Source organism: Leuciscus leuciscus (assembly GCF_965113295.1).
Source record: "Leuciscus leuciscus genome assembly, chromosome: 1".
NCBI classification, from domain to species: Eukaryota; Metazoa; Chordata; class Actinopteri; order Cypriniformes; family Leuciscidae; genus Leuciscus; species Leuciscus leuciscus.
The window spans coordinates 31,648,358-31,792,536 of NC_138725.1; the positions used below are offsets into that span (position 1 = coordinate 31,648,358).

General features: G+C 41.4%; 3 protein-coding genes, 1 long non-coding RNA gene and 1 pseudogene across 7 annotated transcripts; 4 read left to right on the forward strand and 1 right to left on the reverse strand.

Annotated features, from left to right (window-relative positions):
* Positions 1-25,033: 25,033 nt before the first annotated feature.
* On the forward strand, positions 25,034-35,995 carry LOC309477248 (interferon-induced very large GTPase 1-like). 2 transcript variants are annotated; one of them, XM_082140435.1, is made up of 6 exons: positions 25,094-25,136; positions 25,598-25,720; positions 25,942-26,044; positions 26,169-26,798; positions 27,272-27,336; positions 30,280-35,995. In XM_082140435.1, the coding sequence occupies exons 3-6, from the start codon at positions 25,996-25,998 to the stop codon at positions 35,047-35,049; spliced, it is 5,514 nt and encodes a 1,837-aa protein (XP_081996561.1). In that variant the 5' UTR covers positions 25,094-25,136; positions 25,598-25,720; positions 25,942-25,995; the 3' UTR covers positions 35,050-35,995. The 2 variants fall into 2 exon arrangements, with proteins under 2 accessions (XP_081996560.1, XP_081996561.1); XM_082140434.1 differs by lacking the exon at positions 25,598-25,720 and having other exon boundaries at positions 25,034-25,136.
* A 16,875-nt stretch (positions 35,996-52,870) lies between these two features.
* LOC309477239 (interferon-induced very large GTPase 1-like) lies at positions 52,871-72,303 on the forward strand. Its single transcript, XM_082140424.1, is given in 8 exon segments — positions 52,871-52,894; positions 56,343-56,504; positions 57,152-57,208; positions 57,312-57,344; positions 57,494-58,108; positions 60,326-60,402; positions 66,282-66,368; positions 66,370-72,303. Coding segments are annotated over 7 exon segments (5,619 nt in total). The 5' UTR covers positions 52,871-52,894; positions 56,343-56,461; the 3' UTR covers positions 71,077-72,303.
* Positions 72,304-75,956: 3,653 nt separating this feature from the next.
* On the forward strand, positions 75,957-84,102 carry LOC309495368 (interferon-induced very large GTPase 1-like; annotated as a pseudogene). Its single transcript has 2 exons — positions 75,957-75,995; positions 79,386-84,102. The product of its transcript is annotated as an interferon-induced very large GTPase 1-like (transcript).
* A 28,483-nt stretch (positions 84,103-112,585) lies between these two features.
* LOC309478246 lies at positions 112,586-115,687 on the reverse strand. Its single transcript, XR_014198902.1, has 2 exons — positions 115,606-115,687; positions 112,586-112,677 (listed from the first exon to the last, which is right to left on the reverse strand). It is a non-coding gene; the product is annotated as an uncharacterized lncRNA (long non-coding RNA).
* Positions 115,598-128,663, forward strand: LOC309477198 (interferon-induced very large GTPase 1-like). 2 transcript variants are annotated; one of them, XM_082140365.1, is made up of 8 exons: positions 115,598-115,704; positions 116,729-116,794; positions 116,878-116,910; positions 120,173-120,214; positions 120,297-120,872; positions 121,139-121,732; positions 121,867-121,934; positions 123,016-128,663. In XM_082140365.1, exons 1-8 carry the CDS (start codon positions 115,683-115,685, stop codon positions 127,693-127,695), a joined length of 6,081 nt encoding a protein of 2,026 aa, XP_081996491.1. In that variant the 5' UTR covers positions 115,598-115,682; the 3' UTR covers positions 127,696-128,663. The 2 variants fall into 2 exon arrangements, with proteins under 2 accessions (XP_081996491.1, XP_081996492.1); XM_082140366.1 differs by lacking the exons at positions 116,729-116,794; positions 116,878-116,910 and having other exon boundaries at positions 115,617-115,704.
* Positions 128,664-144,179: the final 15,516 nt, after the last annotated feature.

Here is a 144,179-nt window from a genome sequence, read left to right on the forward strand (position 1 = left end):
ACTTAAAAAAAAAGCACATATGGTAAGTTGAGCTAATTTAAATTCCTTTTTTTATTTTTTTATTAGTGAGCGCTAGATTTTGGTACCGTCTTCCAGTGTTAGGACAGACCAGGTTTGATGTCATTACAATGCTCTGTGGCTGAATGAATGTAATAACACAATCAGAGTTTTCCTGTGTTGTGATTTTCTACGGCCGATACGCAAGTGATATTGCAAGCGAGATGCCGAAGCAAATCGTATGATGTTTATCTCATGTTCCACACTTTAAAAGCTGTAAATATCAGAGGTGGAGGTCTTGAGTTAGCCTACGTGACTGCACGCAAATTTAAAGATTTCTAATAAATGAAGAAAATTACTTTACTTTGACTTGAGAACGAATAGGCTACTCTAAATTAAATCAGTGTCGTACCGCATGACTCGATAGTGACTTGTAAAGAATTGTAATTAAACTTATCAAAATCAATAAAAAATGATTGCGACATTAGCTAATATACAGACTGCAAGCCACGGAACCAGCGGCGCCGGCGAACACAAAACAATACAGGAATAGAGGAGAAACCACAACAGGTGACTTTAATGTCCTCATGGATGAAAAGAACGAAAGGAGATGTTGGAGTTGGTGGATTCAGTAAATTAGCTCAGGTCAGGATAATCATATTTTCTGTGTACACCTGTTGATGTTAGCCTTACGTTGACTGAGCTAACGTTAACATACACTGCTGCTTGGTAACTTCAGACTGTTAGCTAAATATTTAATGTAGAACATTCTGTGTAGCCTCCTGAAGAAAAACATTTTGTAGGCCTTCCATGAAAACTAGTCCACTTAAAACCGCAGCATTTTCTGTCAGCAATGTATGACAAGTAGTGTGTAACAGTCATGTTCTTTTAGTTTTGTTCTCATGGACTTTTAGTTTGTATTCTTTAGTTCCCGTTTACCCATGTCTGAGTTTCCCGCCATCATCAGTTATCATGGACACCCATCTCACCAGCTGTCATTCATCTTGTTCATTAGCTCTGTGAATTTAGTTCCTCATTGTTCTCTGTTTGCTAAGTTTGGTTATGTATGTGTTCTGCTATTAAAGCCTGTTTATTCTTATTTCGTCTTCATCGTGTTCCTGTTGAAGCCACCCTGAGCCATAGTGCTGTCAACATTGATTAATTGAGTGATGATTGACCATTATTGAAGACACGTGATGTTAACAAGCAGAATCACCAAAGGAGAAAAGCACAATTTTAAGTGTATAATTTAGGGTGACCCCGTGGCCTCCGCTAGCCTCCTCTCAGCCAGTTATGGCTCATGTGTAGCCCTTGTCTTTAATCCAGATCAAGGCCACTCCAGGAAAGTCATTATTTGCGGCATGAGGACCGAGGGAAAATGGGCTTTGTGGACCGGAGCTGGGCCAGAAAAACATTGATATGTGATATGTGGGAAGGTGTGATGAAGTTATGAAACTCCCGTGAGGTTTTGTGAACAGAGTTTGCTTCTGATACAGTAAATATTCTCACTGTACCATACGACTGAATCTATACTGTAGTTGATCTTTACAGATGAAGGGTGAGTTACAGTAATGTCTCTACCATGGTAATCTGTTTACAGTATCACATGGCATACATACTGTAATGTAAAATGCTGTATTTGATGCCATCGGTCTGCCTTCGACTGATGCATCTCTGATCAATCTGATGTTATACAGTCATTTACTGTTTACTCTGTCCTGGTATATGTTCACAAATCACATTTCTCTCTCTCTCTCTCTCTCTCTCTCTCTCTCTCTCTCTCTCTCTCTCTCTCTCTCTCTCTCTCTCTCTCTCTCTCTCTCTCTCTCTCTCAAACATGCTGAAATGTTTGAAAAAAGTGCACTTTTGTTTTCTCTGACAAATAATCAGTAGCTACAATAGCTGGGTTTCCATCCAAACGTAAAGCGAAGGCGTTACATGCAAATGTATAGTAGAGCCGTAAAGCTGTAGGATTTTTCTGTGAGAAAGCACTAACCACGCCCCCTTAGTCGTCGTTGGTGTTGCGCAGGGCTTGGCCAGGGGCCTGTACCATGAAGGTAGCTGAACAAACTCGGGGTTACAGGATTGGTTTTGAGTCGACAAAACCAAACCGATGCAATCAGGCTTTATTGGTACCATGATGCAGCTCATCAACTTTCTCTGTCAACTCAGGCTTTGATCCTTAAGCTATGATTACTCCACGCGCGCGTGCACATAAAAGAGTGACGTCGACAATGAACAACCAATCGCGTTCGATATGGATAGAGCGAGAGCTATATATTTTTCCGCGCAGGAGCAAGAGATTATTCTTCAGAAATATGAAGAATATAGAAGTGTTTTTCAAGCACGCAGTAACACTGTATCTGCTGCCAAAGCAAGAGAAGACTGTTGGAGAAAGATTGCTGATTGTTAATATGTAAGTTAAACAAATACGTTCTATATTTATGTCAAATTATGTATGTATGTGTAGCCTATATGTGTAATATAGCCTATAGCCTATTTTTATAATATATAAAAAATTATACATGCAATTTTTTTATATATTATAAAAATAGGCTATATTACACATAGGCTACACATACATATATACATAATTTTACATAAATATAGAATGTATTTGAACTACTAAGAAAGCTAGGGAATCCTATCATAACATTAACAGAATAATAATAAAGATTTAAAATAATTCTTAACATGTATTATATTGTATAGTACATTTGTGCAATTTGCTTTGTGAAAAAAAAAGACAAAAAAAAGTGTTCATGTGATGTCACCCTATCAATATATCTTACCGGCAATTTTATAAAAAGCCCTCTTTTATGGACATGGTCGATAAATGTCCGGGAACGCTATTAATGAAACTATTCATGTACTCCTGCAGAGCGAGGACCACCTTACGAATGGTTCGACAAACCGTGTTTTCCCCTAGCTTCTGTGCGTCACCCACTGTGCAAGTAGGCTATGTACCAATTGCAACAAAAAAAACGCAACGCAATACCATTTGCGGTACAGTAAGTGCATGAATTCGACGTGTTAAATTCTTTATGTGCGGCTCAAGAAGTTCGCAAAGATAAGACATTCCTTCCGTGGAAAATCTGTATCTTTCATACAAGTAACTATCAGGAAAGGCAAGGGGATTTTGTCTGGCTAAAAACTCTTTCTCTACAAAGTGCTCGTCAAACAATTTGCGCTGAGATGTCACAGGATTTGGAAGAAAAGGTTAAGTCATTGTAACAGACACTGGGAATAAGTTACGTCACCTATATGTTTCTTTGCTCTCAGCTGATTGGTCAAACTTCAGTCTGAGATCTTGAATCCAGAACATAACCTGCCCCGGAGCAGGTTAGCCGTGCAGCGTAAGATACCATGGCAACGAACACCGATTCAAGCCGAGCTACTTTCATAGTACCTAAAACCCAGGGTTGGCGGAAACTAAACTAAACCCCTATGAGCATTGAGAATAGCTGGATGGCTGAAACGTCTGCTCTTGCTCTATTAAAATAATTGATTCTTTTTGTTAAAGACTTTGTCTAGTTTTTCAGAGTGCAAACCGTCTACAGTCTCTTCTACATCTTATTGGTTTTTACGCACCTGGACTTACAACTAGCTTTCATCTGAGCGCAACAATATTTCCTTGTCTTCTGGGAAACTAAACTGAAACATAGCTGGGTAGCCACCTAAACCGGCTTCATGGTATAGGCCCCAGGTGTGGACATGCAAAATCGGCAGCTGAGTTGCAAATCAGGCCGGCTGGTCTGTAGTCCAACAATGTATATGTTTTTCTCAGTGTGTAGATGATTATGGGTGAGTTTTCGTTTATATTTTGCCTTTGTTATTGGTATTGTTTTTCTGAGTGTCGAGATTTGCACGTGGGGTGAGCACATTTTTAAAATGCGTCACAAAGTGAAACAAACCGTCGTCATAGACTTTTACAAGATATTATATTCACATCTTATTTACAGATCACCCGGTTTGTTCAATATTGTTTGAATATGTTGAATTTTATGACATTGTATGTTTGCTGTTGTAATATTGAGCATACGCAACGATCGTGCAATCTGTGTGTCATTGTTTACGTTATTATTTTATTAATATAATAAAATAATAACGTATTAATATACGTTATTATTTTATAATATAATCAGCAAGCAGTTAACCCATGTATATTAATTTATATATTACTTAACTGAATCTTTGCATCCTTTACTTATAACTGTTTTCTTTGTGTTTATTCTGTTTATTATAGACCACACATACATTGTGAATCAACGTATACAAATTCCCTTTAAATAAATAAGTTGAACTGGATTTAAATAAATAAGTTGAACTGGATTCCCTCTAGTGTTTCTCTTACCGGAAACACACACACCATCCTCTTGACTGCATTAATCCTGAACCCCTGAGCGTCCCATGCGCTCATATACAAACGACTCGTAATGGCGGTTCAGAGACGATTCTTTCTTTTGGCAGACAATAACTTTATTTATTGCGCACTTTCGAATTTAAAAATTTGCAGAAAGGTTACATTCACAAACAGCAATATTACACTGCGTGAAAGGGAATATTCGAAAAACCATAATTGGGGAACTCTTTAACTCGCAGAAGTCAAAAACCATGTCAAGCAATCGTGAAAACTTTTTTGCAAATTAAGGGATTTTATCAGAGATTAGACTCTAAATGAGTTTAGTGATTCAGGTCAAATTATGATTATGTCAAAACATAACCAACACCACCTGATCAACTTTTCTCCTGCTGCTACTACTTAGTCGACAGACGCTTTTAGGAGCACAAGAGATCTATTCAGGTGTAATTGTAGGCCTACATTAAAGTACTGTATATACTACTTAAAATATTGTAGTTTCCAATGTTTTCGGATAATATTTGTTTATTCCTGATGATTGCATGTTAGACTCTGATTAGGTTGAGCTGTTACAATTTAAAGAGAATACTAACAAACGTGTGTGATATATTCAGCCGTCAAGAAAATTTCACTTCAACCAGGTAATTAAGGTTGGCAACCATGGCCATCATCACACTACTCATTGTTAGCATGATATACATTTACACCATCAAAATTAATGATCACTTAAATAAGAGGAATTTAAACAATATGAAAATCACAATCTTGGCCTGCTGTCAGATGACACAGACCTCAAAGGGCATTTCATTACACATGTCACACAAAGAATGTTCTTGTTGCCATTTTTTTTTACATTGATAATTGTATTTAGTTATTTCATTTAATTAATACTATCTTCTAACATTTAAAATTGTAAATATATTTTAACAATCATCAACCGTTTCAATTGTGACTTATACACCAACCAGTTAAATGAATGTAATTGAAAATATGAATTCAAATAAATTTACATTCTTTATTGTCACTAAAGCATATACACAAGTAAAGTCTTGGATGCAATTATGTTGTGACAGGAAAGACCAGAATCCACAAAACATTAACTGCATACTATACATGTAATGCACAGTATTCTCATCATATACATTACTATACTAAATGCACAATTACAAATACAGAATACATATTAAAAATTCATATACATTTTAAATGTTGCAATTATTCTTTGAACAGTTCCTGTTGCAGTACAAATAACAAAGCAGTGACTGGACACAAGCAGTACAAGGATAGTCCACCCAAAACATGAGCATTCTCTCATCATTTACTCTCCTTCATGCCATCCCAGATGTATATGACTTTCTTCTTCACATAAACATAGACAAAGATTTTTAAGGAAATAATCCATCTTTGTGAGTCCATATAATACAAGTGGATTGTAACCCATGTACGTAAGACAGTCGGAAGTGATTTTTAATAGTTAAAACAGTCATATTATTAGTATTTTTCTTATCTAGCCTATTGTTTGACTTCAGAAGGCATTGATTCATCCACTGAGGTCGCACTGATTACTGTCTACTGACTACTGATTAACTCACTGTGTGTGGTTTTTAAAGCGTCTTTAGGACTCACAGAGATGGATTACTTTCCTTACAATCTTAATTTGTGTTTATCTGTAGAAAGAAAGTAAAATGCATCTGGGACAGCACGAGGGTGAGTAAAATAAGTGAGAATTTTATTTTTGGGTTCATATGCTGTTGGTATGCTAATCCAAGATCAGCATAGACTAATAAGATTAAAGTGCAACCTCTTGTGTATTTATGAACTGTGTTTGTTTTAATCTAGAGGAATCTAGAGGAAATTAAAATATTTGCTAGTTTATATTAAAATAAAATAAATCCGGTGTCTGAAGATCAAGATCCCAGTCATTCAAAGGTGATGTGTCTGAACAAAGTAAGATTATTGTCTGACAGGGACAGTGGATCTCTGGTACCATCACTCCATCTTGTGTCAGCACATAGACTGTAAAAATATGGACAAAGCGTCTGTGACGTCACCCATAGACTTTCTCAAGAACGGTTTTGAAGCCGTTTATGGGGGGTATGGACGGCGCCATCTTGGGAAATCCTAACCCCGCCCACCTTCTGGCCAATCCATATATGGGTAAAGGACGCAGCGCGCGTCACTCAGCTCGCTCTGCTACTCCGGTTATCTCTGTGTATATTTTAGGCAACGAAATATGTTATAAAACACCATACTAACTCTTTTCGTTTTCATTTAAAGAAATCTTAAACATTATAGCCACACAAATGTGGTTCAGGGACCGCGTATTGATTATATTCACTGCATATAACGTTTGCCTATTTATAACAAAACAAAATATAAAACACAAACCTGCCTCTTTTCGTTTTAAATATAATATAAAAACATTAAACATTTTAATATGGTCCAGGCAATATGTGCATTTGTACTAAACAACAGATTTTGCAGTAAACAACATTACAGATAATCTTCGTTGTATTAAAATTTAAAATGACAAAACGTACTCGGTTACTAACGTAACCTCGGTTCTCTCTACGCTAGGGGAAAACCTCTTTTCCTCGAGATATTGAAGCCAAAAATTATCCTTAATTTTGCAATAATGTAAAACGCATTGCAGCAGCATGCAGACATGGGCGAGACAGCTCGCGCGCCCATTGGCTGCTCTGCGGCAACTGCACCAGCCTATCGATAGAGGCTCCTCATGACGTCAGAACCAATGAGGGCGCTTCGCGCCCATTACGTCATGTCCCGCCGAAATCGGGTGGGGCCAGGGCTATAAATACGGCCCAGAGAGGCTGGTTTGGTCAGTTTTTTCATCGCTGAAGCGAATCAGAACATGACGCATGCACGGCAAGATACTCGTTCCCTCTTCTAGAGAGAACCGAGGTTACGTTAGTAACCGAGTACGTTCTCTTACGAGAGGTCTCTCGTACTTGCGTAAGATATCTTACGCTAGGGGAACACAATGTAAAACGCCGTGCGTGCTTGAGACATAACACTAAAGTCCCAAGGGCAGGTGCCCGGGGCTCATACAGTGCCTAATCACAAGGGACTCACAGAGAATCCGGGAAGAGGGGCTAGAATAGCATCATTCCTGTAATATTGAGCTCTGATACGAGCATGTTATATCAAGTGTTCCACACAGCCAGGGCGAACTCAGCCTGGACTGGTAAATATGGGGGACTTACGTACTGCCCACAGAAGTATATAGGCGATCAGTGATCGACGCTCTAGCAGTTTCAGCATCCCAAGCCGATAGCATCGGGCGGGCAATACTGAAAAATCAAACCGAGAGCAACCTAGCTTGCAAAGCGGGAACCTCGAGGTTATAAAACCTTATAAATGTAGACGGGGAGGCCCAGCCTGCCGCCATACAGATATCTTGCAAGGCAATCCCACTGGACCAAGCCCACGACGAGGCCATGTCTCTTGTGGAGTGCGCTTTGACACCTATCGGGCATTGCAGGCCCCTGGATGTGTAAGCTAGCGCTATAGCATCAACTATCCATCTGGATAGATTCTGTTTTGACGCAGCTAGTCCCTTAGAACGTCCGCTGAACAAAACAAAGAGCTGCTCTGTCTGTCTGAAAACAGATGAGCGGGACACATAGGCCCTTAACGCCCTGACCGGGCAAAGGAAGCCTGCGTCCCCTTCCTCTTCAGATACCGGCAGGGCCGACAGGGAGATCACCTGTGCCCTAAACGGTGTATTGAGGGATTTAGGAACATATCCGTGCTTTGGTTTGAGTATGACCCTCGAGTCGTTAGGCCCAAACTCCATACACGTCGCGCTCACTGAGAGCGCTTGCAAATCTCCTATGCGCTTCACTGAAGCGAGAGCCAGAAGAAACACTGTTTTGAAAGACAAGAGTTTCAGGTCTATTGACTGTATTGGCTCGAATGGGGCACCTTTCATGGCTTGCAGAACCGTGGAAAGGTCCCAAACGGGAACTGAGGGGGGTCTGGGAGGGTTCAGCCTCTTAGCTCCCCTAAGGAAGCGAATGACCAGATCGTTCCTTCCTAATGACTGGCCGAGCGGTGGTTCAGTGAACGCTGCTATGGCCGCCACATAAACTTTGTGCGTGGATGGGGTTCTGCCCTTATCCAGAAGCTCTTGTAAAAAGGAGAGAACCTCCGTCACCCCACAGCGTGAGGACGGAGTACCACTCGCTGTACACCAGCTAGTGAACACAGACCATTTTGAGGAATAGAGCCGCCTCGTAGATGGAGCTCTAGCCTGAGTGATCGTGTTTAACACTCCCGCTGGGAGGTTAACGGGTACCCGTTGATGGTTCACACATGTAGGGACCAACGCTCCGGGCAAGGGTGCCAGATCGAGCCGTTTGCCTGCGAGAGGAGATCCCTCCTCACCGGTATCGGCCACGGGGCGGTACTCGTCAGCTGCATCAGGACTGGAAACCAGACTTGGTTTGTCCAAAATGGGGCGACGAGTAGCACTGGGCATCCGCTCTCCCTGATTCGCTCTAACACCTGGGGTAGAAGCGTGACAGGGGGAAACGCATAGAGCGGGCAGCGGGGCTAGACGTGAGCCAGCGCGTCCCTGCTCTTGGAGAAAAATTGCTGACAATGAGCGTTCTCTTGAGACGCAAATAGGTCTATTTCCGCTCTGCCAAATGTCCTCCATAGCAGTTCGACTGTCTGTGGGTGTAAAGACCATTCTCCTGCCGGAAGATTGCTTCTGGACAGTCTGTCCGGTCCCACATTCAGACGGCCAGGCATATGCGCTGCCCTGAGCGAGCGCAGATTGTGCTGAGCCCAGACCAGGAGGCGTTCCGTCTGCCTGTGAAGGATTCTGGATCTGATACCTCCTTGGTGATTTATATAAGCCACCACTGACATGTTGTCCGAACGGACCAAGACATGGTGTCTTTTTATCTGGGGACAAAAGCGCCTCAGCGCGTTGTCGACTGCCATCATTTCCAGGCAGTTTATGTGCAGAAGCTTCTCCCGTTCCGACCACTGGCCGAATAACGGTCTGCCCTCGAGCAGCGCTCCCCATCCCGAGGTTGAGGCGTCCGTAGACACCACCTTCACACTCGAGGAAGTTCCCAGGCTTACACCTGACCGGTACCAGTCGGTCACTGTCCAAGGTTTCAGAGCTGTGACGCATTTCTGATCGACCTTGAGGCGCGCGAGACCGGAGGTCCAAGCTCTGCGCGGCGCGCGCGCTTTCAGCCAGTACTGAAGCGGGCGCATGCAAAGCAGACCCAGCTGAAGCACTGAGGATGCTGAAGCCATGAGACCCAGCATCCTTTGAAATTTTTTGAGCGGGACCAAAGCGTCGTGACGAAAAATCTCTGTCATGCGCTGAATGCTTAGTCTGCGCTGCGGCGACAGCTGTGCTGTCATAGACAGCGAGTCCAGATCTGTGCCCAGAAAAGATATTTTCTGACTGGGAGACAGCGAACTCTTCGCCCAATTGACTGTGAGACCTAAATTCTCGAGGTGATCGAGTAATATGGTCCTGTGTTCTATGAGCTCCGACTGTGATCGAGCTAGAACCAGCCAATCGTCCAAATAATTCAGCACTCGTATGCCTCGGAGCCTGAGGGGTGCGAGCGCTGCATCCATGCACATCGTGAATGCGCGAGGTGCCAGGGAAAGGCCAAATGGCAGGACTGTGTACTGATATGCCTGGCCCTCGAAGGCGAATCTCAAAAATCGCCTGTGACATGACGCTATTTGTATTTGAAAATAGGCGTCTTTCAGATCTATCGACATGAACCAGTCCCCTTGGCAAATTTGCGAGAGGATTTTCTTGGTCGTGAGCATTCTGAACCGTCGTTTCAGAAGTGCTTTGTTTAGTCGTCTTAGATCTAGAATGGGTCTGAGACCCCCGTCTTTCTTGGGTACCAGAAAATATCTGCTGTACATGCCCCCTTCGCTCTGAGCTTGTGATAAGGGTTCTATAGCCCCTTTGCTCAGTAACTTCGCTATTTCGGCTCGAAGTAGGTGTGCTACTTCCTTTTTCACCGTAGTTTCGATTCGCGCCGCTTTGCGTTGCGGGCGTCGACCAAACTGTAGCGAATAGCCTCTTTCTATAATGCTCAGCACCCACTTCGATACCCCGGGGAGCTCTGCCCACGCTTTCGCGTGAGTGGCTAGGGGTAGAATGATATCTGGGCTCTGATCGCGGCCAAGTGGCGAGCGGAGAGCAACAGTGTGCTGTAACATGAGCGCCGCGTTTGCAGCGTGCGAGACTGGGGGCGCGCTGATCACAGCTGGCAGCCTGCCCGCGCTCAGTTATCCTGCAGCTGTGTGCTGAGAGAGAGCGAGCGTGGTGAGCCCCGTGGGGTTTAATATGTCTGTGAGCGAATGCGGGCACGGGACAACGGGCCCATGCATAACGCTGAGAACACCGTCTGTTTGTGCAGACTGTATGTGCGTTGGTTTCGTTTTTACAGAAACCGTGAGACATATAGCGTGTAGTGTTTGCGGGCACTGGGACGTGGGCACAATCACTACATTTGGTGCACAACCGACATAAGTCGATTTAATTTGTGCGGGCCGTGTGTGGCGGGCCGTGTCTGTGTGTAGGAATGGGCACTGGGCAGTGGGCATTTTTACTACACTCAAAACACCATCGGCCGTGGCCGGAATACCAGAAAATACACTATTTTTGGGATATATCTGGGTCGCCGTAAAAACGGCGTTTGTGTGCAGGCAAGCGGGCTGTACTGCCGACTTGTTTGCTGCTGAATACGCTGGAACAGTCGCAATTACTGGAACTGAACGAGCAAAAATCTTTGGTGGAAGTCCGGCCGCAGCGGGACTTGAACACCGTCGCTTCCGTAAACTGGCTAGGAAGACTTAGAGGCCTCTGGCTTTAACTCAATCTTCGGCCGTGGCCCACGCGGCGGGGGGCGGCGGCCGGCGGAGCGAGAGCGCGGTCTCTGATCCCTGGTCTGTCGGCGCTGTGGGGCGGCGGCAGCTGAGGGTTGCGGCTGGGAGCTGCGAGCAGACGGCTGTTTAGAGCGACCTGCTGCGGAGCTCGAGCGCTTGGGCAGGAAATGTTTCATGGCCTGCGATGTCTTCTGAACCTCGGCGAATCCGTCTGCGAAATCCTTGACAGAAGATCCGAAGAGGCCAGCGGGGGAGACGGGGGCGTCGAGAAACGCGGAGCGCTCCGAGTCCGGCATCTCCGAGAGCGTTAGCCATAAGTGTCTCTTAGCCACGGTGAGAGAAGCCATGTTCCGCCCCATGGCCTGCGCGGCGGATTTAGTGGCGCGAAGGGCGAGATCCGTCGTGCTCCTCAAATCCGTTAAATTCACAGCTTCCGGTCCTTCCTCGTCCATTTTGCGGAGAAGGTTGGCCTGGAAGATCTGGAGTATGGCCATTGAATGAAGCGCCGAGACAGCCTGCCCGGCGGCGGTATAAGCGCGACCGTGCAGAGCTGAGGTAGTGCGGCAGGCTTTTGATGGCAGCGCCGTCTTAGCACGCCGTCCAGCAGAGGGCGGGCAAAGATGGGCGGCTACCGCTTCCTCGACGGGAGGAAGAGAGTGGTATCCTTTGTCCTTAGCACCGTCGACTACGGAGAATGCTGCGGACACGGGAGCACGCACTCTGGCTGAAAAGGGAGCGCTCCAAGACTTAGCTACCTCTTCGTGAAGCTCAGGAAGGAAAGGGGCTGGTCTTGAAGGCTGTGAAGCGCGGTCCCTTTGAAGAAAACAGCCGTCCAGGCGGTTGAGTGCAGGCTGCTGGGGCGTCGACCACTCAAGGCCGAGGCTCTCGACGGCCTGCTCGAGCAGACGCATAAGCTCCGCCTCGATGCTGGCTCTTTTCCCCGAGGGGCGGTGAGAAGGTGGTGCGAGGTCCGCGGAGCTCGACCAGTCCTCACTGCCCGATAGGAGAGAGCAACTGTCGTCCTCCAATCGTACAGCTTCTTTATAGTCCTCAATGGCGGAAGCGGCGGCGCACCGGCGAGCTTTCGCGGGATGGAGGAGGTTCAGGGACCCGCTGAGCGCGGCGCTTTTTACGGCGCGGCAGCTCAGCGGGTGAAGGCGCGGGCGCAGCTTCGCGGAAAAATGCCCGGCGAGTCCGCAGAGTCACCATAGACATAGATTCGCAATGAGGGCAGGCGCCCTCAGCGAGCGCGATAGCTGCGTGATCCTCATCCAGGCAGGAAACACAGATGACATGGTGGTCCCCGTCGCTGAGTGGAGCTCGGCATGAGCCGCAGGATGAACGAGGCATCTTGAAAAAGACGCTCGTGCTCTTTTAGAGGAGATAAGTGTGAGTGTCACAGCGGCGAACACACACACAGCAATAAAAGGATATATGTACGCCGGAAAGCGTCAGCAGGAACGGCGACTGAAGGCGGCGAGTTGTCGACCGGCAGCTTCAGATGCAGACTAATCCCGCTGGGTGCTTGCAATCAGACGGCGCGGCTTCCTCTCAGGATCCAGCGATGCGTGAGCCCGCTGAAGAGATGAAAAACTGACCAAACCAGCCTCTCTGGGCCGTATTTATAGCCCTGGCCCCACCCGATTTCGGCGGGACATGACGTAATGGTTCTGACGTCATGAGGAGCCTCTATCGATAGGCTGGTGCAGTTGCCGCAGAGCAGCCAATGGGCGCGCGAGCTGTCTCGCCCATGTCTGCATGCTGCTGCAATGCGTTTTACATTATTGCAAAATTAAGGATAATTTTTGGCTTCAATATCTCGAGGAAAAGAGGTTTTCCCCTAGCGTAAGATATCTTACGCAAGTACGAGAGACCTCTCGTAAGAGAACTCAACCCAGTCTCTTTTTGTTCAATTTCAGTTTTATCATTAGCCATTATAAAAGTATAAGTAAAAGGTATAAGAAGCTATACAAATAAAGCAAACAATTCAGTCAAACATCAGCGCTCTAGTCTAACCATACAACGGTAAAGTTAAATACTTATAAAGTTATGAAACTTCCCCTCAGCCAAAACGATTGGCCAGGGAACAAATTATAGATCTACGAGACCAAAAATCGCCCGTTAGATATACACAAGACGAATTATATCTCATATTTAACCACTACAGAGTCCGCGGCAGGCGTCTGAAGGACTAGCCGAGGGAAGGCTGTTCCAGGCGGGGTACATGAGCGCAGAGCGCCCGGTCATCGCTGGATCTCACAACTGGATAAAATTTTCATAAATCTTTAAATAAACCACAGATTTGAGCTTTAAACAACTACATTCTCGCCTAAAAATATATCTTAAAACTACATTTCATGAGACAGAAACAGTAGTATTATATTTCAACTGTGTAAAAAATGGCGCTTCTTATGTTGTCATTCTCCTTGGCGCAGCCTATGCTCGTTATCAGCTGTCAATCAAGCTGTCAATCAAAGTTAACCACGCCCTTATTTGTCATACATTTTATATCTAAATACGATCTAAACTAATGAGTTAGAAAAAAATTCACAGCCCTCATGGTTGTCAGGCACTCGGAACCTATCGAAAAATACAATAAAAGTCCATGGGACCAACCTGTAAAAACATGAATTTATGCTGTGAAATCGGACATTTTAACATGGGGGTCTATGGACATTTGCTCCCTTTTGGGACCTTCCCCTAGCGGATTTTCGATGTATTGCAGTTTTTCGCACTTCCGGGTAGGCTTCATTTTTCAGATTAGAATGTTGCCGCTTGTGTCAGCATGGGAGAAGCCCATAGAGAATCATAAAGTAGCTCCTGCTCCTAGCTCATGGACAGCTCCTACTCACGCTCTCCGTCTCTGCAAGATTCAAAAGGGAATGATTCAGATTCCGCTTGGCACAGCTACTAGAAGACTTACAACTGTCAGACGGGTTGCTCACGTCACATCTACGTCGTCAAGCTCAGTTTGAGTCTGCGCAGTTTGCTCAGCCATCAGGAAATGAGTGCTTCTAATTTGCTTCAATTGAAAACTCAGGGAGCGTAAACGAAAACTTCAGAAGCGTAAATGAAACCTCTGGAAGCACATTTGTCAGTTCAGATAAGCAATTGAAATATGAGAAATAGTTAGCAAAACATGCAGTGTATTAAAAACGAAGTTGAAAAAAATTTTCCTGCGATTTTTTTTATTATAATTTTTTTTTTTTTTCTGTTTCAAAGATATTTTATTCAGTTTCAATTTATATTTTCATTAGTTTCTTGAAAAGTTACGTTCATTATTATTGGCACAAGAATAATTCCATAGACATTTAGGGATGTCATTGTATGTGTGCAAATGTACCACATATTGCCAAAACATATTGATCGCCCCCTGGTGGCTGGATGCAGTATAGGTCATAAACCCTGCCATCTGTGCTAAAACTAAACTACACTTCAAATAATTTCTTTCCAAAGATGGTGTGATAGGAATATTTTATGTAATGGGTATTTTCAACATTACATGCCATCCCAGATGTATATGACTTTCTTCTTCACATAAACATAGACAAAGATTTTTAAGGAAATAATCCATCTCTGTGAGTCCATATAATACAAGTGGATTGTAACCCATGTACGTAAGACAGTCGGAAGTGATTTTTAATAGTTAAAACAGTCATATTATTAGTATTTTTCTTATCTAGCCTATTGTTTGACTTCAGAAGGCATTGATTCATCCACTGAGGTCGCACTGATTACTGTCTACTGACTACTGATTAACTCACTGTGTGTGGTTTTTAAAGCATCTTTAGGACTCACAGAGATGGATTACTTTCCTTACAATCTTAATTTGTGTTTATCTGTAGAAAGAAAGTAAAATGCATCTGGGACAGCACGAGGGTGAGTAAAATAAGTGAGAATTTTATTTTTGGGTTCATATGCTGTTGGTATGCTAATCCAAGATCAGCATAGACTAATAAGATTAAAGTGCAACCTCTTGTGTATTTATGAACTGTGTTTGTTTTAATCTAGAGGAATCTAGAGGAAATTAAAATATTTGCTAGTTTATATTAAAATAAAATAAATCCGGTGTCTGAAGATCAAGATCCCAGTCATTCAAAGGTGATGTGTCTGAACAAAGTAAGATTATTGTCTGACAGGGACAGTGGATCTCTGGTACCATCACTCCATCTTGTGTCAGCACATAGACTGTAAAAATATGGACAAAGCGTCTGTGACGTCACCCATAGACTTTCTCAAGAACGGTTTTGAAGCCGTTTATGGGGGGTATGGACGGCGCCATCTTGGGAAATCCTAACCCCGCCCACCTTCTGGCCAATCCATATATGGGTAAAGGACGCAGCGCGCGTCACTCAGCTCGCTCTGCTACTCCGGTTATCTCTGTGTATATTTTAGGCAACGAAATATGTTATAAAACACCATACTAACTCTTTTCGTTTTCATTTAAAGAAATCTTAAACATTATAGCCACACAAATGTGGTTCAGGGACCGCGTATTGATTATATTCACTGCATATAACGTTTGCCTATTTATAACAAAACAAAATATAAAACACAAACCTGCCTCTTTTCGTTTTAAATATAATATAAAAACATTAAACATTTTAATATGGTCCAGGCAATATGTGCATTTGTACTAAACAACAGATTTTGCAGTAAACAACATTACAGATAATCTTCGTTGTATTAAAATTTAAAATGACAAAACGTACTCGGTTACTAACGTAACCTCGGTTCTCTCTACGCTAGGGGAAAACCTCTTTTCCTCGAGATATTGAAGCCAAAAATTATCCTTAATTTTGCAATAATGTAAAACGCATTGCAGCAGCATGCAGACATGGGCGAGACAGCTCGCGCGCCCATTGGCTGCTCTGCGGCAACTGCACCAGCCTATCGATAGAGGCTCCTCATGACGTCAGAACCAATGAGGGCGCTTCGCGCCCATTACGTCATGTCCCGCCGAAATCGGGTGGGGCCAGGGCTATAAATACGGCCCAGAGAGGCTGGTTTGGTCAGTTTTTTCATCGCTGAAGCGAATCAGAACATGACGCATGCACGGCAAGATACTCGTTCCCTCTTCTAGAGAGAACCGAGGTTACGTTAGTAACCGAGTACGTTCTCTTACGAGAGGTCTCTCGTACTTGCGTAAGATATCTTACGCTAGGGGAACACAATGTAAAACGCCGTGCGTGCTTGAGACATAACACTAAAGTCCCAAGGGCAGGTGCCCGGGGCTCATACAGTGCCTAATCACAAGGGACTCACAGAGAATCCGGGAAGAGGGGCTAGAATAGCATCATTCCTGTAATATTGAGCTCTGATACGAGCATGTTATATCAAGTGTTCCACACAGCCAGGGCGAACTCAGCCTGGACTGGTAAATATGGGGGACTTACGTACTGCCCACAGAAGTATATAGGCGATCAGTGATCGACGCTCTAGCAGTTTCAGCATCCCAAGCCGATAGCATCGGGCGGGCAATACTGAAAAATCAAACCGAGAGCAACCTAGCTTGCAAAGCGGGAACCTCGAGGTTATAAAACCTTATAAATGTAGACGGGGAGGCCCAGCCTGCCGCCATACAGATATCTTGCAAGGCAATCCCACTGGACCAAGCCCACGACGAGGCCATGTCTCTTGTGGAGTGCGCTTTGACACCTATCGGGCATTGCAGGCCCCTGGATGTGTAAGCTAGCGCTATAGCATCAACTATCCATCTGGATAGATTCTGTTTTGACGCAGCTAGTCCCTTAGAACGTCCGCTGAACAAAACAAAGAGCTGCTCTGTCTGTCTGAAAACAGATGAGCGGGACACATAGGCCCTTAACGCCCTGACCGGGCAAAGGAAGCCTGCGTCCCCTTCCTCTTCAGATACCGGCAGGGCCGACAGGGAGATCACCTGTGCCCTAAACGGTGTATTGAGGGATTTAGGAACATATCCGTGCTTTGGTTTGAGTATGACCCTCGAGTCGTTAGGCCCAAACTCCATACACGTCGCGCTCACTGAGAGCGCTTGCAAATCTCCTATGCGCTTCACTGAAGCGAGAGCCAGAAGAAACACTGTTTTGAAAGACAAGAGTTTCAGGTCTATTGACTGTATTGGCTCGAATGGGGCACCTTTCATGGCTTGCAGAACCGTGGAAAGGTCCCAAACGGGAACTGAGGGGGGTCTGGGAGGGTTCAGCCTCTTAGCTCCCCTAAGGAAGCGAATGACCAGATCGTTCCTTCCTAATGACTGGCCGAGCGGTGGTTCAGTGAACGCTGCTATGGCCGCCACATAAACTTTGTGCGTGGATGGGGTTCTGCCCTTATCCAGAAGCTCTTGTAAAAAGGAGAGAACCTCCGTCACCCCACAGCGTGAGGGCGGAGTACCACTCGCTGTACACCAGCTAGTGAACACAGACCATTTTGAGGAATAGAGCCGCCTCGTAGATGGAGCTCTAGCCTGAGTGATCGTGTTTAACACTCCCGCTGGGAGGTTAACGGGTACCCGTTGATGGTTCACACATGTAGGGACCAACGCTCCGGGCAAGGGTGCCAGATCGAGCCGTTTGCCTGCGAGAGGAGATCCCTCCTCACCGGTATCGGCCACGGGGCGGTACTCGTCAGCTGCATCAGGACTGGAAACCAGACTTGGTTTGTCCAAAATGGGGCGACGAGTAGCACTGGGCATCCGCTCTCCCTGATTCGCTCTAACACCTGGGGTAGAAGCGTGACAGGGGGAAACGCATAGAGCGGGCAGCGGGGCTAGACGTGAGCCAGCGCGTCCCTGCTCTTGGAGAAAAATTCCTGACAATGAGCGTTCTCTTGAGACGCAAATAGGTCTATTTCCGCTCTGCCAAATGTCCTCCATAGCAGTTCGACTGTCTGTGGGTGTAAAGACCATTCTCCTGCCGGAAGATTGCTTCTGGACAGTCTGTCCGGTCCCACATTCAGACGGCCAGGCATATGCGCTGCCCTGAGCGAGCGCAGATTGTGCTGAGCCCAGACCAGGAGGCGTTCCGTCTGCCTGTGAAGGATTCTGGATCTGATACCTCCTTGGTGATTTATATAAGCCACCACTGACATGTTGTCCGAACGGACCAAGACATGGTGTCTTTTTATCTGGGGACAAAAGCGCCTCAGCGCGTTGTCGACTGCCATCATTTCCAGGCAGTTTATGTGCAGAAGCTTCTCCCGTTCCGACCACTGGCCGAATAACGGTCTGCCCTCGAGCAGCGCTCCCCATCCCGAGGTTGAGGCGTCCGTAGACACCACCTTCACACTCGAGGAAGTTCCCAGGCTTACACCTGACCGGTACCAGTCGGTCACTGTCCAAGGTTTCAGAGCTGTGACGCATTTCTGATCGACCTTGAGGCGCGCGAGACCGGAGGTCCAAGCTCTGCGCGGCGCGCGCGCTTTCAGCCAGTACTGAAGCGGGCGCATGCAAAGCAGACCCAGCTGAAGCACTGAGGATGCTGAAGCCATGAGACCCAGCATCCTTTGAAATTTTTTGAGCGGGACCAAAGCGTCGTGACGAAAAATCTCTGTCATGCGCTGAATGCTTAGTCTGCGCTGCGGCGACAGCTGTGCTGTCATAGACAGCGAGTCCAGATCTGTGCCCAGAAAAGATATTTTCTGACTGGGAGACAGCGAACTCTTCGCCCAATTGACTGTGAGACCTAAATTCTCGAGGTGATCGAGTAATATGGTCCTGTGTTCTATGAGCTCCGACTGTGATCGAGCTAGAACCAGCCAATCGTCCAAATAATTCAGCACTCGTATGCCTCGGAGCCTGAGGGGTGCGAGCGCTGCATCCATGCACATCGTGAATGCGCGAGGTGCCAGGGAAAGGCCAAATGGCAGGACTGTGTACTGATATGCCTGGCCCTCGAAGGCGAATCTCAAAAATCGCCTGTGACATGACGCTATTTGTATTTGAAAATAGGCGTCTTTCAGATCTATCGACATGAACCAGTCCCCTTGGCAAATTTGCGAGAGGATTTTCTTGGTCGTGAGCATTCTGAACCGTCGTTTCAGAAGTGCTTTGTTTAGTCGTCTTAGATCTAGAATGGGTCTGAGACCCCCGTCTTTCTTGGGTACCAGAAAATATCTGCTGTACATGCCCCCTTCGCTCTGAGCTTGTGATAAGGGTTCTATAGCCCCTTTGCTCAGTAACTTCGCTATTTCGGCTCGAAGTAGGTGTGCTACTTCCTTTTTCACCGTAGTTTCGATTCGCGCCGCTTTGCGTTGCGGGCGTCGACCAAACTGTAGCGAATAGCCTCTTTCTATAATGCTCAGCACCCACTTCGATACCCCGGGGAGCTCTGCCCACGCTTTCGCGTGAGTGGCTAGGGGTAGAATGATATCTGGGCTCTGATCGCGGCCAAGTGGCGAGCGGAGAGCAACAGTGTGCTGTAACATGAGCGCCGCGTTTGCAGCGTGCGAGACTGGGGGCGCGCTGATCACAGCTGGCAGCCTGCCCGCGCTCAGTTATCCTGCAGCTGTGTGCTGAGAGAGAGCGAGCGTGGTGAGCCCCGTGGGGTTTAATATGTCTGTGAGCGAATGCGGGCACGGGACAACGGGCCCATGCATAACGCTGAGAACACCGTCTGTTTGTGCAGACTGTATGTGCGTTGGTTTCGTTTTTACAGAAACCGTGAGACATATAGCGTGTAGTGTTTGCGGGCACTGGGACGTGGGCACAATCACTACATTTGGTGCACAACCGACATAAGTCGATTTAATTTGTGCGGGCCGTGTGTGGCGGGCCGTGTCTGTGTGTAGGAATGGGCACTGGGCAGTGGGCATTTTTACTACACTCAAAACACCATCGGCCGTGGCCGGAATACCAGAAAATACACTATTTTTGGGATATATCTGGGTCGCCGTAAAAACGGCGTTTGTGTGCAGGCAAGCGGGCTGTACTGCCGACTTGTTTGCTGCTGAATACGCTGGAACAGTCGCAATTACTGGAACTGAACGAGCAAAAATCTTTGGTGGAAGTCCGGCCGCAGCGGGACTTGAACACCGTCGCTTCCGTAAACTGGCTAGGAAGACTTAGAGGCCTCTGGCTTTAACTCAATCTTCGGCCGTGGCCCACGCGGCGGGGGGCGGCGGCCGGCGGAGCGAGAGCGCGGTCTCTGATCCCTGGTCTGTCGGCGCTGTGGGGCGGCGGCAGCTGAGGGTTGCGGCTGGGAGCTGCGAGCAGACGGCTGTTTAGAGCGACCTGCTGCGGAGCTCGAGCGCTTGGGCAGGAAATGTTTCATGGCCTGCGATGTCTTCTGAACCTCGGCGAATCCGTCTGCGAAATCCTTGACAGAAGATCCGAAGAGGCCAGCGGGGGAGACGGGGGCGTCGAGAAACGCGGAGCGCTCCGAGTCCGGCATCTCCGAGAGCGTTAGCCATAAGTGTCTCTTAGCCACGGTGAGAGAAGCCATGTTCCGCCCCATGGCCTGCGCGGCGGATTTAGTGGCGCGAAGGGCGAGATCCGTCGTGCTCCTCAAATCCGTTAAATTCACAGCTTCCGGTCCTTCCTCGTCCATTTTGCGGAGAAGGTTGGCCTGGAAGATCTGGAGTATGGCCATTGAATGAAGCGCCGAGACAGCCTGCCCGGCGGCGGTATAAGCGCGACCGTGCAGAGCTGAGGTAGTGCGGCAGGCTTTTGATGGCAGCGCCGTCTTAGCACGCCGTCCAGCAGAGGGCGGGCAAAGATGGGCGGCTACCGCTTCCTCGACGGGAGGAAGAGAGTGGTATCCTTTGTCCTTAGCACCGTCGACTACGGAGAATGCTGCGGACACGGGAGCACGCACTCTGGCTGAAAAGGGAGCGCTCCAAGACTTAGCTACCTCTTCGTGAAGCTCAGGAAGGAAAGGGGCTGGTCTTGAAGGCTGTGAAGCGCGGTCCCTTTGAAGAAAACAGCCGTCCAGGCGGTTGAGTGCAGGCTGCTGGGGCGTCGACCACTCAAGGCCGAGGCTCTCGACGGCCTGCTCGAGCAGACGCATAAGCTCCGCCTCGATGCTGGCTCTTTTCCCCGAGGGGCGGTGAGAAGGTGGTGCGAGGTCCGCGGAGCTCGACCAGTCCTCACTGCCCGATAGGAGAGAGCAACTGTCGTCCTCCAATCGTACAGCTTCTTTATAGTCCTCAATGGCGGAAGCGGCGGCGCACCGGCGAGCTTTCGCGGGATGGAGGAGGTTCAGGGACCCGCTGAGCGCGGCGCTTTTTACGGCGCGGCAGCTCAGCGGGTGAAGGCGCGGGCGCAGCTTCGCGGAAAAATGCCCGGCGAGTCCGCAGAGTCACCATAGACATAGATTCGCAATGAGGGCAGGCGCCCTCAGCGAGCGCGATAGCTGCGTGATCCTCATCCAGGCAGGAAACACAGATGACATGGTGGTCCCCGTCGCTGAGTGGAGCTCGGCATGAGCCGCAGGATGAACGAGGCATCTTGAAAAAGACGCTCGTGCTCTTTTAGAGGAGATAAGTGTGAGTGTCACAGCGGCGAACACACACACAGCAATAAAAGGATATATGTACGCCGGAAAGCGTCAGCAGGAACGGCGACTGAAGGCGGCGAGTTGTCGACCGGCAGCTTCAGATGCAGACTAATCCCGCTGGGTGCTTGCAATCAGACGGCGCGGCTTCCTCTCAGGATCCAGCGATGCGTGAGCCCGCTGAAGAGATGAAAAACTGACCAAACCAGCCTCTCTGGGCCGTATTTATAGCCCTGGCCCCACCCGATTTCGGCGGGACATGACGTAATGGTTCTGACGTCATGAGGAGCCTCTATCGATAGGCTGGTGCAGTTGCCGCAGAGCAGCCAATGGGCGCGCGAGCTGTCTCGCCCATGTCTGCATGCTGCTGCAATGCGTTTTACATTATTGCAAAATTAAGGATAATTTTTGGCTTCAATATCTCGAGGAAAAGAGGTTTTCCCCTAGCGTAAGATATCTTACGCAAGTACGAGAGACCTCTCGTAAGAGAACTCAACCCAGTCTCTTTTTGTTCAATTTCAGTTTTATCATTAGCCATTATAAAAGTATAAGTAAAAGGTATAAGAAGCTATACAAATAAAGCAAACAATTCAGTCAAACATCAGCGCTCTAGTCTAACCATACAACGGTAAAGTTAAATACTTATAAAGTTATGAAACTTCCCCTCAGCCAAAACGATTGGCCAGGGAACAAATTATAGATCTACGAGACCAAAAATCGCCCATTAGATATACACAAGACGAATTATATCTCATATTTAACCACTACAGAGTCCGCGGCAGGCGTCTGAAGGACTAGCCGAGGGAAGGCTGTTCCAGGCGGGGTACATGAGCGCAGAGCGCCCGGTCATCGCTGGATCTCACAACTGGATAAAATTTTCATAAATCTTTAAATAAACCACAGATTTGAGCTTTAAACAACTACATTCTCGCCTAAAAATATATCTTAAAACTACATTTCATGAGACAGAAACAGTAGTATTATATTTCAACTGTGTAAAAAAATGGCGCTTCTTATGTTGTCATTCTCCTTGGCGCAGCCTATGCTCGTTATCAGCTGTCAATCAAGCTGTCAATCAAAGTTAACCACGCCCTTATTTGTCATACATTTTATATCTAAATACGATCTAAACTAATGAGTTAGAAAAAAATTCACAGCCCTCATGGTTGTCAGGCACTCGGAACCTATCGAAAAATACAATAAAAGTCCATGGGACCAACCTGTAAAAACATGAATTTATGCTGTGAAATCGGACATTTTAACATGGGGGTCTATGGACATTTGCTCCCTTTTGGGACCTTCCCCTAGCGGATTTTCGATGTATTGCAGTTTTTCGCACTTCCGGGTAGGCTTCATTTTTCAGATTAGAATGTTGCCGCTTGTGTCAGCATGGGAGAAGCCCATAGAGAATCATAAAGTAGCTCCTGCTCCTAGCTCATGGACAGCTCCTACTCACGCTCTCCGTCTCTGCAAGATTCAAAAGGGAATGATTCAGATTCCGCTTGGCACAGCTACTAGAAGACTTACAACTGTCAGACGGGTTGCTCACGTCACATCTACGTCGTCAAGCTCAGTTTGAGTCTGCGCAGTTTGCTCAGCCATCAGGAAATGAGTGCTTCTAATTTGCTTCAATTGAAAACTCAGGGAGCGTAAACGAAAACTTCAGAAGCGTAAATGAAACCTCTGGAAGCACATTTGTCAGTTCAGATAAGCAATTGAAATATGAGAAATAGTTAGCAAAACATGCAGTGTATTAAAAACGAAGTTGAAAAAAATTTTCCTGCGATTTTTTTTATTATTTTTTTTTTTTTTTTTCTGTTTCAAAGATATTTTATTCAGTTTCAATTTATATTTTCATTAGTTTCTTGAAAAGTTACGTTCATTATTATTGGCACAAGAATAATTCCATAGACATTTAGGGATGTCATTGTATGTGTGCAAATGTACCACATATTGCCAAAACATATTGATCGCCCCCTGGTGGCTGGATGCAGTATAGGTCATAAACCCTGCCATCTGTGCTAAAACTAAACTACACTTCAAATAATTTCTTTCCAAAGATGGTGTGATAGGAATATTTTATGTAATGGGTATTTTCAACATTAAATGTGCAGAGAAACGCAGACTAAGGATGCTCAGGTCAAAGGCCATATATACTTAACCAAAAAGTGCTTAACACAGTAGAACTAACAGTCATATGACTAGCTCAGATCATTACAAACCAATCAGCAGCACAAATCACAGTGAAGAAGACTTGAGTGACATTGAGTTTTACTCGACTGTATGATATAAATGTACATGTATCTTTCTATTCAGGAGACTCACTTGGTTGTTGTGGCCAGTGATCTCCCGGCCGTGAATAAAACTTCATTTCTACAAAGAGCAACTTGGGAGTCGTGTCAGGTATTTGCTGCACAGCTGAGAAACAGATTCTACGCTCAAAAGAAAACAAAAGAATATCTATGTGTGATTGAAGTAGAAGTACTAAAGATTCTACGCTCAAAAGACCACCGCAGAGACAGGGATAGTGTTGGAAGACTAATAGAGCCGCCCTCGGGGTGAGGCTGTAATACTCTGAGTTAGTAATGATCCTGTGTCGGACCAGCGTACTCCTGAGAAGGACGGTGAGAGTGTATAGATGCTAAAGGCCTGTGTGCTCATGTGTGATTGAGGTAGTGATAGTAGCTTCTTGACGGGACGCCGTCACCTTACTTCAGGGAAGTATTGTCTTGCATTGTAAGTATTCAGGGATTTACCTCAAGATACTGTAGTTATTATTTTTAACAACTGCAAGTTGTTTAAATTGTCCGTAGTGAAGAAGTCAGATTAAGTAGGTTGTATTCGTATTAAGAATTTCCACGACAATGGTTTCTTTCATTTTTGGTAGCTCATATGATGCTGATGTGTGTTCAAGTGTATGCATTTCTAATAAGTTTGGATTTTGTTAGATATTTGATGCTATAAAAAATGAAGTGTTATGTCCAGGTTTTTTTTTTCCAAACATTATTGGAATTGTTGCATGGTAACAATAACAAACCTATCTTGAGAAGAAAATATGTGTGCTTTGTGTGTCTCTAAAGAGAATAAGAGAATAAACACTTGATGCCATTTAGCTTTTGGAAAAATCTGTACTGTGAAGGAATGATCTTTAAACATTTTGAAAAGTAAAACTGTTATAATTTTAGTCATTTTATGTAATTTTAGTCATTTAATTTAATAAATATCATAAAGGGTCTGTATATAAAAGAATTTTAGCATAACGGAACACTTTTTGTTTTACTTTCTGTTATGTCATGTGACTTCAAGGAATTGGTTACTTGTGTCTATATAAAGGTCTGCAGAGAACTTTCACTTCCTTTCTGGAAATCAAAGAGGAGGACAGACACACACAGGGAGACATCAACACTCAGGTTTGACTTAAAATGCTTAATTTGATAGATTTTTCACAATAAACCACTTTTTAAATAATTTATAATGAAGATTGCCAAAGCCGGCTGATAAAACGAATCATTGTCCTGTCATAGACTACTTTGTACATTGGCGTGACACAGATTTTCTGCAACTAAATGTAAAAACAGGGCATGCTCATTGATTTTTGTTTTGCAAAATTTCATGTTGATAAAAGCCTTATGATACTCTGACAAATTCTACACTGAGTGTGTATTAATGTTTTCTGTAACATACTGTTAGTGGCAAGGTGAAAAATGCTCTTTTTAAAATTATTATGGTCAGTAAGATTTTAGTTATCCAGCCAAGTAATCTTACTGACCTTAATAATAACCATGTGATACGGAAATCTAACTCCATCTTATCAGTTAGTGCCCACCACCATCTCTACTCTGAGCTCAAGATTTGTTGGTGTGTGTTTTAGATTCCCTGCTGCAAAGAGTAATACTGTAGATACAGATATTCATTCCCACTACAATTTCCATTGTGCAGATGGCCTCTGTGCGTAAGATGCTATGCAATTTAATGTTAATACCGCCTATCAAGGGTGAGCTACATTAATACTTACACTTTCTTTTCTATTCTATATCTTTTTTTTATTTTTTATTATTATACTGCGTTGGACTAAACTGGGAATGATCACAGCACTTGCATATTGTTGTCCTATTGTTAGTTTAATTGCGTCTATTGCTCTCCTCATTTGTAAGTTGCTTTGGATAAAAATGTCTGTAAATGTAAATTATTAATGAGTGAATGTTGACATTATAGGATATTGAACAATCAGCAGAAGTGAAGACAACCAAACCTGCTGACCATGCAGAAATGATCAAGGCACCCGAGCCATTTGACTCATCGCACAGTGACATCATGGGTAGGAACAACACAATATTCACTGCATCCAAGCATTAACCAAAAAAGAATCAATAATGATCGGATAAGTACTGATATTCTGATGAATTTGAGATAATTTTTTTTTTTTTGTGTGATTATTCTAGATCACGTGTTTCCCAATGTGACGGCTGTGTTATTTGGAAATTCTTCATCAGTCCAGTTTGGACATGAAAACATTCTTCTTGGAGAAAAACAGACTAATGTGGAAAATACAGAAATGTCCAGAATTGTTCCTTTACAGAGGAAGATATCAGAACGCCACGTCTCTGTGATCAACATGACCGGTTTACATGAGGCTGAACTTTACCTGGACTGTGTGGATCATCTCATTGATCAACTAGTGAATGAAAATGAAATCCATGCCTTCGTCTTTGTTGTGCGACTGGGCCAGTTAACCAATGATGATCAGATGGGTCTTGAATGGCTTCAGAAAGTGTTTGGTGACAAAGTTCTTCAGTTTGTGATGATTCTCTTCACCTACGAGAGAGAAGAAGAGTGTGACACCATAAAAGATGATCTGAAGAAAAACCCTGTTCTGGAGCAACTGCTGGAGAAATGTGGAGGAAGATTTCACTCCTGCAACAAGATGATGAACAACCAAACAGAGATGAGAGAACTGATGAACAAGATTGAACGTCTGTATAATGAGAATAAACAGCAGTGTTACACAGGAGAGATAAACAATTCAGCATTAAGACAGATTGAAGAGCTGAAAAAGAGCGAATGTGAAAGTGGTGAGATTCTTCGTTGATATTCCCCATGTTTAGTCCAGACTGTGAACTAGCATTCTGATTTTAACTGATTTTAACTAAACGTCATATAGACATTTGTGGATAGAGACAGCTCATGATATATCAGTAAGAAATGGTAATTGTTTGGAAAAAAAGGTGCTCCATCAACCAAGGAGTGTCATTTTGAAAATGTCATATTAAAAAAGTAAAAGTAATTTAAATTTATTTCAGTTGTTTTATTACAACTTATTGAAGCAGTAGTTACAAATACAGATAGTATAGTGAACAGAGTCAAAATAAATTCCAACCACCTTATATCACATCTATGGTATGATCTTATATAAATCTATGGTATACCCAGTTAAGTGGAATTAGGCGTCTAACCGGATCTAATGAAAGTATGACAGGAAAACTGCTATAATATAGAACAAAATCTAAAACATTCATGTAATTTCTATTTATTTTTATTTCATAAGATAAACCTTCAATCAATAAAGAAACAAAGGAGCACACCACAACAGAGGCAAGAGACCCACACAAGGTAAGAGCTGGTTTACAGTATGTGCACATTTATTAGCTGACTTGTATTTGCTGCTTGATACTTACATCCTCCAATTCAAACTTCAGTTGTTTTAATGATAAAACAAGGCTGTCCCCGACTAAAGATGTTCCTAGTCAACTGTTAGCAGTTCATTTAAGCTATTAGTCGATTGGAAATACTAAACCATAATAAAATATAAATTAGGCCCTCCAACGAGCACATAAAGCGACCTGCAGCGACACCAGCAAATATTGCATTAACTTTTATGAGATCAGAATGTAAAATAAATAACCTATAATATTAATAACCTTACATACATACACACACACACACACACATACACACGCACACATACATGCATACATACACACACACACACACACACACACATATATATATATATATATACACAGATGGTACTCAATCAGAATGCGTTTCGGGAAATGCATTTCTGCTCATAGATTTATACATGTAATGGACTGGACGTATCACATCTCGTTTTCGCGAGTAGCAGACAACTGTGCCATGTGGAGATTACCAAAATAAAAAATACTATCCATAAGATTTTTAAAAATCACATTCACATAACCAAATGTAGTACTCAAAAGCCAATGTAAGCATTTGCTGTTTAGAACAAATTCAAACAGAACAGTAGCCTAAGTGTCAAAATTGTGTTTACTTTTTCATGGACTGTGCTTTATAATGCAGTAGATACTAATACCCCATATTTCAAAAAAACTATTCATAATATTTATTACGTTATTTTCTCCTTGTAATGAAATAAAACTATAGAAATGTGAATTATATGAAAACTGTAAATAATTTTAATGGTTAAAAAAAATTCAAAAAATGCAACGGAAAAGACATGTTAATTGGTTAAAAGTATGTACCCTTACTATACACAGTGAAAAAGTTGAATAGCTCTCAAGGGATATTTCGTGTAATTTTACAGTAAAATACTGTTAAATGAAAGGATTTTGGAAGTACACTGTAAAAAAAAGAAACATACCGTTGCATTTTCCGTACCTTACAGTAAAAAATATGGTAGCAATTTTTGTTTTACGGCATTGAATTTAAATTTACGTTAAAAAAACTGGTAGCTGGTTTCAAGCGCTTTACCGTAAAAAATACAGTAGTAATATTTTAGGTTTTACGGCACTGAGCTAAAGTTTACAGTAAAAAACTGGCAGCTGTGGTTGCCAGTAATATACCGTAAAAGATACGGTGGTAATATTTTAGGTTTTATGGCATGGAACTTCAATTTATGGTTACACTCACGGTATCCTGAGACCCCGGCCTAGATATGTGCCCAAGGTTCCTACCTCTCCCTTGAAACAGGACCAGGTGGTGAGCCTGCAAGCGCTGCCCTGAAGGAGGCAGACCCAGCCCTGGTTTTTCTCTGTCCCTTCCGCTCCTTGCAGTTATAACTGGACAGAATGCAAAGCCTCAGGACCTCAGACCAGCTCTTGTCTGTTACGGAGACCAGCAGAAGGGAAGGCTGTTTCCAAGTTGAGGTTGGCCCACTGGATAAGGGGTTTCCATCATCTTGGTGTTTATTTACAAGGTGCACCATGCCCCCTGGGTGGTGAGCCCCTGCAAACAGAAAGTGTAGCTCCTTCCTGGGCGTTGACACAGGGTGCCTCGCTGACAGATGTTTTTAGAGCTGCGGGCTAGGCGACACCAACACATAAGCTAGAAAAATAGCATATGTGTCGAGCCTGTGCTTCCCGTGGACTCCCTTTACATGAAGCCAGTTTCACTGTAAGCCTGGTTCGAAGTGTCAGCTTGCTGCGCCATTCCCCTCCAATGGACTGGATACGTGCGCCATTTTTGCTCCAGTAAAGTTCCTCTTTAGCCGAACCCTGTTGAGTTCCTCCACACCCTTCGGCAACGGACGTGGCGGAGCGTCCGATGCCAGGCCTAACATTCGTATGCACTTGTGGAACCTGTGCTAGGCTGGGTCCATATGTTGTGATCCCTATGGCGATCCCATATGTGTATTCTTCCACGGTACGGCTCCCTGCGGCGAGCCTGTGTCTTCCCTTGGCAGAGCCTGCTCTGCCGTCACTGACCGGTTGCGTCTTCCCCCTGTTATCGGCTGGAGCCACCTCAGTGACAATTCATATGTTGTACTGCCCGGTAAATCGCCCAGTCCATATGTGTTATTCCCCACATGTTACCTCCCTACCGACAGGATGTGGCTTCCGCAGCGCATTCCTTCCAATGAAAGGATAAAACTTTCTCAGTGGTCTTGTGGAACAGCATTGACTTCTCTGGCCTAAGCCCTGTCCTATCTCCACCTCAATAATGCAGGGAGTTCAGGAGGCTTTTGTCTAGGCACTGGAAGGTGGCAGCACTAGTGGCATTTTAATAGGGATCCCAATCAGTCGACTACGTTGAACGTGAGCGACTGAAAGGGAATGTCTCGGTTACGTATGTAACCCTCGTTCACTGAAGGAGGGAACGGAGACGTAGTCCCGTCACCGCTATTGCTGGACCACCACTCCGCTCAGCTCCACAGCGAAAAAGAAAAACGTGCATCCACTTCCGTATTTATACGCTGCGGGGCGGTGCGTGTGATGCAATTCACGCACGCCAATGTCGACTACATCTCCGTTCCCTCCGAGGGTTACATAACTAACCGAGACGTTCCTCAACATATAGAGCCTTTGGAAAGTCTAAAACAATCTATATTATATTTTTATATGTGACTGTTTTTTTCTTCTTTTTTTTAAGAAATGTTTAGTAGTGGAAAAACAACAACCATGCAACCTAACAATCTCAAAATTTGCTACAAATCAATCCTGCATGAAAAGTTTGTTGAGTGTTCACAATATGAATTAACCATTACACTTGTTCTAATTAAGGAATAATAATAATAAAAGTAACAAAATTTATAAAGAAATAAAAATAACAAAGTAACAACAGTATTTTCTTTCACAGGGAACTACAGAAGAGCTTAGAAAACACAGAGAGAAACCAGATCAACCAGAAAAAGAAATGCTTGACAGACTGAATATTAAAGGCAGGAATGATCATAAACTGAGAGCTGCAGACGTTCTTCAGTTAACTGAATATTCATTACAGTCCCATGAATATTGTGCTGAAGAGGAGCTGATTCAGACTTTTATACAAAAACTACTGATGATGGACTACAGAGCGAGATATATTCATGTTAATAAGGCCAATGAATGGGATCAAATACAACAAAGAGATAATGACTCGGCTAAATATGAGTTTGACATTTTCGAAGAAATGTTTTTGTCTAATGAAGGATCAAATCATTCTGAGCGAATTCACCCGATGGATGTTCAGATGGCTGCGTTTCATTGTGCTGATGGTTTCCTGAAGCAGCTGATGGTCACTAAACTGTCCCAGTGTCAGTATGCTCTGCCTCTGCTTGTTCCTGATCCATTCACAAAACAGATTGAGTTTCCTCTCTGGACATTCAGACAAATCAACAAGAGCTGGAAGATGAAAAACACCAACAATGAGATCATCAGTCAAACCTATCCAATCTACAAGGCACAAACTCCAATGGTGTCTTTCTTCAGGTTTGGCTCTGTGTCTTCATCCAAGTCTCATCTGATGAACAGTCTGATCAATGAGAAACACAACACGTTCTTGCACAGGAACTGCCCAGGCAGCAGCAGAACCAGAGTCCTGATGGATGGAGTGGTGGAGATCGCCTGGTTCTGCCCCTCTGGGAAAAACACAGATAAATTCACTGACTGTGTTGCGTTCTGTAATCTGCACGGTGATGCAGGAGAACATGAGAAACAGCTGCAGATCCTCACTGAAATGGCCTCAGTCAATGTTGTTCTTCTACCACAACTTCAGAGGAATGACACAAGCTTAATAAAAGTTCAAAAACTCTACAAGGACTCAAAGCCACTTATTTGTCTTTTTACTGAGGATGTTTCAACTCTCATTGAGACACGGAAAGGAAAATACAAGATTGGTCTGAAAGACAGAAATCAATCGGATGTATCTGAAGAACTCAGAAGAGCTATACATATTTGTCTCTCATCTTCAGAATCATCTTCTACTTTCAGACTTGAAGATTTGTCCAAACACTTAGACATCAGAGTAGATGAGGAAGATGATGAAGACTGCAGGAGAGGAAAAGAAGCAGCACATCAGATGATGAGTTTACTGGAGAAGAAAGATCTGACAGAAATCAAAGACTCATTTCTGCCTCATCAGGGAAAACTGTGGCATGAGTGGAGTCAGAAGAACAAAGAACTTCATCGACCTAAAGCAGATGAGATTGAAAAGGAAATAAGTAAAAAACAGACAGAAATGAAGCAAATTCGCCAACAACAGCATAAGTATGACATCAGCAAGTTTATGAAGTATTTTATTGAAGAAATGAACTCAGATGCTGCAAATAAGAACATGTTTTTTCTCAAATGGCTCAGAATCCTCCTTGAGGAATATACATCAGCTGACCTTTCTAATCTGCATCACAGATATGATGAAACATGGTCAAAAGTCTTAAAACTGAAAGAGAACAATGATAATTCTGAACAACTTAAAGATGAACAAACTGAACTTGAGAGAATATCTGAGGAACTTCAAGCAGCAACATTTGGTTTGGAGCACATCATGAGGGAGATTGGTCAGATCTATGAATCCTGTTCATCCGAGGAGAAGAACAAGAAAGATATGCAGTTTGACTTCTCTTCTCTCCCGAGTCTTGCGGCAGAGATGATGATCTCTGGATTTCCACTGGAGCTGATGGATGGAGATGCTGCTCATGTTCCTGTGATCTGGATCTCTGCTGTTCTAGATAAACTCCTCCAGAAACTGGGAGACCAGAGAGTCTTTGTGCTTTCTGTTTTAGGGATTCAGAGCTCTGGGAAATCCACCATGCTGAATGCCATGTTTGGACTCCAGTTTGCCGTCAGTGCTGGCAGGTGCACCAGAGGAGCTTTCATGCAGCTGGTCAAAGTCTCAGACGAGATGAAAACACAGATGAACTTTGACTATATTCTGGTTGTTGATACTGAGGGTCTTCGTGCCTTAGAACTTGCTGGACGATCAATACAGCATCATGACAATGAATTGGCGACATTTGTTGTTGGTCTTGGAAATCTGACCTTGATCAACATCTTTGGAGAAAACCCATCTGAGATGCAGGACATTCTTCAGATTGTTGTTCAGGCCTTCCTGAGGATGAAGAAGGTCAGACTGAATCCCAGCTGTATGTTTGTGCATCAGAACGTTTCAGACGTGACAGCTGGAGAGAAAAACATGGAGGGAAGGAGACGACTACAGGAGAAACTGGATGAGATGGCAAAACTTGCTGCAGAAGAGGAAGTCTGTGATGCAGAAAGTTTCAGTGATGTCATTGAATTTGATATACGGAATGATGTGAAGTATTTTGCTCAGCTCTGGGAGGGCAGCCCACCGATGGTGCCACCAAACCCAAACTACTGTGAGAATATTCAAGAACTAAAAAAGTCTATCCTTTCTCATGCTTCAAGATCAGATGGAATGGTGCTGAAAGACTTCAAAAATCGTATTCAAGATCTCTGGGAAGCTTTGCTGAATGAACGTTTTGTCTTCAGCTTTAGAAATTCTCTGGAAATTTCAGCCTACAGGAAATTGGAGATAAAATACAGCAAGTGGTCCTGGAGTCTTCGTAGTGCCATGATGGAAACTGAGAACAAACTACAAAACAAAATAGAAAATGAAGCAATTAATGAGATTGAGGTAACTTATCTTCAAAGAGAACTAAATGAGACAAGTGAAGAGGTGAAAAAATCAATGTCAGAATTCTTTGAGAAAGACACAGATGCTAATATACTCATTCAGTGGAAAACATCATTTGAAGTCAAAATCAAAGATATCGAGGAAAACATTGTGAGAGAAACAAAGAGAAAATTAAATGATATACTCCAGCAGCGAGACCTGAAGAAAAAGATTGATGATAATAGGACACATCATGAAAACACTCTCTTTGAGAAGAGCAAGGAACTTGCCTTAAAACTCAAAGACAAAGCAAATGATGAAGAAACACTGAAGACAGAATTTAATTTGTTTTGGAAACAGTGTGTAAAGAAGATCATCACAGACACTCCTCTAATAAGAGACATTGACATACTCGCAGATGTGAGAGAGATCCTCAGTGACGTCTATGAAAGTGCTCCAGTAGACCACAGAAAAGAGGGAAGCGAATACAACAATATTTTTACTGTATCAAGTTATTCTGAATATGTTATTTTCAAAAGGTCCACAAAAGGTGGGATTAAAGGGGCTGTGAAGGGTGCTTGCAGAACAGTTATAGAAACATTAGGATTTTCTCAAACTCTGTCTCCAGCTGATAAAGTCCAGATAAGGTCATTAGTCTCCGATGTTGCTCTGCAGACAGACACAAAGATTCAGTCATTTAACATTTCAAAGATGGGATACAACATCAGCTGCATTCAACAGCTCATAGATTACATCAAAGCAAGAGTAATTGAACATCAGGAAGGACCAGTAAAATATGTGTTCAAGAATGAATTCTTCATGGATTTGGTTTTTTCCATCTGTAACAGAGCAAACAAATTGATAACTGACCAACACAAAATGTTCAGGGAAGCCAATGATCCTGAAATGTATGTTGAGAATAAGAGAGAAGAGTACTATAGTATTTTCCAGAAATACTGTCATGGAGCAACATCAGCTGCTATTTTTGGAGAGATCATCTGTCAGAAACTTAAAGAGCCCATTGAGCAGAGTGTCTACAAGAAGACTGCCAGAGATCTAGCAGGTGAAATGAAAACAAACTGTGAATCACTAAATGGAAACCGATCAAATCTAGAGAAACACATTCTGAAGACACTGGCAGAGAAAGAGGATTTTGACAAATACATGGATTACATTAAAAATCCCAGAGATCATTTCAAGAGTTTCATCAGAGATGAAGTCAGTCAGTACATATGTGATAAGTTTAGTGTCAGTGTTTTACCCAAGATGAAGGAGAACATTGAACTCCTTCAGCAGAAGATCATAAAAGCAGCACATGAATCTACTGAACATGTTCAAGTGAACAGTGGAGATGTTGGTTTGTGGTTGAAGAGTTTCACACGGGAGCTCTCAGATGTGCTGATCTTTTCTGAAAAAGACCTCAGTGGAGTTAAACATGATAATGTTGATGATTTCAAACTCCTAGAAGATGTGATAAGAAAAGAACTTACTGCTATAATGTCTGCTATCAACAGTAACTTCAGCAAAAAGACATTTCCAGTAAAGCTGGACTATAAGTTCAGGCCAGATGAGCTTCTGATTGATCACTTCTGTCAGTGCTGTTGGGTTCAGTGTCCGTTCTGTAAAGCCATCTGCACCAACACCATAGAAAACCATGATGGAGATCACAGTGTTTCATTTCATCGTGTTACTGGTATAAAAGGGTTTGCGTACAGGAATACAACAAACTTGTCTGTTAGCATCTGCACATCAGCAGTAGCAAGCAATCGATCTTTTTATCCCAGTTCATCACATGATAAAGTCCTCTGGAGAGAATACAGAAGAGCAGGAGAAGTTTATGCTAACTGGAGCATCACCCCTGATCTCTCTGAGCTGCCCTACTGGAAGTGGTTTGTGTGCAGATTCCAGAAAGATCTGGAAACGCACTACAATAAAACATTTGAGGAGAGTGGTGAGATCCCAGATGAATGGAGAAAATACTCAAAACATGAAGCTTTGGAAAGTTTGGATAAATAAATTTAATTGAACAAAATTCAACAAGTTTATTTGATTCACAGGACATAATATGAAATGACTTTCTGTTCCTCACATCAGTGACTCTGAAATCGCCAAATCATCAGTTCACAATATACATCAAAGAGAAGAGTTTAAGCATGTAAAATGATTTATTTCAGTAAAAGTAGAAGTGGCACAACTTTAACCACTCACAAGGTGCATGGAAATAAACAATCCAGCAGCACTTGCAGAGAGAACTTTTAATCATATGCCAAAAAGTATAAGCATTTCGGCTTGAGAGCCTTCCTCAAGTGTTCTGTTTAAAAAGCTTGTATGTGTAACAGTAGCAATTAACTTTTGACCACATGATCCCGATCATCTTCTGCTCAGAGATGCTGCTCCGCTTCATTTCCTCCTTGTGACTGGAGATAATCTCAGTAAAAGAAACTCCCAGAGCCATCTGCTCCTGCAGCTCTTTCTGAAGCTCCTTGCGAGCTCCTATCGACTGCCGGTAACGGGAAAAATCAGAGAGCTCCTTCAGCCCAGCGTCAGAGAAGTACTTGGAGAAATACTCATAGCTGCGCTTGTTCACCAAATTATTATTATTTTTTTTTTTTTTTACTTTTAACTTTACTTTAAAACAATAGAAGGTGAAACAGATTACCTAATTTTTGAGAAAACGATAAAAGTTCTGCAATCAAGCATGATGACTTTTAAATTATATTTTGAGTGTATGTTGCAAACTGAGTGTTTAGTAGAGTGTTTGGTATTCATTTTATTGGCATCTCTCATTCTGACAATACATATTTTAAAGTGCCCCATTATGCTTTTTCATGTAGTATACCTTTCATGTAGTGTATATAGCTGTTTGTGAATGTAAAATGTCTGCAAAGTTTTAAAGATCAAAGTGCATGATAAATAAAGTTATTGTCTCCCAAAAGAAAGGAGCAATTCTGAACTGCTGAAACGAGTCATCAGTAATTCCAGTCTCACTTCCTCTACGTAACAATGAAACAAATTTGTATAATTCCCAAATACACAGTAAAACTTAATTAATGTTCTGGTGTTGAATTTCAAGGGATTAACACGGCTAGTGTAAACAGCACCCTCTGGCTGGTGAAAGAAAAATAGAGTTAAAGCTCAATAACACTAAAAGTATAATTAGTTCCAGTCAGTCATGTTAGATGTTACGTCAGAACTGAACTGATGAATTAGGATCTCACCTGAGAGCCCAATCACCTTCGTGTGGTAACAGAACTAGCTAATGCACATTAGCGAGTGAGATTTGCATCACAAGACGCTCCCCCACTTCCAGGTATATAAGGCAGTGTGTGAATACTCCCATTAAGTTTCGCTTCAGAGCCGAGAGAACATTTGTCTACAGAACAAGAGGGAAGCAGTTTGTGTGTTGGTGTGATGGTGCATTCCAGTGGAGGTCATGGTTGCTCAGTGTGTGTACGATCAAGTGCAGTGGCTGTTCCCATTGGGGCTTCAACGTCGAAAGAGCAATTTTACCTAAAAGAGTAAAGACGGGTGTGGTGTTTTTAAAGATGTCATTGAGTTTAATTTAATTGTCATTCCTCTGAGTATTTAACAATTGGTGTGAGGGCCACAGGGTGGAACTCATTAAAGCAAGTTGGGTTAGGCTTCTTCGGAAACAGGAATGATGGTGGCGCTTTTGAGGTAAGTCGGCACAACTGCTTGACTAAGGGAAAATATTAAAAATGTCTACAAAAACATAATTTAGTTGTTCTTCACAATCCTTTAAAACATGTCCAGGGATGCTGTCCAGCCCCGCAGCTTTGCGTGTATTAACTCTGGCAAGGGCCAGTTGACAGCCAGAGTTGAATGGTGCTACTGACCTCAAAACCTGCGTAAAAGTCATTTAGTTAATCTGGAAAAGAGGAGTCCATTATGACATACCTGCAGGGGAGGGGGCTTAGTTGGTGATGTTCTGAAAACCTTGCCACAACCGCCGTGCGTCTTTGTCATTCATGAAGTGGCTGTTTAGTTTTTGTGCGCACAGCCTCTTTGCCTTCCTGGTCCCTCGGGACAGATTATTCATTTTTAGTCTGTAGTATCCCCAGATTTAAATGCAGCATTATGTGCCCTCAACAGTGAACAGACTTCTCCTGTTAACCATAGTTTCTGATTGGTGGCACCTTTTGATGGCCTTGCATGACCACTGAACACCCTATATCTACTCAATAAAATTGTGGCAACAGATTACAAGCAATATTATTAATCAAATGTAACAAATTAGAATTGAGTAATAACCAAATTAATTCCTTAAAAGTTAACCATTTAAAATCAGTAAAATTTACAAAAGAATTGTTTTAAACAAAATATCTGAATAACAGACAGACGTCAAAGATGAATTAAGAACTATTTATTTTTTATTGCCAACATTGAAGACACCTGAGGCTCGTTCTTCGTACGTTGCTTATTACATCCGAGATCAAATGACACATCCAAGATGATATCATCGTGCTAATCATGATCTGGCTAACTCGGTTCTTCGAACACACTTGCCGGATATGATTAGTATCGCTGGATTGAGTTATCTGAGATAATTGCGCGTTCATGCGCTGGGTTAAAAGGGGATATGTATCGATAGTAGAAACATTGATCAGCAACGCTGCTATTGGCTGCTCAGCGTGGCCAAAGAGCGCGCTCAGTTTTTCTCCTCAGCAGAGCAAGAACTAATAGTCGAAGTTTATTCGGAATTTTAATGTTTAATCAAAACGCCAGGGAACACCTCAAAGTCTGCAAAAGCCAGGAGAAGCGGCTGGCAAAAATAGCAGACAATTTAAATCCGTTAGAAGTGGCCATGTTAGATGTTTTTATCACTTAATAGCCTATATTTTTGTATTTTAATAATTGCATAATTACTTTGTTCATTGTAATGTCAGAGTCACCACAGACAGAACATGGGAACAAATAAAAGTTAAGTACAAAAATATTCTACATAATGGTAATTTTGTGTTATATTATAGTCTCTTTTATGAAAGACACTGTTAAATAATGGTTGTCTGTTTATAAAAGCAACCAAGAAAAAGGCTAAAAAAAATAAATAAAAAAATAAAGGTCTTAGTAGCCTACACTGTAAAATAATTTTTGCTGCATTAAATTAAGGCTGTATAGTCACAACTGTTAAATCTTGAGTAATGATGAATTGCTTTGACTTGTGAAAGTGAAAACTGATAAACTTATGTTAATGTAAAAATATTTTGCCATGAGTTATTGATCACATTTTTCCTGAGTGTAGTTCATTGTAATGACATTGTGTTTTCCTCTTTTGTGCACTTTTACATAATACACCAACACTTGTATCTGTTCCCAAGAAAGTGGTGGCTGAAATATGTGCAGTAAGTGGACATTTTCTAACTTTTCAAAGGAAAGAAAGTATAAGACTTTGTAATGTCCATTTGTTTCCATTGCACTGGACAGTGAATAAACCCTCTCAGATAACTGTCATATGGAGGAACTAGCCTACCTGCAAGTGCATAAATAACTTTACTTAATTTATACTTGTATGCTTTATGGCTGCAATATAAGTTGCAGGATTCCACATCTACAGAAAGGCCTACAGAAGAGTCTGCACAGACAGAGGAGACATAGGCCTACAGGTGGGCAGTGTATAGACAACTTTTCCTTTTTATTTGTTGCATGAGGCATGTGTCTAATATCTCTTGTTGCAGGCACTTGACCACTGGCTTTTCTTTACAAAGAACAATTGAAATAAAACTCAAGGAACTAAGCATATTTGTCTTTTATTAAACATTTAATGATAAGTTTTTTTTTTTTTTTTTTTTGGCAATGTTGTGTAATATGGCACATGCAACAATGCCACAGGCCCTGTCAGGTGTGCAACCATCAGACTTATCAGACACTGAAGTCTTCCCTTTAGTTAGCCAAAGTTCATTTCATTGTGTGCCCTTGTCCTGGCTACTGCATTGTAACTGGTTTGGGTCAGGGAATGGGGTCATAAACACCTGTCTGCAGGCAGGAACATGTCATAATCACCTATGAAAAAATGCAGTTCTGTTAGGATCAGCATAAGTGTATGTAATACAGTGAGCTTGATATTTAATTGTGGAACTTTCCTTACCACTTTCAAATAATGTGCATAAATGTGAATCTCTGAAAATTCTTAAGTCATGCACAGATCCTGGCCATTTTGCTTTCACATTTGTGATATGGAAGATTTGAGTCAAATGCTTTTTTTATTTGATATAATCTGGAATATTAAGAATCACAATAGTAACTGGGCTGCACATTTACATTGTGAACCCCCTTTCTGTTCCCATAATCCCCTTCATTGAGGCCTTGATGGCAGTCTATAGTCTATGGTACCAGTCACGTTAGTTAAAGGGATACTCCACTTTAAAATGAAAATTCTGCCATCATATACTCACCCTCATGTTGTTTCAATCCTTTATGAATTTCTTTCTTCTGCTGAACAGAAAGAAGATAGAAGAATATCAGTAACCAGACAGTTTCTGGTCTCATTGACTTCCATAGTAGGCTATATTTTTTTCCTACTATGGAAGTCAATGAGACCAGAAACTGTCTGGTTACTGATTTTCTTCTAAATATCTTCCTTTCTGTTCAACAGAAGAAAGAAATTCATACAGGTTTGAAACAACATGAGAATTTTTTTTTTTTTTTTTTTATGCCACAAAAAAACCTAAAACTGTTTTTTAAACCTAAAAGCGCCAGGTAAACTCCGAATGACACGACAGACAGCACTTTCCATCAAGTTCTCCACATCTCCAATAGTGTAAAGGAAAGAGCCACTCGCAAATAATTTTAGGGCAATGCAAACAGTTTGTGCTGTAGTTAAAGCCCGACTCCGACAAGTCGAAAATAAATGTGCGTTTCCAACAAATGAATAATGTAAACGACAATCTCACGAGTCACGAGAAAAAAATATATATCTCAGAAAGTGAGATATATATTCCATCGCGCTGCGCTGGACTTCCTGTATCAGCTCCGCTTATGAGCCACAGTCTAATCCTGTTTACATTTTAGACATTTTACATTTATGAAATAAGCCTGCTCCCGAGCAGGTTTAAGCTTACGGACCTGTTGCTATGACAGAAAGTCCAGGATGAGCTTCGAAGAACCAAACAATCCAAGATCATGCCAAATCGTCAACAATCAAATCCAGCTAACTGAGTTAACGACGTACGAAGAACGGACCCCTGATGTTAACAAGCAGAATCATTGAAGAGAAAACCATCATTTAAAGTCACCGTTGTGGTGATCAGTGTTTGTTTTAGTTGGGCTCTTGACCCTTAAATCATTAACTTTAGATTTTTTTTTTTTTTTGGCTGGTGTACCTGAGTTATAACAGCCAGATGGACGAAGAGAAAAGGTGATATGATGGTGTTGTTTGTTTTAACATAATCATTATTTCACAATCATTTGACCTGAATCACTGATCTCATATAGAGCCCATTTTAGGTTTACTTTAATTATAGCAGCACTTTCCCAGCAGCGAGACCTGAAGAAAAAGACTGATGCTCAGAGAAAATCCTTCTGTCACGATACACACGGGAAAGTAAGATCCAGTAGCACTTTATTAGGGTAATCCGTAATCATAATCCAAGTCAGGCAAAAGGTCAGAATCCAACAAAGGCAGTCCAGAAAACACAAAATAATACAGGCATGGAAACATGGAAGTGTGCAGACCACAAACAAGGACTCCATGACAAACACTTCTTCTTCGGATTTTTACGGCAGCTGGCATCCATTGAGTTGCATTACTGCCATCTTCAGGCTTTATCTACCCTTTACTTACACTCATACTAAATCCGCCTATCTACTCCAGTCCTTTTCAAAAAACCAAATAACCATTTCCTACCCTCCACACTCTCTCCATACTCTAATACACTTTTTACTGTATTATCTACCCTTCCTATTTTTTTAACTGTTTTATCATTTCTTGTCTTTCCTGATTAAATTTCCTGCATTTTGTAAGAACATGTTCTACTGTTTCAGCCTCCTGACATTGTTCTCAACCTGCTTATTATCACCTGCTCTTTTCTCTTTGCTCCCCTACTTCTTGATATACCTACTTTTCTTTGAATTTCATATAAATGTCTCCCTTTTGTTGCATTATCCCAACTTTGTTGCCATTGTTGATTTACACTTCTCCACACTATGCCTTCTGATTTTGATAATTTAATATTGACTTCAACATCTCATTTTTTAACTGCCTCTTTTGCCACTTTATCTGCTTTCTCATTTCCCTGAATTCCCAAGTGTGCAGGGACCCACATAAATATGACATTTTCCCCTGTCTATTTATTCTTGAATTCATAAATAAAACTTCATAGAGCAGGTCCAGATGACTTCTAGTTGTACCTGTCTTCATGCTTACTAGAGCTGATACAGAGTCACTATATTAATATTTCTTTATCACTAATTTGTTCTGTCCATTCCAATGCAATCAATATGGCAAACATTTCAACTGCAAATACACTCAGACAATCCGATGTTCCTTTACTAATTTCCACTTTATATTTAGGAATAACAACTGCAGATCCTGTTGCCCCTTTCTGCATGTCCTTTGACCCATCTGTGAAAATCTGAACACTTTCCCTATACTTACATTCCTTATAACTATTTTACGTTTAATCTTAAGTAGCTCTAAATCTACACATGGTATTTCTAATTCCCAGATAGGTCTGATAGGCCACACCACATTTGCGCCAAACTCTTTATCATAAACTCCTGTATCTTTTGCCATTTGATCCCCTGTCCACCCAAAACTTGTTTTTTGTTTTGTCTCCTTCTCCCAGCATGTCTGCAGCACCATTTTTGCTGGATGACTATCTCCATGCCCTCTTAAATTAACCCAATAATTAGCACCTATCTGCTTCCTCCTCCACAATGGCATTTCACCTGCTTCAACTTGGAGAGCACATACTAGGGAAGTTCTAACCGCTCCTACACACACTCTTAAAGCCCGAGCTTGTATAACATCCAGATCTGCCAACACAGATTTGGCTGCTGAACCATATACCATACTTCCATAGTCTAACCTTGATCTTATTAAGGCTATATATATATATGTATTTTAGTGATGCTACATTCGCTCCCCACCCCAATCCTGCAAGACACCTCATGACATTTATAACTTTTTTACACTTATCAATAATACATCTAATATGCTCCCTCCATGTTAATCTCACATCAAAATATACTCCCAAAAAACTAAAACTTTCAACTCTCTCTAACTTATTCCCATACAATTTCAAATACCATTCCCTGATTTTCTTTCTTGTGAAGAACATAACTTTTGTTCCCTTTCGTTGTCACTCCGAGTTACGTCGGATGACGACGAATGGGGTTTCGCTTAGAAAGCCTGTCATCTTCGAGTATATAAAACGAGCCAATGGCAATGAAATGCCATGGGTCTGCGGAATTTGCGTAGCGTAAGTCCGCCCCACCCTGGGGGTATATAAGGAAGTACGCTGGCAACATGCAGATATGTTTTCGCTTCGGAGCCAAGAGTTTTCTTCACTCCTACAAGCTATTCTGTATCATCTTCACTCTACGAGACGAGCGGCTCTTCAGTGTGTTGGTGTGACGGCGTGTTCCAGCGAGATCGCATTGCCTGCTGCTGATCTGTGCAGTGATCTGCCGACAGTGTGTGTGTTTCTCCCTGGGCGCTTCAGCACTCTGCTGAGCTTTTCCTCTCTCTAAAAGAGCTGCACGCGGCACGTCTTTTTCAAGACGGCTCGCCCGTGTATTTACTGGATGTGGGCGCGTGATTCATCTGCCTAACGGTCACGAGCGCTGTTTCGCGTGTTGGGCTGATTCACGCTCGGCAGCGCTCGTGGGTGAGTCACGTTTTCTCTGCGGGAACGTGACCATCGTGATGTTTATAGATCGAGACTCAATGATCCCCGTGTGGGTAGAGTCCCCTCTGCCACACCCCAATCTATCTCTTCCTCGAGAGGGGATACTTTGGCTGGTGGCCAGGGTGATCTGAGGGTTACAGTGTGGCATAATACCGACGAGCATTCCTCGGGCCACGCCCCCCTCCACATCGCAAACCGTGGGGCTTCCGTGTGTACCTGGTTCTTCTTAGGGACCCAGTGTTTTCATTCGGGGCTCCAGCAGGTGGTGTCATGTCACTCACAGCATCACAAGGCGGGCTTGATTCCTCTGGAAATGAGGATTCGACTGCGTTGCCTCCCTCTGGAGTGTCAGCGTTAGTCGAGTCAGATCCAGAGCTGATGGCCATGCTTTCCCGGGCAGCTGAAAGCATCGGCTGGAGTGGCGCCGCCCTCCCCCCGAGAGCTGTAGGCTTCCCGGATGTGCATCAGGACGCTTCCGGCCCGCGGGAGTCCTCCGCCTTCGCTGCACTCGATCGCGTGGCGATCATGGGCTGTATGTTCTCTGTCACTATCGTGGCACAGGCATGCAGTGCTGTGTGTCGCCTTCGCCTTCGAGGCAGTGCTGACTCGGGAGTTCTGTCAGAACCGGCCGCAGTGGAACGCTAGTCCTTCCCTGGCCAACACTGACAGAACGCGGAAACTCGACCACGCCCCCTTGCTGGGACGCTATGCCTCCCATGCCCGGCTTGGTCATTCCGCCGCGCACACTACTGACCTCGCTCTCGGGCGACATCGGTACCTGCGTGATCCTGGGTCAGGTGGTGTCCACTAGAGTGGTCCAGACATGGGCTCAGCCAGGTTGATGTGAGGGGGTCTGAGAATTCATTTTCTCAGCTCCCTCATGTCCCAGGCTGGGCTCCTCGGCGGTGTGGTTGAGGACTGTACCCTACAGTTTTTGACCCCCCCCAGAAGCAGACTGAGGCCTTCTGCACCGACGGTCATCCGTCCGTGCGGTCTCCTTAGTCTGCTTCCCGCCGAGGCCACCTCCATGCTGCTCCTCCCCTCGGGCCTTCACTGGCCCTGAGCAGGAGGAGGTCGCAGGAGGGCGGCGCTGCCCGTCTCCGCCCCTTAGACTGCCACGCCAGCCTAAGCAGCACTCTTGAGACGGGCAGCTTGGTCGGCGGTGTGGTTGAGGACTGCGCCCAACAGTCTTCGATCACTCCAGAAGCGGACTCAGGCTTCTGCACTGACGGTCATCCGTCCGTGTGGTCTCCTTAGTCTGCTTCCCGCCGACGCCGCTTCCATGCGGCTCCTCCCCTCGACCCTTCCCGGCCCGAGCATGAGGAGGTCGCTGGAGGCTGGCACCGCCTGTCCTTGCCCTTAGCCGGCTAACACCTGGCTAAGCAGCACTCCTGAGACAGGTAGCCTGGAGTTAGGGCTCAGTTCTTTCAGGAGCTGGTAGCAGGACCACTCCTTCCCCCGGTGGAGGGCTGGGTGAGAATCTCATTCAAAAGAACTGATGCTCTTTCTCTGAGCCCCAAGAGGCTATGGATGACAGCACGCGCCGCCCACGGGCCACGCTCCTCTCATCCCCCTCTGTCGCCAGACCCCTGCCAGAGCACGCCCCCGTGGGACGCTGGTCCTCCCCTGGCCTCCTCTGGCAGGACGCGGCTAATGACCGTGCCCCCGCACAGGGCCGCTATACCACCCTTGCCTGGGCCGGTCATTCCGCCTCGCTGCACCTCCGACGGTACGTCTGTGGTTCGCTGGCGCAGTTTCTGGAGGCCTGGCTAGAGCCTCCTAGACTGTCCCGCCGGGTCGCGAGAACCATCAGGCTCGGCTACGCGATTCAGATCGCGCGGTCTCCTCCCTGCTTCAGGGGAGTCCGCTTCACTATGGTCGGTGGCAATGCCCCTGTCATGATAGCGGAGGTCGCCACCCTACTGGCGAAGGGTGCGATCGAGATTGTCCCTCCAGCCGAAATGAGGTCCGGCTTCTACAGCCCTTACTTCATTGTACCGAAGAAAACCGGTGGGTTACGAGGATTGGTTTGCAGCGATCGACCTGAAGGACGCCTACTTCCATGTCTCCATTCTTCCTCGACACAGACCGTTCTTACGGTTTGTTTTCGAGGGGCAGGCATACCAGTACGCGGTTCTCCCTTTCGGGCTAGCCCTGTCTCCTCGCGTCTTTACGAAGGTCGTCGAGGCAGCCCTTGTTCCCCTTCGGGAACACGGGGTTCGCATCCTGAATTATCTCGACGACTGGCTGATCCTAGCTCACTCTCGAGACCAGGTTTGCGAACACAGGGACCTAGTGCTCCGGCACCTAGCTCGTCTGGGCCTTCGGGTCAACTGGGAGAAGAGCTAACTCTGCCCCGTGCAGAGGATCTCTTTTCTCGGTATGGATATCGACTCGGTCGCCATGTGCGCGCAGCTTACGAGCGAGCGCGCGCAGTCACTGCTGACTTGCCTTCGTCAGTTCGAGGGCAAGAGTGCGGTCCCACTGAAACAGTTTCAGAGGCTCCTGGGGCATATGGCATCCGCAGCCGCAGTAACGCCGCTCGGATTGCTTCATATGAGACCGCTTCAGCTTTGGCTTCGCGATCGAGTCCCGAGGTGGGCATGGCAACACGGCACGCTCCGAGTCCCAGTGACTCCGGCCTGCCGTCAGACCTTCACCCCGTGGTCGAACCTCAGTTTTCTACGGGCCGGAGTGCCCTTAGAACGAGCTTCCAGGCATGTTGTTGTATCAACGGATGCCTCTACCACGGGCTGGGGCGCCATGTGCAATGGACATGCTGCCGCGGGCTCCTGGACAGGTCCCCAACGCCTTTGGCATGTCAATTGCCTCGAGTTGCTGGCTGTACGCCTTGCCCTGCACCGCTTCCGGGCGTTGCTCAGGGGTCAACACGTACTAGTCCGTTCAGACAATACCGCCACAGTAGCGTACATCAACCGTCAAGGTGGTCTACGCTCCCGCCGTATGTCGCAACTCGCCCGCCACCTCCTCATATGGAGTCAGAAGCATCTGAGGTCGCTTCGAGCCATTTATATCCCGGGAGAGCTGAACCGTGCGGCCGACGAGCTGTCTCGGCTTCGGCCTCTCGCTGGAGAATGGAGACTCCATCCCCAGTCGGTCCAGCTGATTTGGGATCAGTTCGGGGATGCTCAGATAGATCTGTTTGCCTCCCACGACTCGTCCCATTGCAACCTGTTTTATTCCCTGACCGAGGGCACGCTCGGCACGGATGCACTGGCGCACAGCTGGCCGCGGGGCCTACGCAAGTATGCGTTTCCCCCAGTGAGCCTTCTTGCGCAGACTTTGCGCAAGATCAGGGAGGACGAGGAGCAGGTGATATTGGTTGCCCCGTATTGGCCCAACCGCACCTGGTTCCCAGAACTAGTACTCCTCGCGACAGCACCTCCCTGGCCTATTCCTCTGAGGAAGGACCTGCTTTCTCAGGGACGGGGCACCCTATGGCACCCTCATCCCGATCTTTGGAACCTCCACGTGAGGCTCCTGGACGGGACGAGGTAGGTTTGAGTACCCTACCACCAGCGGTGGTGGCTACCATCACTTCCGCTAGAGCATTGTCCATGAGACATGTCTATGTGTTGAAGTGGAACCTCTTCGTCAACTGGTGTTCTTCTAAACATCAAGAACCCACGAAATGCCCGATCAGTGTCGTGCTTTCTTTCCTGCAAGAAGGGTTGGAGCGAAGGCTGTCTCCCTCCACCCTGAAAGTGTATGTTGCCGCCATTGCCGCACATCACGACGCAGTCGAAGGTAAGTCCGTTGGAAAGCACGACCTGATCATCAGGTTCCTGAGAGGAGCGAGGAGACTGAATCCTCCCTGCCCTCCTCTCGTTCCCTCTTGGGACCTCTCAGTGGTTTTAACTGCCCTGCAGAGTGCTCCCTTTGAGCCTCTGCAATCAGTGGAGCTTAAGTTCCTGTCTATGAAGACAGCGCTCCTGGTTGCATTGGCCTCCATCAAGAGGGTAGGGGACCTGCAGGCATTTTCGGTTGACGAAGCGTGCCTGGAGTTCGGGCCGGCTAACTCTCACGTGATCCTGAGACCCCGGCCTGGATATGTGCCCAAGGTTCCCACCACACCCTTTCGAGACCAGGTGGTGAACCTACAAGCGCTGCCTTTGGAGGAGGCAGACCCAGCCTTGGCACTGCTCTGTCCAGTACGCGCCCTCCGTGCTTACGTAGACAGAACGCAGTGTTTCAGGACCTCTGACCAGCTCTTTGTCTGTCATGGTGGGAAGCTGAAGGGAAAGGCTCTCTCCAAGCAAAGGTTGTCTCACTGGATAGTGGACGCCATTGCTTTGGCTTACCAGCAGCAAGGTCGACCATGCCCCCTTGGTGTGACGGCCCACTCCACCCGGAGTGTGGCATCCTCTTGGGCTCTAGCGCATGGCGCCTCGCTAACAGACATTTGCAGAGCTGCAGGCTGGGCGACACCTAACACATTCGCGAGATTCTACAATCTCCGAGTGGAGCCAGTTTCTTCTCATGTACTCGCATCAACTAGCCGGTATTAGATTCTGCTCAGGTGTCTTCGCTTGCTCGCCATTCCTCTCCACGGACGGGATACGTGCAATATTCCTCAGGTGAGCCTCATAAGCCCTGAGTCTCCTCCAGCACTGACGACGTCAACGCCAGAGTTGCCACCGGCAGCTTTCGCGCTTGGCTAGGTGCCTCCATGTGCATGGTTCCCCCTTCGGGCGACCCCCACATGTGTATTTCCACTGTAAGCCTCTCTGAGCATGTGTCTTTCCCTTGGCAAGCCACCTTGCCACCCCTGGGGTTGAAATATTCCACCTGCGGCTGGATACCCCAGTGTTTCTCCATATGCAGCCCTCCGGGGTCATATGTGTATTCCAAGTCCCCCCCTTCGGGTTGGGCATGATTGCATATTTCCACTGAGATATGCTTCCCAGTGTACCTTGGTTTAATCCTGTGTTAAGTAGGAGTCCTTCGTCCGTGCCAGTCTCACGACAGGGAACTCACACTTACGCAGGGCACTGGAAGACAGTCGGGAGGTGGCGTGATTACACTGGGAACCCCATTCGTCGTCATCCGACGTAACTCGGAGTGACAACGAAAGGGAACGTCTCGGTTACGTATGTAACCCTCGTTCCCTGAGTAGGGAACGGAGACGTTACGTCTCCCTGCCACTTCCGCTGTACCGCTGGGAAACGCCTGAGTTCAGTCTCGGCTCCTCAGCGAAGACATATCTGCATGTTGCCAGCGTACTTCCTTATATACCCCCAGGGTGGGGCGGACTTACGCTATGCAAATTCCGCAGACCCATGGCATTTCATTGCCATTGGCTCGTTTTATATACTCGAAGATGACAGGCTTTCTAAGCGAAACCCCATTCGTCGTCATCCGACGTAACGTCTCCGTTCCCTACTCAGGGAACGAGGGTTACATACGTAACCGAGACGTTTTTTTTCCACTGAAAACTTAAATCCCCATTTTGTCCCCCACTTCTCGACTTGATTAATTCCATCTTGCATTTTTTTAATTACGTGATCTCCCCATACCAGTTGGAATGTTTACAAATACATCATTTATCATAATGGAAAATAAAGTTGGACTTATTACACTCCCCTGAGGTGTCCCGTTCTCTACCGTATATTGACTTGATAATTCTGCTCCTATCTTCACCTGAATAGTTCTTTCATTTAAAAAGTCCATAATCCAATTAAATATTCTCCCTCCAACACCCATTAGATTCAGTTTAATTAGCAATCCCTCCTTCCATAACATATCATATGCCTTTTCCACACCGAAAAATACTGCAACCATTGTCTCTTTGTTTATTTGAGCTTTCCTTATTTCATCTTCAAGCTTAATCACTGAATCTATAGTACTCCTTCCCTTCCTGAAACCACTTTGATATGAAGCCACCATTTCTCTTTTCTCCAAGAAGTATGTTAACCTCTCATTCACCATACGTTCCATTACCTTACAGATATGGGACGTCAAGGCAATTGGTCTATAGCTTCCAGGTCTGCTGGCATCTTTTCCTGGCTTCCTTATTGGAATAATTATAGACTCCTTCCAACTCCCTGGAACTATTCCCTCTATCCACACTCTGTTATACAACATCAATAATTTTTTCCATACCTTCTTCACTTAGATGCTTCATCATACAATAACATATTTCATCTTTCCCTGGAGCCGTCTGTCCTGCTTTGTCTAGTGCCCTTTTTAACTCTTCTATTCTAAAGGGGACATTCTGTGCATTCTCCATACTACTTTTCCTACCCAAAGCCTCCATATTTTCAGATTTAGTTTTCTCTCTACCTCTTCAACCCTCTTCCTGCAAATTATTTGAGCCATGTATCGTAACAAACGTTTTTGCCAATAACTCTGCCTTTTCCCTATTTGCTACTGCTGTCTTATTTCCCTCACACAGAACCGGATAACTCCATTCCCTCCTGTTTCAATGTTCATTCCTTCATGAATCTGACTTAAATATCTATCACTTACATCAAGAAATTTCTCCCAATTAGCCTTCTCAAAAATCCATTTCCCCCTATGTTCTCTATGACCAGCGGTATTTCCATATTTATTTTGCACCAAATTGGATAATGATCACTCCCTATAGTTCCTTCATGATACACTGACCAATCACATAATGATGCCATGGAATTTGATACCAAAGTAAGATCTAGCACAGATTATTTTCCTGTATGTACATCTATCTTAGTGTTACTTCCATCATTTAAACATACTAAATTCTTTTCATCAAGTAACTCTTCAATCACCTGCCCGTTTGTATCTGTTCTATCACTACCCCATAATGTGTTATGTCCATTAAAATCTCCACACCAAACAATATTACTACTATCCTGCCCTTCTATCTCTTCCAGCTTCATTAATTCTAGTTTCTTACACGGGTTATAATAATTCACAACCACTACTTCTTTCTTTGCCCATATTTTCACTACCACATACTCTTGTTCTCTTCCTATCCCTAAAATCCTGTAAGGAATGCCCTGCTTTATAAAAGTGCATGACAAACACTGAAACAGACAGGGTATATATACACAGATACAAACAAGGTGACGGGAAACAGCTGTGTGTAATGATCAATGAGTGACAGAACAGGATGATGGGAAATGTAGTTAAATGAGTGAATGACACCGTGGAGGAAGAGGACCTCTTGTGTTTACCCAGGGAAACCCAGACCAGACACTGTGACACTTTGTCTGTAATGTGGCGTAAAACAATTGGTATTGGAACCAAAATGTCTTAATGTGAGGAAACAATTTGTTCTTTCAATTTACTTTAGTTTTGAGTGTTCAATATTTTCAGTGGCTTCTAGTTTTTGTTTTATTTTAGATTTTTTATTTTTGGGCTGTCAAACTACATTTTTTAATGATTTAAATGTGTTTAACTATGTTAAATGGCTATCTAGTTCTAAAATATATGTAGTCATTGTTAATTTTGGAGTTATGAAAATGTATTTTAGTGTGCAAAAATGTTTGCAAAATTGTAACAAAAAATTTATAAAACTTTAAAACTGGTCAAAAATACAACATTTGTATCATGTAACACAAACATAATTTTTTTATTCTGCTCTTGATTGGTTTAACTGTTAAAGTAATAAATTAGAAGTAGATATTAGGCTACCTATCAAGCCTTTCAGTAGCCTACAGTAAAGTAAAAAAGAAAAAATAACCCCTAAACAGCTGTAAATATCAAACAAAAATATTGAATTTAATTTTTCACGAGTTCACATATTAATTAAATCTGATGTAATATTATAATGCGTATTTGGCTTGCTGTCCGGGGGGAGGGCTCCGAGCTCGGAATTCGGCCCGACCCCAGAGTACTCCCCCCTATGAATGTATAGCTCGTAGGTATCTATGAGTAGACCCAGCCGAAAGTGAGGTGATGGGGAGGCGGCGGGATGCTGAGAAATGAGATCATGAGACGGGAGGTAAGGGAAGGCTTTATTTATACTGGCTTCTTCTTGTGCTGATTGGATGATTACCTGAACATGCTCCTCCCGAACTTTGTTACATAAAACTTCATAAAGTGTTTTTTTTTTTTTTTTCTCACTCTTTGTAAACTAAATTGGCACAATCATAAGAGATGAACCAGTCAAAAGTTCTTAGTGAGCGAACACAAGGTTTCTCGGGTGAACACTACGCGAAACTTTTCTGAGAGAACAAAAGCATTGATTTCCAAATTCAGATAATTCTGATCCAGATTAAGCTTTTCAAACCTCCGGCCCCAGGATTGTTGATTTAACACAACTGATTTTGCTGTGAAATTTTCCCTTGAAGAATTTTTTTTTTTTTTTATGTTTTACAAATACAGCCCAATGGGTAGGCCTACATTAAGAAAGAGAAATAAATATTTAAAATATATATAAATACTTAGGCAGAGCGGATTTGGGTCTTGCATCATAAATATTAAATTATATATTAATGAAGCAAAAGTCCGTTGGGTATTTGAAATGTTTTCGCCCTCGGATGGATGTGATTTAAAAATAATAAATAGTAACAACATGCACTTTGCGCCTTTTGTGCCAATTCTGTTACCCAACTTGTTGAGACATGCCTGCACAGGCACCCGTAACGCCAGGTTCACACATACTCTGTTTGCAGTGCGAACAAACTCAGTTAGCAGTCAGAGAAAAACTAACATAAAGAAAGTCAAGAGTCAAGAGTTCAACTAAAGCAAACACTGATCACCAATGGTGACTAAAACTTTATTATTTTCAACAACTAAATCAAACCAAACTATTATTTTCGATAAAACAACAACATCTAAACATCTGTTAATTCTCAAAAAGAACTTCTGTAGACGTCTGACAGAAATAAAGTTAATCTGTTAATAAGTGAAGCTGGTAATACTGTTTGTGGAGTTGTTTTAGATCATTACAAATCACACTGTACGACATGGATCTAATGAATGAAAGAAATGAATGAGTATAGAAGAATAAAACATCATCAGCATGTGCTAGTTGTATACAAATAGAGCGAGATGAATCCCATTTTGGCAATTGTGGTTTGTGAAAAATATATACAATGTCTACCGCCGGGCATAAGGCTGTGTCTGGAAGTCAGTTGTAGGTCTTGTGTTTCTCTTTCCTTCAGTGATTCTGCTTGTTATCATCAGGTGTCTTCAATAATCAAACAATCATCACTCAATTAATCACTTAATTATCTAATTAACTCTAACACTGCTTCAGTGTTACTTTAACACCCTGCTGGTGGTTCCCATATAAACACTGAGCAGTGGTAATTTAACACTGAGGATTTTTTTGTGCACTTATAGAAGAATTCACTTGCAATTGTTCAATATTTATTTGCTATTTTTTTCTTATTTGGTCTTTCTTGTGTTATTTTGAATGTTTTTCCCCCTCTGTAGATTGGAACCATCCTCTGTAGATTGTTTTGTCATCTTGTTTTGTTCATTCTGGATACGTACATTCTTTCACATGCCGGAGGGAGAAAAGGCAACTGAAGTTCACAGACTCCACCCTCCTGTAAACACTGAGAAACTTCTTCCTTGCTCAAAGAGATTCAACGACACCTCGACACGCAGGTATCGCCTTTCTTTATAGCTTTCTTTAGTGAATGTGTTTTATAATGTAAAACATGTTATGTAAATATAGAACAGTTTAAGATATAACAAGCATTATAAATGCAAGTACTGTCTATAATGGTAGTCTCTTTCATTTTGGTAACATGTATACACTATATTAAAATATCATAAAATCTAAATGATCTTTTTATTTTTTTAAATTGCAATTTGCAGCTGAATGTTTAATCGTAAAGATTGTCATTGGGTGTAAGGCAGTTTAATTCAAAACAAATGTTAGTAGTGGAGAAAGCCGTCTTAGTTCTCCTCTGGCTTTACAGAATGAGCACAGTGTGACTGATGATAAAATCATAAATACAGCACTAGGTCAAAGCAGCTCAATCACCTGGGAGACAGACATGGGCCATGACAGAAACAGCTGAAATCATACTGTAGTAAGTGGATATAGTTTGCCTGACAACAGACGTCTCACTGGGTGTGTTTACATGCATTCATTTCTGTCAGTCAGAATGAATCTAATACGATTTCAGACTCTGTATGTTCTATTTATACAACCCCTTAAACGGTGCAATCCGATTCACATTACATGTATTCCAAATAAAACTTCAGCGCATGTGTAGTGGCTAGAAAGCCACCGCAATAATGTCACTGTGAGTCAGTTGTTTACAGTGTGCACACAAAAACCCCAATCGTTTAGAAAAATGCAAATTTGGTGTAAGCGAAGAATTGGTGAGAGACTGGCGAGAAGGTGAAATAACACTTAGTAAACTGAAGAATAAAGGAGCTAATCATGAGCCGCGTTTCCACTGTCGGGCCAGGGCCGGGCCATGCTAGTGCGTGCCAGGGCCAGTCGCGTTTCCACTGTCACTTCCGGGGCTTGATCGGGGCTTACTCGGGGCCAGCGGCCAGGATTTCTGGCCCGTCGAATACCTTGGGCCAGAGCGGGCCAGCTCGGGCTAGAGGAGTGGTTACGAACAGAGGCGGAGTTTACCTGAGTCGGGAGACGGCAGCGCCGGATGATTCTGTCAGCATTAAAGACTTTTAAAATAATTTAACTCGCGTTCATGCTTGAAGATACGCATAGTAAAAAAACATACACTTGAAGAAATCAGACCAATCATAAAGGCTATCACAATCATGTTTTTATTTTATCTGTCAGTAGCCTACATCTCGTCTCTTTATACCGGACTATCATAAAATAAAGCAACTTTTTTTTCGGGAGCTTCCTCTGTTTCTCTGACTGAAAATATCTGTATGGGAGTCGAGAGAGTGCTAAAGCTCCTCAGGTCGTATTTTGGTGGCATATATTTGTAGAAATTATCATTCTTTCTAAATGTGATGTAAATATGTCCTGTAACTACCAGATAAACAGTAACAGACGCGACTGAAGAAGTAAGTGTGTCCTCTTTCTTTTGTGAAATAGACCTAACGGTAATTTATTTCTGAGTGACTAATGTGCAATTTTGACATAAATTAATTCATTATGATCAATGTATCACTTTTTATTGTAAACCTGTGGTAAAACATCGATGCTTGGGTTTTAAATATTCAAGTAAACAACAAAAATGCCAGCAAACGACCGCTTTTATCATGTTTGTTTTCAACGCTGTTTCCAGTGATTTCTGATTAGTTTTCTGATAAAACTTCCATTTGTTGGTGAAATGATGGGTTAGTGTGACGTTGTTCCAGAGAGGCGTGTTACGGGCGTGTTTTAGTGAAGCGCTGTGGAGCTTCTGGCCCGACAGTGGAAACGCAGGCCTGGTGCTATTAGCCCGAGGCTATCAGCCCGGCACGGCCTGTTTAAAGCCCTGGCCCGACAGTGGAAACGCGGCTAGGGACACAAAGCCTCTTGGCCTGAGCTGGAGGAAAAGGTTTACAGAAGTGTTTCTTGAACAGGGCGCTGCCGGCAGAGGAGAATCTCTGTGCACGTCACTTTTGTTTTGTAAATTCATTTAGACGTGGCATTAATAATAAATACTGTTTATCTGAAAACATTATATGTTATGCACTGGTATTTCACATTAATATGAATGTAATAAAAAATGCGACTTATATATATTTTTTTCTCAATGCAATTTTGCCACAGTGCGACTTTCTGGAAAATACGGGTAAATACTCAGATTTCCACTGGCCGATTCGTAAGACATGAGATGTAAATAATCATATGCATGTTTGTGTGATGTAAAACATGTAAACATACACATCATGGCACTGCACATATGTGCAAGGTATTTTTGAATCCAATTGAGAACATAGTCATAATCAGGAATTTACATGTTTAATTTTGTCCTGTTGATCGGATTATTTCAGGTCTAACACCACCCCTTTCAGTTTTTAGAAATTTCGGATCAAGCTCAATATGAAGTATTTTCAGTCTGATTGAGCCATTGGTCCGATTACTAACATATTATTCGAGTGCATGTAAACATAGTTACTGGTTGTTGGGGTCTTTGCCGAAATCCGTTGACAACAAGGGTCTGTGTTGGTCTTTTTGGGGGGGCTGTAGAGGACTGTGTTGTGTGTCTTAGCTGGTTGTAAGTCTGGTCAGACTGACTCTGGTTATCTTGGGATAATCCTGAGGATGTTTAATTCAGATGTTTTACTGAACCATCTTTCCTACGCTAGAAATGTTAGACTCTTGACGAATGCTGACCAGAGACAATCAAACAGACAGAGACTAATGTGAACGTAGATGCTGTTAACTTTAAATCCGAGGTAAAAGTGCACAGGGTGTTTTGTAAAGTGTTTCTGCACTGTAAAGTGATCTATTAGAACAAATGTCAGTAATGCCTGCTGTTGCTTTACAAATCATACACCCAACCTCCAAACCAGTTTTACATGTCACTTGTCTTCTTTATTATGATGCATTTCCTAGCCTTTTTCTTTTCTTTTTTTTTTTTTTGGTAAGGTATTACACTGTAAAAAATGAATCATGAGTCTTGTAATTTTCATTAAAAAAATGTAGGTGATCATTAAAAATATTATGTATATTTTATTAATAAAATTGTGGCTCAGTTTTTGTTGAAAATATTGAGAACATTTCACTAATAACACCAAGAGATGCATTTTCCTAATTTTTTCAAGGAAACATACACAATTTTAAGGCTTGAATTGAGGAACTGATAAACCTCATAAAATTAAGGAAAAGGGGCTACCTAGTTATTTTAAGAGAATTAGCTCATTTATGCGGTTTTATTTAGAGACACCATTGTTTGTTCCCAGCATGCTTTGCACATGGCTGGAAATGGAGAGTAAATCTTGAAATAAAGTGTTATTTCATGTGTTTTCGAGTAAAGGGAAACATCTGTTAATGTTTAATGTTCAGGTATGTTTGACATTTGAAAGAGTTTCTATTATGTTAAAGTTTTGATTGTTACCATTGTGCAGAAGAGTAGGGCTTATGGTTAGGTTGTGAATAACTGCAATTTTTTAATTTACTGAAGCATATTGTTTTATACATGTAGCAATAACTCTGCTAATGAAAGTGCAGTAACATGTTTGATTCTGTGCTGTCCTAGCAGCATACAGTCTAATTATAAAACAATATATCTCATAGTTAAATATAAACAGGTCATATCCATTCACTTGACTTCACACAATTTTGAGAATAAAAAATACTTAAAATAAAAAAGCACGTTTCACTAAAAAAAATTAATTCATTATGTCTAAATAAATTAGGGCATTTTACATGATTTATTCAGGTAGATTTCCATGAATGAAATCAAGCTTAACTACTCAAAAATAGTATGTGTAATATTGTTACCATAATTTTAAGTAAATAGCAGTAACATTTTTTACAGTGTACAAAAACATTTATTGTTGTGCTTCCAATGTCACTTCTCAAATGTTTAGCTTATTTGTTTTATTTATTTATTTTGGTAGAACCAAACAGTTGTTCAACCCTGAATGAATGTAAATGCCAGGAGGACAATGAGCAGTGAAATGGCTCAAAGGAAGCTCAGATGCCAAGTGTGTTTATTCAGCACTAAATAAAGGCACCGATGTCATCAGTGGACGACACAATGGCCAACAAGGAAAGCGAATGTGAGTACATAAAGTGTGCATGAGACTTTCTTGATCAGTCCTCCTAATGTGATCTTGGCCTATTCAGCTGCAAAATATGGTTGTCAGTCCTGTTGTATGGTGTTAAATATGTTCACACACTTCAGTTATTATTGAGAGTGACAACTGCATTTGATTACCAAACTGAACGGGCGGTGTCAAAGTTTCAAGGGTCCAAAGAATGTGTTGTGTTGCTCAATAATGCAATTGAGTTAAAAAAAAAAAAAAAAGGATTTACATTTTTCATTTTTGGTAACTTTTTCTTTTCCCGGGAATATTTCTTAAAGTTATTATTTGTTAAAAAAGCAAAAATGGGAAATTTGAACGATAATGTCTAAATTTCGACATTAAAATTAATAGTACAAAAAAAATCCACCAGAAAAAAACACGTTTCCCATGTATGAAAAACCTGGAAAATTGGGTTGATAGATATTGTAATCAAGAAATGGTCATGTAATCCATAAAAAGTAACTGTAATCAGATCATTCACATTTAACTGTAATTCATTTACATTCTTTTTAATTAAAAGTATTTGATTTTTGTAATTCACTTACATAATCCACATTGCATTACTACTTAACATAGTACTGACTGTCTAAAGCTTTGTTTTAATGCTTTGTGCTCTGCAGCAGTTGTTCAGACTTCTCGCAGAAGAAGAAACAGCATGCAAATAAACCCCCCCAAGTGTAAGTATCTTTATGAAATTATTAACTGTTTATAGATTTAAATTGCTTGCACTGCTGTTTTTTTTTTTTTTATTACATAATGTGTGTGTTGTTTGTTTTGCAGTTGGCAGAAGTCCAGATTTGGATCGCACAGACAGTAAGACAATTTAATTATTTTATCGCAACAAAAAAGTGTGATATAAAACTAATACTGAATTTATATGACACTTTGCAACACTGATCAGATCATTTATTGTGGTGCACTGTGTGGATTAAATTCTGGATTTTTTGTTGTTGTTTATTTAGGTCTAAAGGAGTCAGAGATGACAGTTGTACTGTTTGGAAACTCTGCATCTGTCCAGTTTGAACCTGAAAACATTCTGCTTGGAGAAGACAAGCCATTTAAAACTGTAGAAACACCCAGGATTGTTCCTTTACAAAAGGAGATATCAGAACATCACATCTCCTTGATCAACATGATTGACTTACATGAGACTGACTCTGTGGATCATCTCATTGATCAACTAGTGAATGAACATGAAATCCATGTCTTCATCTTTGTTGTGCGACTGGGTCAGTTAACAGATGCTGATAAGATGGGTCTTGACTGGCTTCAGAAAGTGTTTGGAGACAAGGTTTTTCAGTTTGTGATGATTCTCTTCACCTACGAGAGAGAAGAAGACCGTGACACAATAAAAGATTATCTGAAGAAAGACCCTGTTCTGGAGCAACTGCTGGAGAAATGTGGAGGAAGATTTCACTCCTGCAACAAGATGATGAACAACCAATCAGAGATGAGAGAACTGATGAACAAGATTGAGCTTCTGTTTAATGAGAATAAACAGCAGTGTTACACAGGAGAGATGTATAACACAATGCTAAAAGAGAGAGAAGGCCTGAAAAACAGTGAATCTCAAAGTGGTAAGAACACAGATTTGGTTTCCTGATGTTTCACATGTTGTTTATTCTGATGTGTTTACCCCTGATGCTACTCTATTTTTATTTTTTATTTTTTTTATTCTTTGATTATTACTTTGATTCAAAATTATATAACCATACAATTATAGAATCAAATATACTAGTACAAATAGACCTGCATCTGATACACCAGCTCAATATTATATTATATTTTAAATTTAGATTAGATTTAGGTTTTAAAATGAATTAATTTAATTAGGCTGGGCCGGGTTTCCCGATAACGATGTATCTTAGCTCTTAAGAGCGCTTTCTATGTGCAAGGTTACGAACGCTCGCAGCAATTCCACGAGTGTTTCCCAAAAACGCACTTAACGTGAACGCGCGAGAACGCGCTCTACGTGCTACTTAAGAGTTGCTGTCCATTCGCGAAGTGCTGAAATATAACCTTATATGGAATCGTATTCTGAACGTTTAACCTAATAATTGTCATCTGTTGTGGATTAGCAATCAAGATCTATATAAAGCACCTACAGGCGGAGGCACTGACAAAATGGCTGAAAAAAACACACAAAAAAACAAGAAAAGATACCTTTCAAAAAGATGAAATTAATGTCCTTTTAGAGGAGATAGAGCGAAACAAATATGTAATTTTTAACAGATTTAAAGGATTTTTTTTCATTTATTTAATTTTGATTAAAATTATTAGATTAAATTATTTCAATTTTTTTTTTTTTGCTTTCTGACCTTTTTAATTATTTAATTTATACATTAATTTAACCAACAACAAAAAGAGTAATAAAGTGTACAATAAAGTACAATCAAAACCTTATATTATAATCACATTGCATTTGAATAAAGTTAAAGGTGTAATCTGCCGGTTGTCCTGCAGGTGTCCTCATAAATCTGTCTTCTTACGATGCACTTGGGGATGTACGATTACTCCAGAGCACTCGTAGTTCTACAAAGATTTTCAAGTGCAACTTAAGCTACGATGCTTTTGGGAAACAGACCATAATATTAAGATCAGTCGTACAATCGTTTTTACGATCAACTTAGGCTTACGATGCTTTTGGGAAACGCAGCCCTGGGGTGCGTTTCCCGTACAACTATTTAGCTCGCTGCTTAACTACCATAGTATGATGCATCGTTGGAGAAATCAACTAGCTAGTCACGACTGTTTCCCGAAACCGTATGTCGCAAAGTATCGTTCAACCACGTTGGTTTATGACGTATCGCGGTGGACTAATAACTTATTTTAATTAATCTGTTTGAGATTGAATTAACGCTAGATTTTGTCATATAAGTTACAGACATGGCATCTGAAGACCATTTCTAATTTTTCTCAGTTATTTTGCTTTATTACCAGACTCAATATTTGGCTCGTTCTTACAGCACGTTCGCACATGCGCAGTCTTCAAAAACGGTGCTTTAAATCTCTTGACAAACTAAAAGACGTAAATTACATTTGTATGTATTCTAAATAAATAACACAGGTTGTACTGAATGTCAGCTTGCTTATTTTGCTAAAGATAAGGATTTATTCAGTCTACATCTCATGTAAACTAGAAACTATGCATCTAACCACAGCTCGAGAGCTGTCGTTCCAACCACACAAGTTTGCGATGCTGTTTGCGAACGTTCGTTGGAACGATGGTTTCGGGAAACACCAAATCGTTGAACTATGCTGATAACGACGGAACTTGCGACCATAGTTGGCTAACAATGCTTTCGGGAAACGCACCCCTGGTTAGTCAGATTCAGTCTATCTAGATTAGACACTACCTATGTCTGTTTTACATAATTAAACGTTTGCTTTGAATCCTTTCAACAAGAAAACAACATTTATATAAGACTGTCAGGTTTGAGAGACAGACCTAATATTGGTCATATAGGTAGCAGTGATATTAAAATATAATTTGGTTGCCATGACTACTGAAGAAGCCTTAGCTGGTGCTCCTTTTTTCAAAATAAATAAATAATTACATTAATTTGTAGTAATAATAATAATAATAATAAGACATTATTTTCTTTGAGATATTCTGCTTTAGTCTTAAGGACATAATTATCTCAGAATTTTATGAGAACTGGCAGAACTGTACATTCATTTAAACAGACAACAGATGTGCAACTGCAACATAACATTAATTTGTACAACAATAATTTTCTAAGCTGTTGAAAGTCTTTCTTTAAAAATTTGTTTTTATTTCTGCTTCCTTAAAGCATGTTGTTCAGAACCCACAATCAATAAAGAAAGAATGGAAGACACTACAACATCAGAGACTGGAGAAAAACATGGCGTGAGTGCACATTAAATATTGGCTGCATTGATAAAATAAAATAAAAAATACCCTTTTGAAGTGTTCAATGTAAATATATGATCCCACTTTATATTAAGTGGCTTTAAGTACTATGTACTTCCATCGAAAAAATAAGTACATTGCACTTATTGTGTTCATGTTGTATTGTAAAACACCTTTGATGCTACTGAGGTGTGATACTGGTAAGGTTAGGGACAGGTGTAGTGGTATGGGTAGCTTTAAAGGTGAGTTAAGGTGTAAGGGAAGGGTCAACAGTGTAATTACAAATGTAATTACATAAATTAATTACAGCTGTAATTACATGCAGGTATTTTCAAAATATAAGTACAATGTAAAACATGTACACAATTAGTCCATTATATTAAATTATTAATTTCAATGTAAGTACATAGTACTTAAAGCCACTTAATATAAAGTGGACCAAATATAAATCACTAGAATCAAAATTATTCTCATGTCTGAATAACAAACAAAAAAAAAAAAAAAGAAAGAAAAAAAGAAAGAAATCATAAGAAACAATGATAAATTGGTATAAACCAAATTGGTCATATTGATACAAAACAAAACATTGTTAATGTATCAATGTCTCGGTTACTGGCGTAACCATCGTTCCCTGAGAAAGGGAACGGAGATGTTGTGTTGAAACACAGACACTAGTGGTCACTCTTTTGAGAGCCCCAAACATCTCTGATGTATTCAGAAAAGGCCAATGCCCCCAGACATCCTGGTATATAAGACGGCCCGGCTGCACTACACACTTTAGGTTTGTTCTGAGGAGACAAGACAGTGTCTCAACCCCTCAGAGGCAGTTCAAGTTGTGGCTGGCAGGACACTACATCTCCGTTCCCTCCATCAGGGAACGAGGATTACGTCAGTAAATGAGACGTTCACTTTCTGTCAGTCACTTTCGATGTTGTGTTGAAATACCGACACTAGAGGTCCCTATACTAAAATAACTTGAACTGCCTCAGTGTGCCAACAGCAAGTGCAACTACGCTAACTCACGACCTACCAACGAACTCAGGTACCCAAAGGGGTAGGTTAGCATGTGGAAAACACATTCTATGGACTCACCAGAGGGTAGTACTACATAGGGAAGAGTACCTGTGGCGGGCTCCACCTAACGCGGGGGAGACTACCGGCCTCACAATGACTGGTGATGGAGCTTCTAGGGGAAGACATTGGGTTGCAACTGCAACTAACGATTATTTTGATAATCGATTAATCGGACGATTATTTTTATGATTAATCGATTAATCGGCTTATGTACTTATATTTTAGTTTTGCCCATTTTTTCCCCAAGTAAATTATTAACAAAGGGTCTTTATCATTCAACATATATACTTTTTAGAGATTTTAACCATTTTGCATTGTCATATCCTCATCAAAAACATACCTGGAGTTGTGTTTTATTATGTGTTAGTAATCCTTTGTCGAACTCTTCTGCAATCAAAACACTGACCCATACGTACTCTAGCAAATTTCACAAGGAGATTTCAAATAATGTTTTCACCATGGCAGTCCTTTGGGCTCCTAAAGTAGTTTAACATCCCGAACAAAGCTTGTTAAGGAATCTTGCAGAACATATTTTCACGAAGAATAAGAATAAAACAGAATACAGTTGCAGTAAATTGCATTTTATTTTATTTTTTCCTGTAAACACACAGCTTATACCTGGGAAACAGCTTTATAGCTTATGCTGTGAAATCAATCAGAAAGTTGAAAGTAGCTCAACTTTATGGTAATGAGCTATGACGCGGTTCAGCGGCAAACGCCAGCAACCAATCGGAATATAGACGTCCTTTGCGCTGGCTGATTCCGGAGAAACATACGATGTAAACTTTCGTTCCTACCAAAACATTAGTTCAGAGAAAAAATGATTAATTGCAGAGTTTAACCATCATAGAGTGAAAGTGTATCATTTGCATGTGTTTTTAAGTCCTGTCAGTTTAACAGGGCGCACTTGACAGGGCAGAACGAGCAGAGAGAGAGCCCCGGCCGCGCGCGCGCACTCACCCGAGCGCTGTCTTGCTCTCTCTCTCCCTCGCGCATATTAATCAAAATCGATGGTGTCGAAAAATAAACTCTCCAGTGATGAAATATTTTCTTTGTTGACAAATCTTGTGCGATATCCTAAACTGCCGAATGCTGCTTCGTTCGATTAGTTTTATCTTCCGCTTTTTTCTTTTTCTTTCCCGAGCTTACTCCACTGCTGCCTCCGCCATCTCGCTGAATGCTGCAGAGACTGTGCGGGAAGCACGTGACATAAAACAAGGCCAGCTATTGGCTATTCGCTACTTCTCCTGCTGTACTGGCTGAGTAAAACCTCCGGTGGCTCATTACTGCCACACTTTGGTCACCGCAGATTTAAAATATGCACGAAATGAGCCGCTTACGGCAAATAAAAGTTATTTAGCAACTAATCGATGACTAAATTAGTTGACAACTATTTTAATAAACCATTTAAATCGATTAGTTGTTTCAGCTCTACTTTGGACACATATCCAGGCCAGGGTCTCAAGAAATACGGCCAGAAATACAGGCACTAATCACTAAAGGATAAGGCTTGTAGGTCCCCCAACCTCTTGACAGAGGTGAGCGTAACCAGGAGGGCTGTCTTTATAGAAAGGGTGCTAAGCTCGACTGACTGCAAGAGGCATTGAACCGCCTGGTAGAAGGAGCTCTAGCCTGAAGTCAATCATTAATCTGCAGCCTCACAGCTGAAGATTGATGATAGTCCTCTGAAGTCCACCTCGTTCCATCCAGGGACCAGACGTGGAGGTTCCAGAGGTCTGGGCACAGGTGCCAGATTGTGCACTGCCACTGAGAAAGAAGGTCCTTCCACAGGGGAATTCAGCAGGGAGTGGCCGACACCATTAGTGTGAGCTCCGAGAACCACGTCTTAGGACTTAGGCATTAGGACTTGTTCTTCTTCCTCCCTGACTTTGCACAGAGTCTGTGCAATCAGGCTCACAGTGGAAAATGCATACTTGCTGAGGCCCCAGGGACAACTGTGTGCCAAGGGGGCCTCCATCAGGGAATATCCCAGTGGACAGTGGGAGGATTCCTGGGAAGTAAACAGGTCTACCTATGCTTCTCTGAATTGACTCCATATCAGCTGGACAACCTGGAAATGGAGTCTCCACTCTCCACGGAGCGTAACTTGTCACGAGAGTGCATCAGCTGCACAATTGAAGATGCTGATTTACACAACCTTCAAAAGCGAACTGTAGGAATGGTCTATGCCAGTGGAAAGGCATGGAAAGGTGGAAATGGTCTGTGCCAGTCAGTGGTCTTGGAAGGATCGAGACATGATAGTTTGTGTCCTTCAGGTTTATCGCCATGAACCAATCTTGATGTTGAACACATCTGCATAAGCATTTTGAACAAAAGATTGTTCAGAGTCCGGTTCAAAATTTGCAGATCTAAGATTACGTTCAACCAACCTCCTTTCTTGGGTACAATGAAGGGCTGTAAAACCCTTTCTTCATCTCGGCCAAAGGGACAGACTCTATTGTGTCCTTCGCCAGAAGGACAGTAATCTCCGCTCAAAGGACAGGAGTGTTCTTACATTGCATATAGGACAAATAGGACATTTTCGGTGGAAATTGGAGAATTTTCATCAAGCTCAGTTCCCGTCACTCGCGGGGTTCCCCAGGGCTCCATTCTGGGTCCAACCTTATTTCCTCTCTATTTCCTCCCTCTGCGTCTTATTTCTGAGTCCCATAAAGTTTCATATCATATTTATGCTGATGATACTCAGCTTTATTTTCCTCTAAAATCAGATACTGATTCAGTGTCCTCTTTGCTAGAGGACATTAAGACTTGAATGGACAATAATTTCCTTCAACTAAACTAAATCAGAAAGAGACTAAAGTTATGCTGTTTGGCCTTTCACACCTTTTAAATAATTTAAGTCATACCCTGGGCCCCCTTCAATATAACATTTGTGATAAAGTAAAAAATCTGAAAGTTAGCCTTGATCCTGAGTTACAATTTGACAAACAAATCAACTCAGTCAAATCAGCCAATTTTCCGCAGCTTAGGGGACTTTGTAAGCCCCAAAATGATCAGATTTTTTGTGATTTGGAGACTGTTATGTCATCTCAACAAGACTGGACTATTGTAATGCTCTATATGCTGGAATTAATCAGTCCTCTCTTTTGCGCCTACAACTGATTTTTTTTTTTTTTTATTATTTTTTTTTTGACCGGGATAAAAAAGAGGGAACATATTAAATTCATTGTCAAGGTAAATGGTAGTTGCTTCTGTCATGAACCGGTCTCTTCATTCTGTTTATTTTCCATCATTCACACACGCGCACTCACATTCAGCTGATCCTCATTATCTCAGCGCTCGCGCTGCGCACACACTCAATCATTCCCATTCATGTTTTTCCTTCCTCACCTCACCCGCAGCTGTTACCCATAGTAATCAACACTTACACTGATTATCATCTCACCTGATCCTTTTTCCCCTCTAATTCTCTCGGCTACTTCTAGTCACTGTTTTCTTTGTTTCCTTGTCAGATTATTGTTGAACGTTGAGCTTTCGCTTTGTCTTTTCGTTTCTATCTCATCAGTATTTACTCTCATGAGAGATACCCTGTCTTGTCCTATCATGTTGTGAGTTATTGTTGGAGATTCATCATTGTTCTCTACCCAGTTCACCTACGGTCTGTGGACCATCACCTACCAGCCGTCTGTGAGTAACTTGCTCCGGGCTCAGGGACTGCTTTCAGTTGCTGCTCGCCTCTCTCCTGCACTGGAACCACAGCTCCTACCTTCTACCTGTCAAGAATTATTATTTCTGTTAATTACAGATCTGCGTCTATTGACGGCAGTCTCCTTGTTTGAAGTTACGGAGAAATAAACTTTATTGCATTACCTCTGCTTTTGGGTCCTCTATACGAACTCTGACAGCTTCGCATAGACAAGAGACACTGGCTTAGGCACAGAAGAAAAAAAAAAAAAACCACTGTGTGCAGCAGGCTCGCCTTACATACCTGTATGTCTGGGGGCATGGCTTGGCATATAAATTCCACAAACCAATTCCATTGGCAGCAATTTCCAATATATCAGAGGTGTTGGTATTTCGACACAATGTCGAAAATGACCGATAGAAAGGAAACCCCAGATACTTTATTTGTTATAAATTAGATTTATTTTAGATTTTACACTTTGCATTTGCCTAAATAGAAGCAACTCTTGGTTTTGGGAACTGTTTGTTTTTAAAAGTAGTTTGCTTTAGAATTGTGCTTTTAACATTTTTCATTACATTTAGAAAAGCAAATTTAGAAGCGAAGGGAAATTTTGAAATTTATTGTAGTACTTGTTCAAACACTTGTTTTGATTTTTGACCGTTTCTTCAAAATAAGCCAAATTTTTCTACAAACGATAGGCTACTCTTAATAAACGAGAAATTTGTATCATAATACTTGCTATATTGGATGTAGAAACACTGTAGTAAAATGTTGTAACATTCAAAATGTTCAGAGCTTACTCTGAAAAACCTGACTAAAATGTGCTTAAGGAATTTTGAGAAAACGATTTATCACAATTGCGACTTGTGAATCTGAAACATAGGAATAGTGTTTATAGTTTATAGACTGTTTTTTTTCACTAAATGACATTATGGTTTTTGATGTTTGGGTAAAATAAATGGATTCTAATGTGTAAGCAAATAAGAAAAACTGTAAGAGTACAAAACAATTGAACTGACATTGGGTTTTGCTAGATTGATCTTTTTTGTACAAAATTCAACATTCTCACAAAATCTAATAATTGTTAGATTAGAATGATTGTATTGTTCAGTTCTTTAAAACCACTAATCAACATAGATGTTTATTTATCTAACAGGGAAAAAACAAAGACATGGAAACAACAGTCAGACCAGATCAATGCCTCCAACAGGATACTAAACAAATGAATCTATTTCACAGACTTTCATCTTGAAGGCAGACAACACAATAAACTGAGAACTGTAGATGTTCTTCAGTTAACAGCACATTCATTACAATCACATGAATCTTGTGCTGAAGAGGAACTGATTCAGACTTTCCTTCAAAAACTCCTGATGATGGACTACAGAGCGAGATACATACATATTAATAAGGGTAAAGAACAGGATCAAACACAACGAAGAGACAAAAACTCTGAAAATGAGGGTGATATTTTTGATGATGTTTTTAAAGATGTAACTTCATCCAAGAAAGGAACAAGCGTATCTGAGCAAATTCACCCGATGGATGTTCAGATGGCTGTGTTTCATTGTGCTGATGGTTTCCTGAAGCAGCTGATGGTGACCAAACTGTCCCAGTGTCAGTACGCTCTGCCTCTGCTTGTTCCTGATCCAGACACACAACAGATTGAGTTTCCTCTCTGGACATTCAGACAAATCAACAAGAGCTGGAAGAGGAGAAACACCAACAATGAGATCATCAGTCACAACCAGCCGATCTACAAGGCACAAACTCCAATGGTGTCTTTCTTCAGGTTTGGCTCCGTGTCTTCATCCAAGTCTCAGCTGATGAACAGTCTGATCAATGAGAAACACAACACGTTCTTCCACAGGAACTGCCCAGGTAGCAGCAGAACCAGAGTCCTGATGGATGGAGTGGTGGAGATCGCCTGGTTCTGCCCCTCTGGGAAGAACACGGATAAATTCACTGACTGTGTTGCGTTCTGTAATCTACACGGTGATGCTGGAGAACATGAGAAACAGCTGCAGTTCCTCACTGAAATGGCCTCAGTCAATGTTGTTATTCTACCACGACTCGACAGGCATGACAAAAGTGCAGCAATAATCCAAAACCTGTACAAGGACCAAAAGCCATTCATTTTTCTTTTTACAGAAGATGAATCTGCAGTAAATGAGATGAAGAAAGGGAAATTCAAAATTGGTCTGAAAGACAGAAATCAGTCAGAAGTATCTGAAGAACTCAGAAGAGTTATAAATGATTGTCTCTCAGAATCAACTTCCTCTTTCAGACTTGAAGATGTTTCCAAACACTCAGACATCAGAGTAGATGAGGAAGATGATGATGACTGCAAGAGAGGAAGAGAAGCAGCACAGCAGATGATGAGTTTACTGGAGAAGAAAGATCTGACAGAAATCAAAGAATCATTACTGCCTCATCAGGGGAAACTGTGGCATCAGTGGAGTCAGAAGAACAAAGAACTACATCGACCTCGAGCAAATGAGACAGAACTGGAAAGTAGAAAACACACAGAAATGACGAGAATTCGTCAACAGCAGCATGAGTCTGACATCAGTGAGTTTATGAAATACTTTATAAATGAAACTGACTCAGATTCTGCAAATAAAAATATATATTTTCTGAAATTGCTTGAAATACACCTGGATGAATATATCTCTGCTGACCTTTCTGCTATACATAAAAAATATGATGAAAAGTGGTCAACAGTTGTAAGACTGAAAGAGAATTATGATAAATCCAAGGAACTGACAACTGAACAAGCAGAACTTGAGAGAATATCTGAGGAACTTCAAGCTGCAGCCTTTGGTTTGCAGCACATCATGAGGGAGATCGGTCAGATCTACGAATCATGTTCATCTGTGAAGAAGAACAAAAAAGACCTGCAGTTTGACTTCTCTTCTCTCCCGAGTCTTGCAGCAGAGATGATGATCTCTGGATTTCCACTGGAGCTGATGGATGGAGATGCTGCTCATGTTCCTGTGATCTGGATCTCTGCTGTTCTAGATGAACTCATTCAGAAACTGGGAGACCAGACCAGAGTCTTTGTGCTGTCAGTTTTAGGGCTTCAGAGCTCTGGGAAATCCACCATGCTGAACGCCATGTTTGGACTCCAGTTTGCCGTCAGTGCTGGCAGGTGCACCAGAGGAGCTTTCATGCAGCTGGTCAGAGTCTCAGACGAGATGAAAACACAGATGACCTTTGACTATATTCTGGTTGTTGATACTGAGGGTCTAAATGCTCTAGAACTGGCTGGAAGATCACCAAGACATCATGACAATGAATTGGCCACATTTGTTGTTGGTCTTGCAAACTTGACCTTGATCAACATCTTTGGAGAAAACCCATCTGAGATGCAGGAAATTCTTCAGATTGTTGTTCAGGTCCTCATGAGGATGAAGAAGGTCAGGCTGAATCCCAGCTGTGTGTTTGTGCATCAGAACGTTTCAGACGTCACAGCTGGAGAGAAAAATAAGGAGGGAAGGAGACGACTTGAGGAGACACTGGATGAGATGACAAAACTTGCTGCTGAAGAGGAAGTCTATGATGCAGAATATTTCAGTGATGTCATTAGATTTGATGCACGGAATGATGTGAAGTATTTTGCTCATCTTTGGGAGGGAAACCCACCAATGGCACCACCAAACCCAAACTACTGTGAGAATATTCAAGAACTAAAGGAAACTATTATGTCTCATGCAGCAAAATCAGATAAAATAATGCTGACACATTTAAAAGATCGTATTAAAGATCTCTGGGAGGCTTTACTGAAGGAGCAATTCGTCTTCAGCTTCAGAAATTCTCTGGAGATTTCAGCCTACAGGAAACTGGAGACCGAATACAGCAAGTGGTCCTGGAGTCTTCGCAGTGCCATGATGGAAACTGAGAACAAACTACACAACAAAATAGAAAATGAAGCAATTCATGAGGTTGAGGAAACTATTCTTCAAAGAGAACTGAAGGAGACAAGTGAAGAAGTGGAGAAATCAATAACAAAATTCTTTGACAAAGATAAAGATAAAGATATACTGATTCACTGGAAAACATCATTTGAACTCAAAATCAAAGATGTTCAGGAAAACATTGTGAGAGAAACAAAGAGGAAATTAAACGAGATTCTTCAGCAGCGAGACCTGAAGAAAAAGATTGATGCTCTGAAGACACATCATGAAAACACTCTCTATGAAAAGAGCAAAACACTTGCCTTAAAACTCAAAGACAAAGCAAATGATGAAGAAACACTAAAGAAAGAATTTGATGTGTTTTGGAAACAGTATGTAAAGAAGATCATCACAGACACTCCTGCAATCAAAGACATTGACATTCTGACAGATGTAAAAAGGCTCCTCAATGACATCCATCAGGGATGTCTCCCTGTAGAGCACAGAAACGATGATAGTGAATACAATATTTTCAATGTGTTGAGTTTTTCTGAGTATGTTATTTTCAAAAGGTCCACAAAAAAAGAGATGCAAGATGCTGTAAAGGATGCTTGCCGAACAGTTAAAGGAAAATCTGGATCTACTCAAACTCTGTCTCCAGAGAATGAAGCTGAAATCAAGTCATTAATCACAGATGTTGAACAGAAAACAGAAAGAATGATTCAGTCATTTAACATTTCAAAGATGGGCTACAACATTAGCTGCATTCAAAAACTCACAGGTTACATCAAGAAGAGAGTAGCAGAACATCAGGAAGGACCAGTGAATTATAAGTTCAAGAATGAATTCTTCATGATATTAGTTCTATCCATCTGCAAGAGAGCAAACAAGATGATCTCTGACCAACAAAGACTGTTCAAGGAAGCCAATGATCCTGTTCTCTATTTAGAGAGGAAGAGAGCAGAGTACTATAGTATTTTCCAGAAATACTGTCATGGAGCAACATCAGCTGCCATTTTTGGAGAGATCATCTGTCAGAAACTTAAAGAGCCCATTGAGCAGAGTGTCTACAAGAAGACTGCCAGAGATCTAGCAGGTGAAATGAAAACAAACTGTGAATCACTGAATGGAAACAGATCAAATCTAGAGAAACACATCCTGAAGACACTGGCAGAAGAGGAGGATTTTGTCAAATACATGAACTACATTGATAATCCCAGAGATCACTTCAAGTATTTCATCAGAGATAAAGTCAGTCAGTACATCACTGATAAGTTTAGTGTCAGTGTTTTACGCAAGATGAAGGAGAACATTAAACTTCTGCAGCAGAAGATCATGGAAGCAGCTCAAGAATCTACTGAACATGTTCAAGTGAACAGTGGAGATGTTGGTTTGTGGTTGAAGAGTTTCACACAGCAGCTCTCAGATGTGCTGATCTTCTCTGAAAAAGACCTCAGTGGAGTGAAACATGATGATGTTGATGATTTCATTCTACTAGAAGATGTGATAAGACAAGAACTTCTTGCTATAGTGTCAGACATCAGTAGTAGTTTCAACACAAAGACTTTTCCAGTAAATCTGGACTATAAGTTCAGACCAGATGAGATTCTGATTGATCACTTCTGTCAGTGCTGTTGGGTTCAGTGTCCGTTCTGTAATGCCATCTGCACAAACACCATAGAAAACCATGATGGAGATCACAGTGTTTCATTTCATCGTGTTACTGGACTAAGCGGAATATATTACTCTAATACAGAAAACCTGTCTGCCCATATCTGCACATCAGCAGTAGCAAACAGCAATATATATTTTTATCCCAATGAATCACAAAAAGTTCTCTGGAGAGAATACAGAACAGCAGGAGAAGATTATGCAAAGTGGAGCATCACTCCTGATCTCTCTGAACTGCCCTACTGGAAGTGGTTTGTGTGCAGATTCCAGAAAGATCTGGAAAAACACTACAGTAAAACATTTGACGGACAGGGTAAGATAGCAGATGAATGGAAAAAATACTCAAAACAGGATGCTCTAGAGAGTTTGGATAAATACATTTAGTTCCTCATTTGCAAGTCGCTGGATAAAAGAGTCTGCTAAATGAAAACTTTAAATTTAGTTAAACAAGTCTTAGGTCTTTGATTTATAGAACACAGTTTGAAATAACTTCAGTGAGTCTGAAATCATTTAATCCTCAGTTCACAGAATACTGTACATCAGAGAGAAGAGTTTCTGTTTCGCTCTGTTTCAAAAGACAGTATGTGTTCCACACAGTGAACTGATCTCTTCTTTAAGATAATAGTTGTTGGAACAAAAGGCTTTCATTTATGTGGAAAGTAGCAGTCTTCTGTAGCAGTTTGAATACATTTTCAATTAGGAAAACTAAAATACTATATTTTTTGTAATAAACTGTGAGAAACTTATGCACTGATTTAAATTTGAAGTATCTAATAACATTAGAAATTATGTTTCATGTTTTCAGTGCACAGTGTTTGTTTATAATTAATAGGCTATTTTCTTGACACATCACTGACAAAACTGATTGAGTTTAAGTTAAAACAAGTTTCCAGATTTTGTTTTATCATTAATCCTATACTCAACAAGTAAATAAACTTAACATTACATGACAAGCAAAAATCCATTACATTTCATTACAATACCCTCATCTATTACCAATTCACCTGCTTATTTTAAAACAGTTTAATCTTTCCACGTTTGCCTCTGTCGCAATTTTTTGGGAGTGTTATCGCAGCATCAGAAGTTGTTTATATTTACAAGAAAAAGTTTAAGTTGGTTAGTGAAAACATTAGAAATCTTTTCTTTGTACTTTTTAGTGAAATAAGTTTCAAGGGAATAAAAAATAAATAAATCACAGATTCCTGAATTTATTGCATTTTATAAAAGTTGCAACCTTTGGAAATGGGGTTATACATTTCTACAGCTTTTCTTGTGTACATGTGTTTGATTATATAAAAGACATACACAATAAAGAAAACCTTTGGATGAAAAGAAAGGGGTGAGTCCATCCGAAGTGGCCCGATGAAGGTTGCTTGACCATATTAATTGGTTTTGAGTGATTACCTCTATGTATTTGTATTGCTAAACAATCTACATACACACACACACACACACACACACACACACACACAAAACATTTATGTCTAAATATAAGATTTATGAATTTAAATTGCATATAACATTTCCATCCAGTTGTATGTTTTGGATGTATGTTTAGTATGTTGGTTGTATGTTTTAACATAGACAAATGAATAAACTTAATGCGATCCATATTTGTCAGTCATACATAAATGAAACATGTCAGAATGAGATTTATGAAATAGTATACAGCAAAATCCCCAGGGTTATAATAACACGGCTCATTGTTCATTGTGTGCAACACTATACTGTTAAAATAACACTGAAGCAGTGTTGAAATTGATGAGATAATTAAGTGGTGATTGCGCATTAGTGATGAACACCTGCTGTTAACAAGCAGAATCTCTGAAGGGAAGAAAAACATAAGGAACAGAAAAAAAAAATAAGAAAAAGAAGCAGAAACACAAGAACCACAATGGACTTCCAGCCATAGCCTTAGATGAAATCAACTGAAGATAAAATAAGACATTAAATCTGTGAAGATCTCAGCAGAGGAGGATTAACAACTCCACAAACAGCCTTACCAGCTTCACTTATTACTAAGCGGTTTGACTTTATATCTGTCATTTACAGTTTTATTGAAAATAATAGTTTCATTTGAATTCACCGTCATTGTGATCAGAGTTTGTTTTAGTTGGGTTCTTGACCCTTGACTTTTTAACTTTAGTTTTTCTCTGGTTGTTTTTCTCTGATTCACTGATCTTATTTGGAGTCTAATGCTCTGATTATACAGGTAATGTGTTATTTATTTTGTATTATTCATAATAGTAGCCATGTGATTCTACAGTATGAGATCCACCAGTGTTGTGTAATCAAATAATATGAGGGATTTTAAAAACATTTAGTGCACACACAAAAAAAATCTACAGTATTACTTAAGACACACACACAGACATCAAGAATCAGTGTATGAATCTCAACAATCATGATAATCAAAAACATATTCAGATTAACAGATCAACTCTGAACATAAAACAAGTTGCTAAAGTCACAACAAAACAGCAAAAGTAAATAATAAGAAGCATGAAGCTTTTTATTGATTGTCATCATTGTTGAGATTCATACACTGATGTCTGTTTGTGTCTAAGGCTTTGTTTACACCTGGTATTAAGGTGTGTGTTGGCCGATCAGATCACAAGTGGACGACTAAATACAGGTGTAAACGGGGTTTAAAATGTTTTGAGCTTGTCCACTTTCAACCACTTCCAGAGGTAGTCGAAAAAGCATTCAAACAGCCACAAAACACCACCTGCTCTCCGCCTACTGACCTAATGTGTAAACATTATGTGAAGCATGCTAGCCAGATAGAATTTAAATTGTGTTGGCAGGAGACTCCAGTTTGGTTTAAAGGAACTAGGGATGACCCCGAATAGTCGAAGATTCGATGCATCGATATGCGGAGCCTGATTCGACCACCGATCTCACAGTCGAATCTTTGCGGGTGTTATGAAACGAGGATCATACCATTTTGGCAATATGGGGGTGCTCAATGTCTAATTTCACACAGAACTACTGGTTTTGTACGGTTATATTAAGTTATATACAGCCTTTAATTATGATAATACTGTATAAAAAATATAAAAAATAAAAAACTGAAAAGAAAGAAGAGTTCAATAAATATTTTTAACGTGTGTGTGCGTGTGAATAAATCCAACCACCCCTGTGACAGATTTAAGTTTCACTTTCCCTGATCCGTTACAGACGAGGAGCATCTTGGCGGCAGGGATTACTTAACAATGTCTGGAATAAGAAAATCTAAAGTGTGGAATCAGTCAGTGTGTTCTAGGCAGGTGTTTTTTTAGGTTTATTTATCAAAATGTTCTTTTATATATTTGTGTGATGTTCTGTATTTCGATCGCGGCTTGTACGGATGTTTATCCACCACATTACCTTTTATTTAAACCTAAATAAGAAAGCCATTGTCAGTTTGTCTGTCAGTTGGCAGGCAGTTTTGGTCGCTTTATTAAAAGTTGTTGCTGTGTGCAGTGTGTAAAATAAAATAAAAATAGTTTTACCCTCCTGCTGACTACCTAGTGTCGTGCCCCTCCCAACCCATTCACACACACATAGATGATTCGACTATCAGTCGACCATAGAAAGATTCGACATGAATGTGTAAATCCTTAGTCGGGGACACCCCTAATATATATATTCATCAAACCTCTGACAGTGAAATGAACAGCAGTTTTCAATAATAACTAAAATAACAGTACGCATACTTAGATGAATGACAGTATATCTAGTATTTTAATGCAGGACCATGAAGTGACTAAAACACATTAATATCTAGTAGGATTTAGGGAGGAACTTGCCGATAAATCACTATAGGATTAATCTTAGCCTGGTTGTTAGCCTGCTCCGGAGCAGGCTGTTCCTCAAACGTTCTTTCAACGTAATTTTGTTTGAAAATTCAACATTCTAGGAGCACTGATTTCTAACATTCCAAGACCATTCCAAGAAATGTCCAGTTTCCCCAATGTTACTAGAATGTTATTTAAAGGTTAGTATGATGTTCCTGAAATGTTCTATCAATCATCTTTCGAAAGAGTAATACGAACACAAACTACAACTTTCTTCAGCCATAGCCTTAGATGAACTGAAGATAAAATACATTAACTCTCTCAAGATCTGATTAAACAACTCCACAAACAGCATTACCAGCTTCACTTATTACTAACCAGACTGACTTTATTTATGTCACATCTAAAGAAGATCTTATTGAGAATTACCAGAGGTTTAGAGTACTTTGCTTTAGTTGGACTCTTGACCCTTGACTTTCATTAAGTTGATGCTTTATCAGCACTTGCAGGTGTTTATGGAGAACATTTCTGCATTGATAAAGCAGTTCAACAAGTCTGTTTTAATAACAGACAAAGGATTGCAATTAAAGTGGTTAAGCAATTAAATTTAAGATTTAGTTTTGCTCACTTTTGGAATTGTAACGTTATTTGAGAAGAAAGTAATAAACTCAATCGATGTGATAATAATCCTTTGTAACACTGAGGAAATTTGTGTAAGACTGTCCAAAACTATTTAAGTTAAACACGACACTTAGACATGCATAAATGTTCTCCATAAACACTTGCAATTGCTGATAATGCAACAACTTAATGAAAGTCAAGGGTCAAGAGCCAGGTCAATTATTGAAGACACCTGATATTAATAAGCAGAATCACTGAAGGAGAAAATCGGAATTTGTATGTTACCATTATGGTGATCAGTGTTTGCTTTAGATTTTGTTTGGCTGCTGTAATTCAGTTATAATAGCCAGATGAACAAAGATAAAAAGTGATATAATGGTATTGGTTGTGTTTTAAAATAATAATTATTTCACAATCATTTGACCTGAATCACTGAACTCATATAGAGCCCAATTTCTGAGTTAGATTCACTTTATTAATTATAGCAGCTCTGTCCTTGGAAAGCATAATATTTTGTAACTTTTACAATGTAATCCAAATAACTACTTAAAAGCTGTTCACATACAAATAACAGTTTTTTTTTTTTGTTGTTTTTTTTAAACACAGACATCAATAATCAGCCTGTGAATCTCAACAATGGTGACAATTATAAAGTATGTTGCAGTGCATTCTGGGTACCACCGATCAAAATTCATTCAAGGCTCCCATCATGCATTGCTGCATGAATAAATAATGAGCTTATGTTCAGAGTTGATCTGTTTGTCACCATTGTTGAGATTCATACGTTAATTCTTGATGCCTGTGTGTGCCTACATAAATTTTTTTTATTGATTTGATCATTTGGATTTCATTGAAAAGGCTAAAATGGTATGCTCTAAGGACAGTGCTACTATAATCCATAAGGTAAACTTACCTCAGAAATTATGCTCTCAAAGAGTTCAGTGATTCAGGCCAACTAATGATTATGTTAAAACACAACCAACACCATCATATCACCTTTTCTCTTTGTTCATCTGGTTGTTATAACTGAATTACAGCAGCTAAACAAAATCTAAAGTTAAAAAGTAAGGGTCAAGAACCCAACTAAATGTGGCAGTTGGTGATTTCTTTTTAATATAAATTAACTCCGACTACGCCACCCAGAACACGCAGATACGTAGTGGCTGAGTCAGATAACAGACATGATGATAGTACAAAACTATTTTATTCAGAAGACACCATTTGATAAAATACAATCTTTAATAATGAATCCTAAAATCAAACACGTCAAGCATCTCGCACGCACGCACGCACGCACGCACACACACACACACACACACACAAACTACTTCAGAACCTGGGGAATTTGTCCTGGCTATCAGATCCACACTGCAACCACTCGTGCTCTCTCACAACACTCCACCCGTTGTGAACACTGCAGACTGTCAGTCGAACCACCACCACACCCAGAAGACTTCAGGAACCACGGGTACCCCAGATTCTGAAGGGAAAAGACAAATTCAATCAATATAAAACACATACACATACACTTTTCACATGGAACTATCACTGGAGCATATAAACACACGGCCAAAAGGAAATGGGCCTGTCTGGTCTCTTAATAACACCAGCTAACCTGCTGATGGACCGTGGTCAGTACAATAGTGGGCGGCAATAGGTCCCCCACCTTCTTCTTGACCAACAAATAAACTCAAAATCACAAACAAAAGAAAATCAATTCAACAAAAATAAAGAAAATAAACAAATAAATACAAAATCCAAACAAATCAACACACTCCTAATAATATATAGATATATACTGTATATAAGTATAGGGGTGACACAAAAGACTTTCATCCCTATATAGTTACCCCCCGTCCTCAGTCCACCAATCGAGGAACACGATACCAGTTAGAGGAATCCTGACGGCTGTATATTCGACGCGTGCTTTGATCAGCTGATGTTGTCCTCCAACAGATGGAAACAGTCCCACTGTCGAATTAGAATTCATACAAGTTCACAAATTGAGAATAGATAGTTTGAGCAAAAGACGGAAGAAAGGGCAAACACGGCGACTTGTAAGTGAAGCACCATCCGATCCTTCCAGAGTCGTTCAGTATCACACTGAGTTAGAGAGAGTAGCGTGAGCCGACAGCGTCTGCAAACATCCAGAGCCTGCCAAGCCTGCTGCAACACCTCCACGCCTTGTACCACTATTAAAATATAATATTAGGTTTAAGAGATGATCGTCCCGTTAGCTTAGGCATAAGAAACTTGAATCACATACCTGCGGTAAATAACTCGCGCTGCGCGGTGCACTTGATGACGTGCTCATAAAAAAAGGCTTGAAATGGTAAATATTCGCTCCACGTGTTTTCTGTTCTCCTCCGCCACACTGCAAGTTGAGCGAGTCCCAAAATTACCCTTCCTGATCCAAACATTCAAGATGCACTTGCCACCAAAAGCCCTTACCTTCTGAGCCTAAACCGGCACCCCAGAATGACGTCAGTTCCCGCAACCGGAATAGTATGCGTACCTAGATGTCGGTCACATCTCCTTTTATATCCGAGGAAACACCATATTTGGCAATTGACCCCATGATGGCTGATTACATCACCACATAAACTAAACACCGATCACCATAATGGTGACCATTTCTCCTTCAGTGATTCTGCTTGTTAACATCAGATGTCTTCAATAATGCTCAATCATCACTCAATTAATCACTTAATTATCTCATTAACTTTAACACCGCTTTAGTGTTACTTTAACACTCTGAGTGTGGACTCATATAAACACTGAGAGTGTTAATTTAACACTGGGGATTTTGCTAGTGAACCTGGTAATGCTGTTTGTGGAGTTGTTTAATCAGATCTTGAGAGAGTTAATGTCTTTTATCTTCAGTTCATCTAAGACTGTGGCTAAAGAAATTTGTAGTTTGTGTTCTTATTACTCTTTCGAAAGATGATTGAAAGAATGTTTCAGGAACATCACACTAACCTTTAAATAACATTCTATTCAGTAAACTGGACATTTTTATGTTCTTGGAATGTTAGAAATTAACGTTCCTAGGATGTTGAATTTTAAATCAAAATTAAGTTAAAAGAACGTTTGAGGAACATTATACCTTTTAAAACACATTCCTCTAACATCAAGAAAAGTGGCCTTTTTTTCGTTCCCAGAACCAACACTGAATATTTGGAGAACATTCTTATAAAAAAAGTTTGTTAGCTCGGTCCATGCTCTGGAACATTTAGCGATCACTACATGTGCACCCGAGCCCAGCTGAACTATGCTCTGTTCCACCTCTTCCTAGCAGGCCAGGGCACGGTTCGCGACAACGGTACGGAGCGATCACACTACATTTTTACATTTTATGCATTTGGCAGACGCTTTTATCCAAACTGACTTACATTGCATTTCAAGGTACACATTTACATTCTTATCAATTCTTGCTTTCCCTGGAAATCAAACCCATGACCTTGGCATTACAAGCACCAATGCTCTACTGTTTGAGCTACAGTAAAGTCTAATACTACACTACACTACGCTACACTAGTCAAATAAACCAGACTTTGGGGGTCAAACTTTCTCGGACACGGTTCAGATCGCCTAGTGTAAGCACACCCTTAGGTTCTGATTATCGCCACCTGTGTCTAATTGAGACACCTCCTGTGTATTTATACCCCTGGTTCTGTTCAGTTCTCGTTATTGTATGGTTAGGTTTGCGTTCATCCTCTGTGTTCCTGTTATCTTCTGAGTCTTTTGGATAGTTAATGAAGCCTGTTATTTGAATCTTCTTCATGTGGTTGCTACCTGCATACGTGACAATCGCGTCTGCTTAGGTTTATTTGTGCAACAGGATACCTTACTGAGCAAATGAGTGAAGATAAAAATGAAAGAGAAAATGAGGAGATTTTGACTAAAGCATATGCTTCAATCAAAACAAGTGACGGATTCTGTGATAAATGTTAATTCATTCAGGAACTTAACACCACTATGGTGTAGTCACACAATGGTTTATTTTACTTTAAATTGAACAGTTCCTGTTAATTGAACTTTTATTGAAGCACAACACACTATTTAATTATACTGTTGAACTGAATCAGCACAGCGGTTGCATAATCCCATATGTTTGAAATGAAAGCTCTCTTGCTCATGTGATATTGCTTAATTTTTTTTATTTTTTATTTTTTTATATTTACCTCAGGTAGATGTCATTTTTTGGAATAAGGGCCAGATAGGAATTAATGTTCTTTTACATTCTGTATTACATATTCAGGATTTGTTTTTTGTTATTGTTGTATTTAACAGAAGGAAAACAACAACTTTGAAAGGCAAGGTCAATACCTGAAGTGGGAAAAGTGTGAAAGAGAAAAGGAGCATCTATTTCATAGACTTCATCTTGACAGGTATCCCAACAATCTGAGAGTTGCAGACATTCTTCAATTAACTGAACATTCATTACAGTCCTATGAGTCTTGTGCTGAAGAGGAGCTGACTCAGACATTCATACAAAAACTATTGATGATGAACTACAAAGCAAGATACATTAAAACTAATGAGATCAATGAGGAAGATCACACAAAAGAAAGACTTATCTGATGACGAAGGTGATGTGTTCAAAGCAATGTCTTTGTCTAACAAAGAAAAATTTCAATCTGATCGCATTCACCCGATGGATGTTCAGATGGCTGTGTTTCATTGTGCTGATGGTTTCCTGAAGCAGCTGATGGTCACTAAACTGTCCCAGTGTCAGTACGCTCTGCCTCTGCTTGTTCCTGATCCAGACACACAACAGATTGAGTTTCCTCTCTGGACATTCAGACAAATCAACAAGAGCTGGAAGAGGAGAAACACCAACAATGAAATCATCAGTCAAAACCAGCCGATCTACCAGGCACAAACTCCAATGGTGTCTTTCTTCAGGTTTGGCTCTGTGTCTTCATCCAAGTCTCAGCTGATGAACAGTCTGATCAATGAGAAACACAACACGTTCTTCCACAGGAACTGCCCAGGCAGCAGCAGAACCAGAGTCCTGATGGATGGAGTGGTGGAGATCGCCTGGTTCTGCCCCTCTGGATCATATGATGATAAATTCACTGACTGTGTTGCGTTCTGTAATCTACACGGTGATGCAGGAGACCATGAGAAACAGCTGCAGATTCTCACTGAAATGGCCTCAGTCAATGTTGTTGTTCTATCACAACTGGACAGGAATGACAAACATGCAGCAAAGATACAAAAACTGTACAAGGACCGAAAAGCACTCATTTTTCTTTTTACTGAGGATGAATCTACTGTAATTGAGACAAAGAAAGGGAAATTCAAAATTGGTTTAAAAGACAGAAATATGTCAGATGTATATGAAGAACTCAGAAGAGCTTTAATGATTGTCTCTCAGAATCATCTTCCACTTTTAGACTTGAAGATGTGTCCAAACACTCAGACATCCGAGTAGATGAGGAAGATGATGAAGACTGCAGGAGAGGAAGAGAAGCAGCACAGCAGATGATGAGTTTACTGGAGAAGAAAGATCTGACAGAAATCAAAGAATCATTTCTGCCTCATCAGGGAAAACTGTGGCATCAGTGGAGTCAGAAGAACAAAGACTTACATCGACTTCGAGCAGATGAGACAGAAATGGAAATTAGTAGAAAACAAACTGAAATGAGAAAAATTCGTCAAAACCAACATGACTCCGGCATCAACAAGTTTATGATGTTCTTTATTAAAGAAATGAACTTGCATGCTGAGAATAAGATGCATTTCCTTAAATGGCTTGGAATTTTCTTGGATGACTATATCTCACAGGATATTTCTCTTCTTCATCAAAAATATGATGAAAAGTGGTCAGTGGTTGTAAAACTGAAAGAGAATGATAATAAATCTGAAAAACTCAAAGCTGAACAAGTAGAACTTGAGAGAATATCTGAGGATCTTCAAGCTGCAGCCTTTGGTTTGGAGCACATCATGAGGGAGATCGGTCAAATTTATGAATCATGGTCATCTGTGAAGAACAAGAAAGACCTGCAGTTTGACTTATCTTCTCTCCCGAGTCTCGCAGCAGAGATGATGATCTCTGGATTTCCATTGGAGCTGATGGATGGAGATGCTGCTCATGTTCCTGTGATCTGGATCTCTGCTGTTCTAGATAAACTCATCCAGAAACTGGGAGACCAGAGAGTCTTTGTGCTGTCAGTTTTAGGGATTCAGAGCTCTGGGAAATCCACCATGCTGAATGCCATGTTTGGACTCCAGTTTGCCGTCAGTGCTGGCAGGTGCACCAGAGGAGCTTTCATGCAGCTGGTCAAAGTCTCAGATGAGATGAAAACACAGATGAACTTTGACTATATTCTGGCTGTTGACACTGAAGGTCTTCGTGCTCTAGAACTGGCTGGAAGATCAACCAGACATCATGACAATGAATTGGCAACATTTGTTGTTGGTCTTGCAAATCTGACCTTGATCAACATCTTCGGAGAAAACCCATCTGAGATGCAGGACATTCTTCAGATTGTTGTTCAGGCCTTCTTGAGGATGAAGGAGGTCAGACTGAATCCCAGATGTGTGTTTGTGCATCAGAACGTTTCAGACGTCACAGCTAGAGAGAAAAATGAGGAGGGAAGGAGACGACTGCTGCAGACACTGGATAAGATGACAAAACTTGCTGCAAAGGATGAAGTCTGTGATGCAGAATGTTTCAGTGATGTCATTAGATTTGATGTTCAGAATGATGTAAAGTATTTTGCTCATCTTTGGGAGGGCAACCCACCGATGGCGCCACCAAACTCAAACTACTGTGAGAATTTTCAAGAACTAAAGAAAACTATTATATCTCAAGCCTCAAAATCACATGGAACGATGCTTAAAAATGTCAAAGATCGTATTGAAGATCTTTGGGAGGCTTTACTGATGGAAATATTTGTTTTCAGCTTCAGAAATTCTCTGGAGATTTCAGTCTACAGGAAACTGGAAACCGAATACAGCAAGTGGTCCTGGAGTCTTCGCAGTGCCATGATTGAAACTGAGAACAAACTGCACAACAAAATAGAAAATGAAGCAATTCATGAGGTTGAGGAAACTGATCTTCAAAGAGAACTGAAGAAGACAAGTGAGGAAGTGGAGAAATCAATGTCAGAATTATTTGAGAAAGACACAGATGCAGAAATACTGATTCGGTGGAAATCATCATTTGAAATTAAAATCAAAGATGTTCAGGAAAACATTGTGAGAGAAACAAAGAGGAAATTAAATGAGATTCTTCAGCAGCGAGACCTGAAGAAAAAGATTGATGATCAGAGGACACATCATGAAAACACTCTCTATGAAAAGAGCAAAGAACTTGCCTTAAAATTCAAAGACAAAGCAAATGATGAAGAAACACTGAAGAAAGAATTGGATTTGTTTTGGAAACTGAGTGTAAAGAAGATCATTACAGACACTCAAATTTCAATCAAAGACATTGATATATTGAGAGATGTGAAACTCCTTATCAGTGACGTCTATGAAAGTGTTCCAGTAAACCGCAGGAAAGAAGTCAGTGAGTACAACAATATTTTCACTGTGAGGAGTTATGATAAATAAGTTATTTTTCGAAACGTCACAAAAATAATGTCTTTAAAGAGTGTTCTTAGATTTACTCAAAATCCAAAGAGTGATGACCAAATATGATCATTGGTCAGTGATGTTATTCAGCAGACAGACAAAATGATTCAGTCATTTAACATTTCAAAGATGGGCTACAACATCAGCTACATTCAACAGCTCACAGATTACATCAAGAATAGAGTAACTGAACATCAGAAAGGAGTGAATTATGAGTTCAAGAATGAATTCTTCATTGATTTGGTTCTCTCCATCTGTAAGAGAGCAAACAAGATGATCACTGACCAACACAAAATATTCAAGGAAGCCAATGATCCTGTAACATATTTTGGGAAGAAAAAAGAAGAGTACTACAGAATCTTACAGAAATACTGTCATGGAGCAACATCAGCTGCCATTTTTTGGAGAGATCATCTGTCAGAAACTTAAAGAGCCCATTGAGCAGAGTGTCTACAAGAAGACTGCAAGAGATCTGACAAATGAAATGAGATCAAATTGTGAATCACTGAATGGAAACAGATCAAATCTGGAGAAACACATCCTGAAGACTCTGGCAGAAGAGGAGTATTTTTTCAAATATATGAAATACATTAATTATCCCAGAGATCACTTCAAGAGTTTCATCAGAGATGAAGTCAGTCGGTTCATCACTGATAAGTTCAATGTCAGTGTTTTACCCAAGATGAAGGAGAACATTGAACTCCTGCAGCAGAAGATCATGAAAGCAGCACATGAATCTACTGAATATGTTCAAGTGAACAGAGGAGATGTTGGTTTGTGGTTGAAGAGTTTCACACAGAAGCTCTCAGATGAGCTGATCTTCTCTGAAAAAGACCTCAGTGGAGTGAAACATGATGATGTTGATGATTTCAACCTCCTCGAAGATGTGATAAGACAAGAACTCCCTGCTATAATATCAGACATCAGCAGTAGATTCAACACAGATACATTTCCTGCAAACCTGGACTACAAATTAAGGCCAGATGAGCTTCTGATTGATCACTTCTGTCAGTGCTGTTGGGTTCAATGTCCGTTCTGTGGAGCCGTCTGCACCAACACCATAGAAAACCATCATGGAGATCACAGTGTTCCTTTCCATCGTGTTACTGGTCTGAGTGGGTGGTTTCACAACACCATACAAAATTTGTCTTCTCTAATCTGCACATCAGCAGTAGCAAACAGCACTCTATATTTTCATCCCAATGACTCAGATGACACAGTCCTCTGGAGAGAATACAGAACAGCAGGAGGAGTTTATGCAGACTGGAGCATCACTCCTGATCTCTCTGAACTGCCCTACTGGAAGGGGTTTGTGTGCAGATTCCAGGATCGTCTTGAAAAGCACTACAATAAAACATTTGAGGGACTGGGTGAGATCCCACATGAATGGAGAATATACTCAAAACAGGACGCTTTTGAATAATACATTTACAATAATACAAATACATTTAATCAAACAAACAAAATAAGTTTCTTTAGGTTTTTAGGTTTAGGTTTAAAGTTTGCAATTCTATTCTTCACTGAGTCTGAAATCAACTAAACCTCATTCCCTTTCAAGGGAACTCGCGTTGCGTCGAAACTGACGCTATGGGGAACGCTTTGCGTGATGACGTCTTGAAGCACATGTAAAATCAGTCCAATGGTGTGGCGGAACGTCAGAGGCGGGTGACGTCACGTACCAGGAAGCTATAAAAGCCGGCCCGAAACAGAAAACGAAAGCTTTCTGAGTCTTCAGTTGCGCTCTGTGTGAATCTGTCCTTGTTATTTGGTGTTGTCTGTCTATATTACATTATATATTCAGTATGGCGAGTAAGCAGCAGCAGTTTAGAGTGTGTGTTCACCCCTGCCCGCGTTATTTAACGGGTGGGGACACTCACACTCTTTGTGTTGTTTGTTTGGGTGAAGAGCATGCCCAGTCAGCACTCGAGGGTGCTGGCTGTGAGCATTGCGATGCGCTTCCTATGCGTACGCTCAGATCCCGCCTGGCTTTATTTAACCAGGATCGCGTTCCCCAGGGCTCTGGTCCCGCCGCTGCCGAGGCACGGCGTCGATCACAGACCTGGGGTTCGCAAATGGATCTATCAGTGGATGTTGAGACGGGCTCTGCCTTATCTCAGCATCTTTCTGATAGACCCAGTGCCTCTCATCAGGGTGTGGAAGCACGCGCTGCGGTTCCTTCCCCCCCGATGGAGGCACCAATACTGCAATTGTCCAGCTCTGAGGAGTTGGACGTTGTTAGTATTGACGCTGAGTCTGAGGATTCGCCACCTCAGTCTCATGCGTTTGAGGAATTGCTCAATGTTGTTACAAGGGCTGTCGAGCGATTATCTATTGAGTGGCCAGAAGATTCGCAGGGCGTTCGGTCGAAAAGCAAGCTCGACGAACGTTTCCTGCCATCTCGTGCACAGCCTCAGCGCAGAAGCCTTCCGTTTTTCCCCGATCTCCACACCGAGGTGTCGAGATCGTGGGGAAAACCAGTATCATTCAGAGTTTACACTGCACAAACATCCCACTACTCCTCTATACATAAATATAAAGAGCATGGTTATGGGGAGATGCCGAAGGTGGAGGAGACGCTTGCGAGCTATCTCTCTCCAGCAACGGCATCTTCTCTGAAGGCTCCTGCATTACCATCTAAACCAGTAAAAGTCACTTCCTCCCTGGTTCATAAAGCTTATGCCGCCTCCGGCCAAGCTGCAGCGTGTTTGCACACTATGTCCATAATGCAAGCATACCAGGCAGAATTATTGGGTGATTTAGAGGAGGGCGGGGGTATTGGTCCCGATACTGTGTCCGAACTGCGTAGAGCCACAGATTTGTCTCTCAGGGCCACCAAGGAGACGGCTAGATCCATCGGCCGCTCTATGGCAGCCCTGGTGGCCACTGAGAGGCATCTCTGGCTCAACCTAAGTGATATAAAAGACAAAGAGAAGCATGTTCTTTTGGATGCACCGGTTTCCACTGTAGGTTTATTTGGAGACGCAGTTAATAGTGCTGTAGTTAAATCTCAAGAAGCTTCAAAACAGGCAGCTGCACTTCAGAAACTTCTCCCCTGCCGTTCTTTCATTGAGGCTGCTGAGCGGGAGCAGCCTCACTCCTCTAAAAAGAGCGCTGAGCACCGTGCCACTCAGAAACAGAGCGTTTCCTCCCGTGCTCCCCCACAAAAATCTCTGGGACACGGAGGGCGCTCTCAAACCCAGCAGTCTTCGAGGGGTAAAACGGATCTGCGGACCGTTATTACCGCCAAGAAGGCTGCTGGGAAAAAGTCCTGATGTCCGAGGGCTCAGGACAAATGAGGGTAGTCCCCCCCGAAGCAGAGCGGTCAACACCTCTTTTTACGGTGCCCGTCTCTCTTCGGTACCCTCAGGGGACCGGTCTGCCAACCCTGCCGCCTCCGGTGTTTCAGGGCGCAGCGGTCTCCGGCGAGCACATATCTCAAGGTCCACCCGGAAACGTAGTGGCCTCGGGATGCCCGCCCCCTCTGAGGAGGGTGCTAGAGCAGTCTGTTCGGTCGTTCCCTGCCAGTGCGCCGTTACAGGGCGACGAACCGACTACTCAACAGCAACAAAATCCAGAAACCAGTCTCGAGAGGCTGGTACCTCTAGTAGAATCTTTGACAGCGTGGAAGCTACTGTCAAATGTTTCTCGTTGGGTCCTGCAGACCGTAGAAAAAGGGTATCAGATACAATTCAAGAAACGCCCACCTCGGTTTATGGGGGTTCTGCCCACAGTGGTGGGCCCCGAGCAGGTTCTGGTTATGGAACAGGAAGTAAACACTCTGCTAGAGAAAGGGGCCATAGAATATGTACCTCCCTCCAACAGGGAAACCGGGTTTTACAGCCGGTACTTCATAGTCCCAAAGAAGGACGGGGGATTGCGTCCCATTTTAGATCTTCGAGTTCTGAACGAGTCAGTCATGCAGCTCAAGTTCAAAATGTTAACATTGAGACAAATCGTGCCACAGATCAGGTCCGAGGACTGGTTTGTCACGATAGACCTCAAGGACGCATATTTCCATATTTCCATCCATCCGTGTCATTGGAAGTTCCTGAGGTTTGCTTTCGGGGGCAAAGCATACCAATATCGAGTTCTTCCATTCGGCCTGGCTTTATCACCCCGCACTTTCACCAAATGCGTGGATGCAGCTCTGGCGCCCTTGCGCCTTCAGGGTATTCGCATATTGAACTACATCGACGATTGGTTGATTTTAGCTCAGTCGCATCAGGAGGCGATTCGGCATCGAGATGTCGTCCTCGCCCATATGAAAGAGCTGGGGTTACGGCTGAACGCCAAGAAGAGTGTGCTTTCTCCACTTCAGAGGACCACTTTTTTAGGCGTGGTTTGGGATTCAGTATCGATGCAGGTGCGCCTGTCACCGCCACGTGTAGATTCCATCCTTGCAGCTGTGAAAAGTGTAAAGCTAGGCCAGCTACTCACTGTCAAACAGTTCCAGAGACTGTTGGGTCTCATGGCAGCAGCTTCCAACGTGATACCTTTTGGACTACTGCACATGAGGCCCCTGCAGTGGTGGCTCAGGACCAGAGGGTTTTCCCCGAGGGGCAACCCATTTCGCACAATCAAGGTCACGCGGCGATGCCTACGTGCCTTGGTTATGTGGAAGAAACCTTGGTTCCTGTCCCAGGGCCCAGTGCTGGGAGCTCCTTGTCGTCGCAAACTGCTAATGACGGATGCTTCCCTCACGGGTTGGGGAGCGATCCTAGAGGGTCGCTCATCTCAAGGTCTGTGGGAAGACCATCATCGTTCCTGGCATATCAATCGCCTAGAGATGTTAGCTGTCTTCCGGGCTCTGAGGAGCTTTATCACAGATCTCAGGGGACACCATGTGTTAGTGCATACGGACAACACGTCGGTAGTCGCCTATATCAACCACCAAGGGGGTTTGCGCTCGCGCCCATTATCCAATCTGGCACGCCATATCCTCTTGTGGTCCCAGGGGAAGTTGCTGTCACTCAGGGCAGCCTACATCCCCGGGGTCCAGAATATAGGAGCAGACACTCTGTCGAGACAGGGGCCGAGGCCCGGGGAATGGAGGCTCCACCCCGAGGTGGTGGAGCTGATATGGAGGGAGTTTGGCCAAGCACAAGTGGATCTGTTTGCGTCTCGAGAGACGTCTCACTGTCCACTTTGGTTCTCCCTCACGCATCCAGCTCCTCTGGGACTTTTCCCCCAGTGGCTCTGCTCCCGGGAGTTCTGGAGAGGGTTCGCAGGGACCGGGTTTGCCTGCTTCTTATAGCCCCGCGCTGGCCGGGCAGAGTATGGTTTCCCGATCTTGTGTCCCTCCTCGACGGGCATCCTCTGGAGCTTCCTGTCAGGAGGGACCTTCTGTCCCAAGCAGGGGGCTCAATATTTCACCCCCGCCCAGAACTGTGGAACCTGTGGGCTTGGCCTCTGAGGGGGCCCAGCTCATAGAGTCAGGTCTCTCAACTGAGGTTGTTGAGACCATTCTACAGTCCAGAGCTCCCTCCACGAGGAAACGTTATGCCCTGAAGTGGAGAGTATTCACTTCTTGGTGTAGTGACCGTCGGTTGGATCCAGTCAACTGCCCAATTGGTACAGTTCTGGAGTTCCTGCAGGACCGGTTCACTGCAGGTCTGACCCCGTCCACTTTAAAGGTTTATGTGGCGGCCATAGGTGCTTACCACATTCCTTTGGGTGGAATGTCTGTGGGGAAAGACCCTTTTGTATCTCGTTTCCTTCGTGGCACTTGGAGGCTGAGGCCTGCAGTTCGCTCTAGGGTGCCACCATGGGATTTGTCCATTGCGCTGCAAGGCCTTTCCCTGGCCCCCTTTGAGCCCATTGAGGAGGTTCCTGAGAAATTTCTAACTCTGAAAGCTCTGTTTCTTCTCGCCATTTCTTCTCTCAAGAGAATAGGGGATCTCCAGGCATTGTCGGTTGCTCCGTCATGCTTGGAGTTTGCTCCGGGTATGGTCAAAGCTTTTCTTCACCCTAGACCGGGCTATATCCCCAAGGTACCCACTAATGTGGCTAGACCTATTGTTCTGCAGGCCTTCTGTCCTCCTCCCTTTCAAAATGCGGACCAGGAGGCGAATAATTTGCTTTGCCCTGTTCGGGCGTTAGACGCATATGTCCACAGAGCTGCCCTGTGGCGTAAGAGTGATCAATTGTTTGTTTGCTTTGGGTCCCCTAACAAAGGAGGTCCAGTGTCTAAGCAAAGGATGAGCAAGTGGGTGGTTGAGGCTATCTCACTTGCTTATGAGGCGGCTGGGCAGCCTTCTCCTTTGGCTGTCCGGTCGCACTCTACTAGGAGTATGGCGGCCTCTAAGGCCCTTATATCAGGAGTGTCTTTACAGGACGTTTGTGATGTGGCGGGCTGGTCCTCACCGCACACCTTCGTCAGGTTCTACTCTTTAGACCTAGACTCTACTCCAGGGTCTCAGGTTTTGTCTTCCTAGTGCTGCTCACTTGATTACACACAGGACAGACATTTGTAGCTATGGTGGCGTTGGTATAGACGTTCCCCATAGTGTCAGTTTCGACGCAACGCGAGTTCCCTTGAAAGGGAACGCCTCGGTTACGACTGTAACCTCGGTTCCCTGAAGAGGGAACGAGCGTTGCGTCACCTTGCCATATCTCCTTCATGCCTGTCAGCACGACTTCAGACTCTACGAAGCTTTCGTTTTCTGTTTCGGGCCGGCTTTTATAGCTTCCTGGTACGTGACGTCACCCGCCTCTGACGTTCCGCCACACCATTGGACTGATTTTACATGTGCTTCAAGACGTCATCACGCAAAGCGTTCCCCATAGCGTCAGTTTCGACGCAACGCTCGTTCCCTCTTCAGGGAACCGAGGTAACAGTCGTAACCGAGGCGTTTCATAGAATATAAAACTGTGCTTCATAAACCAGTTTTTGTGAATTGATCTACACTGAAATGCTGCATTATATTCCCATTCCCTATTTTAAAATAATGACTGGAATTGTGCAGTCAACTCCTGACTTAGTGAGAAGTGCCATCTGATGTGATTTCAAAGATGATGGCAACTGATGGGCATAGCTTGACATTCAGTTTATATATTACAATATAAACTGAATGTCAAGCTATGCCCATCAGTTGCCATCATCTTTAGGTATTTTATTTTTTTATATTACAATAAAGATACTCAATTTTATTTTTTATTTTATTTTTTGGCTTTTCATTTACTGGTTTTAACCCAAACTCAAGCATTTTGTGTTCATGACTTTTGACTTACACAAGAAAACAAAATGTTCTTGCTGAGTCAAGGCACCATCTTGTGATGAAAATGTGACTGTGATTGACTAGAACACACTGAGATAAGAAGTGGGAAATATACATTTGACTATTCCCAGTTTTGACTTTGTCTGTAATGTGGCATTAAACAATTGGTGTTGGAACAAAATGTCTAAATGTGAGAAAACAATTTGTCTTTTCAATTTACTTTAGTTTTGAGTGTTCAATATTTTCAGTGTCTTCTAGATTCAGTTTTATTTTAGATTTAGTATGTTTGGCCTGGCAAACTAAATGTTTTAATTAAAATGATTTAAATGTGTTTAACTATGTTTAAAGGGACTATGTGTAGCTTTTTAGGTATTTTATTATCTAAAATCAATATTTTTATTAATAAATATGCCTTCAATGTTGTACAAATACCTATGCCAATGATCAGACTAATCCTCGTAAACGAAGAATTTATTGTTATTGTTTATTTATTGTTTATTTATTATTATCTTTATATACATGGGACGGGTAGGTCCACGGAGGCTTCCATGTAGTTCCACCATCTTGAAAAACTATAACAGCAGAGAGGGACAAAAAGTACTAAGCCAACGCGTTTCCGTTCAGAGCCAGCGTCACGTGACTGAAGCCAGCAGAAGCGGAGGCGCAGAGCAGTGAGAAGCGCTTGTCACTGCCGCGGCAAGTTTAAAAGGCTGCACTGCACGGTTATTTATACACCGTTCATTCATACATACATATGAGTCACAGGATGAGTCCTCGTCGTCGAAAAAAGTCCAAAATAGACCGTAAACAAGGGTTAATGTCGGGATAGCTAATGCAGGAGAAAGCTTTCAAAAGAGACCCTGAAGTTGCCTGCTTTCTTCTCGACAGGTAAGTCAATGTTACTATCTTAATTACAAGCTTTTTTTCATTGCTTGGTTGTGTACCTTCTAATATAGACAGTAGAACATTTATAGTTAAAAGTTAAACAGGCTCTTTGATGAATAGCAGCTATTGAGTAAAGTAACGTTAGAGAAGGCTCTGATGATGATGATATCTAACAATGCACGTACTTCAAAAAATATAACGAGTAAAGAAGGCATTACTACTAACTACCATAGTTAATGTTTTTCACAGTCAGTAATTCATACTGTAACATTCTTTTTTTTTTCTTCATTGTTTCAAGTTTCAGTTTGTTTTAAATAACAAACCTGTTCACCCGAAGAAAAACTCGAAGTGCTATTATAAGGCATCCTGTCATAGCTTTTTGGTACATAACGGCTACCGTAGATGCAACGCGCATTTGGAAAAAGTGAGGCGCTGGAGAGCATTATCAGAGCCCGTCTACGGAGAGCCTTGGCACTTCCTATTAGCCCCATTGTATCGATCTTGGTTGCAGTTCCATTAGAGTTCCACTGGAGGTGATCGCGGGCGAGTGCAGACTGAATGGGAGTCTATTGGGCTAGACGGCTAAATTTGTCTCTTTCACCCGATTGCCGTTGAGAAATCTCAGATTTTATTGTAGGTTTTGCAAGTTCAACATGGGTTATAGGTCGAAAATTGAATGAACGAGTACTTATGTCCTTTCGATTTCTTACAGGTTGAGTTGTTGTTGCCCATAACACGCTAGCATTCTGCTGATGACCGCTGATTGGTCAGTGAAGGACTGATTACGACCAGAGATACCGCTTGATGGCATTGTGGCATCCGAAGCGGGACCAGAAACAAACAAAACAAAAACTCTTTTAGCACGTGTATTTACCTGTGTCAGCTGTGTTGTCGATGCCTCGAGAGAAAAGAAAGTGCCGAGCGCGAAAGCATCAAAGCGACTGAAGGATTGCCGTCAAGCAGTATCTCTGGTCGTACGATGTGTATGACGTCATTGACATTTTAAAATACTTTTTAAAGCAAATAAGTGACTCTAAAAAATCTAACACCCAGCAATGTGTAATTTCTTTGCATCTCCTTTCGAATACAACATTCAAATTACTAGACAAAAAATTATATCCTGAGAAAAGTGGATTTTGATGGTTTAGCGTCATAGACCTCCATTCATTCTGCACTCGCCTGCGAGCGCCCCCTGCATGGACAGAGACGTGTTACTGCAGCCAGTCCAGAAACCGGAAGTAACCAGAGAGTGCCAATTCTCTTCCTATTAGACATTCTCTGGCATTATTTGTTTGAATGCAAAATACAATTTCACCACTAGAAGGGAGAAATTCCTACACACAGTCCCTTTAACTGTTAAATGGCTGTCTAGTGCTATTAATGTAGTGCCAATGAACTTATCTACGTATCTACAACTAAAATATATGCGGTCATTGTTAGTTTTGGAGTTATGAAAATTATTTTAGTGTGCAACAATGTTTGCAAAATTTTAGACCTACAGTATGTGTGCATGCGTTTGTAATTATGTACAAGACAAAACATGCCTAAAAATAAACAATGTAATTATGTGTATATATCTGAATGTATGTGAGTTTATGTATGGATGTTCATGTAAAACACAGCCATATAATTATTCTCCAATAAATTGAATACATTTCTCAGAAATACAGGCATTAATAATGGAGGTTAAACTTTTTATAATGAATGTGTGAGTGAGTGTAAACTGATCTGAGGTTTAAATTAATTCTACATGTATTGCTTGTAGGGGTGTAACGGTACGTGTATTCGTACCGGACCGTTTCGGTACAGGGCTTTCGGTACGGTGCACGTGTGCACCGAATGACCGAATGCAATATTTTGTGTGCGGAACATAGGTACATTTTCATGTTTCCACACAAACATATTAAGTGGCGGAAGTCTCCGCGTTCAGCGCAAATCCCGCCCTGCAGCTGATTCTAAAGTTTTACCCGTCGTCACTGTAACCTAAACCAATGAAATCCATAGACAGTATAAGAAGTGGACAGAGTCATCTCATTGGAAGTCAATTAAGGCAAGTGAAGCCCATTTTTTGCGATTTTTTAGCACTTCCGTTCCTGACGCGCAGACTCAAACCGACTCAAACTAAGCTTGATGACGAGAGCAACCTGTCTGACAGATGTAAATATTCTAGTAGCTGTGCGTGCAAACTGCCAACGTTAATCTTGCAGAGACGGCGAGCTTGAGCAAAGAGTTCTTTGGCGTGAGTGAGCAGGAGTAAGTATTCTGATTAATTATTTTCTATAGTATTTATTTTAAAATGTTATTCCCTTGACGTACCCCCGATTGCCTGCGAGCTTCTCCTCCTGTCCATACGGTAATCTCTCTACTGTGCGACAGAGAGTCGAGTGGTTATGACGCAATCGTTAGCCTATTTTTACAAAAACTGTTTCTACGGGGCCATAATGTAACATAGAAGGTAATGGAGCCCTTTATACATCGTCGTGTTTCTTTAGAAATAAATAATGGACAAATGGAGTCTTTAAACGCCTCAGATGTAAAGTTATATTTTATATACCGGTCGATATATTACCCGCCTGATGAAATCGACTGCAGAGCGGAAAAAAGCTTTTCCGCTCCGTGTGTGCGCCGCACTCTCCGTTCCGTGTGTGTGTGTGTGCGTGTGTCGGCGTGTTGCACTCTCTACTCAATGTTCAATGTTTGACTCCATGTTTGCGCTGCACGTTCTGCTCTGTCATTAATGGCCCAAACACTCCAATCATGTACCGATCATGCACTGGAAAAGCAAAGTCCGCTCAAATAAGGTGAAATTTCTCATTAGTAGACTTATGTTTGCTGAGCTGGTATATTATTGACAAATAATAATACATTGATATATTTATGTTTAATATTATTTTAATATAGGGCTATTTTCTGTTCCTTTTTTCCCCGGTGTTTCATTTAATTAGGTGATTCTAAGTTTAATTATTGATGATTACAAGCTTGGAGGAATTGCAATTAATTACAGCAAATTGTGCAATTAATTAGTTAATTTTTTTTAATCGATTCCCAGCCTTAATTTTTAAATATGAGCAGGCCTACAAGCTGGGATTGGTAATGCTGCACTGTAATCATAGTTATTTATTTATATTTTTCATTATATTTTATTATGTGATATTGGTTTGAGACTGAGAGTATTTTATTTAGTGGAGAACTTTGCAGCAGTATTTTATTTCTTATATATATAAAATAAAACGCACCCTGCAATAAAGCCATAAAATGCACCCTGGACAGCAGATAGCAAAGACAGAGTACAGGACATCGCCTGTCCAAACTGTCCTTCTTCCTTATCTCTGCATCCCCCTCTCTCTCCCTCATCAAGTCACTAAAAGTTCATTAAGAATGTCTATATAAAGCCTGGAACACACCAAGCCGACGCAGACGAACTAGCGCTGATGAAAGCCGACTGTGTTGTCGCCTCGCGTCGGGGTAAAAAGCTGCACTTGAACACACCGAGAGAACTACAGCCGACTGTCAGCTAGAATGCGCGTTCTGCGCCTGCGTGTAAATGAGACAGCTGTCTATTTCTGCAGATATATTCGTCTATATTCGTCATTCAAAAAGGGAAACCGGCGCTGCCGGCTGCAGTTACACAAACCGTAAACAAAGCAGTGCGTGCTTACCGTTTTGAATATCAATCCTGCTAAACACTGTCTTTATTCCACTCCTCTCGTGTTAATATTGAAATATTCGCCAAGGAACACTCTTTTTTGCTATTAATTTTGCTATTATTCTCGTGCACTGACTCGGTCACTAAGCTGAACAGCCAATCAGAGTTCCCTCTTTCACCGACGGCCCGACGCCGATTCAACATGTCGAATCGGCCGTTACAAAGCCGACGAGGACCAATTTCAGCCGACGGTGCGGAACACACTGAGAAGATTTAGTCGGCCGACGCACGGAAACTGCCCGACGGCCGACCGTCGGCTTGGTGTTAACACATATGGGGCCCTATTTTAACGATCTGAAACGCAAGTGTCAAAGCGCAAAGCGCAAGTAACTTTGTGGGCGGGTCTCGGCGCTGTTGCTATTTTCCCGGCGGGATAAATGACTCTTGCGCCAGGCGCAAATCTAAAATGGGTTGGTCTGAAGTAGCTTCATTATTCATAGGTGTGGTTTGGGCGTAACGTGAAATAAACCAATCAGAGCGTCATCTCACATTCCCTTTAAGAGCAGATGCGCTTTTTCCATAGCGGATTGCTATTGTAACGGCGGATTTGCCAGGCGCGCGCCAGCAGCGGTTCACAGCCAAGGAGAGCAACGCTCTCGTCACGGCCGTAAAAGAGAGAAGTTACATTGAAATGGAGAAACCCACCCAAATTAACTTCGGTTAATTTGGGTAAATGTGTAAGCTAGATGTATGCTTTTATAATAAATTGTTTATCTATCTATCTATCTATCTATCTATCTATCTATCTATCTATCTATCTATTGTAATAATGTATGATTTGCAAAAATGAAAACTGCTGCTTCTGTGTAGATGAGAGAATCAAAGTGCGCGTTGTGCACACGCTACATTGATTATGGCCAAGCATGCGCCCTTAAAATAGCCTATGAATAACATGCGCAACGCGCCACTGACTTTAAACTATTTTTTCCTGGTTAGTGGCGCAATTGTTTTCTAAACCTGCAAAATAGCAAGAAGGAACGTTTGCGCCGGAACACGCCTCCTCTTTGCGCTGAACCGCCCCCGGGAGCGCAAGTGTATTTCTTAGTTAACCGACGTGCTTCTGTGGAGGGAAAAGTCCGCTTTGCGCGGGTGCAAAATAGGAATGATACATGCGTCGGTGTACAAAGTCACTTGCGCTGGGTGCAAGATAGGGCCCATGGTGTATCTAGTGAATATGTTGTTTTTCCTTTCCATGTTTGGTATCATTTTAAGTGTCTCAGTGCGATTGGTAAAATGGTCTTAATTGCAGTCATTGGTTTAATGAGAAAGATTGAGAAATTAGGAGAATCCTGTTTCTCCTCTCTGGGAGGTATCTCTTTACGATATCTCCCGAAACCAGGTGCTACCCCCTGGGTACATGCATTGACCCAAACAACTCTAAACAATATTTGTATAACCCTTTTTTTCTCCTCTGGGTATTTAAGGATGGGTGTCAGAGCAGTCTTTGGGATTCTTTACCAGGATCATCCCCCATACAGTGATGTTTCAGTGTTTTCCTGTTGAAAGGCCCTGACACATTACTGTGTGTCTCTGTCAGGAAAACATTACTTACTTTTAGAGTCATCTTTGAGTAAATGATGTCATGTATTTTTCTGAATTGGCTTTTAATCATTTACTTCTGTAATTGGCATGATATTATTTAGATATTTTTACCTGAAAAATAAATGTTACATCTTGATTTATTCTGAAGTTTCAGAAATCATTCATTTTGGTAGTTTAAAAGTGTAGTCTGGTGTTTCCGCAAATCTTTGTCCAGGATAGATCAAACTGAAGGCACTTTGAATGGACCATGGGGCACATCTTAGGAAGACCTTCTGATTTCTGACTATTCCCTGACTTAGCATGTTGTACGCTGCAAATATTATAAAAAATTACACCTATGAGTCTGCAGTGAGCGGCTGCTTAGGGTAAAATAATTTCACTGCACCCTCTGACTATTTCAGGACTGGCTAGTTTGTGATCGTGAGTGCACATTCGCGACGTGACGTCTCAAAGCGACACTAGGTCCGTAATGAACGAATATTTGAAATTATGAGATGCCCAGAATAATCAAAGATCTAAATTAATTCATAATCAATATTTATGATTATTTTCTAATCAGAAACACAATCTAAATTTGATTATCATTTGAAATTGAAGTCAGATTACGCATTGAGCTAAAGTAATACTAAAACTAAATTCCAATAAATTAAGTGAACTTCACTGGAGCGCTGAAAAGACATACACGCATTAAACCTTCACCAGGCCGTTGGATTCGATTGGGCGTTGGGCCAATGGGTGGTCCTCACACCTGTGTTCTTTGATTAATTTTACTGACAGACAGCATTATTGGCTGCTGTCACTGTCAGAATGAGAGTCGTAGATCCAATTGCAAGTGAGCAGTTTATTGTGACAGACAGAACAGCAGGAAAATACTCATAACAACACAGACTATGGCTGGCAAACACTCAAAGCACAATCCAAGGGAGAGAGATGAAGAGACAGGAATCAACACAGCGTGGAAACTCAGTCCAGACGGCTGGTTGAAGAAAAACTCAAGACGCTCTCCGAGCTGCTAGGAAGCACTGACGAGATGGAGGAAACTCTGCTGGGAACTCAGATACCGACACTGGGTAAGAGAACAAAACAAGAGTGACAAATTGACACCAAGCATATCTCACTCCAGCTAGATATAGGCAGCTGACTAGCTGCAGCTGAATGACTGATTGAGTGATCAGCTGGTTACTAGGCAACAAACAAGCCACCACACATACACAGACCCAACACCTACAGACACACCAGGCAGATACACAAAATGAACACACGGATCCATGAACCAAGACAGTCACTTTATGATCTGGCAGAGACGCGGATCTCACACGGCCTCATTCTCACAACTCTTTACGCTCATTTAAGACTAATCTTATGTTATGAGGATACTCGACAAAACAGACATTTTGGCATAATTGTTTGTGTTATTGTTCGTTCAAGCGTGAAAGCGAACTGTATTCTGGCGCACTGTCTGTGCGCACGATACTGGCACGCGTCTTTCTGTGTGTCGTGTGTGTCGGGACATTCACAGACAGCGCAGTCTCTCTTGTCGCGCTTGAATGGTTTAAAAGCATTTGCATGAATAAGAGCACAATCATATAATGTAACACTGGCCAAAGGATGACAAAAATTTACGGATGTTGTGTTAATTGAAAATATTTGCACGCCTTAAACTGGAAAAAAATAATTATGTTGACAGCCCTAATTTATGTTGGCTAGTTATTGGTGATCAAATAATCATCATGTAGTAGCCCAAATCACTGATTTCATTCATTTTTTAATGCTCTGATTATAGAGGTAATGCGTTTTTATTATGATTTCTCTTACTTGGATATTCAACTGCAGCAAGGCCACTGATCTGCCACTTTACATCATATAGACCAAAACCCAACACAATGTTAGTGTCAGGGTTTGGGTAGGTGGAAGTAGTGAGAACTCAAGTGCAGAACAATGTGTTTTTATTAAACATAAAATTAAAAAACAAAAAAACTACCCTGTGGGGAACCGAGTGCTACACAAAACACAACACAGAAGAGCGTACGGTCCGAGCGAACTCGAAACCGCATGCTCACACGACAGAATACAAACACACGGAGCATGAATGTCCGAATCCCAACACAGAACCAGAACCAAACTAGACCAACGTGCCGGGATCCAAACACCATGCACCGCACATGTAACAAGGCATACAGACAAGAGAGTGCATGGCTCGAGCCTCCACACAAAGAAATGACAAAACAGGAGTGTCAGGGCTCTGTCACAAAACCAAGAAAAAACTAGACCGAAGTGACAGAGCCCTGACAGTTGGATCTACAATATGAGCCTAATATCAGTTTACACATAGGGTTATCGCCATGTTAGTTCCTGTGGGTTATCTACTATCCAATAAGCAACTGTATTAAACAAGCTACCTTACAAACTATGTAACGTTATAATCGCTAACATAGTGGACTCATTGAAAAATACCTCAGTTATCATAATTTTTTTGTCATGACTAATTTATTAATGACTCAGGATCACCTATATTAAAAAGAAAAGAATAATTTCATCTGATGTTTAAAAGTGAATAAAATAGCCTTGACAGCCTACTTGAGTCCCACAACTACTGAAGAACTTTTTCTCTAGTCATATAGCTATACCTTTTTTTTGGTTCTTTACTCTCTGTGTAATAACAAAAACGTACTCGGTTACTAACGTAACCTCGGTTCTCTCTAGAAGAGGGAACGAGTACTGCGTAAGATATCTTACGCTAGGGGAAAATCCTTTTCCGCGAGATATTGAAGCCAAAAATTATCCTTAATTTTGTAATAATGCAAAACGCGTTGCAGCTATTATCTGGTTTTTCATCATCGAAGCAACCAGAGCGTGTGCATGCACGGCAAGATACGCAGTACTCGTTCCCTCTTCTAGAGAGAACCGAGGTTACGTTAGTAACCGAGTACGTTCTCTTACGAGAGGTCTCTCGTACTGCGTAAGATATCTTACGCTAGGGGACCCAATGTAAAACGCCGTGCATGCTGAGATCTGACACCAAAGACCCAAGGGCGAAAGCCCGGGGTACATATAGTGCACAATCACTCAGTGAACTCACAGAGAGTCCGGGAAGAAGGAGGGGTGCAGCCTCACTTTTCCACATAAGGTAGCGTCGAAGGGACGCGAATTTCATCATACAGACAGGGCGGGGTACGGCCTGAACTGATGGGAAAAAATGTGGGTCTTACACAGTTTGCCCAGCTTTAAACTGTCGAACATTGAGCTGTGCTCAGCAAACGCAGCATTCTGAGCTGAACGCATCAGGTCAGATAATACTGGTAGTTTAGACCGACAGCAGCCTGGCCTGCAGGGCGGGAACCTCTAGGTTATAAAACCTTATAAATGTAGACGGGGAGGCCCAGCCTGCCGCCATACAAATATCTTGCAAGGCAATCCCACTTGACCAGGCCCACGAAGAGGCCATGCCTCTCGTGGAATGCGCTCTGACACCCAAAGGGCACTGCATGCCCTTGGAGGCGTATGCCAGCGCTATAGCATCAACTATCCATCTGGATAGGCTCTGTTTCGACGCGGCTAGTCCCTTAGAACGTCCGCTAAACGAAACAAAGAGCTGTTCCGTCTGTCTGAAAACAGACGAGCGAGACACATAAGCTCGTAATGCCCTGACTGGGCAAAGGAGGCTCGCGTCTCTTTCCTCATCAGGGACCGGTAGGGCTGACAGAGAGATAATCTGCGCCCTAAACGGTGTGTTGAGGGATTTTGGAACATAACCGTGCTTAGGTTTGAGTATAACTTTTGAGTCATTGGGCCCAAACTCCATGCACGCCGCGCTCACAGAGAGCGCGTGCAGATCCCCTATGCGCTTCACTGAAGCGAGAGCCAGCAAAAACACCGTTTTGAAAGACAGGTGTTTCAAATCGATTGACTGCAAAGGCTCAAATGGCGCACCTTTCATGGCTTCCAGAACCGTAGAAAGGTCCCATACGGGGACTGAGGGAGGTCTGGGAGGATTCAGTCTCTTAGCTCCTCTAAGGAAGCGGATGACTAAATCGTTCCTTCCTATTGACTGACCAAGCGTTGTTTCTGAGAACGCTGCTATAGCCGCCACATAAACTTTGAGCGTGGAGGGGGCCCTGCCCCCATCCAACAGCTCTTGTAGGAAGGAAAGCACCTCCGTCACATCACAGTTTGTGGGTGACACACCACGGGCTGTGCACCAGCCCGAAAACACTGACCATTTCGAAGAATAGAGTCGTCTTGTAGACGGAGCTCTAGCCTGCGTGATCGTGTTTAATACTCCTTTAGGGAGTCCAACATGTACCCGTTGATGGCCCAGACATGAAGGGACCATAGTTCCGGGTGAGGATGCCAGATCGAGCCGCGGGCCTGTGAGAGGAGATCTCTCCTCACTGGTACTGGCCACGGGGCAGTACTTGCTAACTGCATCACGGCTGGGAACCAAGGTTGGTTTTTCCAGAACGGTGCTACCAGCAGTACTGAGCATCCTTCTTCCCTGATCCGTTCTATCACCTGAGGCAGGAGAGAGACGGGGGGAAAAGCATAGAGCGGGCGGCGGGGCCACACATGGGACAGCGCGCTCCTGCTCTTGGAGAAAAATTCTTGACAGTGAGCGTTTTCTTGAGACGCAAACAGGTCCACTTTCGCTCTGCCGAATTTCTTCCACAGCAGTTGGACTGTCTGTGGGTGTAGGGACCATTCGCCTGCCGGAACATTGTTCCTGGACAGTCTGTCTGGTCCTATATTCATGATCCCTGGCACGTGCGCTGCTCTGAGCGAGCGCAGGTTGCACTGAGCCCATACCAGGAGGCGTTCTGCCAACCTGTACAGTTTCTCGGATCTGATGCCGCCCTGGCGATTTATGTAGGACACCACAGACATGTTGTCCGAACGGACCAAGACGTGGTGACCTTTTATTTGGGGACAAAAACGCGTCAGCGCGTTGTCTACTGCCAGCATTTCGAGGCAGTTTATGTGCAGGAGCTTCTCCCGTTCTGACCACTGGCCGAAGAACGGTCTGCCCTCGAGCAGCGCTCCCCATCCCGAGGTGGACGCGTCCGTGGACACCACTTTCACCCTCGAGGAAGTCCCCAGGCTTACACCTGATTGGTACCAGTCGTTCGCTTTCCAGGGTTTCAGAGCTATAACGCATTTCTGATTGACCCTGAGGCGAAGCAAACCGGGTGCCCACGCTTCGCGTGGGACTCGCGCTTTCAGCCAAAACTGCAGCGGGCGCATGCGTAGCAGACCCAGCTGGAGCACTGACGATGCTGAGGCCATGAGACCCTGCATCTTCTGAAATCTTTTGAGCGGGACAGACGCGCCGCAGCGAAAAGAGTTCGCTGTGCGTCGAATGTCTACCGCGCGCTGTTGTGATAGTCGCGCTATCATGGATAGTGAGTCCAGTTCTGTGCCCAGGAAAGATATTTTCTGACTGGGTGACAGGGAGCTCTTCGCCCAATTGACACTCAGACCCAAATCCTCGAGGTGATCGAGTAAAATGGTCGTGTGTTCTATGAGCACTGCGCGAGATTGCGCTAGAATCAGCCAATCGTCCAAATAGTTCAGCACTCGCATGCCTCTCATTCTGAGGGGTGCGAGCGCCGCGTCCATGCACTTCGTAAATGTACGGGGTGCTAGGGACAAACCGAACGGCAGGACTGTGTACTGATATGCCTGGCCCTCAAAGGCGAATCTCAAATATCGCCTGTGACGTGACGCTATCTGTATTTGAAAATACGCGTCTTTCAGATCTATTGACACAAACCAATCTCCTTGGCGAATCTGCACAAGGATTTGCCTGGTCGTGAGCATCCTGAACTGTCGCTTCACAAGCACTTTGTTCAGCTGCCTTAGATCTAGTATGGGTCTGAGACCCCCGTCTTTTTTCGGTACCAGGAAGTATCTGCTGTATAGCCCTCCCTCGCTCTGATCTTGAGAGAGAGGTTCTATGGCCCCTTTGCTCAATAGTTTCGTCACTTCGGCTCGAAGTAGATGTGCTACTTCTGTTTTTACCGTGGTCTCGACGCGCGCCACATGGCGGCGAGGGCGTCGGCGAAACTGCAGCGAATAGCCTCTTTCTATAATGTTCAGCACCCACTTCGAAACCCCGGGTAGCTTTGCCCATGCGTCTGCATGGATAGCTAGGGGTCGAATACGAAGCGCGCTCCGCTCGCTCAGCGATGGAGAAGCTTCGGTGTGCTGTAACACAAGCGTGTCGCTCGTGACATTTGAGGCATGGGGCGCGCTGATGACAGCGGGCAGATTGCCCGCGCTCGACTCCTCTACGGTGGTTAACCGCGAGGGGGAGGGCTGGGCGGTTCCCGTGGGAACTGTTATGTCTATGTGTGGATGTGGGCGCGGGACAGCGGGCACATTTATCACACCGAAAACATCGTTCGCTTGCGTGAAGCGAGTGCACGTTGGTTTCGTTTTTACAGAAACCGTGAGACATGCATAACGTGGTGTTAGTGGGCACTGGGTAGTGGGCACGTTCACCATGTTTGAAGCGCAACCGATCTGAGTCGGTTTTATGTGCGCGAGCCCTGTGTGACAGGCTGTGCTTATGTGTAGGGATGGGCACTGGGCAGTGGGCATTCTTACTACACACGAAACACCATCGGCCGTGGCCGGGACACCAGAAAATACACTCTTTTGGGGATTTATCTGGGTAGCCGTGAAAACGGCATTTGTGTGCAGGCAAGCGGGTGACAGAACCGACTTGTTGGCTGCAGAAAACACTTGAACAGTCACATTTTCTGGAACTGGACGAGCGAATAGCTTTGGTGTGAGTCCGGCCGCAGCGGGACTGGAACACCGTCGTTTTCCTAGCTGTGCTAGGACGACTTCGGGGCCTCGGGCTTCACCGTGACTCTAGGTCGCGAGCCGCGTCCTGCGGGGCGGCGACCGGATGAGCGGGAGCGCGGTCTCGCGCTTCTGGCCTGGCGGCGCTGTGAAGTGGAGGCAGTGGACGGTGGCTGTGGCTGTGAGCTCTGAGCAGACGGTTTCGCACGGCCTGCTGCAGAGCTGGAGCGCTTCGGGAGGAAGTGCTTCATGGCCTGAGACGCTTTCTGTACCTCTGCGAATCTCTCCGCGAAATCTTTGACGGAGGATCCAAAGAGGCCTGTGGCGGAAAGCGGGGCGTCGAGGAACGCGGTGCGTTCAGACTCGCCCATTTCCGAGAGCGTCAGCCAGAGATGTCTCTCAGACACGGTGAGAGAAGCCATAGTCCGTCCAATGGCTTGCGCTGCGGACTTAGTAGCACGAAGAGCGAGGTCCGTGGCACTCCTTAAGTCCGGCACACAGATCGCGTCAGGTCCTTCCTCATCCAGCTTACGGAGGAGATCGGCCTGGAAGATCTGGAGCGTTGCCATGGTGTGCAACGCTGACGCAGCTTGCCCGGCGGCGGAGAAAGCGCGGTGGAGCAAGCTCGACGTCGTGCGGCAAGCTTTAGAGGGTAGGGCCGGCTTAGCGCGCCGTCCAGCGGAGGGCGGGCATAAGTGGGCCGCTATCGCCTCTTCAACCGGCGGCAGCGAGAGGTATCCTCTGTTCTTGGCATCGTCAACGGCGGAGAATGCCAAAGAAACAGCAGGACGCACTCTAGCAGAATAGGGGGCGCTCCAGGACTTGGCGACTTCTTCGTGTAACTCAGGAAGAAAAGGCGCCGGTCTGGACACAGGCGAAGCGCGCTCCCCAGGCAGGAAAAATCCATCCAGCCGGTTGTGAGCGGGCTGCTCAGGCGAAGACCACTCGAGGCCGAGGCTCGCCGCGGCCTGTGCGAGTACTCGCATGAGTTCCGTCTCAATAGAAGCTCTCTTGCCTGACGAAGTGCGGGCAGGGGGTGCGGGGTCCTCAGAGCCCGCCCAATCCTCACTGCCTGACGCCAGGATAGAGCAGGAATCATCCTCTCCCAGCAGGGCTTCCTCATCCGCGATATCAACGGAAGCGGCGGCAGACGGCGGCCGCTGTCCGTCAGGAAGCGAAACAGAAGAAGCGGGGGAAGCAAGCGGGCGAACCGGCGAGCTTTGGCGGCTGAGGGAGGGTTCCGGGGCCCGCTGGGCACGGCGCTTTTTACGGCGCGACGCCGCGGCGGGCGGGGGAGCAGTCTCGGTGAAGACGGCTAGGCGAGTCCTCAGAGTCGCCATTGCCATCAGCTCGCAGTGAGGGCATCCGCCGTCAGCGAGCGCGAGAGCTGCATGTTCCTCACCCAGGCAGGAAACGCAGATCACGTGGCGGTCCCCGTCGCTGAGTGTGGCTCTGCACGAGCCGCAGGAAGGCATCTTTAAAAAGACGCTAGCTCTTTTAGAAATGTGTGTCGCGGCGGCGACACACACACACAGAAATACAGTGCAAATAAAAGAGAAGGATATAAGCGCCGGAAAGCGCAGCAGGAAGGCAGGAAGGCGGCGCGGCCAGCGACTTCAGTGACTCGTCCCGCTGAAGGTGCTCTCTCTCGACGGCGCGGCTTCTAATCCAGCTCCAGCGATGCGTGTGCTTCGCTTGAAGGATGAAAAATCAGATAATAGCTGCCTGCGAGCGATATTTATAGGCCTAGACCACGCCCATTTCGGCGGGACGTGACGCAGCGGGCGCGAAGTGCCCTGATTGGGTCTGGCGTCACGCCAGGCCTCGCTCGATAGGCTGCTGCAGTTGCCGCAGAGCAGCCAATAGGCGCGCGAGCTGTCTCGCCTATGTCTGCATTGCTGCTGCAACGCGTTTTGCATTATTACAAAATTAAGGATAATTTTTGGCTTCAATATCTCGCGGAAAAGGATTTTCCCCTAGCGTAAGATATCTTACGCAGTACGAGAGACCTCTCGTAAGAGAACATTTATTTCAGTGGCAAAAACCCCAAGTCCAAAGCTCTCAATTTATTTTACACACTAGACCTTAAAAAAAATATTTCTCGACCTCCTAAAACCATCCAACCTCCAGTGGTTAGTATTAATTACCTGGTGACCTTAAGTCATTTGTAATAATTGTGAAGGTTGTCTGTGATCTTAATCCCGCACGAATCGGCCATGTCTGGTATTTGTAAAGTAAAAATTCCCCTGCAAATGACCTACCATGGTTCGCCAAACACAGAGGTCCTGTGATAATATTAGTCCCGTGCGAATCGGCCACTCTGTGATTTGATGGGGTCCTATATCATTTTTTTTTTTTTTTCAACCTATAAGGTTTTAGTTTCCTGTGCGCTTTTTTATCCATCTTTCGTGAAGAAAGGAGGCTGTGTTGGAGTGTTTTGATAGTATTTTGGGTGCTGGGTAATATCGCTATACACTATACACAACTATACAATTTGCAGATAGGGAAAGCTGAAAACCATCAGAAGAGCAAAAACAAAAAGAATGATTAGATGGAGATGGATGACATGTATAGCAGCATGCGTTAAATAACATTATTCTGTTTATGATACTGTATATCATACAGCTAGACCTATAATAACAAGACATTTCCAAGCAATAGCCTATTTTCCAAGCAAAATCACAGGCTTTGCTTATCCCGTGCAAATGCGCCCCATGAAATTCAGATCTGGGTGGGTAATTTCGAAATCATACGAGGTCCCCGGATAATACTAATCCTGAGCGAATAGGGCTTATGAGACTGTCTGAAGCGGCATTCTATGTGCACGAGTCCTGTGTGTGTAACACAGAGAGGAGATTCACAGACACGTGCCAGTACACATTTAAGTTCGGAATTTTGTGTCTTGTCACATAAATTATTTAATAGCACTTGAATGAATGATAGTTTTTTTTTTTTTTTTTTTTTTCATATTTATTTATACAGGTAAGTTGACTGAGAACGAGTTCTCATTTACAGCAACGACCTGTGTAGGTCAACACACAAAAAAACACAAATACAGCCAAGAGTGCAATATACAGTAAAACAAGCTAAATAATTTAAAAGCAATTAAAAGGAAAGCAAAAACAAATCACAGGAAACAAACACAATCAGTAATAAAATGATCCTTAAGCAGACGTCTAAAATGGTTTAAAGGCATCAGATCATCCAGTTTAAAAGTACACTGTAATTCATTCCAATAGTGAGGGGCATAAAAACTGAAAGCAGATCTACCCAATTCAGAGGAGATCTTTGGGATCTGTAGTAATAGCCATCCCTGAGCTCTGGTCTGATAACCAGACCTTCTAACAGATAAAAGTGAATTAATATAAGATGGTAATTTGTGCAAAAGAGCTTTGTACACAAAAAGTGCAAAATGCATGTCTCTACGAGATTTTAAGGGCAGCCAATTTACTTTCTGATAAAGTATGCAATGATGGGTACTAAACCTGTCCCCTGTAATAAAACGAATGGCACTATGATATACAGCTTCAAGAGGTTTTAGAACAGAAGCAGGGGCATGCATATAGATTGTGTCTCCATAATCAATGACAGATAAAAAAGTAGATTCAACTAATTTTTTTCTATTATTTAGAGTCAAACAAGATTTATTTCTATAAAAGAAACCTACTCTAACTCTTAGTTTCTTTACCAACTCATCAACATGCGTTTTAAATGAGAGTCTGTCATCAATCCAAATCCCCAAATATTTATAAACATTAACACGGTCGATAGAGGCCCCATCCAATGTGGAAAAACATAAATCATCACCTATTTTCTGTTGTTTATTTGAAAAGAGCATGTACTTGGTTTTACCTTCATTAACTACCAGTTTCAATTCAACAAAGACCTTCTGTATAGCTGTAAAGGCAGATTGTAGCTCTAAATGGGCCTGGTCAGCTGTAGGGGCAACGGCATAAATAACTGTATCATCAGCATAGAGGTGGAGTTGGCAATTTTTTATAGCTGAACCAATATTATTAATATAAATAGAAAAAAGAACTGGACCTAAAATCGATCCCTGCGGAACGCCCTTCAAAAGCTCAAGAAAACCAGATTTGACACCATCAGTGGAAACACACTGAGTTCTATTTGTCAGATAATTTTCAAACCATCTGCAGGCCACCAAGTCTAGTCCAATTGATGAAAGTCTATTTAGAAGTAAAGAATGATCCACAGTGTCGAAGGCCTTAGATAGATCTATAAACAGGGCTGCACAATGCTTCTTTTTATCTATACCACTTATAATGTCATCCAGTACCCGAGTAACAGCAGAGGTGGTGCTATGACCAGGTCTGAAACCTGACTGATATGATTTCAAAATGCAATGTTCATCTAAAAAGGAGCGCAACTGCAGATTTACTATTTTCTCAAATATTTTCACAAGACATGAAAGCCTTGAAATAGGTCTGTAATTGTTTAAATCTTTGGGATCACCACATTTAAAAAGTGGACGTACCAGGGCCATCTTCCAAACCTTAGGAATTATTCCTGTTAACAAGGATAAATTAAAAATGTGGGCAAGTGGCTCAGCAATAATAGTTGCAGCAAGCTGCAAAAGACAGGGATTAAGATCATCTGCTCCAGGAGCAGTTTTTATATCAATAGTTAAAAGAGCTTTGAAAACTTCCTCGTAGCTAACCCGCTGAAATGAAAAAGATGGGTTCATAACTTCATCTGACAAAATATTGGAAGAGAGAGCTGTTTCTCTTAACTTGGTTCTAGCTACACAATCAGACCTTTCTGGGGGCACCACATCATTACAAATTCCACCCTCAAACAAATTTCCAGCTGTAACAAAATGTTGATTAAACGCATCACATATTTCAATTTTGTCATTTACAGTTTTAGAATGAAATGTAATCGTATTAGGCAGAGAGGAGTGGCAACTTCGTTTTAGATATTTTATGGCTTTCCAAAATTTACTCGGATCACCTTGACTACTAGAAATTGTATTTAAATAATAACTTGATTTTGCTTTTTTCACAGAGATGGTGCACTTGTTTCTGAGTTGTTTAAATGTAAGCCAGTCACTACATAGTCCAGTTTGCCTGGCTTTAGACCAAGCTTTATTTCTTAACTGCAATAATTCTGAAAGTTCTGTAGTGAACCATGGGTTTATCCTGTCTTTAGTTCTATATGTCTTCATAGGAGCATATTTGTCTGCCACTGAATTAAAAATACTTTTAAATGTTTCAACAGCCAGTTCCACATCTGAAATATTAAGAACACTTGATAAATCAGAATAATAAAGATCACAAAGAAATCCTTCATTATCTAGATTTTTTAAACTCCTTTTTGTAACGAGTCGGGGTTTAGTTTTAATTAATTTAGTATTTCTAACACAGACTATAGGAGAATGATCACTAAGGTCCATAGCAAAGACACCACTATGAGGGTATTTATGAGGATTATTCGTAAGGATTAAGTCTATCAGAGTTGATCTTGAAGGGTCTTTTAAATTAACTCGAGTAGGTTCCATGATCAATTGTGACAAGTTCATATCAACACAAGCTGTTCTAAAATAAGCAGAAGAAGGGGATAACCAATTTAAATTAAAATCACCAAGTATCACAATCTCATTTTCTAAAAAAGGGATAAGTAATTCAAAGATAGAAGTGACTGCTTCATGTGTAGCAGATGGAGGGCGATAAACTCCAACAACAGAGACAGACACATTACAAAAGATTTCAACATTAATAACAAGAAGCTCAAATTGTTTAGAAACAGACCTACTAAAAGATTTTATGGCCTTAAAATCTTTATGCACATACATACAGACACCTCCACCCTTTTTTTCTCTATCACATCTAAAGACATTATAATCATTAATTGCAATAACATCATCACCATCAGATGATTTAAGCCAGGTTTCAGAGCACACTAAAATGTCGGGTTTAGAATCATTTACCCACAAGTCTAGCATGTCAAGTTTAGGGATAATGCTTCGAACATTTATGTGCATAAACCCAAGACCTTGTCTTGTTTTAAAATCAGAGGGGCAATATGATGTTCGTAAAGGAGCTAATATAGGCAAATTACAAGTGCTTACATTGCTAGATAAATTAATACGTATGAGATTTTTATGCATAGCATAACTAGAAAGCCCAAATGTATCTGAAGGTCTATGTGAAAAGCGCGTTGAAATTATGGTAGGGATTACTTGCCCAAGATTTGAGGTGTTATCATGCAATGTAGTACCACATCTGACCATTTGTGTATTGATTAATGAGCAGCTAATATTGTCAATATCCAATTTTGATTTAGATGTCCTAACAATGTCCCTTCAACTGATATTGTTCAGAGGGAAGTCAATATGAGAAGACAGTAGGTGAGCCCCTTTTTCATTTAGATGACACTATCACAGATAGTGTGATCAAATACTACAGCGCAACCAAAGAATGACAGAGAAACATGTTAATTCCGTTAAATATTCATACATTTAATATTTAAAATATTGCAAATAGCGTTGTCTACACTCAAAAAATTTTTTTTGTCTAAAAATAAGATTTATGTATTTGAATTGCATAACAAATTTCCATGCATTTGGATTACATAGTTTTAACATAAACCAATCAATAATCTGAATGTGATTCATATTTTTAAGTCATATCTAAATGAAACAGATAAGATTTATGTAATTGTATTAATAAACTGAATGTGATTTATATTTGTCAGTCGTATGTAAATGAAACAGGTAAGATTTATGTAATAGTACACAGAAAAACGCCCATGTTAAATTAACACTGCTCAGTGTTCATATGTGTGCACACTACAGAGGTAAAGCGGTCTTGAAGTTAATGAGATAATTAACTGATGATTGAGCATTAATTATGAACACCTGCTGTTAACAAGCAGAATCACTGAAGGAAAGAGAAACACAAGAACTGATGGTGCGTTCTATTATTGTCAACGAACCGACTCGGACCTCGGATATGACGTCACTTCCACACTTCAAGCGTTCTGGTATGTTTTGCGCGTCCGAGTCGGAGAAAAACATGGACGCCACCCGGAAAGCTGTTGCTATGGTAGCACTGGCCGAGTACCAGGCGCTCCAAAATAAGTATGTGCTTCACCTAGTAACTAATTTACCTTCTGTTAGCAACGCTAGCCACGTTTGAAACAAGGCTTCATTCAATATTGCACTCACAACAAGACCGATTCCCATACCCACAGGCAGTGATACGGACGCAGGAAGGTATTGCAGTAATACGACGAGTGAGTAAAATTTAAACAACGTCATTTAAACAACCAAAGCGGTACAAAAACAATGAAAACAAGTCACACAGGGCGCAGCCATCTTGGATTCCGTATCGGAATTCTTGCTCGGTGTCCTCACGGTTGTCCAAACTTCCGAGCGGCAAAATCCGAGGAAAGGGGGCGTGTTGGTGCGTGTTGCTAGGCAACGTCTGTCTTTCTAGTCGGAACTCCGACACGGATAAATAATAGAACGCAGCATGACTTCAGCCACAGCCTTAGATTGACATCAACTGAAGAGAAAAGAAGACATTAAATCTGTGAAGATCTCAGCAGAGGAGGATTAAACAACTCCACAAACAGCATTACCAGCTTCACTTATTACTAACCAGACTGACTTTATTTCATTTCCGTTTGAATGAAAACAATAGGTGTATTTTTAAGTCACCATGATGGTGGTTAGCGTTTGCTTTAGTTGGACTCTTGACCCTTGACTCGTTAATATAAAAATTCTCTGGCTGCTATAATTATGTTTATAAAACACGTTTGTTGCAGCAAAAAAGCCAAGAGAAAAAGAGATCAGGTGATGTTGGCTGTTTATTGATGATGATGACAAAGTCATCATCATGTAATTGCCTGATTCACTGATCTTGTTCAGTGTCTAATGCTTTGATTATATAGGACTTGTGTTTTTTTATTTTGTTTTATCCATAACAGAAGCCATTTGATTTTACAGCATGAAATCTATCAAACAATATACTTTTTTTTTTTTTATAGTTAGTGCACAAAAACCTTTCATCTATGGCAATACTTAAACTCACACAGACATCAAGAAACAGCATATGAATCTCAACAATGGTGACAAAAGCTACAAAAATCCTGATGCATAATTTATTAATGCCGCAATGCATGCTGGGAGATATGGGTGAGTTTTGATTGGTTGTACCCAGCATGCACTGCAGCATGAAGCATTTCATTGATTGTCACCATTGTTGAGAGTCATACACTGATTCTTGATGTCCAAGTAATAATGTAGAGAGTTTAATGCACTAAATGTTTTTAAAATTCTTTATATTATTTGATTAACTGTTGGATCTAATGCTGTCAGGTCACACAGCTACTATAACAATTAAAACAAAATCACATAACCCCAATAATCAAAGCATTAGACACTGAAAAAGATAAGTGATTCAGGCCACAATATGATGATTACACCTTCATCAATAAACAGCCAACATCAACTGATCTCATTTTCTCTTGGCTTTTTCGCTGCAACAAATGTGTTTTATAGACACATAATTATAGCAACCAGGAAAAAATTACATTACAGGGTCAAGGGTCAAGAGTCAAACTAAAGCAAACGCTAACCACCATCATGGTGACTTTAAAATATAACAATTGATTTCATTCAAACGGAAATGAAATAAAGTCAGTCTGGTTAGTAATAAGTGAAGCTGGTAATGCTGTTTGTGGAGTTGTTTAATCCTCCTCTGCTGAGATCTTCACAGATTTAATGTCTTCCTTTAGCTGTGGCTGAAGTCAGTTGTAGTTCTTGTGTTTCTCTTTCCTTCAGTGATTCTGCTTGTTAACAGCAGGTGTTCATAATTAATGCTCAATCATCAGTTAATTATCTCATTAACTTCAAGACTGCTTTACCTCTGTAGTGTGCACACATATGAACACTGAGCAGTGTTGATTTAACATGGGCGTTTTTCTGTGTACTATTACATAAATCTTACCTGTTTCATTTACATACGACTGACAAATATAAATCACATTCAGTTTATTAATACAATTACATAAATCTTATCTGTTTCATTAGATATGACTTAAAAATATGAATCACATTCAGATTATTGATTGGTTTATGTTAAAACTATGTAATCCAAATGCATGGAAATTTGTTATGCAATTCAAATACATAAATCTTATTTTTAGACAAAACATTTTTTTTGAGTGTACATCTAGTTTTGTGAAATGTAACCACACTTCATAACATTTTCGGGGTAGCCATTGCCCTGTGTGTTGGGTTTTAACAAGTTAAAGGGGTGACATCACATGGTCTCTTACTTTCGTACCTTACTATCTCGCCCAGATGCGTTCTCAGGTACAGAAAATGTGATTTAATGTGAATCGGTACTCGAAAGTATGACGTATTTCGGTACCCGACCCTAGTGTGTATGTGTCCCATGTTTGTTCCTGCCCTGCCCTAGCAGCCAGTCTGGTGTTTCTGCATTTACATCTCCCAGTGCCAAGCCTCTGGTTCCTTGAGTCACTGCCTTGACTCCATTGTTGCCTTGGCATCTGGAGCTAACTCATCCCTGACCAGCCTGTTCTCCTGCTGTGTGCCCTGCCCTTTTGTTTGGACTGTGTTCCCTCCTTGCCAATTTTGTGCTGTGTCTTCTGTTGTTAATGAATATCATTCTGAGTTTGTGTGGGCCCTCTCAGAATCTTGACAGTTGAAGGCGTGTTACACTTGCCTGTGTGTACATGATCAGGATTTTACCACCTCCACCTCATTTTGAGCCAAGAAAACCCTGTGAACACACACAGAGAAACTTCTCCCTTGTTCAAAAAGAGATTAAACAGCACTTCAACACACAGGTATCACCTTTCTTTCTTATATATATATATATATATATTATTGAATGTTTTATGGAAATTCATAGCAAAGTGTAAGAATTATAAATGCACTTACTATCTTTAATGGTAGTACCACCTTGGTTTTTTACTTATAAAATAAATATGTCTGTCCGTTTAGTGTTGTGAACCATAAACATTTCAAAACAAGTATACTTAATTTAAAAAATGTAAGGGATATTACTACAATGTGTTGCAATTATTACATTTTATACCCAGAAAGTTGTTTTTGGATGTAGCCACCTTAGGCTGCACCAAATGAAAAATATTTGACTGTAAATTGATGCACAGCGCTCTCTCTTCTCATATGTTGATTTGGTGTGTTAGATTATGTCAATAATTGAAATGATGGTGAAATACCTGTTTTTTACTTTATTAATCACTGAACAAGGCCTGAGAGCCTAAACTTTTGTGATTTCATTCATGTGTTTATCAATGTGCAGACTGCAGCACAAAAGCAAATTATATTAAATGATTATTGTTAGGATTGTTTGGTTCTTCAAAGCTCATCCCGGAGTTGATGCCATAGCAATAGGTCAATAGACTCCAACTTGCAGCTTATTTAATGTAAACAGGGTTAGATTGCATCTTTGTAAGCGGATGTGATACTTAGTGTCCCAGCCACTGCTACTTTCTTACTAGACTACCCTATTGAACAAGGAAAAATAATAATTTAAGATACTAACTTAAAAAATGAATTTGAAAATAATATTACAATATTGTGTAGCCTAGTATATCATAATATAGACAGGTTTACTCATTGAGAGATTTATTTGCGATAATAATTAGCTATTTTTATGTTTTTAGTTAGTCTAAGCATTGCATTAATTTGAACAGCTATAATGGGAGTGGCTTGATGCAGTGCAAGAGATGTAGATAACTTAGTAAAAAAAACAGTGTCATTAGAAAAATGCTCTTGACCCTTTAGAAACTTTAATGCTGTCACGTAACAAATCTGCTTCACAGGTAACATAAACAAATTGCTAAATACAACACTGAAATAAAAATGTAAAGCCTGTACAAATACTAGAAATTGTGTTATAATGGAAATAAATGGGAATCATGTAACAAACGGACCCCTGGTGGCCACATGAAGACAATCTCAGACATTACTTTGCTTGCAAAATCCTATTGTAATTAATACAGTATTACAACTTGTCAACTTCAAAGGACTTCTCTTTGTGTTCGTGATATAAGATTGTTTTTTATGGTTTTGAAAGTCTTGTATGCTCACCAAGGCTGCATTTATTTATTAAAATAACATTTTGACATATAATTTATTCATGTGATGCAAAGCTGACTTTTCAGCATCATTACTCCACACTGTAAAAAAATAAAAAATAAATAAAATAAGTACTGTAAATGTATGGTAAAATACTACCAAAAAAGTTGCGAGTAATTCACTGTTAATTTTACAGTTATTTACTGTACTATACAGTAGGGCTATGGTTAGCTAACCCTAACTGTAATAAAATGCACTGAATTAAAACACGTCAACTCATTTTATGTGCAGAAACCGGCTGTCTTAAATTAGCACACTGCTGTTTAATTTAACTGCCATTATTACTGTGAACTTATTTCATTTAAGCCAATGTAAATGTAAAAGCAATGTAAAAATAACTGAATTAAAAAAATAAACAACTAAACATCATTTTAATTTAAATCTCTTGCAGATAACTGCTAGCTAAGCGAAATAGTAAGACCATTTGGCTGCATAATTTATTCATGCCACAATGCATGCTGGGAATTTTTTACTATTCTGGCACCCAGCATGTATTTTGTGACATGAAACTTTTGATAGTCAACATTGTTGAGATTCATATGCAGATTCTTGAAGAATGTTTTATGCACCAGATGTTCTTCAAAATAACTGACTCCCAAAACATTGCTGGATCTCATACTGTAGAAACACAGAGATACTATAATTAACAAATATTAAATTAAAAGACCCATAAAATCAGGATTAGACACTTGATGAGATCAGTGAATCAGACAAGTCCATGATGATTATGGCCAAAAACCATAAATATACCAGAATATAGCCACAATATAGCCACAAACTTACAAACTCAGTTACAGCAGCCCAACAGAAATTAATGTTAAAAAGCAAACACTGATCACCTTACTGGTGACTTCAAACTAAACTATTGTTTTCAATAAAACATCAATATCTAAACCTCTGTTATTCTTAACAAGAAATGTTGTACATGAAAATTGTATGAAAGAAATGTCAAACTGGTTTGTAAACTGGTTTCACGCTCAGTGTGAAAGGGACTTAAGGCTGTGGCTGGAATGTCAGTTGTAGTTAGAACAAATGTCTGACATGTCTACAGTTGCTTCACATGTCCCACCTTTAAACCAGTTTTACATGTCACTTGTCTTCTTCACTTCTTTGCTGCATTTTCCAGCCAACAGCCCAAACTTTGCTTGGGGCAAAATATAGTCGCTATTCAGAGCATGAAATTCCATTCAACTCAATTCACGTTTATTTGTATAGTGCTTTTCACAATACACATAATTTCAAAGCAGTCCATATTACAATTTAGAGTGATCAGTTATCAGAGGTGACTGTCTAGTTAAGTATTTCAGAAATTTACATATACAAAATCACAGTTAGCTAAAAATGTATAAAATTAAACAATGTAACAATTGAATGCAGATACAATAAGCTTGTTGAAGTAATGCATACTTGTTTGTAAACACATGATTATGAGATTTAGAAAATATAACATTAGAACAACATTACCCAATTAGACAAAGTCACACTAATATACAAGTATTACAAAACAACTATTTCTTTGCTTCTGGTCTTCTCACTTCTAGTATTTTTATTAGAACCAACAGATTTTTCAAAGCTGAAAAATGTAAATTAATCAAATTTTCCCACAGGACAAAAAACAGCCCCCATGGAAGCTCAGATGACGTTGTGAACTACAGCACTGAATAAAGACACTGACAACATCAGTGGACTTCAGAATGGCCGACAGGGAAGGCAGATGTGAGTGCACAAAGTCTTTATGTAACATTCACCTTAATGTGATCTTGGCCGCATACAGCCACGTTTACACCGTTTGGTTATTAATGGGAATGACGACTGCCTTTAATAACCAAACTGATCAGGGGTATCAGACCGGGGTAAATGGTGTGCATGAGTTTCAGGGGCCCACAGAATATTTTTTGAGAAATTTTTAAGTTTAAATCAAAAAGAATATTTCATAGTTCACCATTAAGATTTGGAAAATTGTCCCTTTCTGGTCATCATTTATTCCTCTTTCTTAAACTTATGACTTAGTTATTGCTGTTTTTGGTATATTTTATAAAAATGTACCTGCTAAATTTTAAATTATAGCTTTTGCTTCTTTGATCCTTCTTTGAAAAAAAATCATACTTAATAAAGTGTTTACATTTTTTTTGTTGAAAATTTAATTGATTAAAAAGCAAGCAAACTTTCACTGTCATTACCACAAACAGTTGATGAATCATGTATGCAAGCCATGCCTTTAAAATACCCTTTAAATAGACAGATCTTCCCTGCCCTTCTGCAAACCAGCATCTGTTATGCACTTTGTACTTGACCCGTAATGGACGATTACCTGATAACAGCGTATCTTACAAGTACTAGTGCAAAAAATATTAGGATCTTTGAGCCACACATTGTTTCTCAGTCTGTTGAGAACATACCCTGACTTATGTTGATTTTAGTTACCTTTTCATGCAAAAAATAAGCCAGATTTTTGACTAAATACACAATAGTAATGGATGTGCATACCGATACTTTCATTGTTGATACTTGGCTATACCTGTATTTTCATTGAATTTGTAATTTTTCTAAATATTGTGTAAAGAAAACAAAAGAATACTCTAATGTTATATACAAACAATCAACATAGAAACCAAACAGTTTTAACAACCAAGGAGAGTAATTAGTGAACTAGGGCAAACGGAAACTGAACAGGAACAGAAACAGGGTCACAACCAGTAAACAAGATATTAAATTTGTTGTAATGATTTTGTCTCTGCAGCAGGTGTTCGGAAGACCGGGGAAAGATGCTTCGATAGGAGCAAGAGCAGGGATGGATGCCCTAAAAGTATTTAAATGAAAAAGAACAGTTTATAGATTTAAATTGCTTGTACTGCTTTTTCATGTGTGTGTGTTCTTTATGTTTTGCAGTTGGCAGTAGTTCAGATTTGAATCTCCCTGACAGTAAGTCAATAAAGTGATTCGACATAAACATAAAAGTATATTATAGTTTTATAGTCTTGATGAACTATGACTGTTCATCATTTGTTTAATATACAACAAATAAGTTGTAAATAAGAACATTTGAAATTCACCAGAGCGCAAACACAAATAGGCACTGGAGCGTTTGCCAAATCTGCTTCGCCAATTATGTTTATAATTGACATTCAATACCCTATGCTTGTCAATGAGGTCTAAAACCATGATTTTCAACCTGGGGCTGCTGCCGACAATAGGGAGCAAACTAATAAGTCTTAAAATTATAAACAGTAGATTTACACAATGCGCAAGTCAAGGGGCCCTATTTTAACGATCTAAGCACATGGTCTAAATTGCAGTTAGGGCTTGTCCGAATCCACTTTTGCTAGTTTAACAACAGGAAAAATGGTTGGCGTGCCTGGCACATGGTCTAAAAGGTTTGTCTCTATTCTCTTAATGAGTAATGGGTGTGTTTTGGGCTTATAACCAATATGGCAATTTGGCAATAAACCAATCAGAGTCTCATCTCCCATTCCCTTTAAATGCCAGTTGCGCTTGCGCCATGGCAGATTCCCTATTTAATGATGGAATTCCAACGCATCTGCAGAGTGCAAATGGTTCTCATTGTGCGTGAGGTTAAAGCTCAGATCATACATAGGAAAATCTGTGGATTCCAACATATCTTTATGTACACAATAATAATATTTTACATTGTAATCCTTTTCATTTTAATATTTGGCATGTTTGTGTGCTGCTGCACATCCCTGTGTGCTTAATAAGCAGAGTGTAAACTCGTTCTGGACCCATTACTAACGCGCTCTTTAAATAACAAAAAAAATATTTGGTTTTTGTTGGTCAATGGCGCAGTCTATTTTAGTTGCCTCAAAATAGCAACGCGCTAACAATGCGCCTAAACACATCTCGACAGACCAGTACGCCCATGGGCGCACAAATGGGCGCAACTGCATTTGCTATTTAAACAACGTGGCCCAGGAAGTGAACATGAAAACTGCGTCGGACTGAAACTAGAAAAAAAAACACTTGCATTGCGCCATGTGTATGTCTATGATAGGGCCCAAGAACTAGGGGTCGACCAATTAATCGGTCGGACGATTAATCGGCCGATTTTTTGCATTTTTTAACATAATCGGCATCGGCCAATATCCAGTATATCAAGCCGATTTTTAGGCGGGCGTATCTGCGGGCAGCTAGTGTTGTTGTTGTTGTGGAACACATATTCGACGCACGCTGCGCCTAGAGTCATTCTCCAGCAGAGTGAGCAGACCTCATCCAGTGCCTAAGGAAGGAGCTAAGTTCCTTGGAGAAAACTCCTTTATATTTAATTAAAAACTTTTGATATGTTACTGCCATCTTCGAGAAAAAATATGAATAGGCGACATGACGTTCGGCTACTTTGGATATTGATAGCGTAACTTAGTTAAGGTTGCATTAGCACAGCAGAAGGGTTGCTATCATGTCACAATAAGTAAGCAAGAATTTTGCAATTACAGACAGAGAATCTGAGACTTTTATTTGTTCTGTTTTGTGTGTCTTATATTTGATAGGGTTGTCACTCAATGCAGAGAAATAAGTAATAAAAAAGTGACCAACGCACTATAGGTTAGTGAAGGACTGGCTTTGCTTTGCTAGCGTCGTCGCTAGGGTTGGGTAACGTTAGCTACAGACAGACCCCGTGCTAATACGGCACTGGTGCCTTAACGACCGTTATTTACCGGACCGAATATCAATGCGGATTTCTGTGCTTCATTTCGGTGCTACTGTTATGCCTGTGCTTCTCTTGGATGCTCTGAAAACGGACGTTAGAAACGTGACTATAAATTAGTCAGCAGTTAGTCAGCAGTTAACTTTAGCATACCGTTAGCTAGTAGCTGGATTAAACACGGTTAAAATGCTGGCCAAACAGTGTAAAGTGTGACTGTATTTCACTGTAGACTAGGGGTGGAACGGTACATGTATTCGTATTGAACCGAAACGGTACGGGCGTCACGGTTCGGTGTATAAATTTACACAGAGAATACATGTTATAAAAATAAATAAAAATCGCGTGCAAAATTAATTAATGTAATGCGGAACTACTGTTAGATACGCGGGTTCTTTGGGGACACCTAATCTGTAGCTCCGCCTTAGCTCTGCGGCAGGCTATGGCTGGAATATGGTGTGTGTGTGTGTGAGAGAGAGAGAGAGAGAGAGAGGGAGAGAGGGGCGCGGGCGCGATCAGAAAGTCGCGTGTGTTTAAAGTCGCAAAGTGTTTACTTATATTTGTGTGTGTGTGTGTGTGTGTGTGTGTGTGTGAGAGTGTGAGGCGCGGAGCGGATGTAATCGAACAGTGGAAACATAAAAACATACTCCGTCATTTTGTTTATAGCCTACAAGACATCATTCAAACTGCAAAGTGTTTAAGTTACTGTTAATTAAAATTTTAAGGAAAACAAATATATTAATCTGAAATGTAGCAAATACATTTTCAATTCATTCAGGTACAATTACCAAACATATCTCAGGGTCTTTTTGTCTTTTGTACAAGTGCAGATTGGTCAAGTGTTCAATAAATGTTTTTGTTGAGAAATCTTGTCTATCTTAAGTAATTATTTGTGTTACATTTTATCTTTCAAATAGAGGTTAAAAAACTAGCACATAATCGGCCAAAATAAATCGGCATCGGCCTGAAAAAACCCATATCGGTCGACCTCTACCAAGAACTTACTTTCAATGAACGAATGTGATGTGAATGGCACAGTGAGTTCAAAGTTAAGAAATCTCTGAATAATAATTACATTTTAAATATTATCATCCCAATCCAGTACAACAGTACAGACACAAAAAAAATCAGTGTTATTTCGATTATGTGTGTGCAAATTCAGTGTCCAACATGTGACAAAGGCAGAGTGATTTATGGGCATGAATATTTGCCGCATACTGCAACTTATCCCAAATTCAAGACACAAAAACATTTTGAATTACAGTGGGCATGTGTGATTGCGATGGTATTTCAGGCTCTTTTAAAATCCAGAGGCATGATCATTAAATAAGTTACTGCTATTGGCTGAAAAGCAATTTAATCATTATAATCCATACCTGTAATTTGATAAACACATTCATGAAATTTAATTACAAGAACCTGATTTTGTAATTTGACTAAATTCTGCACTTTTATATACAGCACAGTACCGAGTTGCAGTCTGTTGAAATCTTAATTGTAATGTTTTTTTTGTTTTTTGCTCTGTAGCTGTTGTTCAGACTTTACACACAAGACCCCAGAGTCCCATGAGTAAGTATTTAAATAAAATTCTGAACTGTTTGTAGATTTAATTTGCTTGTACTGGTTCTTCATAACACAGTGTGTGTTTCAGAGAGTGATCTGAGGATTGTTCTACTGGGGAAGAACTTGGCAGAAAACAGTCGTGTGGGAAAACTCCTATTAGGGAATGAAAAGTTTGACAGTAAAGTTCCTTCAGATCAAGTGCAGACAGAAAGAAAAATGCACAAGACAGTTATCAACGCTCCTCACCTTCTCCAGCCACATCTCTCAGACAATCAGATCATAGAGACAGTAAGAAAGTGTCTGTATCTGTCTGATCCAGGACCTCACGTGATCGTTCTGGTCCTTCAACATGATCAGTGCTCAACAAAAGATCAAGAGCATGTAGAGAAGGTGCTCAAGTCTTTCTCTAACAAGGTTTATGAATACACCATGGTGCTCACGACACAAGAGTCAGACAGTGTTGAGCCGGCCGAAGTCAATGGCGTTATAAAGGAAATTATTAAAAAATGTTTAAACAGACATTACAAACTTACAAAAAACAGCCCTTCTGCTGACCTTAAAGAGAATTTAGAGAAATTTGCACAAATGAACAGTGGACACTATCTGATTTGTGATGAATTTGAAGGTTCAGAGAATTCCACAGAGCAACAGGACAGAGAAAGAGGTGAGTCTGGAAATAATTTATGTAATTGTGATCTACTGATTCCTAATAAATAGAAGTAAATTACAAAAGTAGATTAAAAAACATCACACACTTCACACATCCTGTCCAATGATCTCATGCAAACTGAAGGTTATAATGAATGTGCACAAATAAGTAAAATAAATTAATCAGATAAGAATCTGAATTTCAGATGGTCATCCTTGATCTTTTTCTGTGGTTCATTTTATTTTAGAGATTAAAGGTAATTTTATTTAATTTTTATTCAGGTCATAAGAAGTCACCTTTGACCGTTGCACTATTTGGAAACTCTGCATCAATCCAGTTTCGACATGACAACATTTTACTTGGAGAAGAAGAGTACCATTTTAAAACTACAGACACATCCAGGATAATACCTTTACCAAGGGAAATAGCAGAACACTACATCTCTGTGATAAACATGACTGCCAGACATGAGACTGAACTTAACATGGACTGTGTGGATCATCTCATTGATCAACTAGTGAATGAAAATGAAATCCATGCCTTCATATTTGTTGTGCGACTGGGTCAGTTAACAGATGCTGATAAGAAGAGTCTCGAATGGCTTCAGAGAGTGTTTGGTGACAAAGTTCTTCAGTTTGTGATGATTCTCTTCACCTATGAGACGAAAGAAGAAAAGTCTAAAACTATAAAAGATCCTGTTCTGGAGAAACTGCTGGAGAAATGTGGAGGAAGATTTCACACCTGCAACAAGATGATGAACAACCAATCAGAGATGAGAGACCTGATGAACAAGATTGAGCATCTGTTTAATGAGAATAAACAGCAGCGCTACACTGAAATAAGGCGAAACTTCGAAAAGAGTGAAAAAGAAAGTGGTAAGAAATCACTTTGTTTTCTGTATACGCACATATTATCACTTGAATATAATAGTGAGTTGTGATTCAAGCAGAGGAATTACCACTTCAGAGAACCAAATATTTCAGTTTTCCCCTTTCGTTTGTTTAAATAGATAGAATCACAATCATGAAAGAGAACACCCAGCGAATCACCACAAGCATGGAGAAAGATACACACAAGGTATGTGCTGGCTGAAATATAACTACAGAATATGTGCACAAAGTCAAAATGAAACATTTTTAACATTTATGTAGGATACAAGCTGAAGTAATGGTGAGATTAGAAAATGCCCCTTTGTCACATTTTATCTTCTGTTTTAGAACAAACATTTGGGATACAAAACTGTAGAATTACTAATAATGTTCTGAAAGTAAGGTATGGAAAGTGACCCAATTAGGCCCACAGATATCCAAGTTTTAATTGTTTTCATATAGGCTACTGTAGATACTTCAAATACAGTATTAAATAGATTTAGATTTAGCTCTCAATTAAACACTTATGTTAATTTTTATCATAAATTGACTAAATTAAAGGTGACATTGTGTCATACATTTTATAAAATTAAGTTACTTAAACAATAAATCCACAAGTTGTGATGTTGCTGATTTAAAATGAGTCACTGTTGTAAAGTGGACATACAGGTAATGTACACATAAGTTTCCGGGAACACCTAATTCCCATCCCACGCCGACATTGTAAATTTAAGATTGAAAATAATAATCCAGAACAGGATTAAGCATTTAAAGTGAAGTGATGACCAAATTGAACTGCAGTGTTTACATGACCATAGGGTGCATATATTAAAGTGAAGCAAACTTGTTGAGCATGTGCTTATTATACAGGATTTTCAGTGTCTCAGTTCAATTTGCAGTAGGGCTTGGCAATATGGGCAAAGATCTTTTAGTAATACTGTTTGTATTTTTAAATTTCAATATTTATTAATATTCAATATTAATATTGATTCAATATAATTTCATACCATTTAATGGAGAAATAAAACATTCCACATGTTGTAGAGATGTGGTGGTGGGCTAATTTTACTTTGAGCCATGGGATATATTTGTTTTCGATAGCTTTCAATTTTGACAAGATGTGGTATAACATAGCACAATATGTTTTTTCAATATGTATAAAATGTGGCTTTTTATCTTAATTAAAACTGATTTATTGATTAATTGTCAAGATCATAACTTGCATTCTTGCATAAGTGAACAATGTCCTTCATTATTAAGTGCCAAATAAATGGCTGTTTCTTTCACAGGTAATAGCTTTAGAAGAAGAAACAAGACTGGAACAAGACAACGCAAAAGAAATTGATGGAAAAACAAAGCATCTCTTAGATAGACTTCATCTTAAAGGCAGGCATCATGAACTGAGAACTGCAGATTTTCTTCAATTAACAGCAAATTCATTAAAATCCACTGAATCTTGTGCTGAAGAGGAGCTAATTCAGACTTTCATGCAAAAACTACTGATGATGAACTACAGAGCAAGATACATTCATGTTGAGAAAAACAATGAACAGCATCATACAAAACAAAGAGACAATGACTCATATGCAGATATGGGTGATATCTTTAAAGCAATGTCTTTTTCTAACAAAGGAATCAGTCAATCTGAGCGCATTCACCCGATGGATGTTCAGATGGCCATGTTTCATTGTGCTGATGGTTTCCTGAAGCAGCTGATGGTCACTAAACTGTCCCAGTGCCAGTACGCTTTGCCTCTGCTTGTTCCTGATCCAGACACACAACAGATTGAGTTTCCTCTCTGGACATTCAGACAAATCAACAAGAGCTGGAAAATGAAAAACACCAACAATGAGATCATCAGTCAAACCCATCCGGTCTACAAGGCACAAACTCCAATGGTGTCTTTCTTCAGGTTTGGCTCTGTGTCTTCATCCAAGTCTCAGCTGATGAACAGTCTGATCAATGAGAAACACAACACGTTCTTCCACAGGAACTGCCCAGGCAGCAGCAGAACCAGAGTCCTGATGGATGGAGTGGTGGAGATCGCCTGGTTCTGCCCCTCTGGGAAAAACACGGATAAATTCACTAACTGTGTTGCGTTCTGTAATCTACACGGTGATGCTGGAGAACATGAGAAACAGCTGCAGATCCTCACTGAAATGGCCTCAGTCAATGTTGTTCTTCTACCACGACTGCAAAACAATGACAAAAGTGCAACAATAATCCAAAACCTGTACAGGAACAGAAAGCCATTTATTTGTCTTTTTACTGAGGATGATTCTGCTGTAACAGAGCCAATAAAAGGAAAATACAAGATTGGTTTGAAAGACAGAAATCAGTCAGAAGTATCTGAAGAACTCAGAAGAGCTATAAATGATTGTCTCTCAGAATCATCTTCCACTTTCAGACTTGAAGATGTGTCCAAACACTCAGACATCAGAGTAGATGAGGAAGATGATGAAGACTGCAAGAGAGGAAGAGAAGCAGCACAGCAGATGATGAGTTTACTGGAGAAGAAAGATCTGACAGAAATCAAAGAATCATTTCTGCCTCATCAGGGGAAACTGTGGCATCAGTGGAGTCAGAAGAACAAAGAACTACATCGACCTCGAGCATATGAGACAGAAATGGACATCAGTAGAAAGAAAACCGAGATGAAGAATATTCGTCACCAGCAGCATGAATCTGACATGACAACTTTTATACAGTTGTTTTTTAAACAAATCCAATGTCATGCTGAGAATAAGATGTATTTTCTGAAATGGCTTGAAATCTTCCTAACCTCAAAAAATATTTCTGTTCCTCACAAATATGATAAATCTGAACAACTCAAGTTTGAACAAACTGACCTTGAGAAACTATCTGAGGAACTTCAAGCTGCAACCTTTGGTTTGGAGCACATCATGAGGGAGATCGGTCAGATCTATGAATCATGTTCATCTGTGAAGAAGAACAAGAAAGATCTGCAGTTTGACTTCTCTTCTCTCCCAAGTCTTGCAGCAAAGATGATGATCTCTGGATTTCCACTGGAGCTGATGGATGGAGATGCTGCTCATGTTCCTGTGATCTGGATCTCTGCTGTTCTAGATAAACTCATCCAGAAACTGGGAGATCAGAGAGTCTTTGTGCTGTCAGTTTTAGGGATTCAGAGCTCTGGGAAATCCACCATGCTGAATGCCATGTTTGGACTCCAGTTTGCCGTCAGTGCTGGCAGGTGCACCAGAGGAGCTTTCATGCAGCTGGTCAAAGTCTCAGACGAGATGCAAACACAGATGAACTTTGACTATATTCTGGTTGTTGACACTGAGGGTCTTCGAGCTCTAGAACTGACTGGAAGTTCAACAAGACATCATGACAATGAATTGGCAACATTTGTTGTTGGTCTTGGAAATCTGACCTTGATCAACATCTTTGGTGAAAACCCATCTGAGATGCAGGACATTCTTCAGATTGTTGTTCAGGCCTTCCTGAGGATGAAGGAGGTCAGACTGAATCCCAGCTGTGTGTTTGTGCATCAGAATGTCTCAGACGTCACAGCTGGAGAGAAAAATGAGGAGGGAAGGAGACGACTGCTGCAGACACTGGATAAGATGACAAAACTTGCTGCAAAGGATGAAGTCTGTGATGCAGAATGTTTCAGTGATGTCATTAAATTTGATGTTCAGAATGATGTAAAGTATTTTGCTCATCTTTGGGAGGGAAACCCACCCATGGCACCACCAAACCCAAACTACTGTGAGAATATTCAAGAACTAAAGAAAACTATTGTGTCTCATGCCTCAAAGTCACATGGAACGATGCTGATAGACCTGAAAGATCGTGTTAAAGATCTCTGGGAGGCTTTACTGAATGAACGATTTGTCTTCAGCTTCAGAAATTCGCTGGAGATTTCAGCCTATAGGAAACTGGAGACAAGATACAGCAAGTGGTCCTGGAGTCTTCGCAGTGCCATGATGGAAATTGAGAACAAAATACACAACAAAATAGAAAATGAAGCAATTCATGAGGTTGAGGAATCTGATCTTCAAACAGAACTGAAGAAGACGAGTGAAGAAGTGGAGAAATCAATGTCTGAATTCTTTGAGAAAGACACAGATGCAGATATACTGATTCAGTGGAAATCATCATTTGAAATCAAAATCAAAGAGATTCAGGAAAACATTGTGAGAGAAACAAAGAAGAAATTAAACGAGATTCTTCAGCAGCGAGACCTGAAGAAAAAGATTGATGCTCAGAAGACACATCATGAAAACACTCTCTTTGAAAAGAGCAAAGAACTTGCCTTAAAACTCAAAGACAAAACAAATGATGAACAAACACTAAAGAAAGAATTTGATTTGTTCTGGAAAAACAGTGTGAAGAAGATCATCAGAGACACTCATCCAATAAAAGACAATGACATAATGAGAGATGTAAAACACTTCCTCAGTGACATCTATGAAAGTGCACCTGTAGGCCACTGGATGGAGAGCAAGGATATTTTTTCTGTGCCAAGTTATACTCAATATGTTCTTTTCAAAAAGGAGTTCAAAGAGCCTGTAATCAACTCATCTAGATACACTCAAACATTGTCTCCAGAAGATAAAATAAGAAATTTCATCACAGATGTTGCTCAGCAGACAGACAAAATGATTCAGTCATTTAACATTTCAAAGATGGGCTACAACATCAGCTGCATTCAACAAATCACAGATTACATCAAGATGAGAGTAACAGAACATCAGAAAAGATCTGTGGAATATGAGTTCAAGAATGAATTCTTCGTGGATTTAGTACATTCCATCTGTAACAGAGCAGAGCAGATGATCTCTGACCAACACAAAATGTTCAGAGACGCCAATGATCCAGAAATATATGTTGAGAAAAAGAGAGCAGAGTACTATAGTATTTTCCAGAAATACTGTCATGGAGCAACATCAGCTGCCATTTTTGGAGAGATCATCTGTCAGAAACTTAAAGAGCCCATTGAGCAGAGTGTCTACAAGAAGACTGCCAGAGATCTGACAGATGAAATAATGAAAAACTGTTCATCACTGAATGGAAACAGATCAAAACTGGAGAAACATATCCTGAAGACTCTGGCAGAAGAGGAGGATTGTCACAAATACATGAACTATATTTATAATCCCAGAGATCACTTCAAGAGTTTCATCAGAAATAAAGTCAGTCAGTACATCACTGATAAGTTCAATGTCAGTGTTTTACACAAGATGAAGGATAACATTAAACTCTTGCAGCAGAAGATCATAAAAGCAGCGCATGAATCTACTGAACATGTTCAAGTGAACAGTGGAGATGTTGGTTTGTGGTTGAAGAGTTTCACACAGCAGCTCTCAGACGAGCTGATCTTCTCTGAAAAAGACCTCAGTGGAGTGAAACTTACTGGTGCTGATAATTGCAAACTCCTAGAAGATGTGATAAGAGAAGAACTTCCAGCTATAATGTCTGACATCTACAGTAAATTCAACACAGAGGCATTTCTAGTAAAGCTGGACTATGCGTTCAGGCCAGATGAGATTCTGATTGATCACTTCTGTCAGTGCTGTTGGGTTCAGTGTCCGTTCTGTAAAACAGTCTGCACCAACACCATAGAAAACCATCATGGAGATCACAGTGTTGCTTTCCATCGTAGTATTGGACTGAGTGGAATTCATTACGACAATACATGCAACTTGTCTACTCATATCTGCACATCAGCAGTAGGAAACAGCAATCTGTATTTTTATCCTATTGGATCAGAAGAAAAAGTCCCCTGGAAAGATTACAGAACAGCAGGAGGAGTTTATGCAGACTGGAGCATCACATCTGATCTATCTGAACTGCCCTACTGGAAGTGGTTTGTCTGCAGATTCCAGAAAGATCTGGAAAAATACTACATGAAAACATTTGCGGGGAGTGGTGTGATACCAGATGAATGGAGAATATACTCAAAACAGGATGCTCTAGAGAGTTTGGATAAATACATTTAATTGAACAAGTATACGTTTTTTTTTTTAGTTCTTTGATTTACAGAACAGTTGTATCACTTCAGTGAAGCTGGAATCATCTACACATCTTTGATACCGTGGGACACTTTAGAGAGAAGAGTTTAAAGATTTAATAGCATTATGTTTCAAAAGACTGTATGTATTGGTAAACTGATTAATTCATTAAGACCTATAGTTATTGGAACAAAATGCTTAAATGTGACAAAGTAATCGTAAAAGTCTTTACTGGTCCTTTCAAATTTATTTTGAGCACTTCACTGCATCCAGCTGACACTTAAAAAAAAATGTATCTTATTCTTTGCTTTCGCCATTTCTTAATTCCCTCCTTGCTCTAGCCTGTACTATCCTAGACAATGTTTGAAAATGTATATTACTAGCACTTCTCATGTTATTGCTTCCCTAAGATGAATCCTTGTTTTACTTATTTACAGTATGTCATTTTGGATAAAAGCATCTGCTTAATGAATGTGAAAATGCACATGTAGTTTAGTTTTCATTGTTCAATTTGATTTATGTATTGTAGTTATAGTTGATTTCATTATATTTTGTTTTTTAATTTATATTTAGTATGTTAGGGCTGGCAAAGTTAGTTGTTTAATTAAGATCATTTACAGGTTTAACTATGTTCAAGTTCAATGAAGGCGAATCGTGATTTTACAATGTTCTGGGTTTATTTTAGTCTCTAGAGTTTGTTTTCATTTCATATTACTAATTACTTTTTACATTACTTTCTAAAGCCTGACACAAACTTATAAAAATACAAATATGATACCCAATAGTACTTTCAATACTGTCCAATAAATTCCTGCAAATGTGCAGCTTTATGTCTGTCCATCTAAGTTTCTACTGTGTTTAATTGTGTGTGAATTGTAGACAAACATGCGTTTGTGATTATTATGTACAAGAAAAACATACATGACAAAAATAAACAATCTATGTATTACTGTTTACCTTCATGTATGTTGTTTTATGGTGAGTATTTCTAGACACCTATTACCTTATTTCGATTATTCTCAGGTTATGTAAATTTTCATACTTACAATCCATAGGTGAGAAGACTTCTCCGTAGTCTGATCAGCTTACTTTTTTGGAAATCAAAGACTTTTGACAGGCAAGCTTCTTAGTTTCAATTAAATATAGTTTTATTAGGTTACATATAAAAGTACTAATATATATATAAAAAAAACAAAAACAAGAAAAATCGCTTTCAAGCATTGTCTGTCAGAGACATCAGTGGCATGGCATCTAAGACCAGAGAAGCCATTCCAAAGAATCAGCATCTGCCTTCATCTTCTCCTTTCAGCCTTTTATAGACCATCTGAATTCTTGGTCATCATTGTGATTTTTGTTCTGGGAACTCCTTTTGGAGAAACTAATTTAGCTCCTACTTCAGAGTCGTTCTAAACCAGCACTATAGACCTTATGCGCCAGAGAAACATGCGCGCAGCCATCTTTAGAATATTGTCTTTGAACTTCTGTTTTAGTGGTAGCTCTGTATATTTCTATGGCATCGCTGTGGAAGAGTAATTAGCTGGTGAAGTGGATTTACTTATTGTAGAGTTAACGAAAGTTATCACGAGCATTGTAATGTTTAAAGCAGATGTCTTAACATGTCAGTAGACAAGATCTAAAGAAGATTTTAAAACGGGCAGTTCATTCATAAATTCTTAAGATCGCTGTGGAAATACAAACCGGAAGACAAAAGACAATAAGCGCAGCGCTGAAAAGGGGCGGGGCTACATACGGTCTATAGGAACTAACAGTGACATTAGTGTACGCTGATTGGACGAACACACGCAAACACTAGCACCCGCCATTTTTAAAAAGGCTGTGTAAACACACAGATTATAGCCTATATATTTACTCCACAAACTCAACTCTACAAACATGAAAAACAGTGATAGATGGACCTCTTAACCTTTACGCTGAGGAGAAAATCCAACACAACTTTGAAGAGACCAAGCAAAACAACAAGCGCGGCTTACGTCACTACAGACTTCCTGATGGCGGTGCGATTGCAACCAGGAAAACGTTCCTATGGGAAGTTGGGAACCCTTAGTTCTCGGGGAACCACCCTGGTGGCTAGTTCCTAGAACTACCCAGTGCGAAAGCCCCTTTTGTGCCATTCCTGAAACAGTTCCTGATCACCATACCTGTAATTTCCAAGGTGTTTGCTTAATTTTACCATGTTCATATACAGAGACTCCTGTGAATGTTTAAGTCAGAAGGACTCATCAGTGGCATCTGTTCCCTGTACAAAAACAACAACGAAACAACTGTGAACATGCTGATATCAGGAGAAACTATAGGGCTGCACAATTATATATATATATATATAAAATGAACACCAGGTTTGTTTGTGCCTTGTAGGCATATACTTGTAGGGCTGTATTTTATATTATACCATAAAAACATCCTTGTGTCGTACGTGTATATTTATTTAGCATTGAAAGGTTACCTACCTGTCTATAATTCATATTTCAACATTTTAGTCTTCACATTGTACAAGTTGAACTGGTGCCAGTTTATGCAACAATAACATGCTAACCATTATGAGTGGGAATTCATTTCTTACCTTAAAAAATCTGTCATATCTTCAAATCGCATTCTTCTTCTGAGGTAAATCCAAGATAAACTCACAGTGTCTTCCAAACTCGATGAAAAGCAGAGGAATGATGAAGTCTGATGCTTTGTTTTGAGGTAATGAGGGCGTTTACAGGCTCGCATTCCGTCATGTGGACTATTAGCATGTGAATCGCTCGTACGCACGTGGGTGTGGTCACATTAGAGATAATTAGCAGACGCTTGAGAAACTGTACCTATAGATCCGTAATCATACGGATTAAACAGAATACTTGTGTGGGAAGTATTCGCTGATTTATAGTTCATTTTCTGTCGCGATTCAGAATGATCTTCAAACGGCATGAACGCACATCATGTTAATTTTCATAATTATTTTGCGAAAAAGCACAACATTTTGTTTTTTGTTTCTTTTCTTGTTCGCAAGACTTTTAAAAACTGGATCTTGTAGCCTTGAGTTTTTTCTTCAAAACGATGTGAAAATCATCTTGTCCACTCATTCACATAAAACAATGTATTGATTTAAATTTTGTCAGAGTTTTGATTCGTTGAATTTACTAAAATTTTTATGGTAAGTGGTTCCACACAATTGATTTTAGCTACATTTAAACAAATGCATTAAGTTGAACTAAAATTGAATAAGTTCAACTTAAAGCTGCAGTTGGTAACTTCTGTAAAAATGTATTTTTTACATATGTGTTAAAACTGTCATTATGTCCTGACAGTAGAATATGAGACAGATAATCTGTGAAAAAATCAAGCTCCCCAGGCTCCTCCCAGTGGTCCTATTGCCATTTGCAGAAATACACCGCTCCCGGTCAGAACCAACCAATCAGAGCCAGGAGGAGTGTCTTAGCAGTGTCAATCATGCTTGTGTACGCGCTGATCACACCCCTCTCTCGCACAGCGCCTACAGTCGTTCAAAATCAAGATAGCCGGTGTGCCGCGCAGCTGTGCTAATGGCGGACAAACAACCAAAACTGCCAATTTCTCGAGTGGCACCAGCTCATACAACAAAGACAGGTAAACGGAAAAAGACCGATGACGATAAACAAGCCCGTCGGAGCCCATTGACTCTGTCAAAACTCTAGCCGCATAACATACAGATAAAATGTCACGCACTGTGCAAAGCAACAATAGAAACCTGCTAATTCACTGGCTTGTCATGTTGCTGAAATAATGTACTAGCAAACCTTATTTAGCATTACTCATCGCTAGAATAATTACTTAGATACTGTAACGTTACCATTATTATCTTGCTAGCTATTTATAACTTACAGAAAGAGTGCAACGTTATGAAGTTACATTACATGTATTGCAAAATACGTAATGATTTGAGGACCAAGTTTGTAGTCAAAGTATGGGCAGGCCATAGTCAATGTACATTTACATTTACATTTACATTTACATTTAGTCATTTAGCAGACGCCCTTATCCAAAGCGACTTACAAATTAGGACTAAATTCAGCGAGTCATCATAAAGAGGCAAAAGCAACAACAACGCAGGAAGTGCTCAAAATACGAAGTTCAGGTATTATTCAGAGTAGCATAAGCCTGATAAGTGATGTTTCAAAGGGGAAGGAATTTTTTTTTTTTTTTTTTTTTTTTCTATAAGGTTAAGTGCTCACGGAAGAGATTGGTTGTAAAGCATATTGTTGATGTTTCGTCCCTACCAGTGAATGTGCGATAACTGTTTATCCGCCGTCATCAGTGTCCCTGCATGTTTACTAGCCGGAGTCGTGCGTTCATGTGTTTTGGGGGCGTGGCTTTGGAAGGAGCCCAGAAGGGAGGGGGTGGAGTGAATGGAAATAATGAGCTGTCTTTAAAACAGTCGTGAGAGGTCTACAGACACTCGATTTTTATACTTTCTTTTTCAGAGTACTTACATTTTAATTATGTATTGATATATAAATAAAGTTTAAACAAATTTGGAAAATACGTTTTTTAGACAATTCCTACCTACCCAACCTTTAATGCATTTGTTTAAATGTAGCCAAAATCAATTGTGTGGAACCACTTACCATAAAAAAATTTAGTAAATTCAACTGCGAATAGACGTAAATGATCATGAATAATGATGTGTATTATAGTATAGTTAACAATATAAAACAAATATAAATGAAGGTCAAAGGCACATTTTGATTTTCATACCTAGAAACAAATCATGTTCTAACATAAGTGAGCATAACATACCTGGCATTTCCAAGATGTTAGATGTTTCTGGAGAAAAGAACTTCCCTGTTTTCAGTCATAACACCTTCACCATGTTCATGTAGAATATCAGTCCATGTAGAATATCAGTCCAATGTAGCTGTACAGCTCACTGATGCTCACATTTGTCCATTTTAATCTGTGACCTTTGCATTTGCCCTGGCAGCCTGAGCAAAACTGAGACAACACTCTCAGAAAACAAAACAAAAAACAAACAGTTTGAGTAGAGTCAGGGGAGAGTTTGTGGTCCAGGTTCATATGCGGGCCAGTATCTGGTCACTGTCACTTTTGCATCTAAAAGATTAATTAATTAAACAAAGATTGGTGAGCATGCTGATAAAAGAATAATATCAACTAGAGTACTGACATTAATATAATGTCCAGTCATAAAAGTGTTTGTAGTGTTATACACATATGCATGTAGTAGACAGTCACAGTACATGAACAAAATTTGTATATTATATTTTATATTTTAATTTAACACTCAAAACCTACATCTGAGCAGAAATTCGCAAACAAAAGCTTCATTAATGAAGCAGTATGTTACAGCAAACACTTCATAAACTATCCAAAACAGGCCAATGACATCTTGTCTAAGCATTCATATTACTTTTTTTTATATATTATAAAGCATATAAATGTTCATCCTATAATTTAATACATTGCTTATAACAAAAACACTTCATATTATAACCTATTTCAGTTCATTTCAATCATCTCTGTCAATATAGCGAATTTGGGAAAAGCCAAACTAGTCAATATGTAGCCTACATTTATGTAAAAAAGTAAAAAACATACCTGTTAAATACGCTTAATCAAGTCGCTCCTCAAAATGAATCCGAAACCAGTCGTGCTCTTCTTCTGAAGTAAATTATTTCAGGATTATTCATCACCACATCCCAAAACAGTGTGAAGTAAATTAATCGGATAAAACTTGATGTGTTTTATCAACTTGTTGTGGGAGTTGACTAGGGTTAGGAATACTTGAGGTCAGAAATCGGATACTTGTTATAAAATTTTAATTTCGATTCCTCTTATCGATTCCTTTGTGAGCATTTCAATATGACTTTAAACAAATCAAGCTTGAGTGCAACCCTGCAACCTTGGACCTATGAAACCCTGCAACCTTGGACTTTGGGGTCTTTGTATCAAATAAAGAAGAAGCCGAAATCGCAAATGGAGAAGCCGAAGTTCCTTTTCCTTTACCCATTACTGTCCTTTCTTCCAAATCCCTCACCTATTCAGTAGTCTTGGAATTGGACTTTGTGGCATGCAAATGGCACGGATAATACTTTTTCCAAGTCAAATTCAGAAGAGTAACACTTTTTTTTCAACCTGGAAATGCCACCACTGTGCCTGCAAGTAGCCCACAATGACAAAAAAAAGGGGGAAAAAAACCAGCGAGAAAGCTGCAGAGTCTGTCCTTACTAAGTGCTATACCTCCACTTCAACCCACACTCCTATCACCCTTTGATAACACATTAAAAACTCTGATTGAAAATGTTGTGAACAATGCCCACTTACCTCCTGATGGTAAACTTCAAATTAAGGGGAGTCCTGGAGACTCAACTCAAGTATGTACACTTCAAATTGGAAGTCCATTTCCACCTCTATTGCTTTGGAGAAGCAATCCCGCGTAAAATGCAGGTTTCACACTCACAGTCTTCCAGGCCAAGTGCATGCAACCACTGGCGCCTAATTTCCAAGTCTGCTGGAAAGTTATGCAGTCCAGCAGTGCTGTTGCAACCAGCAACACTACACCTACACTCCTGACTACTGTACTAAATACAGATAAATCTACGCTAGCTCATCCAAGGGCGTGGTAGCTCGTACCAAGGGAGGGCGTGGTGAGCTGGAACCTGCTTACGTCACGTATTACCGCTTACGTCACCGCAAACATCCAATAGGAAAATTCAACTGCAGTAGCCACCGTTCAACCTGAAGAGGGCAGCACTCAGACGTTTTTACACCATATATTGTAGAATTAAAACACTTTATACCCAAATGTCAAAAAAAAGTTACTCAAATCAATGAACAGCACTAATAAAGCCCCATTCTTACAGATCATTAAAGCTGCCGTCGGCAACATTTTTTTGATCATATTCAGTGAAATCGACACTATAATCCGACAGAACAACATAAAGTGGTTTTAGAAAAAAACCCGAGCTTCTAACTCCACCTGGAGCGTGTTATTTGTTTTGCAAAAATCCACCGCTCCCGGATCATCGGGTCCAATCAGCGCAGGGGGGTGTGAGATCTGACTGTCGAATCACAGGTCGCCACAGATCCCACTCCCCCCTCACGCACGTTACAATCACATGCACACGCCTGAAGTTCGCAGGTGTGTAGTGTGTTGGATTGTATGAAGCGTGATGGCGGAGAAAAAATCTACTAACAAGCTTCCAATTCCTTGGTTATTGCTATATATGGGTAGATTAGCCAGGGCAGCCTACCTCCGAGTCCATGGTGTTGATCGATGCTGAAGAGATGGCGCGGACGCGTTCACATAAAATCTGGTGCACACGCACTGACGAGCACGACCTCGATGGGAGGGTGCTCGCTGGTAGTGAGGGAGGGGCATGAGAGTTGTAAACATTCAAAATTTTGGCTAAGTCGACCCAATCTGCCAGACTTGCCGACTGCAGCTTTAACTAAAAAAAGTTGGTTTAGGGTTTAGTTACCCTTTAAGACAGGAATTGTGGAACTATCATGCACGGGTTGGGCCTCTCCAGTTGTTCTAGTCCCCAGGACTGATGGCAGAATGAGATTCTATGTAGATTATAGCAAGTTGAATGCCATAACAGAAAGTGATGCTTACCCCAGGGGCAGCAATTTTCTCCACAGTAGACCTAAACATCAGTTATTGTCAAGTGGCCATGGACCCTTCAAGTAAATGAAAAACTGCCTTCATCTTCATCATTCCTTCAGGACTTTTTCAATTTAATGTTATGCCTTTTTGGCTTAATGCACCAGCAACCTTTCCAGGGTAAATGAAGACCATTTTAAGAGAATTGTGAGGAAAACTTTGTTTTGTCTACATTGATGATATAATCATCTATTCATCAGACCTAACTCAGCATTTACATGACCTCCAGACTGTCTTTCACTGGCTACAAGAAGCAAGATTGACATTCAACTTAAGGAGAAGTAAATTCTGCCTCCAAGAAATTTCATTCCTGGGCCATGTACATTTACATTTACATTTATTCATTTAGCTGACGCTTTTATCCAAAGCGACTTACAATTGCTATATATGTCAGAGGTCGCACGCCTCTGGAGCAACTAGGGGTTAAGTGTCTTGTTCAGGGACACATTGGTGTCTCACAGTGGATTCGAACCCGGGTCTCTCACACCAAAGGCATGTGTCTTATCCATTGCGCCACCACCCCTATAGATCGTCGCGCTGCGATGGGAGTATACCTGCCCAGATCAGCCGATCCATCTAGCGATCAATGGGTGAGTGCCTGCCGGTTCGCACCTCCACGACGATGTAGTGAACACTCAAGGTATTATGGCAAAGTTGAGGCCATTCAGTCTTATCCAGTACCCATCAACCTCAAAGAGGTACAGCGGATTCTTGAACTAGCTGGATGGTACCATTGATTTGTACCGGACTTTTCACAAATTGCAGAACCCATTAATGCTCCAAATAAAGGTGGAAAACATTTCATTGGTCAGATCAATGTCAACGGGCATTTGAGCAGCTCAAGACAAGTCTGTCTTCACCCCCATCCTTGGTCATCTAAATCTGCAACATCCCTTCACAGTATACACAGACTCTAGCGACACGGGCTTAGGAGCTGTGTTAACCCAAAGAAAAGAGCAAGGGATGGAAGAAGTCATAGCTTATGCATGGAGAAACCTAAACCCAGCAGAAACAAACTACTCAGTCACAGAGAAAGAGTGTCTGGCAGTTGTCTGGGCACTTGAGAAGTGGCAACATTATCTGGACAATAGAATGTTCATGGTAGTAACTGATCACTCTGCCCTTCAGTGGGCAATGTCCTCTACTAAAACTACAAGATGTCACATTCGATGGGCCCTGCGATTACAAAAATTTGACTTTGTCATCGAAGACAGAAAAAATCAAACTACTGTAAATGCAGCACCAGATGCCCTTTCCAGAATGTCCAACTTACCAGCATGCTACTTGTTCACCAACCAAAAGAACAAGACTGACTTTCCCCATCACTGCTGTAGACCTATTGGAAGAACAACATAAAGACCCTGGAATTGAAAAGATCTTCAAAGCAATAGCAGAAAACAGAACAATATTAGATTGGGGAAGACAAACTGTACCTTAAGACTCAACTGTCAAAAGGACAAGTTCAATATAGAGTGTACTTACCCAAAAGCCTCATTTCTACAATTCTTCAATATTACCATTCAATTCCTTTGAGTGGACAAGGGGGTATCTTGAAAAACCTATGATCTACAGAATGTCGTCTTCTGGCCTAGAATGTGGACGAATGTAAAAAACTATGTCAAATGTTGCATGAAGTGTCAAACACACGAGAACAACAATCGGTAACCTGCAGGCAAGTTACAACCTATCACAACCACACGTCCTAATGAAATGGACTAGGGCTGTAATCAACCGAAGAAAATCTTGGTCGACTGAAGTCCTGAAATTTGTCTAAAAATGACGTTAGAAAAAAAAAAAAAAAAGTTACATTAATTAGCTGTGCACTGTGCGCAGTAACGTTACTTGGTAGCCTTGTTGTCTGCCTAAATGAATTATAAATAAACATAAAAAACTATTTGGCTATTTGCAGTATATTAAATCGACCTAATTATTTTGCACTGAAATGAGTCTGACACACGAGTCTGTCGGCTCTGACAGCGTTGCATCACGTGCACCTGCGCATCACGTGCACCTGTGCAATATCATAGCCTATGATTTCTGAAAATAGTACTATGTTGTCAACTAGTGATATCATCACAAGAACTTTTGAGGAATATGCAACATAATTTAGACAATTGTTTTTGTCATATGTATTATAATAACTGACAGACACTATCATTTCAGCCGCTCTGTGCAGCTGAACATAGGAGCTCAGCTTTGCGGCTGAGACACGAATAGACTATTAACTTTTTAAAAAATGCTGCCACACTGCCGATATCTTTGTTGACATGGTAGAAGAGGACTGACTATGAATTAAACAATCTCACAATTAAATAAATAATATTCAGCAAAACTTCTAGTAGCCTACTTTCTTCAATCTCTCTTCTCCAGTGGGTTGGGCTAATCCAAAAGAAGTGAAAACAAGGGGGGTGTTCTGAAGACAGACTGTTACCTGTGAAACAGGGGTGCTCTGAAAACACCCTCATTAGCAATTAGTGCTTTCCACCTGATGAAATGAACGCGAAAAAAATAAATAAATCGACCAATCAATTTTGGTCGAGCCAGAATGTATCAACCATTACCAAGTCTGAGTAGACTATTTCTCTCAATGGGTTGAACTGTTCCCAATGGGTAAAGCAAGTACACAAACCATTGCTATGATTCTCCGCAAAGAAATTACGAATGACGACTTTTGAATGTGACGATCTGTTCATGAGTGTTAATCAGTGTGATATCTTTTTGTTATATTTTGCATTGATATTTTGTTGAGAAACAGTTTTGAAATCATGAACTATTAGTCAACACCAGTACACAACACAAACTACATCTAGGCTTTGTTGATTTGTTTATTGTACCAAAACTTTGTTGTGTGTGAAAACTGTATTTTGCCATTTGCTTTTGTTTATTTGTTTAGTTAAAAAACAATATATATGGATATTTACACTGATTTTTTTTTTGTGTGAAATGTGTGAAGTTCCATGAATTTACATTTGTTTTTGTGTAACTGGTGGCTTATTCATTATCCTGGTTTAAATTATTATATTTTTGGTAGACCTAATTCTACCTGGTGTCATTCCTCTTGTTAGGGTGTGCCACTATTACACCGTATATTGAATAAAAGCTTCAGCAATTATCACATGAAAATTTCATACAGTCACATGCCTAGTTAGCACACCGTAAACTTCTTGTCCTGTAATAATATAGGGAACTACTCGTTATACATAAATCACGTAACAGTTTCTTGCATAAACTAAATCGTATTTTACTTGCATATCCAATAAAGCCGAACTATAAACTTTCCAGCTGTGTCTGTGGAAAAGGGATGTGCCCTTTACAAGCTGCCGGGTCTGTGCCGCTGCACTAGGGCTGTGCCGGTAAACTTGACAACCGCACCACCGCGGTTGTAAAGTGCCACAACGGTGGCTGAGTAGCACAGCTGTGGTCCGCCTAAAAAAAATTGTATGTGAATGCTGTTTTACATTAATATTATGACACGAGTGAAGCACAAAGCTTTGTTTACAAAATAAATAATTGGTTAGCATAGGGCTGGGCGATATGGCCAAAAACTATTTCTTAGTTTCTGCATGTGCTAATTTTTTTTTGGTATATGTAATATTCTGACTGTTTCAGTTTTATTAAACTTAACCATTGGTCATCCAGTATCATGCATTTAGATCATGACAACCACAGATGAAACCAGGCATACCCTGTAGCACCTCACTATCATGGCAAAATGTAACTTTATGGTTTCTATGGTATTTGTATGAAAAACAGTAGCCTAAATACATTATTAAATACTGTAATTATATTAAATTCCATTAGTCCTTTAATATATTGTCTACATTAATAATATAATACAATTCAATATGTATATCCCAATATTACTAGGCTAACGTTACAGTAAATCCATGGTAAATGATGGGAATTTGTAGACGGAAAAGCCTTCAGACTGTATCGCTGCGCACAGTGTTTCTCCTGTTTGTCAGCGCTGTTTCATTTGCCTTTAAACTGGTTTAAATCACGGAGACATTTGTGTTCCTCGCTGAATTCAAGCGCTTCTCACTGGATTTCGTGACCGAGACCGATCAGAGTAAACGCATCTGCTCTAGTGAGCTTGCGCTCGAGCTGCCGTTTGGACTTTGAGCCGAGCGGATAAATGGTCCGTGTGGCGTGCGGTTCAAATGAGTTTCGTTCCGCTTTTGGCGCATAAACATTATCAAACATTTATTGACCTCTTGATATCGTTTTATCGAGAGAAATTATATCGCGATAATTATCGTTATCGTTTTATCACCCAGCCCTAGGTTAGCAATTGTGATGCGATCTGGGAAAACCCACCACATGGTGAAATTTTACCTATTACAGGTTTTGATATCATATGGAAGCTGGTATCAAGCCCTTTCCAAATCTGTTTTTATTTTTATCATAGCTTGTTGGTAGCAAAAGTAATGTTAATCTGAAGTCGGCCGATCGCTATGATTTTCTGGAACGGAATTTTGAGAAAAATCACCGTCAGGACGCTTGGCACTCTTTTTTTTTTATACAGGATTGGCGCGAAATGCGCACTAATACACATTCACTGTATATGTTATGTGGTTTATTTTATAGGTAAACTATCTTTGTAGTGTTAAGAGACGGACAGGTGTATGGGATACACGGCGATTGTTTTGGGGGGTTTTTCACCTCTGCCGGGCGTTAGAGAAAATGGTTGCATAGAATGCATTAGAGAAAGAGAGTATTTTCAGCTTGACACTATCGCTGTTTTTCTGCACTAAACAAGGGAATTTTGCCAAGATATTTTCAGAGATAAGAGAAAAGATGTTATAGAATAATAATTTAATGAAAAAAAAAAATTTGGACAAAAAACGGACATTCAAACTATTTTGGAATTTACTGAAAACGGCCCAGCGCGACATCCGACGGGTTTTCCCAGATTGCATCACAATTAAATGTTACATCGCAGCCATGGAAACATTGGGATTCATGACGAATAAGAGAGTTGTGCGTGAGTCCATAAATTTAAGCTTTGTAGCCTTTGAATTCGGGTTTGCGATCTGGTCACCCGATTTTCAGCGAATTTAACAATATTCCATTAGTTATTCCCAAGCGTGCCGCACAAGCCCTGAAAAGTGAAGCCAAAACGTCTCGATCGCCCCCCGGTGACTGGTCCTGGTAATTTAATTACACTTCAAATATCTTTTTTCCAAAGGTGGTTTCTTTCATTTGCTGTCGTTTTTATCACGCTGATGTAAGTTCAAGTGTCTGTTTCAAAAATAAGTTGTTTTTTAGTTAGTTACGTGATGCGGTGGTGTAACGTCATGATTGACAGCTGTGATTGACAGGTTTTCTGAGCGAAGTAGTCACTGAAATACCAACGGACATTTTTTCAGGATCTTCGGAGGACTGAGAAGATTGTATTTACTTTATTTTAACAAGCCTCTTGTCATACTGCAATCAATTTTTAAAAAAGTGTGCAGAATGCACTCTCCCTGAGTGCATTCTGCGAGAGTGAGGGCGGAGCGTTGATTTCGCGGCTTTACTTCCTGCTCACTACTGCGCAGGTCTGGTCCCGAGATCGCTACTGCGCAGACTCAAGTTCCAATATGTCAGCACCATATCGGGACACTGGCGGCTTCAGTTCTGATCAATGGAAGAGAGCAAAGGGGCGTCGTCCATCTTTTTTTACAGTCTATGGTTATTCCATATAGAAAGCTTGAATTGTCTACTTTTAAACAAAACAATTCAAAATGAAAAGAAACCGACTAGCCTACTCTGCTTATGTAGGCTAATCCGTATGAAATTTCTCTCAATAGGCGCGTTCACTGCGAAGATGATGAGTCAGCATCGTCAACTTAATCTCTGCAGCTGACACTGACACTGAAAATACTAGACACATTCATCATAATCATTACTTTTGCCGGTTCTTTGTAGTGATGTATGTCTCGAGACCGGCCACTTTTACGTGGTCTCGGTCTTGTCACGGCCTTGACGGTCTTTGGTCTTGGTCTTGTCTTGGTCTCGGACCTCTCGGTCTTGTCTCGCTGTCTCAGACCGACATAGTGGTCGGGGGATTTAGCAATACAATACTACAATATCCACGATGACACAACGTTCGATAATGCAACATTATTATCTGCAACGGAACGGATTGAAGCGCGCGTCCGAGTGAAGACAGTGTGGCGTGTGCACGAGCCACACGAGAAAACACTTTATCCGCGCCACTGATCGCAGTGGCAACAAGCACTTTGATCACTTGATTTAAAAAACACATTTCAGTGACATGATGGGTTTTAACTTCATTCAGGAGATTTTAGGTAACTGCACAACTGACAGATGGCTTTGAGCGCACCGCCAACGGGGTGTGTGTGTGTGTGTGTGTGTGTGTGTGTGTGTGTGTGTGAGAGTGTGTGTGTGTGTGTGTGTGTGTGTGTGTTGTTTGATTACAGTATTGTATTTAAGATGGTGTTAGACTAAATAAATGGTCTTTTAAATGTCATCTGCACATCTCCGTTGTGTAGACTAAACATTAGGCCTAATCCAAGTTTATAATTGTGTATCTTTAATTTGATGTTACGATTTCATCTACACTAAGTATAATTTCAATTGGTTACTTATTTCTCATTCTTTAGACAGTTTATGGAGGAGCAAGATGGTGTTGGAGGTGTTTGATGTTTTGTCAGATGAACCATCAGTACCAGTCATGTCAGTCCTCAACAGTACACAAAAGTTAAGGGAGTCTCAATCCTCTAATAGTGCAGTAACAGCCATCATGCAATTGCCACACATAGTTGATCTCACCCAGTCTGCAAAAACATTTACAGTGAGCTCACAGTCACACACATGACATGATCTGTCTCTGTATTGTTCTGCCTGTGTAATACAGTCTAATATGTATTGAATGTAGCCTAAACTGCGGCTGAACCCTAGTATGCTGCTGTTCTTGAATTCATACAAGTTATTGCTTAGCTTCAACACTAGTCTGTTTTCTTTTCCCTCCGGTCTCGGTCTTGGTCTTGACTTGGTCAGTCTTGGTCTTGGTCTTGGTCTTGTCTTGGTCTCGATACCCTCTGGTCTTGGTAGTGTCTTGGTCTCGGTTTAGGCGATCTTGACTACAAGTCTAGTTCTTTGTGACAGCTGTTATGTGCATTATTGGCAGCGTCACCATCTGGTTACCTGAACGTGTCACCACTGCATCTGCATAATTCTTCACGTAATTCAACGTAATTCTTCCATAGTGTGGCAGAACAGAATCCGGTAGCCACTTGATTATTTTTTTTATTCCACTGTTGACCAATTAGAAGAGGCTGATCATTTGTGACGAACTATTTAAAGAGGGGAATTGTTTCGTCGAGCATGGCGGAAGTGAACTAGTGATGTGAGAAGTCTTGTTGCAACGGAGATGTGTGCTGCCTGTTAGAGGAAGGTGTGAGAAGTTGCGTGCTTCAGTGCGAGAAATGAGTCTGCTTGGGAGAGAAAGAGTGAAGGAAGCGTGCAGTGTCCAGGAGGTGTGGCTTATGCTTACCTGGGTTTGGATGCCATGTCGGTGTGAACGAGTGTGCAGCTGTGAAGCGGCGGCGGAGGCTTTCTATTTCGGCTGCCGGTAGAGGTGTGTGCCGTGGATTATTCCACATCGACTGTTTTCCTGGACTGTGCTGCAAACGAAGCTCCTGTTACTTACCTGATACTCCAAACGAAGACCAGCGGCACCGGGTACAAGCTTGACGCACCCCCACACACACACGCAATCCATCGTACTCTTTCTTGGTTGCTTGAGAGCATATAAAAAAATGTGTGAAAGTAAAACTGAGTTGTAAAGTCCATAAGTTGATGGGTTTGCTCCGACAGTTCTTCTCTTTACCAATTTTTTTTTTTTTTTGGAGGAGTGTATAAGATTGATTGTGACTGTCTGTGTTAGTAAGTTCAGAAATTGACTAGAGATTGCCAGTGGCGAAATGCCATTGCTGCCTCCTTATTTAAATCATGGTTTTGTAGCTTTGTTTTTTTTTTCCTTCTTCATTCGTTGTTTGTGTTTTGTTTTTCCCTTTTTGTCTTGATTTCCATTGAGGTGTTTTACTGTCTTAACCTGTGATGATTGAATATGAGTGTCATGTTTTGCCGTGTTGGGTATCTCATTGTGCTGACTGTCTAAAATAAATTTGCAATGAATTGATTGGTTTCCTACAAGTTTAATTTGATTCTCCTTTCTTTCAAGTCCTTCATATGTAGCTGGTGGTTTATAATAAGATATCCGGAATTTACTTATTGCCAGGATTAAATGCCTGGCTGGCGTTTATACACATCTGATGTACTCATAACCACACCTTAAGTGATGTGTGATCCAAAAATCACAATGTCTGTCAGCAGTGACTTGAAAACCAAGCATTACATAGAATGAGGTCATATTATAGCTTTGCGTGACAAGTAGACATACTTTAAATTCGTTACTCACGGATAACAGATCCTCCACGCTCTGCTGCAGCACTTTTCCTTTCCTTTCCTTTTTGGCTGCAGTGTTGCCAGATCAGGTCGACAACGATTTCCAGCCCAAAAGCGCTCAAAAAGCCCGCCTAAATCATTCACTGCCAAAAGAATGCAATATAATTGTACTGTCATGGCAACCCAGGTGTAGAAGTACCATTTACCTCCTTAAAAAAGAACTAATGATGACAAAATAAAATTATAAAAATGAATCAATTCTCCTGCCAGGAGAACAATACAAGAAGAAAACGGATCGAAATTAGCAAATGACATAAAATGTTTCTACTATTGAAACTATTAAAGTAGCCTATGTCAAATATTTTCAAAAGACAGTCAAAAAATTAACAGACTT

What these genes read in the sequence shown, in the direction of transcription:
- LOC309477248 (XM_082140434.1), top strand. Translation starts at nt 25,996, where the DNA reads ATGATCAAGGCACCCGAGCCATTTGACTCATCGCACAGTGACATCATG. An exon ending in ATCGCACAGTGACATCATGG is followed by an intron (nt 26,045 to 26,168) that starts GTAGGAACAACA and finishes TGATTATTCTAG; the next exon opens with ATCACGTGTTTCCCAATGTG. An exon ending in AAAGAGCGAATGTGAAAGTG is followed by an intron (nt 26,799 to 27,271) that starts GTGAGATTCTTC and finishes TTATTTCATAAG; the next exon opens with ATAAACCTTCAATCAATAAA.
- LOC309477198 (XM_082140365.1), top strand. Translation starts at nt 115,683, where the DNA reads ATGGCCGACAGGGAAGGCAGAT. An exon ending in GGCCGACAGGGAAGGCAGAT is followed by an intron (nt 115,705 to 116,728) that starts GTGAGTGCACAA and finishes TTGTCTCTGCAG; the next exon opens with CAGGTGTTCGGAAGACCGGG. An exon ending in CAGGGATGGATGCCCTAAAA is followed by an intron (nt 116,795 to 116,877) that starts GTATTTAAATGA and finishes TATGTTTTGCAG; the next exon opens with TTGGCAGTAGTTCAGATTTG.